Source organism: Bombina bombina, chromosome 8 (genome assembly GCF_027579735.1).
Source record: "Bombina bombina isolate aBomBom1 chromosome 8, aBomBom1.pri, whole genome shotgun sequence".
Classification (NCBI taxonomy): domain Eukaryota; kingdom Metazoa; phylum Chordata; class Amphibia; order Anura; family Bombinatoridae; genus Bombina; species Bombina bombina.
The window spans coordinates 182,009,346-182,153,524 of NC_069506.1; the positions used below are offsets into that span (position 1 = coordinate 182,009,346).

Here is a 144,179-nt window from a genome sequence, read left to right on the forward strand (position 1 = left end):
TTTTGATACCATTAAAACTTAAGTTCATGTCTGCAATGTCCATTGTTTTTATATTTAAAAAAAAAATCCACTTGTATACTCCAATTTTCATATACAGTAACTACATGTAATAGACACTACTATAAAGAATAAGATGCACAGATACTGATATAAAAAATCAGTGTAAAACTGTTTAAAAACTTACTTTAGAAGTTTAGCACTTTTGATTAGGTTGACTGGAACACCCAGTGAACACTCCCCCCCCCCCCCTCCCTCTTTATATGAAAAGACCCTTTACACAAACAAGAGCAAGCTGGAGTAGGTATACATCAGCAGACTCCTAAAACTTTGGATGTTGGTTAGGAAAAACTATACATTTTTACAAAAAGAAAACTGTATGGGCTATGTAAATAGATCATCTACAAAAAATTTTAAACAAAGAAAAATCTAATGTATAATGTCCCTTTAAATGAGGTGGAGCAGACTCTTCTGGATTAGACCCCTTTAGAGGGTAAATCTACAGATTTTATATTTCCAACCAATAAATGTATGCTTTGCAAATATACTGCTGTCTGCCATCCAGTTCAACTTTGCATTAAAGGGACAGTAAAGTGTAAATGTTTTTTTCCAATTTACTTTTATTACCAATTTTAGCTTTCAACTAAGAATACCAAGAGAACAAAGCAAATCTAGGAGGTTCATATGTTAAGTTCTTAGACCTTGAAGGCCGCCTCTAATCTGAAATAACAGATAACATTGAGCTCAGGCACGTGAAGCTCCTAGGAGTCAGCACTGATTGGCTAAAAATGCAAGTCTATCAAATGAAGTGAAATAAGGGGGCAGTTTGCAGAGGCATAGATACAAGGTAATCAGAGATAAAAAGTATATTATAACTGTTGGTTATGCAAAATTTAAGGGATTACCTACCTTCTTTAAACAACAAAAATTATGGTGTTTACTGTCCCTTTAACGGTTTAAATTCAGTATCCTCAAATGCCTGCTTCTATGTCCACAAATCTGAATTGCAGAGAGGTTCTAAATATTTTTTTTTTCTCCCATGGGTTTCAAGGATTACCTAAGGTCCAATATCTGAGGTTTTGGATGCGAGTCTCTCAGGTTGGGGTGCAGTCTGGGTTTGTCAGATCTCGGGGAGTTTAATCTCTTCATGAGGCACGGTAACCAATCGAAATCTTCCAAGCTCTTTAGGCTTGGCCTCTTCTCAGGACAGCTCAATTCATTTGGTTTTAATCCAACATCACTGCAGTAGCCTATGTCAATTGCCAAGTTGAGCTATCTTGCATTCTAGCTTGGGTAAAACCCTACCAGTGTACCATTTTGGCAATCTATATTCCTGGAGTCAACAACTGGGAAATGAATTACTTGAGTCATCAGACTCTTCAATCAGGACATTTCCAATCAGTTTGTTCTTCATTTGTGATTTAGATGAGACGTCATTAAGTCTCTCTGGTAGACCCAAACTGCCCAGATTTGGAGCGCGGTCCAAGGTGTCAAGCAGACTTGATAGAAGCTTTAGCAGTTCCTTGGCCATTACATCTAGTTTATCTCCTCCTATTGTGCTTCATCTGAAGGTGATTGCTCGGATCAAACCGGATGAGGTTGAACAGTTAATCTTTATTCAGAGGGGTTTTTCTGACTGTGGCTGATACCCTGATTCAGGCTTGTAAACCGGATTATGAAGACCATTTATTAAAAGGATTGGAATGTTTTATTTTCCTTGGTATGTGGAGCAAGATTATACAGTGCTCTCCACAAATATGGCACCCTTGGTAAATATGAGCAAAGGAGGCTGTGAAAAATTCTTTGTTTAACCTTTTGATCTTTTGTTACAAAAAATACTCTGATATCATGGATATATTAAACAATAGCAATTACAACACAGGGTATATAAAAACAAAAAACCTTTGTTAAATGTGTGGCACAATTATCACGCCTATCGAATTCATATGAGAAAAATATATTTGAAGTATATTCCCATTTTTTTTTTTTTTTTTTTTTTTTTTAGTACACCTAGGTGACTAGAAGCAGGAAATTGTTCAATCACGACTTGCTGTTTCACAGGGGTATAAAAATGAGGTAACACATAGGCCAAATTTCCTTAGCCATTCATCACAATGGGTAAGAACAAGGAATATAGCAGTGATATTGGTCATCTAATTGCTCCCTAGGGTTTATTAAACTCTGCTAGTTGGATATCGGTTAATGGAGATGTCCCCTTCCCATCACCACTTCAGATGCATCACTCCAGAAGCTCTGAGTTCTGACTAAAGAGTAGACGTGCACTTCATTCTGACCAAATTTTGTTTTTGGCCGATTCAGAAATTCGGATGCATTCAAATCTCTGAATCGGAAAATCCCGAAAATGAATAAATCGGTTTCTAAATTATCAGATCCATTATTCATATTTGGATTTTTTCATTGTTCTAATCTAAACCGCAGTTCCCCGACATTGCCGACACCAACTAAATAAAGCTATTAACCCTTAAACCACTGTTCCCAAACATCGCCGACACCAACTGAACCTATTAACCCCTAAACTGCCGGCCCCAACATCGCAACAACCTAAATTAAACTATATCGACCCCTAAACCTACCACCATCTAACTTTAACATTTATTAAAATAGACCTAAATTAAAGTTACAATTATTAAAGGGACACTGAACACAAATTATTTTTTTCGTGATTCAGAGAGCATGCAATTTTAAGCAACTTTCTAATTTACTCCTATTTTTTTCTTTGTTCTCTAGCTATCTATTTGAAAAAGAAGGCATCTAAACTATATTTGGTTCAGGACTCTGGACAGCACTTTTTATTGGTGGGTGAATTTATCCACCAATCGGCAAAAATGGGCCGGCATCTAAACTTACATTCTTGCATTTCAAATAAAGATACAAAGAGAATGAAGCAAATTTGATAATAGGAGTAAATTAGAAAGTTGCGTAAAATGTCATGCCCTTTCTGAATCACAAAAGAGAAGATTTAGATTCAGTGTCTCTAACTACCTATTTAAAAATAAATACAAACTTACCTGTGAAATAAAAATAAAACCTAAGCTTACACTAAAAGACCTTAAAAGGGTTTTTTGTATGGCATTGCCCTAAAGTTAACAGCTCTTTTGCAAACAAACTGTAATAACTTGTGTACAAAAAACAATATCAATCCGAAGATTGATGGTTTGTACACCTGAATAGCACTCTTCCCCTAATCAATAGTGGCAAAAATTGGGCAAGATGTGGGTGTCCTAGGAGGAAGGAGTGCACTGGAATTTTAAAATATAACCTTTATTTGGTAATTTAAAAGAAAGAGACAAATATAATCAACATACATATATTGTTAAAAACACAGGATTGGGTCTAATTGGTTTATATTCAATTTTCATAGAATGAGCCAAGTGGTTGTGGCATACATAGATATGACTTTGGTTGAAATCTCAGGTCAGGCAAAATTTCTAGAGTGGGTAGAAATCTGATGCTCTTGGAGCTTATATTATCTTTGTAAAGCTGGTGTTGCTGAAATATTGACTCTGTTGTGGGTGTATGTTGTCTAGGATTCAAAGTTTAATTCAGGTTATCTTTACTAACGTGGCGAAACATGTTAGGGAATTGTTTGTCGTGAATGCCTACAGCATTTTTTTAAACTAGCAGGAATGGTTGTCTATAATACTTAAAAATTCATAGTGGTTGTGCACTATATTAAGTTAACTAATCTCAGAAGAACATACATAGTATCGTTGTTGTAATGTTAACTGATACCTGCCGTCTGGTCCTAATATAAGATTAACTAATTGTGGGACTTTGGGAGTATATATATATATATATATATATATTACCCCTAATCCCCAGTTGATTATTGTTTTAATACCGTTAGACTGCAGGTCTCAGCCTCTCTATACGGATTAACCAATTAATATTCAGGATAAGTGGGAAGATAATTTCTACTCATATTCGCTACTTTATGGTAGCGCTTTAGTTAATTCACTCTGCTGTTGTAACCCTTACGCGTGTATGAATCACAAAAACTTTTTTAGCGTAATCCAAAACTGTTTGTTGTCAAATATAGATACATTACTATAAATTTTCACGTGAATATAAATTGTGAAATACTCAATTTAAACCAATATGCTGGCCTTATGAATTCATCACAGAACGCTAATGTGCAGCGGTATAACCAAAAAGTGAGACCGGCAGCATCTTGATATAACAGGTTACGAACAGGCTGTCACAAATGTTATGTATGTAAACTAATACAACCAAACTATAACATTAGAGCTCGAAAGACAGCATCTGTGTATAACTAGTTAAGAACAGGTTGTTACAAACTTTATCCAAGCTGAATGAAACAAAAAAACGTAACAAAAGGAAAATATCTCTCCTTAGTATCTTTACCAGCATAATAATTATATCTATCCCAAGAAAGGGATAACATATTTCAATAAACGGTAACCATTAAAGTCAGCTGAGTTCCAGTATTATATAACTGTGACTTAGTGAATTAAGCAGCACAGTATATTTTTCAACGTAAACGGCTACTTTAAATCTAACAGATTTAATCAAAGTAACAAAATATTTGAAAGTTATCGTAATATATACAGTTTATAAAAGACCATTAATCCAAAACTAAGTTGAGATTTTATTAAAGCGATTTGTTTCTATCAGGCGCCAAAGTCCAATTAATGTGCTGTCAATCTAGTTAGCAAATTTTGCATTAATACCAGATAACAACTATATTTGAGTAGATCAGAGACTGCACTCACATGTGCAGTCACACACAGACTGTTTGTTCAAGCTCGCTGAAATTCTGATAAATTCTATTTTTGCCTTTCACCTATCATATTTGCAACAACAGATGACCTGAATATCTGTATGAACACATATATCCCAAGTAATATATAATAAACTAACAAGGAACTGCTTTATATAACTATAGACCAGTCTTTTATTAACTAAGGGTGAGATAACTGTATGCTTATGCATATAAGATATTCAGGAAGATAACCTGAATTAAACTTTGAATCCTAGACAACATACACCCACAACAGAGTCAATATTTCAGCAACACCAGCTTTACAAAGATAATATAAGCTCCAAGAGCATCAGATTTCTACCCACTCTAGAAATTTTGCCTGACCTGAGATTTCAACCAAAGTCATATCTATGTATGCCACAACCACTTGGCTCATTCTATGAGAATTGAATATAAACCAATTAGACCCAATCCTGTGTTTTTAAAAATATATTTATGTTGATTATATTTGTCTCTTTTAAATTGCCAAATAAAGGTTATATTTTAAAATTCCAGTGCACTCCTTCCTCCTAGGACACCCACATCTTGCCCAATTTTTGCCACTATTGATTAGGGGAAGAGTGCTATTCAGGTGTACAAACCATCAATCTTTGGATTGATATTGTTTTTGTATATAACTAGTACACAGCACCTCAGCCATTTTGAAATAAAACTGGACTATAAACCAATTCAGATATATATTGTACCAATAGATCCAGAAACCACAGGCTACCCTAATCTGTAAATTCCAGCAGTGCCATTAGTATTTCTTCTTTTTCTTTGTAATAACTTGTGCTAGCCAGCAAGAGATTATGTAATAAATGCGACCTATAAGCAGGATAAATAATTGTGGTGTGTTACTAAGTGTGCTTGCTAGTAAGTAAACACTGACTTAATCACTTGTGGTAATGTAGCCTCAGAGATAAGACCCATTATTAAGCAGTATTAATGAGCTTTATGTTAGGCAGGTCTATAATGTGCTATAGGAAACTTAAGAGTTGCACTTAGTATAAATCTACAAAGCCAGTATAACTGGAGACAGGTGAAATATGGAACCCAGACTGCACAGATACAGAGGTGTTATCGTTTAAATTCGGTGTTTAGAGTATTGCAGAGATAACGTCAAATGAGTAAACAGTCTTAAGCGCTTTATATACAGAACCTGAGTTCAGTAGCAGAGCCAGAGAGAGGAATCCCTGATGCGGGTAGGCAGAATCCCCGCAAGTAATAGTGAGCGTGCAGCGTGGTTATGGCTCCGTGTAGCTGGGAGTCAGTAGGCTGTCTGTTTAGACAGGGAGAGTTGCGGTCAGAGCGGTAGCGTGATTCGGCGATGGGGTGACGTCAGCGCCTGTGGCAGCATGAAGCAGAAGCTGCTTGTAATGGCAAAGGTTTCTCTGAACCGGAGAACTTTCTTTTGGTAATCAAGGTAAGGGGTAGAGCTGCTTTACTTTGGCAATAAACTTCAATAAACCAGCAATGCATCTTGGTTAAAAGGAGAATAAATAGGGAAACCTGATCAGCTCAATTGAATTAAAAGGTGGTATGACAGGTTGGATACGCTGTGTAAGGTGGAATGGATTCAGACATGACATATCCCCCCTGCAAAGGAACCCCAAGGGTGTCAAGGCGCAGGCCTTTCCGGATGGCGCCTATGGAAAAGGGACACCAGACTGGGTGCAGAGAGATTGGAGGCCGGTTCCTAAGAATCCTCGGAGGAATCAAAAAATGCCCAATGGACTAGGTAATGAAGCTGACCATGGCAACGCCTAGAGTCCAAGATAGAGTGGACTTCATACTCAGGATCAGTTGCCGGGGAAGCTGGAGGAGAAAGAGGCAGGCATCGGGAGGTGTCACAAGGCTTGATGAGGGAGACATGGAACGTCGGATGGATGCGGTAGGAAGAGGGCAACTGCAGAGTTACCGTGAGAGGGTTGCGGATGGAGATGATGGGAAAAGGCCCCACAAAGAGGTTGTTGAATTTCCTACAAGGAGTAGGTATCCTGAGATTTCTAGTGACTTATCAAACCAGGTCACCAGCCTTGTATACCGGGGGAGCCCGATGTCTGAGGTCATAGAAGCGTTTCTGAGTGGCTTGAGCTTGCTGAATATTATCCTTGATTATGTTAAAAGTTTGTTTGATAGAATTGATCAGGTCATTAACCTGCGGACAAGGAGTGTCAGTTGGAGGTAACGGATGAAATCATGGGTGGAGTCCGGTGTCAACATAAAAGGGAGAATATCCCGTGGAGGAGTTGGTAGTGTTATTAAAGGTGAATTCAGCATGTGGGAGGAAAGATAGCCAAGAGTCCTGTTTGTTGGAGCAAAAGCATCTCAAATATTGCTCCAACCACTGATTAGTTCTCTCGCATAACCCATTAGTTTGCGGATGGTATGCTGTGGTAAGATGTTGTTGAATAGAAAGAGATTGGCAAAGATGTTTCCAAAACTTGGAGGTGAATTGTGACCCTCTATCACTGAGGACGGATGTTGGGAGTCCATGCAACCGAACAACCTCTTTGATGAACAGATCTGCAGTTTTTTGAGCTGTTGGAAGTGATTCTGTCGGAATAAAATGTGCCATTCGTGAGAATAAGTCTAAAACGACAAAGATAACGGTCATGCCATCAGATTTTGGAAGGTCCACTATGAAGTCCATGGACACACTAGCCCAAGGGTGTTCAGGAATAGGTAAATTCTGTAATAGCCCCAGAGGTAATTGATGTGAAGGTTTACAAGTTTGGCATGTGGGACAAGACTTGACATAGTTAACTGACAGTCTCATAGATGGCCACCAGAAATATCTGCAAAGAAGATCTAGGGTCTTGTGTATACCCAAATGACCAGCTAGAGAGGAGTCATGGGACAACGATAGGGCTTTGTTGCGGAGTGAGGGAGGTACATAAAATCTGGAGTGGTTGCAGAGAACTCCATTAACATCAGGTAAGAGAGGGTAGGAGGCTTTTGTTGTATCCAGCTGCTGTTGGGTCTTTAGTTCAGCGAAATCCTTCGAGAGGAGACCTATGATGTGGGACTTGGGGATGATAGTCGAGTAAGGTGGCACTGTCTGGAGTCTAAGATCCTTATGAGAGAGGGCGTCAGCCTTTCCGTTCTTTGTTCCAGGACGGTAAGTGATGGTGTAGGAGAATCGGGAAAAGTAAAGACTCCAGCGGAACTGACGGGCTGAGAGCGTGCGGTTGGTTTGGAGGTATTGCAAGTTCTTATGGTCCGTGTAAATCACTATGGGTTGTTCTGTGCCCTCCAATAAGTGTCTCCACTGGTTGAAAGATGACTTAATGGCCAAAAGCTCCTTTTCACCAACCGGATAGTTCAACTCCGCTGGTGTCAGTAGTCTGGAAAAGTAGCATACTGGATGGAGTGAGTCATTTGGAGAAGCCTTTTGTGAGAGAACGGAGCCGATGGCGTAGTCTGATGCATCCACCTCTAGAACAAACTGGTCTTTGCTATTCGGTAATTGTAGAACTAGGGATGTGATAAACCGTGATTTTAGGAGATCAAAGGCCTTCTGTGCCTGGGAAGTCCATAGAAAGGCTGATGTGGTTTTGGTTAAATTAGTGAGGGGTTTGGTGATGGCTGCAAAATCTTTAATGAACAGTCTATAAAAATTTGCAAAGCCTAAGAAACGTTGGACGTCTTTTATATTGGAAGGTCTTGGCCAGGAGGTGATGGCTGTGATTTTACCCTCCTCCATCATAATGTTACTTTTACTAAAACTGTAGCCCAAGAAGGAAACCTCACTGACATGGAAAAGGCATTTTTCCAGCTTAACATACAATTTGTGTGTCTGTAATCTGGATAGTACAAGCCTGACATGATTGATCTGTTCAGAGTAGGTAGAAGAGTAGATTAGAATGTCGTCAAGGTAGACCACCAGAAAAGTGTCAAGGATATCCCTAAAGATGTCATTTATGAAGTTTTGAAATGTTGCCGGAGCATTGCAGAGACCGAACGGCATAACGGTATACTCGAAAAGACCATACCTGGTCCTAAATGCCGTCAGCCACTCGTCTCCGGCCCTTATTTTAACAAGGTTGTAGGCGCCCCTAAGATCCAGTTTTGTGAATATAGTTGCCCCTCTTAACCTCTCAATCAATTCTGGGATGAGAGGTAGTGGGTATCGGTTCTTTACAGTATGCTTATTGAGTTCCCGATGATCAATTATGAGACGTAAGGACCCATCCTTGTTTTTAACAAAAAATATGCCGGCTCCGGCAGGGGAAGTGGATGGTCTGATAAACCCCTTCTTTAAATTCTCAGCAATGTAGATCTTTAGATGGAGTAATTCGGGTCTTGAGAGGGGGTAAATATGACTATAGGGTATGGTTACCCCGGGGAGAAGGTCTATGGGGCAATCGTAAGGCCTATGTGGAGGCAATGTCGCAGCTTCTTTTTTGTTAAAAACCTCAGAAGTCGAGATACTGAGAAGGAATGGTAGGAGTAGTTGTGGAAAGCAAGTGGGAATTAGGGAAACACGTGGAAGTACAGTAAGGTGATAGACTCCCAATGAACCGTAGGTTGGTGTTTTTTGAGCCATGAGATACCCAAAATGATAGGATAAATTGGAGAGGAGATGATCTCAGAATGACCAGAAGCAGAGGTAACAAGCAGAGGGATGGTTTGTTGAGAGGCAGGACCTGATGCTAGTGGTGTACCATCAATGACTTTAAGAGGCAAGGGTGTGCTTTTGAACAAAAATTGTATTTTATTAGCTTCAACTAAACTTAAATCAATAAAGTTGGCACATGCTCCGGTATCAATCATGGCATTACAGTTTATCCTGTGACGATCCCACTGCAAGAGTAAGGGTAGGGTAAGATAAGTGGTAGATATGTTTTTAGTATGCAAGCAATGTTTAGTTGTGAGTGCCTTACCTAACTTCTGCTTTGAGAGTAAAGGACATTCCTTAACTGTATGTTCAGTCCCCCCACAATACATACAGAGATTGAGTGTACGGCGTCTAGCCTTCTCTTGTGGTCAGAGAGGTCCTCTAAGGAAACTGATATCCATAGGTTGTTCTACTGAAGAACTGGAAGTAGGAGGTGTGGGTAATACCCTGCGTACAGGAGTTGTAGAAGGATTTCTTTCTTGTCTCCTCTCCCTAAGCCTACGGTCTATAGTGATAGTAAGAGCGTATAACTCTTCAAGGCGGTCTGGTATGCCTACCCTGGCTAGTTCATCCTTAATGTCCTCCACCAATCCTAGGTGATACTGGATTTTCATTCCAGAGGGAATCCCTAGCCCAGATCTTGAAGTGGGTGATATAGTCCTCTACGGATGTTTTTAGCTGCCTGAGGTTTCTGAGTTTACCTTCTGCAGTAACTTGCCGATAAGGGTCGTCATAGAGGGTAGACAGAGCTTTGAGGAATGCATCTAAAGAGTTTAGGATAGGATCCTGGGTCTCATAAAATGAATCTGCCCAGGCCCTAGGTTCTCCCCTCAGGTAGGACAGTATAGTAAGCACCTTGCTCCGGTCAGTCGCATAGGTCCTGGGACGCAAGTCAAACAATAGTAGACAGGCATTTCTAAACTGTCTGAAAGTGGAGCGATCTCCAGAAAACTTCTCTGGGTATGAGACCTGAGGTTCAGCCTGGTGGTCATTTCCAGTATTTCTGTTTGATAAAACTTCCCTTAAACAGGCTTTGAGGCTCTGGTTCTCTACCTGTAGCTCTCTAAAAGCCTGGGTCAGATTATCTAAACATTGATTAAGGCTGTGTAGTTGTGGGGTCACATCAGAAGGCTCCATTATAATATGGCTGGTTTATTATGTAATAACTTGTGCTAGCCAGCAAGAGATCATGTAATAAATACGACCTATAAGCAGGATAAATAATTGTAGTGTGTTACTAAGTGTGCTTGCTAGTAAGTAAACACTAACTTAATCACTTGTGGTAATGTAGCCTCAGAGATAAGACCCAGTAATATGAGCAGTATTAATGAGCTTTGTTAGGCAGGTCTATAATGTGCGATAGGAAACTTAAGAGTTGCACTTAGTATAAATCTGCAAAGTCAGTATAACTGGAGACAGGTGAAATATGGAACCCAGACTGCACAGATACAGAGGTGTTATCGTTTAAATTCGGTGTTTAGAGTATTGCAGAGATAACGTCAAATGAGTAAACAGTCTTAAGCGCTTTATATACAGAACCTGAGTTCAGTAGCAGAGCCAGAGAGAGGAATCCCTGATGCGGGTAGGCAGAATCCCTGCAAGTAATAGTGAGCGTGCAGCGTGGATATGGCTCCGTGTATCTTGGAGTCAGTAGGCTGTCTGTTTAGACAGGGAGAGTTGCGGTCAGAGCGGTAGCGTGATTCGGCGCTGCGGTGACTTCAGCGCCTGTGGCAGCTTGAAGCAGAAGCTGCTTGTAACGGCAAAGGTTTCTCTGAACCGGAGAACTTTCTTTTGGTAATCAAGGTAAGGGGTAGAGCTGCTTTACTTTGGCAATAAACTTCAATAAACAAGCAATGCATCTTGGTTAAAAGGAGAATAAATAGGGAAACATGATCAGCTCAATTGAATTAAAAGGTGGTATGACAGGTTAGATACGCTGTGTAAGGTGGAATGGATTCAGACATGAGACCAACACAACCCCCTAACATTAGCCCCCCTACAAACCCACAAAAAAAACTAATAAAAAAAAAAAGCCTAAGCTATCCATTGCCCTTAAAAGGGCATTCAGCTCTTTTTTTTTTTTTTTTTTTGGACCTAATCTAACAAAAAACCTAACACTAACCCCAAAATCGTTACTCACAGTTGCTTAAGTCCGTTGAAAATTCTTCATCCAGATGGCTCCATCTTCATCCATCGTGGGACCGGCATCTTCCTCATCCTTGCGGAGCGATCGATGCGCGGAGGTCCATCAGTCCAACATGGAGGTCCTCTTCATGTGATCGTCCACCACACACTGAGGATTCAATGCAAGGTACCCCTTTTATATTGGTTTACCTTTGCATTCCTATTAGCTGAAAATTTTAAATCAGCCAATAGGAATTACAGCTGCTTTTTATTTTTTTTTTAAACGGGGTATAAGAATAGGAATAATTTTTATTATTTTGAATAAATTTGTTTTATTTTTTGTAATGGAATTTTTTTTTATTTTTGATGGGCCGAAAGAGAGCTGAATGCCCTTTTTAAGGGCAATGCCCATACAACTGCCCTTCTTCTGGGCAATGGGTAGATTAGGTTTATTTTGTGCATTTTGGGGCGGGGTTTGTAATGTTAGGGGGTGTTTTTTTGTTTTTATTTTTTTGCAAAAGAGCTGTCAACTTTAGGGCAATACCCTACAAAAGGCCCTTTTTAAGGGCCCTTGGTAGTTCATTATAGATTAGAGGTGTTTTTTTTTGTTTTTTTTTGTTTTTTACTTTTGGTTGTATTTTTGTTTTTGTTTTGTTTTTTTAAATGAGGTATTAGAATAGGAATAATTTTTATTGTTGGAGCAAATGACCCTGATCAAAGTTTACATACCCTGGTGATTTTGGCCTGATAACATGCACACACGTTGACACAAAGGGGTTTGAATGGCTGTTAAAGGTAGCCATCCTCACCTGTGATCTGTTTGCTTGTAATTAGTGTGTGTGTGAATAAAAAAAAAAGGTCAATGAGTTTACTTCAAAGTTTCCATCAGGGAGGTAGTGACAAAAGCTAACTGTCACGGATACCGGGCTGCAAGGGCTAAACCCCTAAAACCTCACCCCTGTTTCTCAGTGGTTTTGGACTCGGAGCAGCAACAATCTCTGGAAGCTTTTTGTTTGCTTTTTTTTTTGTTTGTTTTTGTGTTTTAAACTTGTTAAGAGAATAACTGGTCTATGACTGGGAAAACCCTCCTAGGCTGGCAGGACTCCTGGAACTCCCAGTCGGCGGCCTCACAACGGATACCCGCCTAACCCCTCTCAGGCTGGCCGAGCTCCTGGAACTCCCGGTTGGCCACAGGACAGCAGGAGACCCACTAACTTTACCCCTTGTCGCTCCAGCAGCCCTTTGCCCTAGAGCTCTGCTCTTTTTGGGATTAATAGCTCCTAGGGAGGACAAGAGCTGAGGGAATTATCAGAGTGGAGCTTCTTTGGAAACCGGGGGATTTGGACACCCCTAACCCCATAACTTCAACTGACTGTAACTCCGGTACCCAGTAACGATTCATGCTGATTTTTGGAGTGTGGCATCTGGGGACAGAGAGCTTTAAAATGACACCCTGGAAGTTCTGCCGCTCCACCCCCTAAACCGCAACCCCTAGGTACTGGGATTCTGTGGGACTGTGGCTGCTATGGAGGTGCCGGTCGGTCTGGAGGGGCGGGAATGGCGGGTAAATTGTGGGATTGTCCAGGGTCTTATCAAGATGAGCTGTGTGTATAAAAGGAGTGTATGTTTTACAATAGAGTTCCTGTTTCACCTGAATGCTAGTATGTCTAGTTATTTGTGTGGGCTCCTGCTAAAATCAGTTTCCTGGGCTACATAGCAGCCTGTTCCAGGCAGAGGAAGGGCCCTCTGGCAGAACTACCTAGTCTGGGTAGCCGGAGTCTGCCACAGTTTTGGGAGCCTGAGTACTGGTGCTGTCGGGCATCAGGGGTGGCTACAGGCTGTGGTCACTTGCCAGCTACATAGCTGCAGTCGGCAGGGAGGAAGCAGGACCCATTTGGCAGAGCTACCCAGTCTGGGTAGCTGGGGTATCAGTCACACTAACAATACAGTATTGTTCCTATAGTTGGGTGACTGGCACTTGTGCCAAAACATTGGCCTGACCCATAACTTTTTAAGGGAACACACCCTTCATTCTTCTTTGGCTGTATCAATGGGGTATGGGTTGCTTTTACTGTTTTGCAGAGGCTGATAACAATAAGGGGTGGCTTTCTATGATTTGGATTCCTGCTCTGCTGTTTTCTCCTTTTTTTTTTTTTTTTTTTTTTTTTTTTTTTTTTCCCCTGCCTATCCTGACATGAATGCTTGTTACCCAAGCCATTAAAAATATACACACTAAATATTACAGCTACAATTATTTGAATATACAGGTAGGCAGGCGTAATGGGACCTGCTGGAGACAGTGGATGGGTACACTCTGACACACAGGTCAGACCCAGTTAGCTAATTGAGTGTGTAACTATAAATTAAACTAGTAGAAGAAATATTACAGCCACAATACAGGCTGACAGACACTGTAGGACATGCAGTGATATTGCTGGTTGCAGTATTCGCACTTGAACAATGGACAGTTGCACTCTGCATCAAATAACTTGCCACAATAGGACCAGATTGTACTGTTCTAGCTACTTGTGTTGATTGGATAATCACTCTACTAGGACATAGTCATATCTGTTTCTCAATTTGTAAACCAAAATTAAAGTAAAAGTAGTACCTGCTAGTTCTGATATGTCGGCAGTAGCAGCGCTAAAAAAACTAACTGGTTTCCCTCTTCTTCTTTCTCCTCTCCCTCTTGCCTATTTCTGGTAGTCCTCTAGTAAATTGCATGCAAGAAATGTGTTCAAAAATTGTACAAAGCTTGTTTTACAATGCCAAAAAAACAAAAAAAAACTAACTATAGTTTCTAATAATCTTAGCTTTAACTGGACCCTGATGATGGAAAAACTAGAAATGTTTTTTTGGTGTTGATAAAGATGTGTTTAGTGCTACATGTTTGAATAGATTACTTTCTTAATTGGGCTCAGACTTTTCTCTGCAAATGGTTACAACACCCAATTACTAATCTGTATTTTGTCCTCTTCCTTTGCGTCACAATGACGTGAATAAATCATCTCGCCGCAGATTTTTTTATTTTTTTTATTTGATTTTTAAAACTCCATATGTCCAGAAAAAGATACATAATTGGTTTCCCTAGATGAAGTACAGTTATCGGACAAACACATTGATTATTTCAAGTTGATCTTTTAACCCTTGTTGTCTGCCCTGTATAAATCACACTGCTAATTACTTATTGTATTAATACAAGCTGTCTGCCAGCTTTTTTACATTTTGTGACTGTTCTGTGGCAGCCTAAATTGTATTGTTTTTGTTTTACACTTGGAAGGCCAATAATAACTAACCTATTCTATTTTCAGAGTCCGTTATATGCTATATAATGCTCAACAGAAGCAAATTGCTTACACTAATTGGTCCGACACCTTTGAAACTCGTGGTGAGTAACAACCTTTATGGTAGCTATTTATTATAACATGCAATAAACATCCCAGTTTGCATTATTATAATTTCTGAAATGATATCCCAATAGAATTGTAGAGTTATATCCTGAAAGTGAATAAAAACATCATGTTGATGGCTGATTTTTAAATAAATAACTTTTTTATATATATATCACACACACCATTTAAATTGTGTGGTTTTCAAAAAGTGTGTAATGCTGTTTAATGTTGCCTGCTTTTTATATAAATTAAAGTGACATTAAACCGATTTTTTCTTTCATGATTCAGATAAAGAAAACTATTTAAACATTACAATTTTCTCATCTAATTTGCTTAATTCTTTAGATATCCTTTGTTTAAAAAAAAAAGCAATGCACATGGGTGAGACAATCACGAGGCATCTATGTGCAGCCATTTAGCAGCTACTGAGCCTATCTAGATATGCTTTTCAGCAAAGGATAGCAAAAGAATGAAGCAACTTAGATAATAGAAGGAAATTGGAAAGTTGTTTTAAAATTGCATGCTCTTTCTAAATCATGAGGAAAAGTTTCATGCCCTTTTTAAATTAACTGAACATGTATAGACTGAAGTGAATCTTGTATGATTCTATATTGTGAGTGACCCTACAACATTTGAAGTCAGCATTTCCAGTCATCCTTCGTTTGAGGTATCATCTTGGTTTTGGGCCTCTGTGTTGTGCCTCCCGTATGTCATTTCTGGGAAAACAAAATGCCAGAGTGGCAGATCAACTTTTTTTTTTTTTTAATAACTGGGGACCCAGTCGCAATTGCGACCTCTGCACCCCCTGTAGTTTCGTCCCTGCAAAATGCTCCAGTGTTGAGTGAGTTATTTTAATTGCAAGTGATTCCTATTTTCAATACTGCTACTGGATTATATTATAGTAATGTAGAAGCTGGTCTGCCATCTAATGAGCATGTCCAGCGCTGCAGAATCTGTTGGCGCTCTACAAATACCTGATAATAATAATATGGGGTATAAATGCATTTTCAACATTTTAGTACAGGTTTCAAATGAAAAAAATCCTTTTTTTTTTATATAATCTAATATGTGTAAAAGCATTGTTAAAGGGGCATTAAACACTAAATACTGTTTATAAGCATTGTATTGAGATAATTCTTCCTCTAGTCATGGTTGCCAGCATGTTGAAATCTAGTTTTCACTACATTCCATTGCTGATATGTTTGCACATGTGCAGTATAACCTAGGTTCCAAAATGGCAGCATTCATAATTGGATGTCTCTTTAGTGTTTTTAATGTTTCATTTTTAAGAAAATAAACTTTCCCCATGAAAGATCCTCCATATAACCATTACTTCATATATTCCAGAAATGCCTCAGAATCCACAAGACATGCCATCTTGGTTACAAGGACGCTCCGGAGGGATGGTTGTAATCACTGTTCTTCTCAGTATTGCCATGTTTATTCTGCTTGTTGGACTTGGAGTTACATTGAGTACTACGCAACATTAATTTATTATTTGCACTTTTATTGTCTCTCTTGTTTCACACCCTGTTCCAAATGTACATCAATATATCTTTTTTTTTTTTTTTTTTACAATGCATTGTGAAAAAAAACAACTTAATTTTGAAACCAAGAAATTTGAATAAACATGTTTTATTTCCACTTTTTGTAAATGTAGTAATTCTGTCAAAGCATTGTTTGTGAAATGTACAATGTGTATTAAAGATGTTGTTTTTTTGGCAGCCATGAGGGTTATCTTAGAGTTAAAAATGTATTGTATATTCAGATAGCCCATGGGACAAGTTGTTCTGGGAATGTAAAGAATCTCTTACAGGTGACTGCAGTTGGGTGTGTCTTTATAGCAGGCAGGACACAAGGTATTAACTGTGTGAAGCTTATATATTTAGTGCACAGTCTACACCACATTCAGTCCCAACAAATCCGGCTGTGAACAGCTGCCTTTAGTACAAGAATCACAGTAAGTACTATCTGCTTCCCCAGTCTATTGGTACTGTTTTAATAAGGTTGCTAGGGAAGTGTAAGCTAAACAAATACAGGATACTTGGAGGAAAAATCTGTTTAACACCTGTTGACTATAACATCCATAATATTTGGTGGTGTTTAGCTTTCAAATGGCTGTGTATAATTTGCTTGTTTTGTGATCTTAGCATTTAATGACATTAGGGCAATTGCTTTGTGTGTAATATATAAAATTGGCCTACATATATATATATATATATATATATATATATATATATATATATATATATATATATATATATATATATATATATATATATATATATATATATATATATATATATATATATATATATATATATATACGTATGTATAACAAATTTTGCTTTAATTACCACCAATGGAAGTTTTCAAAAGGGTAACTATGGTATCAATTGTCTATAAATCAACCCATAGCAATGGTGTAGAAATCCTCTGTCTGTGGGGGAGGGAATGTGAAAGGTAATACTTGAGTATGCTGTAATACTTTGCTTCAGAAGCATGGCAGGTGCAAGTTAAACCTGCCTTTCAATGCATTAGCAACTAATGAGCATACAGACCTGTTCATCTTTACTCTTAAAGGGACAGTAAACACCAGATTTTTTGTTTAAGAAGAGAATCCTTTTCATTACCCATTCCCCAGTTTTGCATAACCAACAGTTATAATCTTTTTTTTTTTTTTTTTTTTTACCTCTGTGATTATCTTTTATCTATGCCCCCTTATTTCAGTTCTTTTGACAGACTTGTATTTTTAGCCAATCAGTGCTGACTCCTAGGAGCTTAACGTGCCTGAGCTCAATGTTATCTATGTGAAACACATGAACTAACGCCTTCTAGTGGTGAAAAACTGTCGAAATGCTTTCAGATTATAGGTAGCCTTCAAGGTCTAAGAAATTAGCATATAAACCTCCCTAGGTTTAGCTTTCAACTAAGAATACCAAGAAAACAAAGCCAAATTGGTGGTAAAAGTTTTTTTTTTGAAAGTTGTTAAAAATGACATGTCCCTTTAACACAAATTAATTGGATTTCAGGAGCAAGCAAAAAATAGCTACTGAAAACACTTTAAAAAAAACATTTTAAACCCAAATTGTCACAACACTTACTAGAGGATTAGCAAAATGTGGAAACCCCTGCAAGCTTGGTTGTCAGGATGCCGTAGTTAGGAATTTAACAACTACTGCATTAGGGATCAAGAACAGTAACTAGAGAGTCAGTATAGTATCTAAGGACTCTCATAACTGCTCAGAATTAAACATTAGTGCAGAATCCCAAACGGCTCCTGAAAAGATTATTTTTCCATTGTCAAAAAGCTTGTATGTTAGTTTTATTTTAAAAATCTATGTAGTATATTTAGTTCTTGTTTAAAAATCTTTTTAGAGCCTTCTTATATGCATGCAATTTTATAAAATGTCTCATCGGTATGAGGTATTCAGAGCGAAGAAAAATGTAAACAACTACTATCAAATAGTTTGTTGTTGTATAGGATTTTCTTCTTTTAATAGAGTATATACATTTATAAATGTAGAAAGATTTGATGAGCGGTCAGTTCCCCTCCCCCTCAATATTTTTTTGGGTAATAAAGTCCCAACTTCTATTTAAGTTTGTACCTGGCAAAAGATAAATATTATTTAGAACAGATTTAACATTATGTACCTTCTAATTCTTGTTCACATTAAGTAATTCTTCTGACAGCCAACTTCCTTATTTGTACCAGGAGACTTAAATGATGTCTTTGTTTATGTACAAATCCATGTCAAACAAATTACTTCATTTTGTAAACGGTTAAAAGACCTGGGAGAGACTAAGACATGAATAACAAGCAAGCGTCAGGGGACAGGCAACAGCTGTACATTCTACTCTTCGTCAGCAATCTGTGAAACTGATCTATTTCAATTGTAACAAAGGTCTGATCACAGCATCATTGATCAACTCTGTTGTATTTTTGATAAGATCTTATGATAAACTAAAGAAATATTGAACGTTGCAGCCTATACATTTTAAAGGGGTATTTAATTGGAATTTAAAACCCTGCAATAAATTTCAGATTTTACTAAAAGCATTAGATATAAATCTCTACATATTTGGTTAATGTCCAGAGGTGTAACAAGATGTCAATGGGTACCAAGATAGTCTGTCCCATGGAATATGCTTTTTTTGCTACCATATTTGTACAGGAAGGCTGTGTAAGAGGTAAAGCAGTGGTTTATTAAATGCGAGGAAGGGGAGAATGTCCTTAATGGGGTACTAAACCCAATTCTTTTCTTTTATGATTCAGATGGAGCATGCAATTTTAAGCAACTTTCTAATTTACTCCTATTATCACATTTTCTTCGTTCTCTTGCTATCTTTATTTGAAAAAGATGGCATCTAAATTAAGAAGCCAGCCAATTTTTGGTTCAGAACATTGGAAAGCACTAGTTTAATGATGGGTGCATTTAGCCACCTATCAACCAGCACAATCCAGGATGTGAACCAAAATGGGCTGGCTTCTAAACTTGCATGCTTGTTTTTCAAATAAAGATAGCAAGAGAATTAAGAAAAATTGATAATAGTAAATTAGAAAGTTACTTAAAATTGTATGCTCTATCTGAATCGTGAAAGAAAGAAAAAAAAACGGGTTCAATGTCCTTTTAACCTCTTTGTGACTAGACCACTTTTCCATTTGTTGACTGTTTAGGACCAGAGCTATTTGTAAATTTCTTTTACAAAGATATGACGAGTCCACAGATTTCATCCTTGCTTGTGGGATTTATCCTCCTGTTGACAGGAAGTGGCAAAGAGAACCACAGCAGAGCTGTGTGTGTGTGTGTATGTATATGTGAGATATATATATATATATATATATATTCTATCCTCTCTTCCCTCCACCTCCAGTAATTCTCTTTGCCTGTGTTAGTACTAGGAATAGGTAAAGTGAGGTGTTAGTTTATTTTCTTCAATCAAGAGTTTATATTTTTTTTTTCTAAATAGTGCCGATGAGTGCTATTTTTATCAGGGAACATCGGTTGTCTCAACAAGGGGAACTGAGGAGTTTTTTTTTTTTTTTTCTTCTATATTCTCGCTCACTCCCCATGCTGGTGCTGCCCTGCTAATGGCCTTATAAGATTATCACATAAGGCCCTCTTAGTTCCCATGGATCTACAGGAGGTGAGGTAAAGATTCCTCTTGAGCAGGTGGGACAGACTCAGACTCGGTATGTACAGTCTCTTGATTTCTGGGAGAGAGAAGCTCAGAACAGGCTGACATTAGCTGCTGCATAACAAGTGGGGGTAAATTACTTAAACAGATTAAGTTTATTTCCCTTTATATACCCTTTATCACACTATTCCATACACAGTGAGTAGTTTCAGTAAGGGGGGGGGCGGTGATGTGACACGTTTTTTATGTGCAGAGGTACCGGTCAAGTGTTTGGCTGACGCTGGGGAAATATGTGATAATATGCAATACGCTTCACGATTAGGCATCCTTTATTTTTGAAGAAGGGTCATTATTTCAATGTAACTGGATGAGGGTCACATTTGCTAGTTTTGGGTCCGTCCGACATTGTATTTTATATGCGGCGCCCTTTGACTGTACCGCCCACGATGGGCGGGGCTTACGTTTTCTTGCATCTTGTTGCGCACTTGCTACTCCGTTCCTGCACGGAAATTCCTGCTCCTAGGTCTGCTGGGTCTCAGTGATGTGATATGTAAAAATTACCTAGACAAAAAAAATCGTAGCAATCACAGCCTAGGTCTGCTTGTCATATCACATCACTGAGACCCAGCAGACCTAGGAGCAGGAATTTCCGTGCAGGAACGGAGTAGCAAGTGCGCAACAAGATGTGAGAAAACGTGCAGGGGGTGTTATAATTGCAATTAACCGTATTTGTTCTTCCACATTATTAAGGGTTAATTTCCTTGGGATACATATTATTTTTGTGATTTAGCAGCCTATTGGTGAGTGTTTCTCTAACACCTCAATCGTTGCAAGCTGCAGAAAACATTTAGGTCATTTTTAAATTTAAAGCCACAGTACCGTTTTGTTATTAAAGTCACGGTAATTGTTTGTTATTCCATAACTTGACACGACCAATATTGCTATTTTTACTTTTTATCACGTCTGATCTTCCGGATCACATTTGTTCTTTGTATCTAGATGCCAATGTGGAACCCCATATTACATTTTGTCCCTCAAGTACTGAAAGGGCCTTACAATGTAAAGAGCATATTTTATGTGTGTCTAAGGATGTTTCTCAGTCTGAGGAGAGTCAGGATATGCCGCGAAATTCTCCCCAAGCGTCACAGCCTATCACGCCCACCCAAGTGACGCCGGGTTCTTCAACTGCGTCTAATTCATTTACTCTGCAGGATATGGCTAGAGTTATGTCAAATACCCTTACAGAGGTTTTATCCAAGTTGCCTGTGTTACAGGGCAAACGTAGCAGGACAGAGGTCCATGAGAATGCTGCAACTTCTGATGCTTTGGTAGCTTTTTCTGATGTACCCTCACAGGGATCTGATTTGTGGGTCAGGGAACTTCTGTCTGAGGGGGAACTTTCCGATTCGGGAAGTGTGTTGACTCAGAAGGATACGGACACAATGTCCTTTAGATTTAAGCTTGAACACCACTGCCTATTGCTTAGGGAGGTTTTAGCGACTCTGGATGACTGTAACTATTGTGATTCCGCCAGAGAAATTGTGTAAGAGGGACAAATACTTAGAGGTTCCTACTTACTCTGATGTTTTTCCGGTTCCTAAAAGAATTTTGGAAATTATTACACGGGAGTGGGAGAGACCGGGTATCCCATTCTCACCTTCCCCTAATTTTAAGAAAATGTATCTACTCTGGCTAAGCATACAACTATCACAATCGAAGACAGTTGTGCTTTTAAAGACCCTATGGATAAGAAATTGGAGGGTCTGCTAAAGAAAATGTTTATTCAACAGGGTTTGCTCTTTCAACCTATGGCCTGCATTGTACCAGTTACTACTGCGGCGGCTTCTTGGTTTGATGCCATAGAAGAGTCTCTCAAAATTGAGCCTCCCTTAGAGGAGATCTTAGATTAAATTAAAGCTCTTAGACTAGCTAATTCCTTTATTTCAGATAACGCCTTTCAGATTGCCAAATTGGCGGCTAAAAATGCAGGGTTTGCCATTTTAGCGCGTAGAGCGTTATGGTTAAAATATTGGTCTGCGGATGTGTCATCTCAGTCAAAGCTTTTGACTATTCCTTTCAAGGGAAAAACCCTATTCAGGCCTGACCTGAAAGAAATCATTTCTGACATTACGGGAGGTAAATTGAATAATTTTTGTTCCTTTTGAAATTTTAAGGGAGTCCCCTCTTCCTCTTCTTCCGCCAAGCAAGAAAGGAATTTTGGTCAGACCAAGGCCATCTGGAGACCCAACCAGACTTGGAAAAAGGTAAACAACCCAAGAAGCCCGCTGCTGTTACCAAGACAGCATGAAGGGGCGGCCCCCAATCCGGGACCGAATCTAGTAGAGGGAAAGCTGTCTCTCTTTGCCCAGGCTTGGGTAAGAGATGTGCATGATCCTTGGACACTGGAAATCGTGTCCCAAGGGTATCAGCTGGAAATCAAGAATTCTCTCACAAAGGGGAGGTTTCTTCTTTCACGATTGTCTGTAGACCAGATAAAAAGAGAGGCGTTCTTACATTGTGTAAAAGAACTCTCTACTATGGGAGTAATTCGTCCAGTTCCAAAACTGGGACAGGGGTTTTACTCAAATATTTTTGTGGTCCCCGAAAAAGAGGGCACGTTTCGACCCATTTTAGATCTAAAAAGTCTAAACAAATTTCTCAAAGTCCCATCCTTCAAGATGGAGACTATTCAAACCATTCTGCCATTGATCCAGGAAGGTCAATATATGACTACCATGGACTTGAAGGATGCATATCTTCATATTCCTATCCACAAGGATCATCACCAGTTCCTAAGGTTTGCCTTTCTAGACAAAAATTTTCAGTTCGTGGCTCTTCCCTTCGGGTTGGCCACAGCACGCAGGATCTTCACGAAGGTTCTGGGATCCCTTCTGGCGGTTCTCGGGCCGTGGGGTATTGCAGTGGCGCCTTATCTGGACGATATTCTGATTCAAGCGTCATCTTACCATCTGACAAAGTCTCACACAGACATAGTCCTGTCCTTTCTGAGGACGCACGGGTGGAAGGTGAATCTAGAAAAGAGTTCACTAATTCTACAGACAAGGGTTCCCTTCTTGGGAACTCTGATAGATTCCATATCCATGAAAATTTTTCTGACTAAGGTCAGAAAGTTAAAGATTCTGAATACATGCCAAACCCTTCAGTCCACTCCTCGGCCATCAGTGGCTCAGTGCATGGAGGTAATTGGATTGATAATAGACCTGCATCAGGAGACTCTCTTCCTTGGTGGTTGTCGTCGGATCATCTGTCCCAGGGGACGTGCTTCCGCTGACCCTCATGGGTGATAGTGACAACGGACGCCAGTCTACTAGGTTGGGGCACAGTCTGGAATTTCCTGAAGGCTCAGGGTGTGTGGAGTCTCTACTTCCAATCAATATTCTGGAGTTGAGAGCAATATTCAATGTGCTCCAGGCGTGGCCGCAGTTGGCTTCGGCCATATTCATTCGCTTTCAGTCGGACAATATTACGACTGTGCCTTACACCAATCATCAAGGGGGAACCAGGAGTGCCTTAGCGATGACAGAAGTATCGAGGATAATTCAGTGGGCGGAGGCTCACTCTTTTCTGTCAGCAATCTACATCCCAGGAGTAGACAACTGGGAAGCTGACTTTTTAAGCAGACAGAGATCTTTGCCGCTCTGATTCTCAGATGGGGCACACCAGAATTGGATCTGATGGCATCTCATCAGAATGCCAAGCTTTCAAGATACTGATCCAGGTCAAGGGATCTTCAAGCTGAACTGATAGATGCCTTGGATGTTCAACCTAGCATATGTGTTTCCATCGTTTGCTCTCCTTCCCCGGGTGATTGCCCGGATCAAACAGGAGAGGGCTTCAGTAATTCTAATCACGCCTGCGTTGCCTCGCAGGACTTGGTATGCCGATTTAGTGGACATGTCATCTCTACCACCGTGGAGGCTTCCATTGAGGCAGGACCTGCTTATTCAGGGACCTTTTCAACACCCAAATCTAGTTTCTCTGCAACTGACTGCATGGAGATTGAATGCTTGATTTTATCTAAGCAAGGGGTCTCTGATTCGGTCATTTGCTTCAGGCACGTAAGCCTGTTACTAGAAAGATCTATCATAAGATATGGTGTAGATATCTTTATTGGTGTGAATCCAAGGGCTACTCATGGAGTAGAATTAGGATTCCCAGAATTCTTTCTTTTCTCCAAGAGGGATTGGAGAAAGGGTTATCAGCAAGTTCCTTAAAGGGACAAATTTCTGCTTTGTCAATTTTGCTATTTCTTCTGCTCATAGAGTTTCTGAGCTTTCAGCCTTATCTTATCTTTCATTCTGATAAGGTGGTTCTACGTACCAAACCTGGATTCCTGCCTAAGGTTGTTTCAAATAAGAATATTAATCAGGAAATTGTGGTTCCTTCATTATGTCCTAATCCTTCTTCGAAGAAGGAGCGTTGTTTGCATAACTTGGATGTGGTCCGTGCCCTGAAGTTTTACTTGCAGTCGACCTAAGGACTTACGTCAATCTTCTTCTTTATTTATTGTTTTTTTTCTGGAAAGCATAGGGGCCAGAAAGCTATGGCTACCTCTTTCTTTTTGGCTGAAGAGTATCATCCGTCTGGCATATGAGACTGCTGGACAGCAGCCTCCTGAAAGAATTACGGCTCATTCTCCTAGGGCTGTGGCTTCCTTATAGGCATTTAAAAACAATGCTTCTGTTGAACAGATTTGCAAGGCTGCAACTTGGTAGTCTCTTCATACTTTTTCCAAATTTGATACTTTTGCTTCTTCTGAGGCTGGTTTTGGGGAGAAAGGTTCTTCAAGCATTGGTACCTTACGTTTATGTTCCTGTCTTGTCTCTCCCTTTCATCCGTGTCCTATAGCTTTGGTACTGTATCCCACAAGTAAGGATGAAATCTGTGGACTCGTCATATTTTTGTAAAAGAAAAATATATTTTACGATATGACGAGTCCATGGCCCACCCTGTCATTTTTTAAGACAGGTATATATTTTATTAAACTTCAGTCACCTCTGCACCTTTAGCTTTTCCTTTCTCTTCCTAACTTCGGTCGAATGACTGGAGGTGGAGGGAAGGGAGGAGCTATATATATACAGCTCTGCTGTGGTGCTCTTTGCCACTTCCTGTCAACAGGAGGATAAATCCCACAAGTAAGGATGAAATTCGTGGACTCGTCATATAGCGTAAAAGAAATAAATTTATCAGGTAAGCATAAATTTCCTTTTCTGCTGTGTTTGTGTTTAGCTGTAATTTTCCTCTTATTTACTGTACCCACACATTTTATATTTATAAACCATTTTTCTCGCCATCAAATGGACTTTCTGAAGTTAACATTATTGTCGTCATATCTTATAATTTACTAATATTTTTTTTTTTTTTAAATGATGGAAAAAACACACACTTTCTATCTTTAACAACCAAAATCTGTAACACATCTACAACTACCATAAAACACCAATTCTAAATTTTGCCCTGAGTTTAAAATACCCAATTTTTACTTGGTTTTTTTTTTTTTTTTTTTTCAAGTTATAGGACAATAAGTAAAAGTAGCACTTTGCTATTTCAAAACCATTTTTTTCTCAAAATTAGTGTTAGTTACATTGTAACACTGATATCCCTGAATAACTCTTCCCATTTTATATATTTTTAAAAAACAACATACGGTATTAAACTTGGGGTATTTTGACTCTTTTTATGCAGACATTTTATCACTAATCTATGCCAAATTTTTGACAAAATAGCAATTTAAGAATACATTTACTGAGAATGTTAAGGGTTACTGCCAAATAACACCCTATGTGTTCAGCAACATATCCTGAGTACAGTGATACCAACCATGAATAGGTTTGTCTGTTTTTTATTTAGGGGGGCTAAAAGGACTTATTTTTAGGGAGTGCATTCCAGTTTTCCAACTTGGAATTTTCACATCTGTCATTGTGCACCCATGTCCTATTTGGGACATTTCTGAATCCGGCCAATGTAATTTACCCCCATCAAACCATATATTTTTGAAAAGTAGACACCCTAGGGTATTTGAAATGCTGGTATTTTAACACTTTCCATGCACTAATTTAACCACCAGTCTTTGTCAAACTTTTGGGTAGTCATTTTTTTTTTGTGGTTATTTTTCCACACACATTGTAATTTAATAATAGATAAAGAGAACGGATTTGTCTGGGTAGTACAGCGCAGCGAAATAAAAAATTATTTACACAATAATAAATGATATGGTAAACACTATAGTTGGTAATTAAGTAAACCTTCAGAATTGAAAAAGTTCTAGTGTATTAATGGTTGTCTTATTTTGCAATTGCAATAGTCTTATTAGAGTTCTGTAGCTTGCCTATTCGGATATATAGATAGGTGAAAGGATGTCTCCTTACCAGATGTTACCCCAATCGTATGAGGTAAGGTTTGTTCATATAGGGAGTATCTTTGTCTTGTCTGTAGTGTCCACTAGTCCAAGTGTCACGGGTATATCGGTTCAAACAGGAGGGTCTGATTTCCTTCTCTGGATTCCGTCGCTTTGGTATATACGATCTTTGCCCAGTAGAACTTTTTTCCGATGGTTGGAGTCTTAGTGACTCATGGGAGTATGGTACTTCGATTAGGATCTCTCAGACTTCTGTAAGAGGTCAGACCCCCTCCTGCACACACATTAAAATTTCCTCTCGGGTACACAGACCAGTGTATTAATTGTAATTTAAGCATAGATTCTCAGCTCCTGTTATGTGTTACTCCAAAATAAGACCCCAATATGTAGTCACCTTCACCAACATCTTCTGAGTACAGTGATACCACCTATGCATAGGTTTGTTTGGGGGGGTACAATGCCAAACGTGTTTTTTTTTTTTTTATATATACATTTAACATTTTCTTTGCCTATTGTCTTTTTGCATACCCCAATTTATTTGTTTGCAATGAATGTGCATATATTTGAAAAGTTGTCACCACAAGGTGTTGTATATAGAGTGCTTTCATGCCTTTGATGCAACAGTTTTAGCCAAAAAAAAAAAAAATTGGACAAAGTCTATGGTGGTCATTTTTAAATTTTCATTTTTATACACATTGCCTTTTGACTATTATTTAGGAGAGCTTTTCCTAAGTTATTGCAAGAAAACACTCCAGGTTGTTTTCTGCAAGACTCAATCAGTACACCCATGCCCCCCACGGATAGGTTTGACAGGGGTTTTGTTATAATACAACACCAATTTTAGAACTTCTAAAAAATAGAGCAGTGAAATGTAAAAATCTGGCACAGTAAAAGTAAAATGCAAACAAACTCAGTAATTACCCCCCCACCACCACAAAATAAACCCAATGTCAAGTGTAATAAAAATTACCAGTGTATGATGCCGCTTAAAGCCTTCCCCAATGCATTGTCCAGGGCAATAAAGACAGTAAAAGGTGGTGTCCATTCTCTGCCCCCTCTTGGTACAGACTCTGCATTTCTTCTGAGGATTCTGCTTCTCTGCAGTAAAGGCAATTTTGAAAATAAAATGAGTAGCCCCAACTCTGCTCTCTCCCATCACCGCCAGGGGAGCAGGGTCATCTTGGTAAAAAATCCCCAAAATGATCTGGAGCTGAAATTGTAATCCAGTTTCCGCCCAAAACATTCAACTGAGACTGCCCTTATCAAGGTTACAAACGATCTTCTCTCTGCAAAAAATATTTTCATTACTCTATACTTATCTTACTCGAACCTCTCAGCTGCCTTCGACACAGTTGACCACCCCCTCCTCCTACAGATCCTTAGCTCTTTTGGCCTCTGTGACACTGCTCTTTCCTGGATTCACTCCCATCTTTCCCACAGGTCTTTTTCTGTGTCATTTGCCGGTGACTCCTCCTCTCCTATGCCTCTGTCTGTTGGAGTACCTCGAGGATCTGTTCTGGGTCCTCTACTCTACTCCATCTATACTTCTTCACTGGGTATACTTATCAAAAGTTATTGCTTCAAATATCACCTCTATGCTAATGACACCCAAATCTACCTCTCCACCCCTGCTCTCTCTCCCTCTGTCCTTTCTCATGTCAGCGACTGCTTATCTGGTATTTCTTCCTGGATGGCCTCTCACCACCTAAAGATTAACATGTCCAAGACTGAGCTCCTTCTTATCCCCCCCCCTCAAGTTCTACGCTGACTTCTGACTTCTCTATCCCTGTTGACGGCATCACCATTTCCCCATCGCCCCAAGTCCGCTGCCTTGGAGTCACACTTGACTCAAATCTATCCTTCGTCTCCCATATCCAATCGCTTTCTACATCCTGCAGCAACCATCTAAGCAATATTTCCAAAATTCGCCCTTTTCTGAGTGCTGACACCACAAAGCAAATAATCCACTCCCTTGTTATCTCCAAACTTGACTACTGCAATAACCTACTCGCTGGCCTTCCTCTTTCCCGCCTCTCCCCCTTCAATCCATCCTAAATGCCTCTGCCAGGCTGATCCACCTTTCCCGTCGATCTGCATCTGCTGCACCTCTCTTCATTGGCTCCCCATTCACAGCAGAATTAAATTCAAAATTCTCACCCTTACATACAAAGCTCTCACCAACGCCGCTCCACTCTACCTATCCTCTCTAATACACAAGTATACTCCAGCCCGTCCACTAAGATCCAACAATGACCTGCTCCTTGCATCCACAACTATCACCTCTTCTCATGCTAGATTGCAGGACTTCTGTCGTGCAGCTCCTACCCTCTGGAACACTCTTCCCTCATGCTGTCAGGCTTTGCCCTAATCTGTCTTCCTTTAAATGTTCCCTGAAGACTTTTCTGTTCAGGGAAGCCTACCACCCAACTCAATAATAAATTAACTTCACTTACCTAACATTTCCCTCATCTAACTCTGTATTAACATCTTTCCAAATCTTGCAGTCCTCACCTCCTGTTTCTCAACCTCCTACCCTTCTAGATTGTAAGTTCCCACGGGAATAGGGCCCTCAATCCTTCCTGTATGTGTTTGTAAATTTTGTCCTGTCTTTTACAAGTCTTGTATTGTTTTATCTAAATGAATTGTATCCATGGACAGCGCTGCAGAATATGTTGGCGCTTCATAAATAAAGTATAATAATAAAATAAAAAGTCAGTTTCATTCCGGGATTTGCTTTTTTAAACAACAAAAAAGTGTTGTGGGTTGATATCTATATTAAGTAAATTGCAACCTTTTTGTACCAGGCAGTTATCCTCTGCATATTAGATAGGGCTACAGCAGCTGATCTGCCAGAACAACCCCACCCATATGCCGGTTATAAGCCTTGATGCACACTGGCTTCCTTATGCTCTCAGCTCTACCACATACTGAGACCTCCACAGTCCTCTTATTGTGGATGGTGGTAAGAAGGTACACATCCTTCTTGTCACTGTATTTAACTGCCAACAGCTCCTCTTGTCGCAGAGCTGAGGTCTTCCCCCTTTTGTAGCCAGTTGTGTGCAAGTTGTCCTGGGAAACCTGTGCGGTTCTTTTTAATTGTACTGCAAGCTACTGTATCAAAGCAATACAGTAGCTTGAACAAAAGGACACTTGTATAAAAATTATCTAAATACAAGTGGTACCCTTTGTTCATTAGGGGTAATATCAGGTCCCAGACAATCTTGCCAGTAGTTCCACATGTTCTGGGCAACCTGGAGGGTCAAGGTGGCTATCCTTTTCCTCATACACCTGGAAGGCCTGAATATACCCAGCCTCGCTCTCACAGAGCTTATACAACTTTACTTCATATCTGGAACGCTTGGAAGGAATATACTGATTGAATCCCAGCCTTCCCTTATACTTCATCAGGGATTCATCCACACATATATTCCTTCCAGATGTATAAGCCTCTGCAAACCTGGAATCAAAGTGGGTAATCAAACTGGGGATGCTCCCTAGGGGGGGCACAGGCTGTTATTGCTGAAGATAGAAAATGAGGGTAGAGCAAATGGGGCTCGCTGAGGAATCTGTCGGCACTCTGCAAATAACCAATAATAATAATAATGGGACTACTGCTCCAGTAGGAGTGGATGGAGGGTTTCTTTATTATGCCCATCAGCATAGTCAATGCCCAGAATATTTTAAATTCTGGTGCATCGATGGGGGGCCCATTGCTGCTTTGCCAAATAGGAGTCAGGCTTTGCAGCATGACACAGATGGGCATATCAATTAATTTGGGTGACAATATTCCCCAATACATCATGGCCCAGAAACACCTCCATAAACTGTTGGGGGCTAAGTCCTACCACATCCACATTGATGCAAGGATTTGATGTGAAGGGTTGGATATCTGGTATCTGGTGATGAGGCATTACCCAGATTTCAACAGCAATGGCAGCTGGAGCAACACGTCTCCTTCTGGCAGGGGGGTAGCAGCTACAGATACATCACTATCAGTTGAGACTGTATCTACTGATGTATCTGAGCATATGTCAGGGTCAAAATTGCGGTTTGAGCCTGACATAGGCGTCTGACTCTGATGCAAGGTAGGCATATGCCTCCTCAGCACTATATGTTCTCTGTGACATGATTTATTTTTATCTGTCACAGAGAAAAAAAATCAACACAAAATGTAAATTTAAATGAACTAAATGGCTCTGAAAAGAGCCTTTGGATCTCACAAAAAAATTACTAAAAAAAATTAACCCCTAAAAAAATGCACAGAGCAAAAAAATGCTTTTATGCAAGAGCCAGTGATTGAAAGTGATCACTGGCAAACTAGGAGTTAAAGGCTCTGAAAAGAACCTTATGGGTCTCACAATTTTTAAACTAATATAAGTGAATCTCTCTGTCTCTCTCGATCTCTCTTGATCTCTCTCGATCTCTCTCTCTCTCTCCATGGATCTCTCGATCTCTCTCTCTCTCTCTCTCCATGGATTTCTCGATCTCTCTCTCCATGGATCTCTCGATCTCTCTCTCCATGGATCTCTCGATCTCTCTCTCCATGGATCTCTCGCTCTCTCTCTCCATGGATCTCTCTCTCAACATGGATCTCACTCTCTCTCTCAACATGGATCTCTCTCTCTCTCTCTCTCAACATTTATCTCTCTCTCTCTCTCTCTCTCTCTCAACATGGATCTCTCTCTCTCAACATGGATCTCACTCTCCATGGATCTTTCTCTCTCGCTCTCTCTCTCTCTCTCTCTCAACATGGATCTCTCTCTCTCTCTCTCTCTCAACATGGATCTCTCTCAACATGGATCTCTCTCTCTCTCAACATGGATCTCTCTCTCCCAAAAATATGCAAGTGAGGAAAGGGAGAGAGATCCACACTGATCAGTGTCAATATTTACCAACATTGGCATGATCCGACAAATGGGATTTTTTATTATTATAAATTAAATTATAGAGCAAGCTCAGATTGGATGACCCCATCCTGCCCCTATGGTGAGGCAGGCTAGGAACACCCCCAGAAGCCCCATGATGCACTGGGCATCGACATCTTTGAAGCCACATGGGGAAAGGGGGGCTATATGGAGGCTATATTGGGCTATTGTAATAAAATATATATTATTATTTTTATTTTTTTTATGTTTTGTTACTTTACTAAGTGCCTCGACCCACCGAAGCACTTGGCACACTTCCAGAGCATCAGAAGCCTGCCGATGCTCTGCCTGACTGTTGGGCTCCACGTAGAGCAAACCGCAAGTGATCGCTCCGTGGGAATCATCAAAATAGAGCCCATCAGTCAGGAATAGTATTGCAGGATGCCTCAGATTACCTTCTCCCTGAATAGATTACCCTCTCCCTGCATATATATTTTCCATAGTGTAGCGGTCCCACCCACTCCCGCCCCTGTGTGTGCCCCCGGCCCCCTGCACCCGATCCTGCCCCCCTCTGGCAAATATCCACCAGCGATGAGCCGCCCACTCGTCTCCCTGCAATGGCTCCCACCCACCAACGATCTGCACCATCACTGGCCAATGCAGAGAGGGCCACATAGTAACGGTAGTGTGTTTTACTAAAAAATATAGGTAAGCTCAGGAGCAGCAATGCACTCCTGGGAGTTACTGCCTGACTGGGCTACCTATATATGCATCTTGTGATTGGCTCATCTGCTGTGTTCATCAATCACCCGGGTTTGGTCCTCTGCATCGGTAGGTAAAAAAAGGTATTGCAGTGATGCCTAAATATTGAGGCATCACTGATATACCTTGAAAGCAGCTGGTAGTGATCACGATCGCTTCCACCACTTGAAACCCCAGAGGACTTGTCTGGCACGTCCTTTGTCCTTTTTTTGTAGGACGTGCCTGACACGTCCTCGGTCACAAAGGGGTTAAATGTCTGAGAAATGTCCCCAGAACATTACTTCATTTAATAAACCACATATTTGAGTTGTGTTGTCCTTTTGTTAAAATGTATCTATATATTGTAATTTTTTTTGTTTATTTTTATCAATGACAAGCCTGTGCCAAATTAGAAAAAAAAAGTTTTCCCCCTACACTATCCACCTCTAAACTATCACATAGCCAACTGCTATAAACTCCCCTACCTATACTATTAACTCCAATACCTTGATCACAAGCAACCCTTAACCTAAAAACCCCTAAGTAACAAAATAAATAAACACTATTATTACAGGGGGGAAACACACTACCGTTACAGATTATATATATATATATATATATATATATATATATATATATGTTTATTATTATTTTTATTAAATTTTTTTTACTAAAAAATATAGGTAAGCTCAGGAGCAGTAATGCACTCCTGGGAGTTACTGTCTGATTGGGCTACCTATATATGCATCTTGTGATTGGCTCATCTGCTGTGTTTATCAATCACCCGGTAGTGCATTACTGCTGCTTTAACTAAGGAAGCAAATTCAATAATAGAGTTTTTAAACAACTTTCCAATTTACTTCTATCTGAAAGAAGAAACACAAATTTTAGGTGTCATGAAAAAATGTGAAAATGTCTTCTTTCCTATGATTTAAGGGACATTAAATTCTAACATTGTCTATTTTTTAATGCATTCCTGGTGGTGCATTTTATCTGCTGGAGTGTATTTAAATTATTTATAAATATTTAATTTAAAGGGCCATGATACCCAAATGTTGAAACACGTGAAAGTGATGCAGCATATCTGTAAAAAGCTGACAGGAAAATATCACCTGAACATCTCTAAGTAAAAAAGAAAGATATTTTACCTCAAAAGTTCCTCATTAGCCACATCCTATTGTAAAGGACTTCTAAGCAGCAAATCAGTATGTCTGTCCCGGGACAGCTAAGGGGCTGAGCTTACGTGCACACTCATCTTATTTCCCTATTCAGTTTAAGGACGTTTACTATGAAATCTCATGAGAGTTAAAGGGCCATTATACACTCATGTTTTCTTTGCATAAATGTTTTGTAGATGATCTATTTATAAAGCCCATAAAGTTTTTTTTTTTTTTAAATGTATAGTTTTGCTTATTTTTAAATAACATTGCTCTGATTTTCAGACTCCTAACCAAGCCCCAAAGTTTTATTTGAATACCATCAGTTACCTTCTCCAGCTTGCTCCTGTTTGTGTAAAGGGTCTTTTCATACGCAAAAGAAGGGGGAGGGGGAGTGTCTTATTTTCCACTTGCAGTGGGCTTTCCAACTGCCTTTTCAACAGAGCTAAACTGAAAGCTTCTAAGTACATTTTTAAACCATTTTATACTGGATTTTTATATCAGTATCTGTGCATCTTATTCTTTATAGTAGTGTCTATTACATGCAGTTATATGAAAATGAGTGTATACTGTCCCTTTAAGTGAAATCTCATGAGATCACAGTATAAGAGTTCATGACCTCAGCACTGCTGATGCTGATTGGCTGCTGTTCATTTTTTATTTTTTTTTTACCTGCAGCTGAGCAACAGCTGAAGTATGTTTTTTTACACAGAACTTACTCTGCTGAGCTGAGGAAATTGTGAGGTAAAATATCTTCCTTATTTACATAGAGATGCTCAGGTGATATTTTCCTGTCAGCTTTTTACAGTTATACTGCATCAGTTTCAAGTGATTTAGCATATGAGTATTATGTCTCTTTAACTTTGTTTTGTCACAAGAGACAAATGTGTGCAGGCACCAATCAGCATATAGCACCCATTAGTGTAGGATAGGTACATGTTCTTGTTTAACAGATACCAAGAGTACAAAGTATAGAAGTGAATTTAAAGGGACAGTCTACTCCAGAATGTTTATTGTTTAAAAAGATAGATAATCCCTTTATTACCCATTCCCCAGTTTTGCTTAACCAATACGGTTATATTAATACACTTTTTACCTCTATGATTACCTTGTATCTATGCCTTTGCTTACTGCCTCATTATTTAAAGTGAATGTCAATTTGGATGAATTGGTGCCTGGTTTTTAATAATCCTATTAAAAACAAGGGCACTTAAATTCATCAAAATTGACATTTCACTATTTTTCTTCAAATACTTACCTCTTAATCTTCACAGGCACTCCAGCGATTCCCCCGGCCGTCGGAAGCCTCTTCATAGGTCAGAAATGACGAATCCGGCTTCCTTCAATCACGGCTTCCCCCCCGGGAAATCATGGCCTGAGGCAACGCAGTGATTGGAGGAAGCCGGACTCGTCATTTTGGACCCGCGAAGAGGGCTTGCGACGGGTGGAGGAAGCGCTGCAGCGGCTGTCAGGATTGAAAGGTATTTGAAGAAAACTAGTGAAATGTTAATTTTGATGAATTAAAGTGCCCTTGTTTTTAATTGGTTTATTAAAAAAGGGGACCGATTCATCCAAATTGACCTTCACTTTAAGTTCTTTTGACAGACTTGCATTTTAGCCAATTAGTGCTGACTCCTAGGTAACTCCAAGTGCGTGAGCACAATGTTATCTATATGGCACACAGGAACTAAAGCCCTGTAGCTGTGATAAACTGTCAAAATTCCCTGACAAAACAAGGGGCCTTCAAGGGCTTATAAATTAGCATACAAGCTTACCTAGGATAAGCTTTCAACGAAGAATACCAAGAGAACAAAGCAAATTTGCTGATAAAAGTAAATTGGAAGCTTGTTTAAAATTGCATGCAGTAACTGATTCATGATTTTTTATTTTTATTTTTAAAACAAGCTTTATTGTTCATAAATTTTAACCATGCATAAGGATAAGACAATCAATGTTAATGGTACATTGGAAAGGCATATTCTATTAAACAGAATGATTACTAATCAGTTGACTATATGGTAGTCTAGAATCTTATAAGATGTAGCTGTAGAGTCCCAATGTAGTAGTGAAAGTAGAATCCGGTGTTTCCAGACACAAGAGTCTCTTCCAAGAACTTGATTTTTTTTTAGCTTTTTTTCCTTTCAACAGGATCATAAAACAACATTTAGCAAATTAAAAGACTGACAGGGAGTGCTAGATTAATTTCCATGAATTGATAAATAATTTGAAAAGTAAAAGAAGGGAGAGCAGTGAGAAAAGACCTTATAGGGGGAGAAAAAAAAAAAAAAAAAGGAGAATAACCCATTTTCCTATCCTGTAAGTGTATCTATTACGGCCATGTCAGCTATATAGAGGTACCCTTCCATTTGGCCAGCATCATTTCATAAGTGACTAGTTGGTTTGTCTTAAGGTAGTGCAGCCTCTCTAATGTTAATAGGTCATCTCATCAACTGATGCTCACCAGTAATCTAGGGTTGGTATATCTGATGTCTTCCATTTTTTTGGAATCCGCTTTTTCCCTCTGGTAACCATTAAAGGAGTGACTGAGTATGTATTTCTTTAGCTTTCGGAAGGTGTAGGAAAAGCATTATTTCAGGTCTACATGGAATGTCCATGTGTAATCTTTCCAACACTTGTGATATCACCTTAGATCAGAATCCCAATACCCTCGGGCAGGACCACCAAACATGCAGTAATGAACCAGTCTTGCCTCACCCTCTCCAGCACAAAGGACTGGCTGAGGGATAAAGTTTATGGAGTCTGGTCGGGGTGAGATACTATCTACTCAATTTTATGTGAATTTCCTGCACATTAGCTGAGATAGAGGAGCATTTTGTTAATGTAAACGATTTAAGTCAAGCTTCCTGGTTGATGTCAGTGTTGAGATCTCTATTCCAAGCTCTAGTGTACTTAGGAAGATGGCTATCAGGCCCAACAAGCAATAGCTTATAAATCAGTGAGCTTAACCGCCTTTGTGGTTTATTTGCAATGCATAAGTACTCGAATGGAGTGGGGTCGCTTCCTAGCCTGTCTCTATGTCTATAGTGTGACAAAAAATGAACTAATTGGTTATAACTCAACCAAGATTAAAAAATTTTGCAATTTAGTTCAACTATCTGCTGTTGCGTATATAGTCTCTTGTTCTCTATTATATTGTATAAACAACCCATTTTGAGATTATAAGGATTGCCGGGACGCGTTCCCATCTTGTGATATGCTAGCTCTGGGTTCTCTATAATCGATAGTAGAGGAGAGAACCTGGATGAAATATGTGTGTTTGTGGCTATTACTTTATCCCACTCGTGTAAGATTTCTAATGTAATTTGATATTTGCTTAACATTTTGGGGTGAAGCACCAAGCCAGTGTACCAACGTTGTTAAGTTTGAAAATGTGTCCATCTAGTCTAACTCAGGCCTTATGTGTTTTATTTTGGGACCATTCCACTATGCATTGTAACAATATTGCCTGCCTATAAGCTGACAAATCAGGGAAACCCAGACCGCCCCTATACATCGGAAGGTACATCGTTCTCCTAGGGACTCTTGGCTTTGTACCTGACCAGACAAACTGCTCTAATATTTTTTTGTAGTTGGGGTAAATATTCTCTTGGGAGAGAAATGAGAATAGTCTGCATAAAATATAATATACGTGGAAGGATATTTATCTTTATCACTCATATCTTACCTAGCCATGAGAGAGGTTTATTTTTTCAAGACAATAGATCTCTTGTAATCTCCTCTCTTATTCTCAAATAATTATCCTTATATAAATCTTGCTGTCTAGGTGAAAGAAATATACCTAAATATCGCAATTGCTTGGTGTTCACTGATATCTTAAATTCAGATTTTAGACAATGTATTTGTTCAGGGGGGCACTAATGTTTAGGAGTTCTGACTTTTTTAAGTTAAGATGGAAATTGGAGAGGACTCCGTATGCTTCTATTTCTTTAAAAAGTTCCAGGACCGATGTGTTCACATTTGTAAGGGTGTAGAGAATGCCGTCCGCATATAGGGCCTGCTTGTGTTCCGAGTCTCCCACCACTACCCCTGTTATATTGGTATCATTTCTAACTTTGCACCAGGACTTCTATTGAGAGGGCAAATAGAAGGGGGGACAAGGGGCACCCCTGCCTATTTCCTATTCGTTATTTTGAAAGCCTCCGACAATGTTCCATTTACTCAGACCCGGGCACTAGAGGAGGTGTATAGAGCAAATATGTTTAAGAAGGAATCGCCAAAATTCATCGTCTGCATCACCCGATGCAGAAAATGCCAGTCGATTAGGTCGAAGGCCTTCTCCGCATTGGTCGAGAAGAGGGCCATCGACAAACCTCCAACTCTAGCATAATTGAGTAATTGCAAGACTTTTGAGGTATTGTCACGTGCCTCTCTGCCTGGCAAAAAGCCCACCTGATCGGTTGATATTAGGTCTGGGAGGTACTTATTTAACCGTTTTGCTAGTTTCTGGGCCAGGATTTTTATGTCAGTAATTAATAAAGATATGGGTCTGAAATTTCCTGGGATTGTGAGCGTCTTTCCCGGTTTAGGGAGAATTGTAATATGTGCTTCAAGCATCGTATCTGCCAATACTGAGTTTTCGCCTATATTATTGAATAGTTGCAGCATGTGTGGGACCAGGGTTTTAATGAACATCTTATAGTATTTTGACGTAAGCCTGTCTGGGCCAGGACTTTTTCCGCTAGGTAGGTCCCTAACTGCATGTGTTAACTCTTCCTGTGTGATAGGCGCATCAAGTGTATCTGCGTCAGCTTTGTCTATTTGGGGTAACCCCACCCTGGATAAATAATCTATTGCTTGCCCCCTAGAAATTATTTGTACAGATTGCCCATCTGTGTCAGTTGGTCTTGTGATATTATACAATTTATCATAATAAGAATGGAAGGCCATAGTTATGTGTTTGTTGCTTTAAGGTTTTGTACCATCTGCAGAGTTAATGCAATGGATATGTGAGTTGAGCTGTATTCTGCGGATTGATCTTGCCAGCAATTTGCCAGGTTTATTACCTCCTTCATAGTATTGCTGCTTGATTATTAACATCTTGCGCTGGTAGGCTGCAGCTAGATGTTGTTTAAGCTTAGTTCTAGCTTTATTGAGTACATTTTTAGTGTTCTCATTGTTAGGGTCCTGTTTATGTTTCTTCTCTAGACTAGATACTTTGTGCAGTAACTGCGTATGTATTTCTCTGTATTGCTTAAGCAATCTAGTTTTATGTTTGAGAAATTCGCCCCTTATTACGCACTTGTGCGCCTCCCACACATTTGACCTCGAAGTGTGTTCAGAGTCATTGAGAGTAAAGTATTCTGTAAGGGATTTCTGAATGTTTCTAAAATTGATTCGTCCAATCTCCAAATATATGTGGTTGGAGGCATATCGGGTCATTGGATTGTGCATGTGACTGGGGCATGGTCAGACCACATTATTGAACCTATTTTGCATGTATTAACCATGTCCAACCCCACCATGTCAGTTAAAATACAATCAATGCGCGAATATTTGTTATGTGGAGGGGAATAATATGTAAAATCTTTGGTATTTGGGTGCAGTGTTCTCCATGTATCATGAAGTAGCAATTCAGAATGAGTGGCTTTTACATTTTTGGTTGTTCTAATAGGCACACTAGAGGTACCTGTCGATGTGTCAATTTGAGGTTCTAATAGGAGTTTAAAATCTCTGGCCATATATACTGGCCCTTTTGCATAATCCAGTATGATTTTGGATAATCTCTTTACAAATTGATGTTGTGCCGCATTGGGTGTGTACACCGTCGCAAGAGTAATGGGATGATTGTAAAGTGTGCCCACTAATACCAGATATCTCCCCTCTGAGTCTTTCTCGATGTGTGAAATTTTAAGCGGTACAGTGTGATGGATCAAAATTTCCTGCAAACAAAACCGTTTAAAGTATTGTCCCAAGCGGGAAAACACGTATAACAGTAAAACCGGTACCTATTGGGGTAGTAACCCATAGGCTAACATAACTATATGAAAACTTAACCTTCTCCTAGACAACTAAACTAGCCATCCAGGATATTGAGCTGAATATGGCAAACATTGGGAAAAAGGGGGGAGGGGGAATAAAGAAAGATAAAAGGTGAGGGGTGGGAGGGAGAGGTAAGGAGGTATTGTGGGTGTGGGAACAAGAAACGGTGGGAACAATGTTATCTGCTGTAGCCTACACTGGACCTGACTTCAATTATGTTTAGGCAATGAAGCCTAAGTATTCTTTCAGGAATACATAATGCAAGTCACAGTTTGCCATCTTACAACTATTACAAGTTAGTACCCTACCATCAATACATTTTGTTTTTGGTAGGAACAAATGCAAAAAACAGGCAACAGATTAATATAACAAATACAGATACAGTGAGTAGTATTTTTTTTAAATATTTTTTTTGGGGCCTAATATCTACCCCATACTCATCTAAACCCACCCACTTTAAGTGAAGAGGCCAAAGAGTACAAAGGATACCATGTCATGCTGTAACAAAGGGAGTGTACATTTATCTGTCTCTGTGACAAACTTGCGAACCTATCCAGATTCAACTCCTCCTGAGTCCTGTGTAGTTGGTTCAGGCAAAGCAGAGGACTCCATATTCATGTTGTTTGTAGAGGGCCCCCCCGTCCTTCCCAGCGACAGTTCTGAGTAGAACATCTGTGGATCAGACCCAGGTTGGAATATTACAGCCTTGTTTTATTTGTTGCTATTATTGACACTGGGAAACCCGAGCAATACTGTATTTTGTTTGCTCTCAGTGTTGTAGTGATATGTCCGAGTTCTCGCCTTTTTTGAAGCGTGACTGGTGAAAGGTCCGCGAACATCTGGATCTCCTCATCAGCATGATATACCAGATGTTTGGTTCTCACACATCTAAGTAGTTTGTCTTTATCTTTAAAGTTCAGAAACTTTACTATAATATCTCTGGGTGGTCCCTTGGGAGGTGGTTTGGGCCTCAAAGTCCTATGTGCCCTCTCCATTATAATCTCGGGTGATGCAGGATTCCCTTTGATAGTTCAGAAGAGATTTTGCAGGTAACCTTCAATTGCTGGTGGGTGTTAGTTCTGTTGTGCAGTAGTGGTGGCCAAGGCTTGTGCCGCCTCGACTTGTTGCACTCTTGTCTCCAAGGTGTTAATGTCTTTTCTGAGGTCATTAAACAAGCTGTGCATTTCCTGCATAACGCCCTTAAAGGGCCACTAAACCCAAAATCTTTCCTTCATGATTCAGATAGAGAATAGAAATTTAAACAACATTACAATTTACTTCCATTATTTATTTTGCTTCATTTTTTTAAATATCCTTAGTTGAAGAAAAAGCGATGCACATGTTGAGCCAATCACACAATGCTTCTATGTTCAGCAACCAATCAGCAGCTAGTGAGCATATCTAGATATGCTTTTCATCAAAGAATATGAAGAGAATAAAACAAATTAGATAATATAAGTAAATTAGAAAGATGTTTAAAATTGCATTCTCTTTCTAAATCATAAAAGAAAAAAATGTGGGTGGCATGTTCCTTTAATGTCTTCCTTTGATGATAGGTATTGCAGATCTTCTTTAGTTAGGGGTTGAGCCTGTGGCTCTGTCTGATGCGCTTGTGCTGTATGTGTCTGTTGGCGGGTATATCGTCTGGTGTTGGGCTTTTGGATTGGTTTATCTGTTTAAGGTATTTACTCAGCGGCCTAGCTGGGGTACTATTTTCTGCCTTTGCAGATTTTTTATTAGGCATTACCCAAAGCTCCTTTCTAATGCGGTCTGCCAAATGTGCTTCTTAATTTACAAGTTGTGGTGCCCTACTTTATACTTAATTTAGTATGGGTGCTTTCTCGACTTAAACTTTCTAATATGATGAGCTCCAATCAGTAGTAAACGAATCCCACAGTACCTGCAGAGGATATATTTAGGGTTCCTTTCAAGATCGATACTTGCTCAGCCTGTATATAAATGTACACAAAGAAAAACAGGGGGGGATTTGAATATGCCTGCCCACACAGTTCCTAATCTAAGGTTATTGTCATGAAATCCATCCACTCCATTTCCATCATGAAATCCATCCACTCTGGCGCACCCTCGGACCCATGCCCCCATCACATATTCAACAAAGCAAGCAAAACCATCGCCCCTGAACTCCGCTGCACCATCAACTGCTCCATCAAAACCAGCACCTTCCCGGATATCTGGAAGCATGCAGAACTGAAACTCTTCTGAAGAAACCCTCAGCAGACCCCATGGACCCGAATAATTACCGCCCCATCTCTCTACTCCCCTTCCCAGCCAAAGTCATAAAGAAGTCCATCAACTTGAAGCTTATTGACCACATTGAGGCCAACAACACCCTGGACCACTCCCAATCCGGTTTCAGAAGCAACCACAGCACCGAGACCACCCTCCTCGCACCACAGACGACATCCACACCATGCTCGACTGAGTAGAAACTGCAGCCCGCCTCCTCTTAGACCTCTCAGCAGCTTTTGACACTGTTGACCACAACAACCTCCTCACCCGCCTACATGACGCTGGCATCCGCGGCAAAGCCCTGGAATGGATCACCTCCTTCTTCACGGGCAGGACCCAGAAAGTCAGACTCCTGCCTTTCTCCTCCAAACCCACACCAGTCGACTGCGGTGTACCGCAAGGCTCTTCACTGAGCCTCATCTTCTACAACATCTACATGGCCCCTCTCGCTGCCATCGTCCAACGACACAACCTCAACATCGTCTCCAATGCCGACTACACCCAGTTCATCATCTCACTCACCTGAGATCCCACCACCATCAAAAAGAACGTCCACAAAGGCCTGACAGCAGTCACCATCTGGATGAAGGACAACTGGCTCAAACTGAACACAGACAAAACCGAAATCATCCTCCTCAGACCCAATAAATCTGCATTGGATGACTCCTGGTGGCCCACAGCCCTTGGTCACCCTCCAACCACAACCGACCATGCAAAAAATCTAGGCTTCATCCTGGACTCCTCACTCTCCATGATCGACAAATCAATGCCATCACCTCAACATGCTTCCACATTCTCCACCTGCTATGAAAAATCTTAAAGTGGATCACTACCGAAACCAAGAAAACAGTCACCCATGCCCTTATCAGCAGCCGGTTAGATTAAAAGCACTCTACGCCGACTCCACCATCAATCTCCAAAAGAGACGTATCCAGAAAGCCTCAGCCAGACTCATCCTTGACATCCCTCTCCAATGCCACATCACCAAACACCTAAGGAACCTTCACTGGCTCACCATCAACAAGAGAATCACTTTCAAGCTCCTTACCCACATGTTCAAGGCCCTACAACTCTGAACGGCCAACCAAGCACTTGCAGTCATCCCCCGCATCAGCAAATCCACAGCGGGCGGAAGATCCTTCTCCCACATGGCAGCAAAGACATGGAATACCCTCCCGCTGCACGTCAGACAATCCACCTCCCTTACAAAGTTCAGAAAGGACCTCAAAACCTGGCTCTTTGACTGAATACCCATCCTCCCCCCCTCCCCCTTCTCCTATCCCCTTTCCCTTAGCGCCTTGAGACCCTCACGGGGGATTAGTTTGCTCTCTATAAGTACCCAATAGATAATGTGAAGTTATTTCACCTTAGGGTTTTGGAGCTCCTTCAGAACAAAGCCATCCGCCTGCGTGTCCAATCTCCGCCCCAAGCCATGAAAGTTTATTTTTAACTAGACTGTCCCTTTTTAAAAGTCCCTTTAAAATGACATGCTCTATCAGATTTATGCAAGTTTATTATTGACTTTCATCTCTCTGTCTTTTCTATTATTATCAGTTATTTGAAGAGCACCAACAGATTCTGTAGCACTCTTTAATTCTAAGGAATGGAATAGACATGGTTGATATACTGTATACAGGTTTTAGAAGCTTTTTTTTTTGTTTCCTTTGGCCCAGAGGATCTGGAGTTCTCTGTTATTTGAGTGTTTGTTTGGATCAGATTTAACATAACTAAGGGTTTTCTAAACAAATTAAGAAGATTTACAGTAAGGCTGCTTTATCAGTATCATCTCATTGTATTTGTAGCCTTTAACATTTTGGGTCTCCTGAACCATGTAGCAGTCAGTCACAACCAGGGTCTGAGGAACATTTAAATGGACACCAAAGTCAAAATTAAACTTTCATGATTATTATAGAGCATGACAATTTAAAGATTTTTTATTTAATTTAAAGTGGTGTGTTATAGTTTTGTGCTAACCTAGACACACAAATATGCTGGTTCAGCAGTGTCATGCATATGAATGAGCAATATTTATGCAAGTGAAATCTATATTTTGGGTCAAAAGGACAATCTACTCAAGCAAGTATCTAAGCTAAGAGTTTAGTGCCTTATAACCAGCTGCAAAACCACTCTTTTAAATGGCCTGGGTTCTCTCTCACAGGGAGATGGATTTTCACTGTTGAATTTTGTTTTCATAGCTTTTCTATAGAAAATACAGACATGTTCATATTTTCAGTGTAAGTGGTTTTAACAAGCAAAAGCAGCTATATCAAATGAACACGTTAAGAGCTATATCTAAAAATGGATTATCGGGAACGCATTATAGTAGAGACAGTGCAATGTCCTTTTAAATGACCCCTTGGTGAAAATTGTCTTCTTTCCAATTAGGGCTGGCGGCTGATACTTAGGATTAACCTTTGTTCATGTACCCAAGGGAGTTGCTTCACATCCCATTTACCTCATTTTTTAAAATAAAAATTATGTGTGTGTGTATATATGTATATGTGTGTATATGTATGTATTTATGTATATACTGTATATATATATATATATATATATATATATATATATATATATATATATATATATATATGTGTGTGTATATATATATATATATATATATATATATATATATATATGTATAGTCCCACCAGTTCCCTAATCGCTCCCTTGCCAGGGGTAGAAATTGCGTACATATGTAGGTAGCAATCTATATGTACATAATAGAAGTAAATTGTATAGTAGTTTCATGATTTAGAAAGAGCATGCAATTTGGCACAATTTGCTTCTATTATCTAATTTGCTTCATTCTGTTGATATCCTTTGTTGAATAGCATATATAAATAGGTTCAGTAGCTGATAATTGGTGGCTGCACAGATGCCTTGTTTGGCTCAACCATGTGCATTGCTATTTCTTCAAAGGATATCTGAAGAATGAAGCAAATTTAAATATTAGAAGTAAAGTTTTAAGTTATTTAAAATTGCATGCTCTTTCTAAATTATGAAAGACCATATTTGGATTTCATGTCTCTTTAAATAGGCTATTGCATTATATATGTTTAAGCTCCATTCCTTTGCCAATGAAGATTTTATTTTTATTTCTTTATAAGCTCACTGAGCTGGAGTGGACAGGTATAGATTTATTAGAGATTAACTGTGAGAAAAGCACAATTCTTGGTTTCAACTATCTCCGTCTTAGCCAAACTTCAAAATGTAAATCCTGCCTTACACCATTTAAATACACTACATGGAAGCTTAAATGATTTAGATAGGGCATGTGATTTTAAACAACTTTCCAGTTTACTTTTATCATCAATTTTTGCTTTTCTTCTCTTGGTATTCTTAGTTGCAAGCTAAACCTAGATAGGATCTATTCTGAATGCATTTTTTACATTTTTCACATCTAGAGGGCGTTAGTTCATGTGTGCCATATAGATAACATTGTCCTGAGTCTGTGGAGATAACTAGGAGTCACCACTGATTGGCTAAAATGCAAGCCTGTCAAAAGAACTGAAATAAGGGGGCAGTCTGCAGAGGTTTAGATACAAGGTAATCACATAGTTAAGCATGCCAGGACTTGGTAAGTGCTTGAATGTGTGGTGTAAAGGAGAGTTAAGAATCCATTGTGATGCCAAGACTGTGGATCTGGGTTGAAGTTTTGATTGCAAAATCCACCACAAAGAGATATCTGGTGTAGGCATGTCAATGAGAGGGGGAATAAGAAGGTGGTGGTAGTGTGAAGACAGGCAGAAGGAAATAGAAGAGAGCTTCTTGATGACATGGTTGAGTAAAGTGATAGAGATAAAGAGATAAGAGAGAAATTTGGGTCTCACAAGCATAGAAATGTTACTGAAACCCAAAGGTAGATATAGGTTTTATAAGATAGGATGAATAGATTGACAAAAGAAAGGACCGAAGACTGAAATGTGTGAGTTTTATTTCTTTCATGTAATTAGCAAGAGTCCATGAGCTAGTGACGTATGGGATATACATTCCTACCAGGAGGGGCAAAGTTTCCCAAACCTTAAAATGCCTATAAATACACCCCTCACCACACCCACAATTCAGTTTTACAAACTTTGCCTCCGATGGAGGTGGTGAAGTAAGTTTGTGCTAGATTCTACGTTGATATGCGCTCCGCAGCAAGTTGGAGCCCGGTTTTCCTCTCAGCGTGCAGTGAATGTCAGAGGGATGTGAGGAGAGTATTGCCTATTTGAATGCAGTGATCTCCTTCTACGGGGTCTATTTCATAGGTTCTCTGTTATCGGTCGTAGAGATTCATCTCTTACCTCCCTTTTCAGATCGACGATATACTCTTATATATACCATTACCTCTGCTGATTCTCGTTTCAGTACTGGTTTGGCTTTCTACAAACATGTAGATGAGTGTCCTGGGGTAAGTAAATCTTATTTTCTGTGACACTCTAAGCTATGGTTGGGCACTTTGTTTATAAAGTTCTAAATATATGTATTCAAACATTTATTTGCCTTGACTCAGAATGTTCAACTTTCCTTATTTTTCAGACAGTCAGTTTCATATTTGGGATAATGCATTTGAATTAATCATTTTTTCTTACCTTCAAAAATTTGACTCTTTTTTTCCTGTGGGCTGTTAGGCTCGCGGGGGCTGAAAATGCTTCATTTTATTGCGTCATTCTTGGCGCGGACTTTTTTGGCGCAAAAATTATTTTCCGTTTCCGGCGTCATACGTGTCGCCGGAAGTTGCGTCATTTTTTGACGTTATTTTGCGCCAAAAATGTCGGCGTTCCGGATGTGGCGTCATTTTTGGCGCCAAAAGCATTTAGGCGCCAAATAATGTGGGCGTCTTATTTGGCGCTAAAAAATAAGGGCGTCGCTTTTGTCTCCACATTATTTAAGTCTTATTTTTTCATTGCTTCTGGTTGCTAGAAGCTTGTTCTTTGGCATTTTTTTCCCATTCCTGAAACTGTCATTTAAGGAATTTGATCAATTTTGCTTTATATGTTGTTTTTTTTCTTACATATTGCAAGATGTCTCACGTTGCATCTGAGTCAGAAGATACTACAGGAAAATCGCTGTCTAGTGCTGGAGCTACCAAGCTAAGTGTATCTGCTATAATTTTTGGTATCTGTTTCTCCAGCTGTTGTTTGTATTGCATGTCATGACAAACTTATTAATGCAGATAAAATTTCCTTTAGTACTGTTACATTACCTGTTGCTGTTCCGTCAACATCTAATTTTCAGAGTGTTCCTGATAAACATAAGAGATTTTATTTTTTAAATCCATTAGGAAGGCTATGTCTGTTATTTCTCCTTCTAGTTTACATAAAAGTCTTTTAAAACTTCTCTTTTTTTCAGATGAATTTTTAAATGAACATCATCATTCTGATACTGTTTAATGGTTCTTCTGGTTCAGAGGTTTCTGTCTCAGAGGTTGATGCTGATAAATCTTTGTATTTGTTCAAGATGGAATTTATTCGTTCTTTATTTAAAGAAGTATTAATTGCATTAGAAATAGAGGATTCTGGTCCTCTTGATACTAAATCTAAACGTTTAAATAAGGTTTTTAAATCTCCTGTAGTTATTCCAGAAGTGTTTAATCTCCCTGATGCTATTTCTGAAGTAATTTTCAGGGAATGGAATAATTTGGGTAATTCTTTTACTCCTTCTAAACGTTTAAGCAATTATATCCTGTGCCATCTGACAGATTAGAGTTTTTTTGGGACAAAATCCCTAAGGTTATGGGGCTGTCTCTACTCCTGCTAAATGTGCTACTATTCCTACGGCAGATAGTAATTCATTTAAGGATCCTTTAGATAGGGAAATTGAATCCTTTCTAAGAAAAACTTACTTATGTTCAGGTAATCTTCTTAGACCTGCTATATTTTTAGCGGATGTTGCTGCAGCTTCAACTTTTTGGTTAGAAGCTTTAGCGCAACAAGTAACAGATCATAATTTTATTTTTTTTAGCATTATTATTATTCTATAACATGCTAATAATTTTATTGGTGATACCATCTTTTGATATCATTAGAGTTGATGTCAGGTATATGTCTCTAGCTATTTTAGCTAGAAAAGCTTTATGGATTAAACTTGGAATGCTGATATGTCTTCTAAGTCAACTTTGCTTTCCTTTTCTTTCCAGGGTAATAAATTATTATTTCAACTGTTTCTGGAAGGAAGGGAACTTTTTTACCAAAGGATAAAAAATCTAAGGTAAATTTAGGTCTAATAATCATTTTCGTTCCTTTCCTCACAATAAGGAACAAAAGCCTGATCCTTCATCCTCAGGAGCGGTATCAGTTCCGAAACTATTTCCAGTTTGGAATATATCCAAGCCTTATAGAAAACCTATAGCCAGCTCCTAAGTACCCATGAAGGTGCGGACCTTATTCCAGCTCAGCTGGTATGGGGCAGATTACGTTTTCTTCAAAGAAATTTTGATCAATTCCGTTCTCAATTTCTGGTTTCAGAACATTGTTTCAGAAAGGTACAGAATTGGCTTCAGTTAAGGCCTCCTGCTAAGAGATTTTTTTCTTTCCCGTGTCCCAGTTAACACAGCAAAGGCTCAGCATTTCTGAAATGTGTTTCAGATCTAGAGTTGGCTGGAGTAATTATGCCAGTTCCAGTTCTGGAACAGGGGCTGGGGTTTTATTTTATCTCTTCATTGTACCAAAGAAGGTCAATTCCTTCAGACCAGTTCCGGATCTATCAATATTGAATCGTTATGTAAGGATACCAACATTCAGTTTCTGTAGGACTGTCCTGCCTTTTGTTTAGCAAGGGCATTATATGTCTACAATAGATTTACAGGATGTGTATCTGCATATTCCGATTCATCCAGATCACTTTTAGTGTCTGAGATTCTCTTTTTAGACAAGTATTACCAGTTTTGTGGCTCTACCGTTTGGCCTAGCCTCAGTTCCAAGAATTTCTTTCAAAGGTTCTCGGTGCCCTTCTTTCTGTAATCAGAGAACAGGGTTTTGGTATTTCCTTATTGGACGATATCTGGGTACTTGCTCAGTCTTCTCATTTTCGAAGAATCTCATACGAATCGACTTGTGTTGTTTCTTCAAGTTCATGGTTGGAGGATCAATTTACCAATCAGTTCATTGATTCCTCAGACAAGGGTAACCTTTTTAGGTTTCTAGAATAGATTCAGTGTCTATGACTCTGTTCTTGTCAGACAAGAGAAGTTTAACATAGATTTCAGCTTGTCAAAACCTTCAGTCACAATCATTCCCTTTGGTAGCCTTATGCATGGAAATTTTAGGTCTTAGGACTGCCGCATCAGATGCGATCTCCTTTGCTCGTTTTCACATGCGACCTCTTCAGCTCTGTATGCTGAACCAATGGTGCAGGGATTACTCAAAGATATCTCAATTAATATCTTTAAACCGATTATACGACACTCTCTGACATGGTGGACAGATCACCATCGTTTAGTTCAGGGGGCTTCTTTGTTCTTCCGACCTGGACTATAATCTCAACAGATGCAAGTCTTACAGGTTGGGGAGCTGTGTGGGGGTATCTGATGGCACAAGGGGTTTGGGAATCTCAGGAGGTGAGATTTCCGATCAATATTTTGGAACTCCGTGCAATTTCAGAGCTCTTCAGTCTTGGCCTCTTCTGAAGAGAGAGTTGTTCATTTGTTTTCAGATAGACAATGTCACAACTGTGGCATACATCAATCATCAAGGAGGGACTCACAGTCCTCTGGCTATGAAAGAAGTATCTCGAATTTTGGTTTGGGCGGAATCCAGCTCCTGTCTAATCTCTGCGGTTCATATCCCAGGTATGGACAATTGGAAAGCGGATTATCTCAGTCGCCAAACGTTGCACCTGGGCGAATGGTCTTCACCCAGAGGTATTTCCTCAGATTGTTCAAATGTGGGAACTCCCAGAAATAGATCTGATGGCTTCTCATCTAAACAAGAAACTTCCCTGGTATCTGTCCGGATCCAGGGATCCTCGGGCGGAGGCAGTGGATGCATTATCTCTTCCTTACAAGTGTCATCCTGCCTATATCTTTCCGCCTCTAGTTCTTCTTCCAAGGGTATTCTCCAATATTCTAAAGGAATGCTCGTTTGTCCTGCTGGTAGCTCCAGCATGGCCTCACAGGTTTTGGTATGCGGATCTTGTCCGGATGGCCTCTTGCCAGCTGTGGACTCTTCCGTTAAGACCAGTCTTTCTGTCTCAAGGTTCTTTTTTCCATCAGGATCTCAAAACCTTAATTTTAAGGTGTGGAGTTTGAACGCTTGATTCTTGGTCAAAGAGGTTTCTCTGACTCTGTGATTGATACTATGTGACAGGCTCGTAAATCTGTATCTAGAGAGATATATTATAGAGTCTGGAAGACTTATATTTCTTCAGGATGGTTTAGATAAAGGTTTGTCCGCAAGTTTCTTGAAAGACAAATCTCTGCTCTTTCTGTTCTTTTTCACAGAAGGATTGCTAATCTTCCTGATATTCATTGTTTTGTACAAGCTTTGGTTCGTATAAAACCTGTCATTAAGTCAATTTCTCCTCCTTGGAGTTTGAATTTGGTTCTGGGGGCTCTTCAAGCTCCTCCTTTTGAACCCATGCATTCTTTGGTCATTATATTACTTTTTTGGAAAGTTTTGTTTCTTTTGGCCATCTCTTCTGCCAGAAGAGTCTCTGAATTATCTACTCTTTTTTGTGAGTCTCCTTTTCTGATTTTGCATCAGGATAAGGCAGTGCTGCGAACTTCTTTTGAATTTTTTACCTAAGGTTGTGAATTCTAACAACATTAGTAGAGAAATTGTGGTTCCTTCATTATGTCCTAATCCTATGAATTCTAAGGAGAAATCATTGCATTCTTTGGATGCTGTTAGAGCTTTGTAATATTATGTTGAAGCTATTAAGTCTTTCCGAAAGACTTCTAGTCTATTTGTCATCTTTTCCGGTTCTAGAAAAGACCAGAAAGCTTCTGCCATTTCTTTGGCATCTTGGTTGAAATCTTTATTTCATCATGCTTATGTTGAGTCGGGTAACACTCCGCCTCAAAGGATTACAGCTCATTCTACTAGGTTAGTTTCTACTTCCTGGGCGTTTAAGAATGAAGCTTCGGTTGATCAGATTTGCAAAACAGCAACTTGGTCCTCTTTGCATACTTTTACTAAATTCTACCATTTTGATGTGTTTTCTTCTTCTGAAGCAGTTTTTGGTAGAAACGTACTTCAGGCAGTGGTTTCAGTTTGAATCTTCTGCTTATGTTTTTTCATTAAAAATTTTATTCTGGGTGTGGATTATTTTCAGCAGGAATTGGCTGTCTTTATTTTATCCCTCCCTCTCTAGTGAGTCTTGTGTGGAAAGATCCACATCTTGGGTAATCATTATCCCATACGTCACTAGCTCATGGACTCTTGCTAATTACATGAAAGAAAACATAATTTATGTAAGAACTTACCTGATAAATTCATTTCTTTCATATTAGCAAGAGTCCATGAGGCCCGCCCTTTTTTGTGGTGGTTTTGATTTTTTTGTATAAAGCACAATTATTCCAATTCCTTATTTTATATGCTTTCGCACTTTTTTCTTATCACCCCACTTCTTGGCTATTCGTTAAACTGAATTGTGGGTGTGGTGAGGGGTGTATTTATAGGCATTTTAAGGTTTGGGAAACTTTGCCCCTCCTGGTAGGAATGTATATCCCATACGTCACTAGCTCATGGACTCTTGCTAATATGAAAGAAATGAATTTATCAGGTAAGTTCTTACATAAATTATGTTTTTTTTTTTTTAAAAAATAGTTTTATTTTACAGATAAGAAAGTTATACATCGTAAATGCACTTTTGTTAGGGTTACAATTCAATATGGCTTTACAGCTGTGTGGGTTGTACACATACAATGCTGTAAACAAATATGCATGTAGTGATAAAGGTAATAAACAATAAATCATATAGTAACATATTAAACGAATAAACAACATAAACAACACATTGTGCTTCCTGTTGTCCCTCATGTTTTCCCCCTCCAGTATCTCAAGGTCAGTTTCCACCTCTTCTGTCAGTATTTAGTGTCATATGTTTTGGTGTTTTATATCCTATTGGTATCAAACTTATTCCTCAAGTATTCTTCCCATAAAATCTTAATCTGTATGTACTTGTCTAACCTTCGTTGTTTAAGGTAGTGGTATTCCTCTAGCTGTATAGTGCGATTGCACTCCTGAACCCATAGCGCAGTGGTCGGGATTATAGAACTTTTCCAGTTCTTGGCTATTAGTTTCTTGATGCTGTTACTTGCTATGTTAAATAATTTAGTTTGTTCTGAGGTGAATTTTTTGGGGACTATGTGAAACAGTCACAAGAGTGGGTCTACTGGTAAGGCTTTATCTAGTAACTTTGATGTTTCCTTTGCGATTTCATCCCACATTGGGGTTATTTTAGGGCAAAGCCACCAGATATGTGCCATATGGCCGATTTGATCATGGCACCTCCAGCAGAGGTTGGAGGCTTCTCTGAATATTTTCTGGCATCTTGATGGAGTAAGATACCATCTATGGAGAATTTTCAGGTTTAACTCAATGAGGTTACTAGATGTGGCAGATCTCTTAATGGCTATAAATATCTTAGAGGCGTCAATGTGTGATATCTGAATTCCCAATTCCTCCCCCCATCTATTGATAAAGTGAGGGGTGTGACCTGGTGAATTTTGTTTCAGTAGTGCATAAATCATTGATAAGGTGTGTTTTGTAGGAGATTCTTTATGGCATAAGGACTCGAATGTCGTTAGTGGCCTCAACATATTCCTTTTATGCGGATGTCCTGACAGGTAATTGTAACACTGCATATAAAAATACCAATCTCTGAAACAATTAAAGCCTTGTTCGGTTAGGGCCGTTCTAGGGAACAACTGAGTTTCAGTACCCAGGTGGCACATCATCAATTCCCTGTCCGGTTGTGTGTCATTTTTTATCTTTGCTATTAGGCCAGGGGCGAATTCTTTATTAGAGATGAAAGAGGTAAGGGGAGAGTAAGTGGACGAGATGTTGGGGTGCTCTACTAGTATCTTTTCCCATATCAGCATGGTCTCCTGTACTGTGTGTGCGACGTATATCTGGGGTGATCTATTAATTGATGGTGTCCAGCATCTTGTGCCTAAGTGCAATGTACCAGCTATGTCATGTTCGAGGCGAACCCAGATTTTAAAGTTAAAGTTAGTATACCAGTCCACTATTCTCTGTAAGTGTGTGGCCTTCCAGTATGCGACGAGGTCAGGTACCCCCATTCCCCCGTTATCTAGTGTCTGATACATGTCTTTCCTATTGATCCGTGCGTGTCGTTTGTTCCATATAAATTCAAATATTTTAGTTTGCAGGGACGTAAGAAAAGTGCGTGGAAGGGCTATGGGTAGTGTCTGTATGATATATAATATTTTTGGCAGGATACTCATCTTAATGGCACTGATCCTGCCTATCCAGGATAGAGGTTTTCTACGCCAGGAAGACAGGGTGGATACTATTGATGATTGAAGTGGTAGGAAATTTGTCTCGAATATTTGGGTAATCTTTGGGGTTAAAAATATCCCTAGATATTTCAATTTGCTTTTTTGCCACTTAAATGTACATATACGTGAGATAGGTATTAAATCCCCTTCTGGTATGTTTATGTTTAGGATTTCTGATTTATTCTGGTTGATAAGAAAGTTTGAAATCTTTCCAAATGCATCTAGCTGTTTCAATAATCCTGGTATAGATTGTCTGGGGTTCGTCAAGAAAAAGAGCACGTCATCTGCATATAGAAGCATCTTATGTTGATGTCCCCTAACCTCAACTCCCTCAATGTCTACCGTGTGTCTAACCTTAAGTGCAAGCATTTCTATTACGCAGGCAAACAGGAGCGGGGACAGCGGACATCCCTGCCTGGTTCCGTTAGATATCACAAATGGGGCTGATAAAGATCCGTTTACCCGGATTCTAGCTGTCGGACAATGGTACATTGCAAATACCCTATCTACAAATGTCTCGCCAAGGCCCATTCTCATAAGGACCACCCGGAGGAACTGCCAGTTGACCCGTTCGAACGCCTTTTCAGCATCCGTGGATATTACCACAGTCGGAACACTGCGGTTATTAACATAATCTATCAAATTAAGGGCTCGTACAGTGTTGTCTTTGGCTTCCCTTGTGGGAACGAAGCCCACTTGGTCAGCGTGGATTAAATTTGGGAGTAAGGCGTTCAACCGGGTCGCCAGCAGCTTGGCATATATTTTCACGTCAGTGTTCAATAGTGATATCGGTCTATAGTTCTCGACTCTCGAGTGGTCCTTACCTTCCTTTGGGATTAGTGTTATGTGTGCAGCAAGGGAATTGCTAAGGAATGGTTCTTTACCGGAAATGGAGTTAAAGAGGGTCAGCATGTGTGGGGCTAGAATCTTACTGTATTTTTTATAGTAGTAGTTAGTGAAGCCGTCTGGGCCAAGGGCTTTTCCGGTCGGTAGGTCTTTTATGGCCAATAGGAGTTCTCTCATATTGAAGGGGGAATTAAGGGATTCTTTTTGTTCCTGGGTGATCTGTGGTATGTCAAAGTCCTTGAGGAAAGATTCTATGAGGTTAATATTAGTTGCGTCAGTAGGGGGAACAGTTGGTAAGTTGTAGAGGGACTCATAGTATGTGCGAAATGTCTCTGATATGCTAGAAGTAGAGTATACCATGCCTTTCCCTGGTCCACTGATAGACATAATATATGAGCGGTGAGTCCGTCGTTTCAATTTGCGTGCTAACAATCTACTACATCTGTTATCACTGTCATAATAAGTTTGTTGTAGTTTGAGTGCAAGTAGTTTGCAATCTCTGTCTAAAAGGGTGCCAACTATTTCCCTCTGCGTCTGTAAATCCTTTTTCAATGTTGTGTCTGTCGGTGTTTTTTTAAGTTTCTCCTCAGTCATAGTAATGTTATTCAGTGCGGTCTGTAGTGCGGTGCACTGTTGTTTATGGTTATGGGACTGTATGCTGATAAGATCCCCTCTAAGTGTGCTTTTATGTGCCTCCCATATAAGTCTAAAATCATCTATGGATGCTACATTTAGTTGAAAGTATTCCTGCAGACGATTCTCTATTTTTTCTTGGTATAGTGGGTGGTCTAATAAATTATTGTCTAATTTCCAAAGAAATGTGGAGTGTGGAGCTGAAGGCCATTCAATAGAACAGGTCACCATAGAGTGATCCGTCCAGCCTGTGGGGGTTATCGCTGACCTTATTGCCATGGACAAGCAGGACACGTCTAAAAGGATGTAGTCTATGCGGGAAAATCGGGAGCGTGGGAAGGAGAAGAAGGTATATTGGAGGTCTACCGGGTGATGTATCCTCCAGGTGTCGTGTACTGCTAGGTCTCTAATATGTTGTTTGATTCTATAAAGAACCCGGTTTGGTGTTGAGGAGAGCCCAGTTGATGTGTCTAATGCTGTGTTGAGGGAGACATTAAGATCCCCTCCTAGTATCAGTAGACCCCTTTTAATCTCAAGTATGGCATCCGAAAGGCGTTTGAAAAAGATGTCCTGCTGGGTGTTAGGGGCATATACACAGGCCATTGTGACTATTGTGTTATAGAGTTTGCCAGTCAAGATTAAATATCTGCCCTCTCGATCTCGTGTTAAGCTAAATAGAGTAAAGGGTATACCCCGTTTAATTAAGATTCCCACCCCATTAGTTTTACTATGGTTTGATGCGAAGTATGCCTCTCCAAACTTGTAACTAAATGTTTTGGGTTCTTTCTTGTGAAGGAAGTGGGTTTCCTGCAGCATTATGATATCCCCCTTGTTATCTTTAAAATCCTTAATAGCTATACTTCTTTTGTTTGGGGAATTAAGGCCCTTAGCATTAACTGTTATGATGTGCAACTGCGCGTTATTGGGAGCCATTATATGTCAGTATGATCACGATCTGTAGCTTGGTAGTGGGGCTAGTGTCCAACTGTTGAGAATGGGGAGTAGTTGTCAGAGTGAGGAGCAATACCATACAAGTCAGCATGCAGGTATTAGAAGGAGTATGTGTGATTATGTAAGCACAATGTGTAAAACAAAAACAAACATCAAGGGTAACATCAACAAAAACAAAAGTTAACGAGTAAACATTAGAACATGTAAACACATCGCCGGAGTGACTGAGGAATAGTCCCTCCGGCAAAACAGTTATCCTAATAGGATGTGGGGTCAGCCGGGTACTTAGGCCCAGGCAGATGTGGAATTATTTAACATCCATTGAAAGGATGATATAAATGGGTAATAGTAACATGGTTCATATATTTTTGCACAATGGAAATGGCCTGGTTATGGCAGGTTAAAACTATACATATATAACGTAACTACTTCATATAGTCACTAGAATTGTCCTTGTGGGCGGTTCAAGCAAATGAATGCCTATAGTTAAAATAAACAACAACAGATAATAAAGGCATGACAAGTAATTTTTACACCAATCTCACCCAACCATGGACCTTGGGAGACAATTAAGTCCTTCAATAATACATCATGAGTTCAGTCTGTCTTTCCTCTTCTTATAAGCAACTTTGTGCCATTGTGTCCCTGCCAAGAGATGTGGTGGTGAAGCTGTTTTGTCAGGAGGCTTCTCAGATAGTTGAGGCGGCTGGATTGACAGGCCCAAGCCCTTAGAGAAGGACTCCAGGTCTTGAGGCCCTCTGTAGGTGTGAATCTGGCCTTCCTTAGATACCATCAAACTAAAGGGAAACCCCCAGCGATACTTGATATCATTCTCTTGTAGTGCAGTGGTGATAAATCGGACATCTCTTCTACGTTGTAGAGTGCTTGGGCATAGGTCTGGGTAAATTTGTAGGGTATGATCCAGATACATTATTTTCCTCAGTTGTCTCGATTTGGACCAGATTTCCTCCCTGTCAGTGAATCTCAGGAATTTAAGGATAACATCCCTAGGGGGTGCACCAGTTGGTGGAGGTGGGCGCAGAGCCCGATGTACTCTTTCCAGTTCCATATCAGGTATATCTGGGTCCCCCATCAGATGGTGAAAGAGGTTCTGCATATATTCTCTGAGTTCAGAGCTTTTTATTGACTCTGGTATACCCCTTACTCTTAAGTTAGACCGCCGACTGCGGTTTTCGAGATCCTCAATTCTTTCTTGCATTGTCTCTATTTGTGAGGATTGAACGTTGGCATGTGTATCTAGGCTCCCTACCATTTCAGAGATGGTAGTTTGCATGTCTTCTACTTCCTCTACTCTGCACCCTAAGGCGTTTATGTCAGTTCTCATGGAGGTAAGCTCTTTGGTTATTAATGCCAATAAATTATGTTTTTTTAATAGAAATTCTCTTCACCACCATGGAAATGAACATTTATTTTTACTGTGTTGTTGTATTCTATTAAACATTTTTGAATTACTATAAATTAATACATCCTTAAATGTTTTGTTTTTGACAGATGAAAAAGAAAAACAAGATGGGAGAAAATTCTGTATACTTTTTGTTTATATGGCTGCTTTCCGTTCATGCAGAAGTAACCTTTGGTAACACCATCATACAACCTACAAGATTATTAAATAATTATGTTAACAGTAATGCTGATGAAAATAATTCTCTTCTGGAAATTAGTCACATCACTTCTGATTCTAGACTGGCAGCCAACAGTAATGACTTCTTACCTGAAACCTTTCAAGACAAAAAGAACTCTACATACTTATCAAGCCAACTGGACTCTCAAGGGTCTGCCATTTTAGGTTCTATAACACCAAACGAAAATCTGTCACTGCCCAGTTTAACCAATGATAAAGATAATGTCAGCAGTGGTTTACTTATAAATCAAACTAAGGGTTTAAACCTTTCTACCGAAAATCCTGAAAATTTGCATTTGACACCTCTTAACCTTTGGACAGCTCATGAAAACATAACCAATGGCAACAAAAGTAATCTCACTGAAAACCGCTCTGATTATGAAAATGTTCATGATACCTATATTGGGGGAGTGAACGTGCAAAACTGTAAGTTTGTAAATTTTTGACTTATTGTATTCAATCAGGTTTTGGCATAGGTTTAAAAATGCACAATTGTTTCAAGTTATGTGAGAAAAACAAACAATATTGGGATTCCTATTATTATCAGTTGTTTGTAGAGCGCCAACAGATTCTGCAGCGCTATAAACAAATGCGGAGTACAACAAAACAATTATATGGATCAAATGGGTAGAGGGCCCTGCCAAGAGTTGCACGGTTGTAGTCAGCTCTTAAGAAGGTGATCTACAAACAGCTGGGCTCTTCGGCTTACATGCTAAGGGGGTTCAGGGGATAGCGAAGGAGGAGAGGAACTGGTATAAAGAAAGGTTAGCGTAGGTTGTATGCATCCCTGAACAGTCTTTAGGGAGCGCTTGAAGCTTTCAAAACTAGGGGAGAGTCTTGTGGAGCGAGGCAGAGAGTTCCACAAGATGGGAGCCAGTCTGGAGAAGTCCTGTAAACGGGAATGTGATGAGGTAATGAGAGGTGGAGAGGTGGAGAGTAGGAGGTCATGAGTAGAGCGAAGGGGATGGGAGGGAGAGTATCTGGAGACAAGGTCTGAGATATAGGGGGGAGCAGTGCAATTGAGGCCTTTGTATGTCAGAGTGGGAATTTTGTGTTTGCTCCTAGAGGCAAGAGGAAGCCACGTGTAAGGAAGATGAGCTTGGCAGAGGCATTCATTATGGATTGTAAAGGAGCTAGGCGGCAGCTAGGGAGACCAGAAAGGACAGAGTTGCAGTAATCGAGGTGGGAAAGGATGAGAGAGTGGATTAAAATCTTAGTTGTGTCTTGTGTAAGGAAGTGTCTAATTTTAGAGATGTTTTTAAGGTGGAAGCGACAGGCTTTAGCCAAGGACTGAATTTGAGGAGTGAAAGAAAGATCTGAGTCAAATGTGACCCCAAGACATCGGGCATGCGGGGTAGGGGTAATGATGGACTTGTCAACAGTTATAGAGAGATTGGGGGTGGAGATTTTGGAAGAAGGGGGGAAAATAAGGAGCTCAGTTTTGGAGTGATTTAGCTTGAGGTAGTGAGAGGACAACCAGGAAGAGATGTGAGAAAGACAGTTAGTGACATGGGTTAGCAAGGAAGGAGATAGGTCTGGTGCAGAGAAATAGATTTGGGTGTCGTCGGCATACAAATGATATTGGAAACCGTGGGACTTTATTAGGGAACCTAGTGATGACGTGTAGATTGAGAAGAGAAGGGGACAGAGGACAGAGCCTTGCAGTACTCCGACAGAAAGTGGTGACGGGGCAGAGGAGGTCCCAGAGAAGGCTACACTAAAGGTACGGTTTGACAGGTAGGAAGAGAGCCACAAGAGGGCTGTGTCACAGATGCTGAAGGATTGGAGGGTTTGAAGCAAAAGAGGGTGGTCAATAGTGTCAAAGGTTGCGGACAGATCAAGGAGGATAAGCAGAGAAAAGTGGCCTTTTGCTGTAGTAGGTCGTTGGTAACCTTAACAATTGCTGTCTCTGTGGAGTGATGGGGATGAAATCCAGATTGCAGTGGGTCAAGGAGGGAGATTGATGTAAAGAAATGGGATAGGCGTGCATATACTAGTTTTTCAAGAAGCTTTGAGGCAAGAGGGAGGAGGGAAATAGGGCGGTAGTTGGATGGGGAGGTAGGATCAAGGGAATGTTTTTTGAGCATAGGTGTGACTACTGCATGTTTCAGAGATGAGGGAAATATACCCGTGCTGAGGGAGAGGTTGAAACTGTGTGTGAGTATAGGGGTAATGGTAGCAGAGAGGGAGGGGAGTAGCTTCTTAATAGGGTCTAAGGGACAGGTAGTGAGGTGAGAGCGCAGTATAAGTGCCGAAACTTCCTATATGCCAAGCACATTTTCTTAGTGGTTTTAGACATGAAAATGCACTCACAAGTCACTTGTTAATTCTAGGTTTAAACAGCTCTCACTAAATTCATTTCAATTCCAGTGAGGTAACACATAATATTGCATAACATATAAACATGATACTTTTTAGAGGAATACTAATTTCTTACTTGAGACATTTAGCATGGTTGCTTGGGGAGAAATTTACCTAAACAAATATAAATTTGTTTAAGGAAAACAGAACTATTAGGCATAGTGGGCGAGATTATGCAGCGCAGGCTTCAGTGTAACTTCTGAAACCCGCGTTGCCCGTTATTTCCCCTCGCAGATCGGGGAATTACATAAACCCTGCTGGCAGTTCATAAAGTGCCGTAAGTAGGATAAACTAGAGATTTCCAGAAATGTGCGTAAATACAAATTTCTGGAGTCGCCAGTGACTTATGGCACATTAGAAACTGCCAGTGCCTAAGAAAATAAAAAAAACCTATATCCGCATTCCCCCCATATCGCAGCTAATAATAAAAGTATTAACCCCTAAACTGACAACCCCCCACAACGCAATATGTTTAATTAAACTATTAACCCCTAATCAGCCATTCACCCACATCGCAAACTACCTAATAAATGTATAAACCCCTAACCCGCCATTAACCCACATCGCAATTAACCTAATAAATCTATTAACCCCTAAACCGCCAAACCCCCCAACGCATTTCACCTATTTAAATTAATAAACCCCCTAACATAACACCCCCTAAATTAACCACGATTACCTAAATTAAAAAATACTAAATTACAATTAAGATAAAAAACCTACTTTAAAAATAAAAAACTAAGTTTAAATTAATCTAAAATTACAAAAAATAAAAAAATCTAACATTAGACAAAATAATAAAACAAATTATCGGAAAAAAAAAAAAAAAACCTAATCCCTATGAAAATAAAAAGATCTCCCAAACCAAAAATAACCCTAATCTAAACTACCAATAGCCCTTAAAAGGGCCTTTTGTAGGACATTGCCCTAAGTTAAACAGCTCTTTTGCATTAAAAAAATACTAATTCCCCTACTCTAACAGTAAAACCCCCACCCACCAAACCCCCAAAATAAAAAAATCCTTAAATACCCATTGCCCCTAAAGGGGCATTTGTATGGGCATTGCCCTTAATTAAGGGCATTCAGCTCTTTTACAAGTGCCCATTAAATTTGTAATCTAAAAAATAACCCCACCAAAAAATAAAACAAATCCTAACTCTAAGCCCCAAATAGGTACTCACCATTCCCGGGGCGCGATCCGATATACGGTGCAAGTTTCGGCGCAAGCGTGGAAACCTGCACCGCCCGTAATTTCACCTCGCACAGCGAGCTATCACATATACGGCGCCGGCAGTTCCTAAAGTGCTGTAAGTCGGACAAACTAGCGATGTCCAGAAATAAGTGTAAGTACAAATTTCTGGAGTCGCCAGTGACTTACAGCACTTTAGAAACTGCCGCCGCCTAAAAAAACTGACTAAAATGTTAAATCTCCCGTTACTGTTTAACACGCCTCCCAAACATAGCCCGACACGTATACCCCTCTATCCGCAATCCCCCCTCTCACTCCTAACAATAAATGTATTAACCCCTAAACCGCCGCTCCCGGACCTCACAGCCACCTATATTAACTGTATTACTCCCTAATCTGAGCCCCCTACACTGCCGTCACCTATATTATATGTATTAACTCCTAATCTGAGCCCCCTACCCCGCCGCCACCTATGTTATATGTATTTACCCCTAATCTGATCCCCCTACACCGCCGCCACCAATATTAACTGTATTACCCCTAATCTGAGCCCCCTACACCACCGCCACCTATATTATGTATATTAACCCCTAATCTGAGCCCCCTACACCGAAGCCACCTATATTATATATATATTAACCCCTAATCTGAGCCCCCTATACCGCCACCACCTATATTAACTATATTACCCCCTAAACCTAAGTCTAACCCTAACACCCCCTAACTTAATTATTATTTAAATAAATCTAAATAATATTAATATTATTAACTAAATTATTCCTATTTAAAACTAAATACTTACCTGTAAAATAAACCCTAAGATAGCTACAATATAATTAATAATTACATTGTAGCTATTTTAGGGTTTATATTTATTTTACAGGTAACTTTGTATTTATTGTAACTAGGTACAATAGCTATTACATAGTTAATATCTATTTAATAGCTACCTAGTTAAAATAATTACAAAATTACTTGTAAAATAAATCCTAACCTAAGTTACAAATACACCTACACTATCAATAAATTAATTAAATAAACTACAATTATCTAAACTAAAATATAATTAAATACACTAAACTATATTACAAAAACAAACAAACACTAAATTACAAAAATAAAAAAAGATTACAAGAATTTTAAGCTAAGTACACCTAATCTAAGCCCCCTATTAAAATATAAAAGCCCCCCAAAATAATAAAATGTCCCTACCCTAAACTAAATTACAAAAGTAATCAGCTCTATTATCAGCCCTTAAAAGGGCCTTTTGTGGGCAATGCCCCAAAGTAATCAGCTCTTTTACCTGTAAAAAAAAGAACACCCCCCCATTACAACACACCACCCACACACCCCTACTCTAAAACCCACCCAATCCCCCCTTAAAAAAACCTAAGTCTAACACCCAAGTGCTCCTTACCTGTCCTGAAGACTGGCGGAGAAGGTATTGTTCCATACGGTGAAGTCTTCTTCCAGGCGGCGACCTCTTCTTCTTCCAGGAACCAGCCGGCGCGGAGCGGAGGAGTTGAAGACCGATGACCGCGGAGCTGAAGATCATCCGGCGATGACCGCAGAAACTGAAGACCGGTGACCATGGAGCGTGTAGGATCCTCTTTGTACGATTACTGATATACACTAACGAATGCAAGTTACGCGTTTAAATATGGCGTCACTTGCATTCCTACTGGATGATTTGAATCTTCAAATTCAAATCAGCCAATAGGATGAGAGCTACTGAAATCCTAGTGTCTGTTCAAATCAGCCAAAAAAGAAAGAAATCTAAACAAACCACAACAAAATGGAGCTAGATTACAAGTGGAGCACTAAATGATTGCGCTCCCACAAAATGGCAAATTTGCTAGTTTGCGGGAGTGCAGTAATTAACCAGCCATTATAAGTAGCTGGTTATTGCTACCGCAACCTCTGGTTAATTTTCTAAAAGTGCCCAAAATGCCCTCAAAATAGAGGGCATTCTAGTTTTTTTATTTTAAAAATATCTATCTTTTTGTTTTAATAAAATAACTGCACTAGGCAGTTTTAGGGCTTTAAAGTTGGTGGGAGTAGGGTGTTAGAAAAAAACTGGCACTGAAAAGTGCCTTTAAATTGCAGTCTATGGGAACTGTGTGTCCCCGAGACTGCAATGTAAAGCTATATGTATATGCTTATATACCTATGTATATATGTGTTAAAATGTATATATACACATATTAACACATAAATATATATGTATATGCTAATGTATATTATAAAATGCTGCCTATTGCTGCCCTACATACCTCCTTCGCTGCACAAGGTTCTGATGCCGTCTGTGATGGCATAAGAACGAGGCTCCCATAGGAGCCTATGGAAGCACGCTCTTGTGAGGGCAATGCTTCCTAGCAATGCAAACGCGAGCTTGCGTTCGCATTGCGCTTAACTTGTAATACCAGTGCACATCATCGTGTGCTGGTATTACAAAGTATAGTGCTAATATCGCTTGTATGTTTTAATCTGGCCCATGATGTAGAAGACCACAAGTAACTCGGCAGCCACAGAAAAATCTGTTCCCTAAAAACGAATTTCCTCATACTGTAGTTGGAGATGATTTGGGTTTTTCCCTTGTATACGTTTTCTGCTAACTCATATTTGAGCTACAAACACAGATAAATTAAAGCAGAATTTCCTGCTCTAATTCTTCATTGTTCAAGTCCGTCAAAATTCCTTTTGCTAAGGGTTGTTTAAAGAGTTGTTACATGAAAGGGTTACAAAAGTGCAAATAGAAAATGCTCTAAAATGTCCAAGCATTTTATTATTGTACTTTTGCTTGTATTTAACTATGTGCTTAACCCCTACAGTAGGATTAAACATAAGTAAACTAAGCTTCTCTGCAGCAATGCACTACTGTGGGCTAGCTGAAAATGTCTGGTTAGCCAATGACAAGAAACAAAGGTGTGTAGCTACCATTCACCAGCTAGCTTCCAGTAGTTTACAATATGTACTGTACATATTTTTCAACAAAGATACCAAGAGAACAAAGTAAATTTGAAGATACCTAAAGACGTATGCCTGCTTGATTTGGCTAAATGAGAGCATAAAAACAGGACCAGGTTATTCAAAATAAAATTTTAAAATAACAAATTTTAATATATATCATTTTTAAGCTATTTATTAAACCGGCTCCAAACCTTTTTAATTGAAATACATACATTCAGCTAGATTACAAGTTTTTGTCGGTAATGGTGTGTGGTGCTAACGAGCCTTTTTTTCTCACCGCTCACTTAAGACAACACTGGTATTATGAGTTTTCTGCAAGCCGGCGTTAGCCTCAGAAAAGTGAGCGTTGAGCAAAATTTAGCTCCACATCTCACCTCAATACCAGCGTTGCTTAATTCAGCGGTAAACTGGCTGAACGTGCTCGTACACGATTTCCCCATAGGAAACAATGGGGCTGAGCTGGCTGAAAAAAAAAAACACCTGCAAAAAAGCAGCATTCAGCTCCTAACGCAGCCCCATTGTTTCCTATGGGGAAATAAAAGTTATATTTACACCTAACACCCTAACATGAACCCCGAGTCTAAACACCCATAATCTTACACTTATTAAGCCCTAATCTGCCGCCCCCGACATCGCCGACACCTACATTATCTTATTAACCCCTAATCTGCCGCTCCGGACACCGCCGCCACCTACATTACACTTATGAACCCCTAATCTGCTGCCCCCAACATCGCCGACACCTACATTATTTTATTAACCCCTAATCTGCCCCCCCAATGTCGCCGCAACTATATTACATTTATTAACCCCTAATCTGTCGCCACCACTATAATAAACATATTAACCCCTAAACCTAAGTCTAATCCAAACCCTAACCCCCCCCCTAACTTAAATATAATTTAAATACATCTAAATAAATGTATTAGTATTAAATAAATTATTCCTATTTAAAACTAAATACTTACCTGTAAAATAAACCCTAAGCTAGCTACAATATAACTAATAGTTACATTGTAGCCATCTTAGGGTTTATTCTTATTTTACAGGCAACTTTGTATTTAATTTAAAGGGACAGTATACACTCATTTTCATATAACTGCATGTAATAGACACTACTATAAAGAATAATATGCACAGATACTGAAATAAAAATCCAGTATAAAACTGTTTAAAAACTTACTTAGAAGCCGTCACTTTGGCTCTGTTGAAAAGGTAGCTGGAAAGCCAACTGCAAGTGGCAAATAAGACACTCCCCCCTCCCCCTTCTTTTGCATATGAAAAGACCCTTTACACAAACAGGAGCAAGCTGGAGTAGGTAGTCGAGCGTATTCACATAAAACTTTGGGGCTTGGTTAGGAGTCTGAAAATCAGAGCAATGTTATTTAAAAATAAGCAAAACTATACATTAATTTAAAAAAAAAAACTTTATGGGCTATATAAATAGATTATCTACAAAACATTTATGCAAAGAAAAAATGAGTGTATAATGTCGTTATTAAATAGATATTAACTATTTAATAACTACCTAGTTACAATTACACCTAACACTACACTATAATTAAATTAATTCCCTAAACTACCTACAATTAAATACAATTAAATTAAATAAACTAAATTACGAAAAACAACAAACACTAAATTACAGAAAATAAAAAAGAATTACAAGAATTTTAAACTAATTACACCTAATCTAATCCCCCTAATAAAATAAAAAAGCCCCCCAAAATAATAAAATTCCCTACCCTATACTAAATTACAAATAGCCCTTAAAAGGGCCTTTTGCGGGGCATTGCCCCAAAGTAATCAGCTCTTTCACCTATTAAGGGCTATTTGCAATTTAGTATAGGGTAAGGAATTTTATTATTTTGGGGGGCTTTTTTATTTTATTAGGGGGATTAGATTAGTTGTACTTAGTTTAAAATTCTTGTAATTATTTTTTTATTTTCTGTAATTTAGTGTTTGTTGTTTTTCGTAATTTAGTTTATTTAATTTAATTGTATTTAATTATAGGTAGTTTAGGGAATTAATTTAATTATAGTGTAATGATAGGTGTAATTGTAACTTAGGTTAGGATTTATTTTACAGGTAAATGTGTCTTTATTTTAACTAGGTAGTTATTAAATAGTTAATAACTATTTAATAACTATTGTACCTAGTTAAATTAAATACAAAGTTGCCTGTAAAATAAAAATAAACACTAAGATGGCTACAATGTAATTATTAGTTATATTGTAGCTATCTTATGGTTTATTTTATAGGTAAGTATTTAGTTTTAAATAGGATTGATTTATTTAATTGTAGTTAGTTTATTTTGTTTTATTTCAATTATATTTAACTTAGGGGGTGTTAGGGTTAGATTTAGGTTTAGGGGTTAATAAATTTAGTATAGTGGCGGCGACGTTGGGGGTGGCAGATTAGGGGTTAATAAATGTAGGTAGGTGGCGGCGATGTTAGGGGCGGCATATTAGGGGTTAATAAAATTTAACTAGGGTTTGCGAGGCGGGAGTGCGGCGGTTTAGGGGTTAATACATTTATTAAAGTGGCGGCGATGTCCGGTCGGCAGATTAGGGGTTAAATAATTTTATTATAGTGTTTGCAATGTGGGGGGGGGGGGCTCGGTTTAGGGGTTAAAGGTAGTTTATGGGTGTTAGTGTACTTTTTAGCACTTTAGTTAAGAGCTTTATGTTCCGGCGTAAGCCCATAAAACTCTTAACTACTGATACCCTTTATTGACAACCTACGGTTTGTTTTTGTTTGTCTTTTCTTTCTTATTGTTATGTTCATTTTGTTTATAATACTTATATCATTTATGGATACATATGCTGTTATCATATACTGAGACAATCATGATGTATACCGGATACATCTACTGCATGATGTGTATAACTAACTTATATTTGATTCTCATAAGTTTTCCCCCCTTTTTTCTTGTATTATCTCTATACAATCCCTACCTTTATGTTTACATTACAATATGGAAGACCCATGAGCGGTCTGCATTGTTAGTCAAAGGGATAAAAAAAACGAGGACTGCTATTAAGGATCTACAAGCATGTTTTTTTTTTTAAAAAAATATCAACTTAACAATGTATTGAGCATTCCTATAAAAGCATGTCAACTGTATCGTATAATTCCTCAATAAAATGTTTAAAAAAACCCCACAAAAAAACCCTCTTAACTACTGACTTTTAAATGCGGTAAGAGTCTTGGAGGTAGAGGGTGTACCACTCACTTTTTCCAGCGATCGTAATACCGGCATTAGGCAAATCCCATTAAAAAGATAGGATACGCAATTAACGTAAGGGGATTTGCGGTATGCTAAAATCGCAGAAAAAAAGTGAGCGGTACACCTGTACCTGCCAGACTCGTAATACCAGTGGGCGTTAAAAAGCAGCGTTAGGGCCCCTTAACGCTGCTTTTTAACCCTAACGCAAGACTTGTAATCTAGGCGATTGTATTTTGTGGGCTCCACTTTAAATTTCTTCAGAATACATCTAATTTATTATTCATAACGTACCTTATTAAACATTTTAGCCTAATGTAAAAATATGGTGTGGTTAGGAATATAACATTCTATGGTTAACAATGCTGATATAAAAATTGATCTCTGAGACTATTATGCTTGTTATACCATTATAATACTCCCTTATTAATAATAATAATAATAACTATGATTTACGTTTTAACATTTAGCTTAACACAATGTTACCAGTAGGTTACCAATTTAGAACATGACTCTGCAAGGAAACCTCTGCAAATTATACCATTATGTTTACAAAACATGCAATTATATTCCCAAGGAAGCAGCTTGCTTAAAGGTACAATCTAGTTAAAATTAAACTTTCATCATTCAGATAGGGCATGTAATTTTAAACAACTTTCCAATTTACTTTTATCATCAAATTTGCTTTGTTCTATTGGTATTCTTAGTTGAAACCTAAATCTAGGTAGGCTCATATGCTAATTTCTAAGCCCTTGTAGGCTGCCTCTTATCTGAATGCATTTGACAGTTTTCCACAGCTAGAGGGTGTTCGTTCATGTGTGCCATTTAGATAAAATTGTGCTCACGTACGTGGCGTCACTTATAAGAGGGCACTAACTGGCTAAAATGCAAGTCTGTCAAAAGAACTGAGATAAGGGGGCAGTCTGCAGAGGCTTAAATACAAGGTAATCACAGAGGTAAAAAGTGTATTAATATAACAGTGTTGGTTTTGCAAAACTGGGGAATGGGTAATAAAGGGATTATCTATCTTTTTAAACAATACAAATTATGTAGTAGACTGTCCCTTTAATAATAAAAACATAAAGGGCAATTACCTAAAAGATATTTAACTGTCCAAATCTAATTTACATATATAATAAACAACAACTTAACAGACTTATAGAGTGCCAAATATAAAAATAAAAATAAAGTATTTACCAATAGGCACCCTACTACTGGAGGAAACCAGTAGGAAGCAAAAACCAGGCTGAAACATAACAGCAGAGGATCTTGAATAGCCGTATATTGATTAACCAAGAGGAGGAGTCAAAGGACAAGTCCCTGTGACATCTGTGGATAAAATATATGTCACTACCTATAATCCAAATACATCCCTCCAACAATCACTGTATCTTTCCTCTTCCTTGTGGCAGGAAAGAGTAATTTCCAGAAGTAATCGATTGTGGACTCTCACCACCTATATGAAAGAAATGATATAATTTCAATATCAAGTTAAACACACACATAAAATAGAGGTATCAGTGTTTTCAATTAGATTTTTATGGAATTTCACAGACCCTTACTGAAACAATTTAACAGCTAATTAACTAAATATTAATAATGACTGCTTAAAATGCTTGAATGTAAGTTTTATTTTATTTAAATAATATCCATTTGAAACATGTGCATAATTATTTCATATCATTCACAGTAATTTGCTTCTTAATATATTTACTATGCCATAAGAACTCCCACCCAAACCTTATAGACCCATCAACTATTAGGTACTGTAATCCTCACCCTGAACATACACCTTAACCCAAGGAACCATTTTAAGGAAACCCACTAACAATAACCACCCACGCATATAAACATTCCTCAAGAGACCCTCACCAATTCAACCCCTGTGTATAATCATTTACCTACACTAATTCTTGATCTTCACTCCAAACAAAAGCTATTATATTTTTGGCAACATCTTACAATGTGGGGAAATATTTGATAGTTCTTTAAGTAAGGGGGTAAGAGGGGATCTCATTTCAGAATTCAGCCCTCACAAATTTTGATTGGTTAAACAGAACAAACTGAACATCAGCTTATTGGGTTAGAATAAATAGTCTTCTTCAATCAAAGCTAATTTTAAAACAATTATACTGCAACTTCATCTTTATATGCAAATTAAATTCTCTGAGGTAGATTCCTACTTCTAAAGATAGATTCTATACAACATTACTGCAATATTTAGCCCCTTTGAAGTAATGGAGAATATTGTAGAAAATTGTGGATAAACATTTCAGCTGCAATAAACTATATCACATAAAGCCTATATTCTCTTTGTAAGCTGTTGAATGAAAAGTTATATTTGTTTTGTATTCAGTTTGACTAAACAATTTATTTAATTCATTAGATTCTGAAAACAAAAAGACATCTGGTGCAAACAAGCTGCTTGCTTTGTTTCTTGGAATGGCTGGGGTGCTGATCTCTCTGCTCATTCTAGTCTACTGTATTTATAGTCGGCAGCACAAGGAGGAAATGTTTTCTCACCAAAGGCTTCATGGAGAGGGATTTGAAGACCCAGGTATTGTACAAACTTAATGTTGTGTTGTTTGAGAATATTTTTTGCTAACATGTTAAATGTTACAATGAAAACCATAAAGTTTTCTAATTGCCACACAAAACATTATGAGCTAGATTACAAGTGGGCTGCAAAAATATTTGTGCCATTGTGCACTAATATAGCTCAAGTTTTAATAGCGCTTTTATTGTTTTGCTCATACTACAAGTTGAAAGTCATATTAGCGCTTGAGCAAAAGTCTAGGGGGAACTTACATCTGAATGCTGGATAGCATGGGTATGCTAAATCAGGGGGAGCATGCTGAAAAACTAATTAGGCTGTGCCAAAGGTTAAAGGGACAGTCAAGTCAAAATTAAACTTTTATGATTCAGATAGGGCATGCAATTTTAAACAGATAGATGCAAGGTAATCACATAGGTAAAACGTTTATCAATATAACAGCGTTTGTTATGCAAAACTGGGGAATGGGTACTAAAGGGATTATCTATCATTTTAAATAATAAACATTTTCAAGTAGATTGTCCCTTTTAAAGAGGGGAGTTCTTAACTAACTTTTAAACTATGATTTTCTATTGAAACAGTACACACATGCATACATATTTTAATTGGTTGCTGGTGTGATTTCTATATTATCAGCACCTGTTAATTGATACGGGTGAGTTTAATTACAAATTATAGGAGCATCACAAACTTGGAATGCAATTATTTCTTACAATTTTGAGAAGGTGCCAATAATTTTGTCCAGTCCATTTTTGTAGTTTTGTGTTGAATGTGTCAGATTTGGCTTTTTTTTCTCATAAAGAAAAAGCAAAGCAATGGCCTTACATCTACTGAGCTTATGTACCCCTATTAACAGTACAAAAGATATAGGATAATGTCCATGCTATTAAGCCTCAAGAGGATACGAAAATGCAACAGATTATACCTGCAGGGATACCTATACTTTAACCCAGCGAAATTGTGGGAGTGACCAATGAAGGAATGATGACCAGTTCAAAAAATTATGGGGGCAACGGATCCGCCGTGGACGACACGGGTGCACGCAACAGAAGGGGCAGACCATCATGACCTTAAGAAGGTAGAAACTAATAGGGACATTAATATCAATCTAAGCAAACATGTATTAACCTCTGCTGAAATATCAGTGTTACAGAAAGGCTTTCCATTTGTGCCAACCACTACCACTGAATATTTTGATCTTGAATTGGACATTTTTAAGTTTCAGAGATCATTGAAATTGAAAGAACATTTCCAGGGACAACAAGGTACTACAGAATCTTTTAAGAGACCAAGTTCCTTTACACCTAAAAGTCTGAATGCAAGTATTAGCACATACACTCACCTGATTAAGCAACAAGCAAAGGCCTTAGTTTTGGAAAATCAGGGAGTAGTACGCAAGAACTTGTCAGGTGATGAATTGAGAGCACTGGACAATCTCAAGAAAAATGCTAAGTTGGTTTTCAAGGAGGCAGATAAGGTTGGTGCCCTTGTAGTAATGGATTATTCCAATTACAAAGCCGAAATCCTGAATCAGCTCAGTGACAAAGACACCTATTGCCTTCTGTCTGGGGTTCCTACAGCAAGCTTCAAGAGGGAAATTGACAATTATGTCTCAAATATGGAACAACAAAACTGGATCAACAAGACACTCGGGGCATATTTTCGGGTGGATTTTCCAATAACACCGATTGTTTACACCCTTCCGAAGATCCACAAAGATCCATGTCACCCACCGGGCAGACCGATCGTTTCTGCAAGGGGCTCGATGCTACAGCCAATTGCAACGTACCTTGACTCAATCTTACAACCACTTGTGAGGAATATCCCATCTTTATGGTGGATTCTATCCAGATTATCGAACTATTGAACAATGACAACTGTTCAGTGACAGCCTCCGACATACTAGTTACACCAGATGTCAATAGCTTGTACACGGTGATACCACATTGTGATGGGGTGGAATGTGTACATCAACATCTGAATAGATACCCATATGTGGCCCCCCCCGACCGAGGTTCTCACACATTTTTTGTCTAAAGTTTAATTACTTTGAACAACAATTTTTTTCTGCAGATAGCTAGAGCGGAGAGCTGCCACCCACCACCGGGTTGCTTTAGGAGCAGCGGTTACACCACATGTAATGGTTTGGTACAGGGCACTCAATTTGTCCATCCATGGCATAATAAAAAGTATGCCATCAAACACAGAGTAACATGTACTACCAAATATGTAGTATACATGTTACACTGCAACTGTGGCAAATATTACTTTGGCAAAACCAAAGATAATTTGCATACCAGGATGGATAATCCTAGGGCTGCCATATGGAATGCCATAGGCACAGGTGTAAGTGATCAACCTGTGGCTAAACATTTTTTGGTAGCCAAACATACTGTGGCAGACTTATGTATATTATTATCGATCATGTCCCGCCCCTCAACCGTGGGGGGGGGGGGGGTATGCGAAAATCCTATTGCAACTTGAGACCAGGTGGATGCATACCTTGGACACCCTGGTCCTGAAGGGGTTAAATACCCATTTTGATCTCCTTTGTTTTTTATAAAAGCCTTCGTATGATGAGCAAGATCATGAATAATGAGCTATACGTAATCTTTATCCTTATTGGCCACTGTCTTGCTAGTTTTGCTAGTATGTCTAATTTGTAACTGTTGGTAATAGGTCTAAGTTGATACTAGATATGCATATGTTTCCCTTGTTTACAGGACTTAAAGTATAGGTATCCCTGCAGGTATAATCTGTTGCATTTTCGTATCCTCTTTTGAGGCTCAATAGCATGGACATTATCCTATACCTTGTTAATAGGGGTACATAAGCTCAGCTGATGTAAGGCCATTGCTTTGCTTTTTCTTTATGTCTATGTTGCATCATACACTAGTGTGTCTACAATGTTTTGCTGTTGACTCATTTATTTACTCTAATAGTTTAGTATGCATACCATGTTCACTATTTTTTTTTACCTATGTATTTATCTAAAGGATCTATAATACAGTATATGTATTTGTATATATGTAAATATTTCTAGAACTGTTGTCTTGGCAGCCTGGATCTTTGCCGTAATGTGATCAATCCGTTAACATTGATATTTTCATTGTGAACAGCGTTCCTGACTTAGTAGCGATTTGCTACTGTTTGAAATTAATTATGGATTGGGCATGATGGGCTTCTTGGCTGTCAATTTATAGCCACACGCTATGTGTTGTTTCATTCACGGTCCTGGTTGCTTAGTTACGTGATCAACACTAACAGAGTTTGTCTGTTAAAGTATAATTTATTTGATGTTAATGAAAGTTGTTTCAATTAGAAGTTCAGGCATGTTTGATTCACAGGCATATGTAATGACTGGATATCTAACTATGTTTAACTGATAACATATTGGGCCAGTATGTTTGGTCTTTGAGGTTTGTTTTAGACCCGTGATTTTTTTGTGGTACTTGGCAGTAACCAGTATTCTATGTCAGTTCTAGTAAACTGGCTATTATGCCTAAAATCCTAATTATTCTGGTCTAAATTGAATAGTACCTGTGTGTATAGTTATATGATACTTTGTAACAAAGTTCATTCAGCTGCCATCTCTATTGACAATTACATTAGATACTTTTTCATGCTATAAACATGTTTTAGCAGTATCAGATTAAATGCTTCAATGTATAACTGATGCAGGGTTCAGTCTTTAATTTTTCACCATTGGGATTGTTTTAGGGTGGTTTTCTTGTCCACAACACCATGAGTTACAGTGTTTAATCAATGTGTTTGTTTTAATGTAATTTTTTATATATGCATCAATTGATTTATGTATATTATGTTTTTAGATTGTCTTGAAAAAGGCAAAATGTGTAGCCGAAACTTAGACTGACATGTATATGATAAAATAACTGCCCTTACTTCTGGAGATTTATGCATATTTATGGAGGAGTCACCCAGGCAATGGATGAGCTAAGGCTTAGTGAGTGAGTGCATAAAGAATGGATTATATATGTTATGAAGTTGCAGAAGGAAGAGAGCATCAGGAATGTAATCCTGATTTAAAAAGAAAAATAAGCTCAAAATCAGTTTTCCAATTTAACAATGTTTATCGTGAGACAGTGATCTCTCACACATAGAGAGTACATTAGTGCTAGAAATAATTATATTAGTATACAGCAATAGCTGGAAGTATAAAATATGTCAAAACAGAAGAAACCTGTGTCGATAAAATATATACAAGAAACCTGAACGGTCAGGGGTACATGCAAGTATCACTGGTTATGGCAGTCAATAAGTTGTTTTCACAATATTTTAATTTTACAAAAAGTACTGTTCTGTATCAAAGCCTTCTACACCCTCCAACAAGGGTCAAAGGGGTATATCCTGGGCAGGTTAGTAATGGGATCTAAGAGGCTAGAACAGAGTACTAGTGTAAAACAGCAGACTGAATTAAAGTATGCATTGAGACTATATCACTTGTACAAACAAGAGCCAGAAATATATCAAGGAGGACCGCTCCAGACTCACTAAACCCAGCTGCACACAGCACCCCTGTCAGGGGGTAAATATGCTGGGCAGGTATGCCGTTGGGATCTAAGTGGACTGATTAGTGTACTCTCTCAATATGTACATATCAGGACACACATATAAAAATATATAGCAAGATAAAGCAATGCTTGATGGAGTGGAGACATGCAGCAGCAACATTGAATGTCTATGTATAGAGAACAAAGATTAGTTGCACTTTTTCATGCAAGGCACAAGCGGCATATAAGCGGTGTTGGTTAGTAGCCAGGATTAAACAAGCAGTTCAGCATGTATTCCTTGCAAGCGTTCTCATAGACAATAGCAGTGATATCGCACATCAAAGTAGATTGTGGTTTTTAGACAGGCTACACAAATCTGTACTTTAGAAAACGGTCAACTGGTAAATCCCCAATAGCAGTAACCCACGACAGGGAACCACATTAACAAGAGCACAATCCAGTATGATAGCTAGTGGTGCCTTATTTCACAGCTTGGAAAGCAAAGTTCATACGACCTGTACAGACTCGGTTCGTTATGCGTGTCCTTTTCTTTTTGTGTTCATTATAGCAACAGGAGTAAAGTCTCAATCAGGTTCTGTTTGCCGGGAACATACTTCCATACAGCGGTAAGTGCATGTGTCACATGACCGGTCGGCTCAGCCAATGCCGACGTGCGTTTCACCCACTCGTCTTTCCTTCAGACCGGGCTTCGTCAGGGCGGAATTCAGCTATCATCCTTACATCCTCATTTATAGGGAACAGTGTTGCGCCTCTGCTGGTCAGTGAAAATAGTAGCATGCTGTAGATACACACTTCAGCAGGAGTTTCCTTGTTGCTTACAGGAATATTTAATACTTAATGGTAAGTGTGTCAAATAAGACACTGCTGTTACTAGGTACAAAAATACACAAAGAAGTAAAGAATTATAAAAAATGAATAGTGAAATAAACTATCTAATATAAAAGTATATATATTTTCACATGGTTTCTAATGAAGCTAGATTATCTTAAATAATTTAATTCTACAGATAGTAGCTTACAGAATTGATTATTTATACCAAAGACATATTATAGGAAGCAGGCCATGTCCAACTTGTCATTGAGACCATTTGGAAACTGTGTTTCAAGAATTGAAATCCACCTGCACTCTTTTCTGAGGAGGGCTTTGTCATTGTCCACACCCCTGCCATTCATGATGCCTCTGTCAATGCCCACAAATTTCAAGGAGTCAGGATTACACTCATGCATTGATTCAAAGTGTTTTGCTACATTGCTCTTAGGATTTTTGTTTTTTACATCGTCCCGATGCTCAGTTATACAGTCTTTTATCGCTCTCCTGGTTTTACCCACGTAAAAACGTGGGCAACTACAGGAGAGCAGATAAATAACACCCTCTGTGTTACAATTTACAAAGAATTTAAGTTTGTAGATTTTACCCGTATTAGTACTGAACTCTTTGGTTTTTAGCATGTATTTACATGCTACACATTTTCCACAGGTATAATTACCTGAAGATCTATGTTTGGTCAACCAGTCAATCTGTTTTGGTTTGGACACATACTGTCTTCTCACAAGTTTGTCCTTTACGTTTGGTGCCCTCCTTGCAGTGATGCTAGGAAACTCTATATAAAAGACAAAACAAAGGGGCGCCTCATGTGTAGTATCATCAAATAAGCATAAAGCCACAGAAAAAAGCCAAATGGGTACTCACAAGGCTCTGGAGCACACCTATGTGCTTGTAGGGACAGGCTGCAGATTTTATCAGGTGTGACAGCTCACCCACAGAGGATATCAGTCATTAACTGTAGTAGGAAAATAAAACACAGGAAAAGCACAAAATTGTGCAGATCACAAAGGATATGGTGTTTGACTTAGCACAAAGAAAGATTGGGTACTCACATATTAGATGAGCACACTTATGTGCTAGTAGGAGCAAGCTGGCATATTATGGTAAGGTGTGTCAGCTCACCACCAAGGGACTTTTCCTTAGGATGCAATATCCAAAAGTGGCAGACTTCAGTGTGTTAGGTTCCACTCCAAGCAGGTGCAGGCAGGTAAAATCACTCACAAGAGTATTTTTTAAAAATTAAAAAGTTCTATTTTTTAAAAACAAATTAAAATACATATACAAAGGAGTGAACTAGGGGCATACAGTCAAGCCCCCTGTAAATGCAACGCGTTTCTCGGCTCATACGCCATTTCCTCAGGCATATTTGTTACCCTGCTACTGTCCTGCTTTATATACCTACTATCTAGTGCTAACTAACATTTTTCCTCTTTATCCTAAGGGCGTGTACCCTTAATTGGTAACCTTCAACACCTGACTGTTTCAGTGTTTATTTGCAAAGGTATCAGTCTAGTGTGTTAAAATAAAACAAAGGTATAAAGTGAAAATCTATACAGCAATTCATATACAGCAATTCATATCCACCTAATAATTCTAAACAATAATCTCTAAACATGTGGAAACAATGTAATCATGAATATAAAACATTCTTTCACATTCATATTATACAATGTATGATATATTCACAGCATTTTTCCTACCATATACAGTTCATCATCAACAACATATTCCAAATTATTTTATATTTCAACATTTGTAATTCATAATGTATATCCCCAAAATTGTATATGATGTTAGTTTATTTGCTTGTATGTTAGTTTATTTCAACTGTCATTTGTTTGCACATTATGCATTGTTTAACAGACCTGGGACACACCCCTTGAAAAGTCTGTTGAATGTTGTTTGTCTCAAGGGGAGAGGTATAAAGGAAACATTTTATAGTGTTATGTTTTGTTTTCCTCTAAAGGGATACAATAGTGCACAAGGAAAATGCTCTAAAGTGTTAGTGTGCTTTTGCTTATATATATATCTATATGTGTAACCCCTGCAGAGGAGTTCAACAAATCCAGTGCAGTAATGAAAAAAAATATATATATATATAAAGAGAAAAAACAAATTCCAAGAGGATTACGAGTACATAAGAACTGCCCCTTTAAAAATAATAATGAACTTTTGGAAAAATGGTTCTCTGTTTTAGACAACTGTTCTTTTCAACTAATAGATCTATTAATCCATCATAGACAACAATTAGTTGATGCAACTGCCAAAGAAATTGAAAAGATTCATAAAGAACTTTATAATTTAAAGGGCCACACAGAATATTCTAGACTTAATAGTCAGACAATTAAAGCATCTGATGATTTTCAGAGAGAGCTCATTGAAAGGAAAAATTCTAAATTAGCAAGGGATGATGAAGATTACACTAAAGGGATTGTATATACCTTTAATAATAATAAGAAGAAATCTGAATCAGATGACATTGAGAATAAAGACCCCACTTAGATAACAGTACAAAGAAATAAAAATAAAATAAGAATAGATCTCAAAATAGTGGGAATGCTAATCACTATTACCAAGTTGGGAATCAACAAAACAAACAGCATTTCATTTATCAAAGATCACATTTTAATTATGAAAATAATGCTGTTTTCCATACTGGGAATAGTGATTGGAGAACACAAGGGTACCAACCATACAATAGCAATGGAATGCATAATAGACAGAATCATAATTGGAGACCTGTACACCAAGAAAAGGTTAACAGACAGCAAACTAATTACAACCAATCATATGAATATAACTCTCCTCCGCATCAGAGACGAAATGAGAGAATACACCAGGGATCAAATGATAGAAACAATTGGAGACATCAGGGTGACTATTATAGCCACCATGAAACCCCTGTGCCAAATAGATTTCATCCACCACCTAATGATGGTAGTAACTCATCAGATAGAACATGTGAACCACAAACTATGCGTGAAGAGAGACCCTCTACCTCAGCTGGGAATAATGTTTTAGGGGACAGACCCCTGGCCCCTTTATGGGACAAAACAAAATTAGCCCAAAACCACAAAAAAAGATCTTTCCCAAACGAGGGAGAAGAGGGAGAGGGCACACCCTCAAAAAACCAAAACTACAGAAACTAAAAGAAGGCATTTTTAACTTATCTTCACATGACCTATCTGACAATGAACTAAGAATTTTGGGTAGGGGACTATCTTATTGTCCCCCTTCCCAACCTAACATGTTTAATATTTTTGTTGATATTAATTCATTTACACGTAAATTATCACTACAAAGATATTTCGCGGCTAAGGAGCTTAGAAAACATAGACTGGAAGGGACACCCATAACAACTAATGAAATGAATCCTAGAAATTTAGAATTAGTAGTTTACACAGAAACAAATGATCTGGCTGATAATCTACTTGAACAGATAACACACACCACACTAGCACCATTATCCACCTTCAACCCCCCCCCCCCCCCCCGAGAAGAGGGTTCATATATTGACCTCTTCCAACAATTAGTATTAGATGATCTAACTAAAGCATTCCAAAGTAAAACCTATAGAAAAGGAGCACGTAACATTAAACAGATTTGGCCCAATGAAGTACACGCCCTTAACAGCTTAATGAATGACAAAAACTTGGTGATACGCCAAGCTGACAAAGGCGGAGGAATAGTCCTTCAGGACTATGAGGATTATGTAATGGAGGCTAAACATATTGTATGTAACACTGAATATTACATTAAATTTAGAAGTATCCCAACACCGCTATATGGAAGAATTCTTAGGGATTTGATTTTAGAAGGGTTTGATAAAGGTATTCTTAATAAAAAAGAAAAATTATATTTACTACCTGACCAACCCAGTATCCCCTTCTATTATCACCTCCCTAAGATATACAAAAATCGCACCAGACCACCTGGAAGACCTATCATTGCAGGGATAAATAGCCTAAAGGATAAACTATCAGAATATATCGATCTCCAATTACAAAAGTATGTTATATCAAACTACCTTCATACATTAGAGACACCACTGACCTGTTGAATAAATTAGCAATGATAAAGAAAAAAGGTCTAGATGCTGTGGGAAGTTATCTTGAAGATGATATATACTTACCATTGAGGCAACAAGAGTTTATTCTAACGTGTATTGAATATATACTATCACATAACTATTTCCAGTTTTTAGATGACTATTACTTACAGATCAAAGGAACGGCCATGGGTACCAGATTCGCCCACAGCTTCACCAACTTATTTATGGGCAGATTTGAAGAAAGATACATTTATGCTTCTAGCTGGGTGGCGAATCTGGTATTCTATGGCCGTTACATAGATGATCTAATCTTCATATGGAATGGTACCTCAGAGAATGCAATATTATGTTTGGATAGTCTGAATTCAAACAATATGGGTATATCATTTACTCATAACATGCAAAAAAAAGCAATTGAATTTTTAGATGTAAATCTAAGGTGGACTTGTATGGGGGGTGTTGAGTCTTCCACCTATTTCAAGGAGGTAGATAGCAATAATTTCCTCCATTTCTCGAGTAAACATTTGAATAGCTGGAAGACCAACATCCCCTATAGTCAGTTCAGATGTATTAGAAGAAACTGCAGCACTATGGCCTTATATGGTAACCAATCTGAAATTCTAATTGAGAGATTTAAAGAAAAGGGCTATCCGAAAGACTTAGTTATTGATAGCTATATGAAGGCTAGGAATGAAGATAGGAATGTTATCCTTATGCCGGCGTCAGAAGAGCATGATATTTCTAAAGATGAGAAACAACCTAAGGGCCCTATATTCATTACACAATACAATTCAGAACACAAACAAATTAGACAAATTTTAAACAGATATTGGCCTATCATTCTTAAAGACCCTATTCTCAAAAACAGCATAGAAAATAAAAATCCTAAAGTAGTATTTCGCAGAGCACCCACGCTTAAACAGAAACTTGCGCCAAGTAAAGTGGTCATTTCAAAGAAAAAGAATATACATAATCCAATTTATCAGGCCAATAAAGAGAGAACAGGAACCTATAGATGCAATAAAGCCAGGTGCCACATGTGTAAGCATATCACACATGGGAGCAAAGCTATAAAATGCCACACCACAGGAGAAATAATTGACATAAAAAACAGAATTGACTGTGGCACCTGTTATGTAATCTATGTGCTGACGTGCAAATGCGGATTGCAATATTTGGGCCGCACGTGCAGGAATATTCAAACTAGGTGGAGCGAGCATTGGAGAAATATAAAAGCTCGCAGCATGAAACATAATATATCAAGACACAGCACAGTCCAACACAATGGTGACCACCAAACATATCAAATTACCCCTCTGGAATACAATGCTCCCAGAGCGGGTGTTAATAGATACACTCGGTTACGCCAGAGAGAGACATTTTGGATTTACAGATTCTAAACATTGTATCCCTCTGGTTTAAATGAAGTAATCGATCTAGCTGCTTTCTGATATGGTAATTAATTGAGATAGGTTTTTGTTATATATTACTACTTAGAATAGTTTGCAATGACTCTTTTGTCACTCACATGTTTAGAATATATCTATTAATAAATAGGCACTAAAATATTCCTAGTTGTATCACATAGGTTAATTTTATTAGTTGCTATAAGCATTACACATAATATAGAATTTTTTGTTATACATCAAAATACTGCTTACATAGTATACACAGTACAGGAATGATTATCATTCACCACTATAGGACAGTTCACTTATCTGTCTTACGCCTAGATTTAGAGTTTTGTCGGTAACGACCCGCGTAGCTAACGCATGCTTTTTTTTCCCCGCACCTTTTAAATACTGCTGGTATTTAGAGTTCACATAATGGCAGGGTTTTCAGTGCGTTAGGCTCCAAAAAGGGAGCGTAGAGCATAATTTAACGCCACTGCAACTCTAGATACCAGCGGTGCTTACGGACACGGCCAGCTTCAAAAACGTGCTCGTGCACGATTCCCCCATAGGAAACAATGGGGCTGTTTGAGCTGAAAAAAAACCTAACACCTGCAAAAAAGCCGCGTTCAGCTCTTAACGCAGCCCCATTATTTCCTATGGGGAAACACTTCCTACATCTGCACCTAACACTCTAACATGTACCCCGAGTCTAAACACCCCTAACCTTACACTTATTAACCCCTAATCTGCCGCCCCCGCTATCGCTGACCCCTGCATATTATTTTTAACCCCTAATCTGACGCTCCGTACACCCCCGCCACCTATATTATCCCTATGTACCCCTAATCTGCTGCCCTAACATCGCCGACCCCTATATTATATTTATTAACCCCTAATCTGCCGCCCCCAACGTCGCCTCCACCTAACTACACTTATTAACCCCTAATCTGCTGAACAGACCTGAGCGCTACTATAATAAATGTATTAACCCCTAATCCGCCTCACTCCCGCCTCAACAACCCTATAATAAATAGTATTAACCCCTAATCTGCCCTCCTTAACATTGCCGACACCTAACTTCAAGTATTAACCCCTAATCTGGCGACAGGAGCTCACCGCTACTCTAATAAATTTATTAACCTCTAAAGCTAAGTCTAACTTTAACCCTAACACCCCCTAAATTAAATATAATTTAAATCTAACGAAATAAATTAACTCTTATTAAATAAATTATTCCTATTTAAAGCTAAATACTTACCTGTAAAATAAACCCTAATATAGCTACAATATAAATTATAATTATATTATAGCTATTTTAGGATTTATATTTATTTTACAGGCAACTTTGTATTTATTTTAACCAGGTACAATAGCTATTAAATAGTTAAGAACTATTTAATAGCTAAAATAGTTAAAATAATTACAAAATTACCTGTAAAATAAATCCTAACCTAAGTTACAATTAAACCTAACACTACACTATCAATAAATAAATTAAATAAAATACCTCCAATTACCTACAATTAAACCTAACACTACACTATCAATACATTAATTAAATACAATGCCTACAAATAACTACAATTAAATAAACTAACTAAAGTACAAAAAATAAAAAAGAACTAAGTTACAAAAAATAATAAAATATTTACAAACATTAGAAAAATATTACAACAATTTTAAACTAATTACACCTACTCTAAGCCCCCTAATAAAATAACAAAGACCCCCAAAATAATAAAATGCCCTACCCTATTCTAAATTAAAAAAGTTCAAAGCTCTTTTACCTTACCAGCCCTGAAAAGGGCCCTTTGCGGGGCATGCCCCAAAGAATTCAGCTCTTTTGCCAATCAGAATCAAGTTCAATCCGATTGGCTGATCCGATCAGCCAATCAGATTGAGCTCGCATTCTATTGGCTGTTCCGATCAGCAAATAGAATGCGAGCTCAATCTGATCAGGTGGAGGCGACGTTGAGGGGGGAAGATTAGGGGTTAATAAATATAATATAGGGGTCGGCGGTGTTAGGGGCAGCAGATTAGGGGTACATAAGGATAACGTAGGTGGCAGTGCTTTGCGGTCGGCAGATTAGGGGTTAATTATTGTAGGTAGTTGGCGGCGATGTTGTGGGGGGCAGGTTAGGGGTTAATAAATATAATATAGGGGTCGGCGGTGTTAGGGGCAGCAGATTAGGGGTACATAAGTATAACGTAGGTGGCGGTCGGCAGATTAGGGGTTAAAAAAATGTAATCGCGTGGCGGCAATGTGGGGGGACCTCGGTTTAGGGGTACATAGGTAGTTTATGGGTGTTAGTGTACTTTAGAGCACAGTAGTTAGGAGCTTTATAAACCGGCGTTAGCCCAGAAAGCTCTTAACTACTGACTTTTTTCTGCGGCTGGAGTTTTGTTGTTAGATTTCTAATGCTCACTTCAGCCACGACTCTAAATACCGGCGTTAGGAAGATCCCATTGAAAAGATAGGATACGCAATTGACGTAAGGGGATCTGCGGTATGGAAAAGTCGCGGCTGGAAAGTGAGCGTTAGACCCTTTAATGACTGACTCTAAATACCGGCGGTAGGTCAAAACCAGCGTTAGGAGCCTCTAACGCTGGTTTTGACGGCTACCGCCCAACTCTAAATCTAGGCCTTAATTTTTTATATAGCACATTTAGATGCTTCTACACTAGATTTAATCACTATTATGTTATGTCAAGTACATCTTATTTTGGAGTTGTTTATTATAGTGATTTAGATGTTTACAGGACGTATCATTTATTTATTATATTTATTTTTTACACTTATATCAGTGGTTATTATAGAAGGTCCCAATACCTATTGTTTCATTAAATATAGGGGTACATTGTGATGCATAATATTTTTACACATTGATCTTTTGGTCATATCAATGTTATTTATACCATAACAATTTTTAGTATAAGATTTATTGTCCATTATAGGAAACCTTAATGCATATTAGGATATTTCATTGAGGCATAGATAAATATAGTTATGACAAATAATAATTCCTGATAATTATAAACTCTTGGATTTAAATAACCTTTATATCTAAGCTCCTTAAGTATTATTCTACAAATTGGTTATTAGGTCAGAACATAAGTTTGATATAAAAGTGTTGGTTGTGCAGGACTGGGGCATGGGTAATGTAGTGATTAATTATCTGTCTTTTAAAACAATAAACAAATTCAGGTAGACTGTCCCTTTAAATCTGAGCCTAATTGGTCAGAGCAAAGGAAACCAGGAATATTGATTCCACCAGGATTTTCAATGTGTGTATCTCTGAACTGCTCTCTATTTAAAGACCTTTAGAATTTAATAGCATTTTGCAATATACCTCCCTTAGCAAAAAAGCTTCTAGTAAAATATATGACTGATTTCCAGTAGCACATTTTCAGTGAGAAGCTCAATCTGAATCATGAAATAAATATTTGGGGCTTCATGTCCCTTTAATATGGATTATGAGGCAAGTAAAACTAAAGGGACATGAAAGCCAAAATAAAATGTTAGGGTCAGACAGAGCATGCAGTTTTGAACTAATGATTACATTTTTTTTTGTCTAGTTTACTTTGTTCACTTGACATCTTTGGTTGAAGGGCATACCTAGGTAGGTTCAGCAGCGGCTGTGCACTACTGTGAGCTAGCTGCTGATTGGTGGTTGCACATAGATGCCTCTTGCCATTGGCTCACTTTATGCTAGCTCCCAGTCATGCATTACTGCGCTGGAGATTGCTATTTGTTGAACTCCTCTGCAAGGGTTACACATATAGATATATAAGCAACAGCGCACTAACACTTTAGAGCATTTTTAGAGCATTTTCCTTGTGCACTATTGTGTTTCCTTTAGAGGAAAACACAAGATAACACTATAAAATGTTTCCTTTATACCTTTCCCCTTGAGACAAACAACATTCAACAGACTTTTCAAAGGGTGTGTCCCAGGTCTGTTGAACCTAACACACTGAAGTCTGCCACTTTTGGATATTGCATCCTAAGGAAAAGTCCCTTGGTGGTGAGCTGACACACCTTACCATAATATGCCAGCTTGCTCCTACTAGCACATAAGTGTGCTCATCTAATATGTGAGTACCCAATCTTTCTTTGTGCTAAGTCAAACACCATATCCTTTGTGATCTGCACAATTTTGTGCTTTTCCTGTGTTTTATTTTCCTACTACAGTTAATGACTGATATCCTCTGTGGGTGAGCTGTCACACCTGATAAAATCTGCAGCCTGTCCCTACAAGCACATAGGTGTGCTCCAGAGCCTTGTCACTACCCATTTGGCTTTTTTCTGTGGCTTTATGCTTATTTGATTATACTACACATGAGGCGCCCCTTTGTTTTGTCTTTTATATAGCATCTCTGGACCATTGTTGGTTAGGAGGAGGCTGCCATCTTTGGGAAGAAAGATACACTTCTTAATCTGAAATTGAACTTTCCTTCAACATGCCAAATTGCTGAAAATTCTAATTGTATTTACATGCTTATATATCATTGAGGTTATCACTAGCTATTTATTAGCGCTCACCCTTTTGTTGTGTAGAATGCTAGGGAACTCACCTACTTCCTGAGATACTCCTGCATCACTAGCAAGGACTTGCCAATTTTTAGCAAGGATCTTTCTCAAGGTATGCCAATGGCAGTTGTAATCAGCAATTAGCCTGATTTTAGGGTATTTTTCCTTTTCTTTGGGTGCTAGGAGTTTGTCTCTGTCAGCATGCATAGCTTGCTTGGACGCTACTCTCACAGTTTTTTTAGAGTATCCCCTATCCAGGAATCTCTTCTCCATGTCTGAAGCATGTTTCATATATCTTTCTATATTGCAGGGTTAAAGAGATATTTATTTTATTAGAATTCAACTTCCCAACAAATTCTCTGAGGATATCTTCAGGGCCCCTACCATATGAGGAATATATCTTCCACATACCTCAACCATATGTGGATGTACTCCTCAAAGAGAGGGCCCTGAAACACGTCCTCCATCTCCCAGATGCCAAGGTGCAGGCAGGCATAGGTAGGGGCGCACGTAGCGCCCATTGCCGTGCCTTGTAACTGCTTGTAGACTTTGTTATCGAACATAAAGATGTTGTTTGTGAGAACAAATGTAAGTCCACTACAAAGTCTGTATGTTTTTGGACACGCACTCCTCTTGTCATGAGAAAATGTTTACACGCCTCGATGCCTACCTCATGCAGGATCGAGGAGTAGAGGCCTTCCACATCCAAACATACCAGAAAAGCCCCCTAAGGAACTGACAAACCATCAGTTTTCCTAAGGAAGTCAGCTGTGTCTAGAACGAACGAGGGCATAGTGACAAGAAACGGTCTTAGAAAGTGATCTATATAGTTGCCAAGATTTTCAGTTAAGCTGCCAATACCAGCAATTATTGGCCGGCCCGGTGGATTGACAGGGTTCTTATGTATCTTTGGGATACAATAGAACACTGGCATCACCGGATATTCTGGATAGAGGTACTTGAGTTCAGATGCCGTAATTACACTATTATCCTTCGCTGTTTTTAGAAGGTTGAACAAAGTTATCTGTAGAGAGGAGGTAGGATTGAAGGAGAGACTTTGATACTGTCTTTTATCTAGAAGTTGTCTTTTTACTTCTAGAACATAAAGACTTTCATCCCACAAGACTAGGTTACCACCTTTGTCCGCCGCCTTGATTACCACACCTTTGGCGTTCATCAACTCGTTTAAGGCCTTCCTTTCTGCTCTGCTTAGATTGTCATCCACTATACCGAAGAGGGAGAGGTTAGCTATGTCCCTTTCTACATGCTTTACGAAAATATTCACAGCAGGCACCATGGACAACTGTGGCATATATTTCGATTTTGGTTTAAGATTGGAAGATACTGTTCCCCCTGGGCCTAGATCTTCTAACTGTGAGGGAGTATATTGACTGCCCTCCGAGTCAGCCAGGAGACTTTGTAGGTCTATGCATGATAACCTGTCTTCTTGTGTCAATGAAACATCATCAACTAGGTGTCTACTTTTGCCCTTCATTATTTGAGACAGAACTATCCGTCTCGCACACAGATGGAGGTCCTTCAGGAAATTAAATTTATCTAAATTATTTGTGGGGCAAAATGAAAGCCCCTTCTTGAGGACCTCTATGTGAGCAGTACTTAGCTTGAAAGAAGACAGGTTTATTACTTGCAGGTCATCACCCCCTAGTTTTGAAATCCCCTTTGATCCCGAAAACGTTGTGGTCTGCTCTGGCGGTAATTCCCCTGGCTCTGTTTCGTAGCCCTGTTGATGGCGCTGCCTGGAGGGGTAACGTCTCTCTCCAGAGTTTGAATTTGTTCCCCCTCCTCCTCTTCCTACCACCTCTCCTCCTTCCCCTAAAAAAGACTGCTTCTTATCAGAGTTTGTCTTATGCTGTTCTACCTCGGCATCAGAGCCATCTGTGCCGGAATCGTATGTCCCTCTCACAGATTGATAATTGTAGACTTTATGATTTTTGTAGTCATCATTATCTCTGGAGAACTTCCTTCCTTTTCTTACTGGCCATCTTACTGGTCGCACTGAGCTTCAGCACTTTCAGCTCTCTCCAAAACTCACTAATTTAGTGACGATGAACTGGATATATACTATTCAAACTAGCGGAGAAGCTTGTCTGTTGATGACCTGATTCGAAATATAGGATTTTGAATCTTGACGTGGCTTAATTGCCCTCAGTACCGGACTATTCATTCTGAGGCCTTCCCCTATAACTGAAGCCTCAACACCGCCCCTCAACTAGCTGTGCCTTAAGCGCGCAATTCTTCCCCTGAAGCCAACACTGTCCCTATTACTAAGAGGATTGCATACTTACAGCAAGTTAAGGTTAAGGTTAAAGTAAACCTATGCTGTTCCCTACATGCTGAATGAAAATGGAGGATACCTTCTTAATTACGCAATTGAGAGCGATACTACAGGAACATGCCCAGAGACTGGAGGAAAGAATGGTGGCAATATTTTACCCTGCTCTGCACAAACCTGATAGGGTAAGGCCAGCCGGGTTACAAGAGACCAAACCATCGGACGACGCAGATGCTACTAGAAGTGATTTCCCCACAGCGGAGAAAAAAGCTCCCTCTCTGGAAATTGATGGCAGGGAGATTCAATACTTGGAGATAATGGATATTCCTAAACAGCTTAGCCGCAACAGCCTGACTAGCAAAACAAGTGAAGAAACTGAGCCTAATACTGCTGCAATCCAGCTCCAGACCAACGAACCAACAGACGGAGAGAACAGGAGCTGCGCAAGCATTGGAGAAAATCTTCCGGTGATTAAAGAGACCCGCGGCTGCTGACATGGAACGATCTTTTCTTGCAGCAAGCTCAGAGCACGTACAGCCAGTAATCCCTGAGACTGCAGCTGCTCTCTCTGCTACACCAAATATAGATAAATGGCTGCATTTACTCACCACCCATGGCTCAGTAGCCGTATTGAATAGGAGAGACGCTGCAAACTTCCGGGCCTCTCGACAACCCCCATCTATCTGTGAGTGCATGGAGATGAGGAATAAACGCCAGGACTTTCTTCATTGGCCCAACTGCCCTACCTCAAGCTCGAGTCTGCTAAACCAAAGCCTTTAGGTGTTACATTCCTTTTCAGCTGCAGATACCAGGTTCATTCATGTGGCAATGTAAAAGACTGGCATTGGCTAAACTGGGTGATTGTGCTACAGCCTAAATACGGGGTATATGGTTACTCACTTCTCTGTATAACTGGATTTGATTATTTCTGTTTCAATACTCTGTTCAAGCCCCAACACACATATGTCCTTGTTTCAATGAGTCTATCTAAGTTAGTTTACACATAGCTGCATAAATTACCAGGCAGATGTACTAACTTCATGGAGATTGTACATTTATACTCCTGTCTGTCTTATCATTGTCCACTGTTTGTTAGGGGAAAAAGTAAATCTAATAATGTCCAGATATTGCTAAGCACTGCCTACATGGCCCTGTACGTCATCAACTAATCTGCACTGTGGTCTATGAGTAGCCTTCCCTATTCCCTAATATTCAGGTACATAGTATCAGCATTTGCCTATACATGCAAATAAATGATCTCACTTATGTCAAGATAGATCCAAATATGTCCCTTATTGGTCTCTATTTACTGGCCCTGTCTTAATGTAATTTATTTAACAAAGCTGTGCTCCCTAATATACTGCACACAAGTTGTTAATTTATCTGATATTGTCTTATCACAGTAATAGCTATAATAAATAATTCAACTCTAAGTTTCAATGCACTGTACTGATGAAGTATACTACTTGTAATACTGTCACAAGATATGTTATTCTTACTGCTATAATCATTATCTAGTTCACTTTACAGTTAAGTTTAGTTTAATTTTGGTTAGTTCATTCACTTTACAGAAAGGCCCAAAAGTGGCCTATCATTTTTTTACCTTCTGAAGATTATTTTTATATGATGGCTAGGGTCCAAGAGTGGCCCAATATGTTGCAAAAAGAATGTATCTCTAAATCAGTTTTTTTTTTCTATATCATTTCATGGCAAGATTTGGATTGTTATAAATCAAATCTATAGGTTGTGATAATGTCTGTATTACAATGTCCTTTTTTTTTTCTTTTTCTTTTTCTTATTCTGTATATTTAAAAAAACCTCAATAAAAATTATTAATAAAAAAATAGCCCTAAACGGGATACTTGCAGACTGTTTGCCACTACCTAAGATAGTGGTGACCAGCAGGGGGTGAAGGGGGGAAGAGAGGTGTTTGGGACGGATCAGGTAGGGATCAGGGGGTCGGAGGTGTCAGGTGGAGGGTAATCCCTACTCTACAGCAAATACTAACCTTACAAACTAACTGATTAACACCTTCACTGCTGTGAATTTCAAAAGTGTGGCATGCAGCAGCAATTAGTGGCCTTTTAAATGCAAAATAGCAATGGCAAAGCCATGCAAGTCTGCTATTTCTGAACAAACAGGATCCCAGAGAAGCTTTTACAACCATTTGTCTTATGACTGCAGTAGTTGTGTGTAAATAATTTCAGTGAGAAACTCAAGGTTTGAGAAAAAGCTAACAATGATCATATTTGGCAAACAAATAGTGGCATGAAATATACTAATAATGTAGATCAATACCTTGGGTTGTCTACTTTAAAAATATAAGGCCCAGATTACGAGTTTTGCATTAGAGGCTACGTGGTGCTAACGAGCAGTTTTGCCTCACCGCTCACTTACCTGCAGCGCTGGTATTACGAGTTTTCAGAAACCCGTCGTTAAAAGGCAAGAAGTGAGCTTTGAGCAAAATTTTGCTCATTACTGCACTCCAATACCAGCGCTGCTTAAGTTAGCGGTGAGCTGGTCGTACGTGCTCGTGCACAATTTCCCCATAGGAATCAATGGGGAGAGCCAGCTGAGAAAAAAAAAGCAGCTTAAAACTCTTTAACGCAGCCCCATTGATTCCTATGGGGAAATAAAAGTTATGTCTACACCTAACACCCTAACATGAACCCCGAGTCTAAATACCCCTAATCTTACACTTATTAACCCTAATCTGCCACCCTCGACTTCGCTGACACCTACATTATAATTATTAACCCCTAATCTGCCACTCCGGACACCGCCGCCACCTACATTATATGTATTAACCCCTAATCTGCTGCCCCCAACATCGCCGACACCTACATACTATTTATTAACCCCTAATCTTCCGCCCCCAATGTCGCCACAACCTACCTACATTTATTAACCCGTAATATGCCGCCCCCAACGTCGCCGCCACTATATTAAAGTTATTAACCCCTAAACCTAAGTCTAACCCTAACACCCCCTAGCTTAAATATAATTACGATAAATATTACTATCATTAACTAAATTATTCCTATTTAAAAATAAATACTTACCTATAAAATAAGCCCTAAGATAGCTACAATATAACTAATTGTTACATTGTAGCTAGTTTAGGGTTTATTTTTATTTAACAGGCAAGTTTGTATTTATTTAAACTAGGTAGAATAGTTATTAAATAGTTATTAACTATTTAATAACTACCTAGCTAAAATAAAGACAAATTTACCTGTAAAATAAAACCTAACCTAAATTACCCTAACACCTAACACTACACAAGTCTAACCCTAACACCCCCTAACTTAAATATAATTACAATAAATCTAAATAAATATTACTATCATTAACTAAATGATTCCTATTTAAAACTAAATACTTACCTATAAAATAAACCCTAAGATAGCTACAATATAACTAATTGTTACATTGTAGCTAGCTTAGGGTTTATTTTTATTTTACAGGCAAGTTTGTATTTATTTTAACTAGGTAGAATAGTTATTAAATAGTTACACTAGTAACAATAGTTACACTAACTATTGTTACACTAACTGATTGGAACAGCCAATAGAATCCAAGCTCAATCCTATTGGCTGATTGGATCAGCCAATAGGATTGAACTTCAATCCTATTGGCTGATTGCATCAGCCAATATGATTTTTTCTACCTTAATTCCGATTGTTTGATAAAATTCTATCAGCCAATCGGAATCTAAGGGAAGCCATCTTGGATGACGTCACTTAAAGGTACCTTCATTCAGCTTTAGTCGTCGGATGAAGAGGATGCTCCGTGTCGAATGTCTTGCAAATGGACCTGCTCCGCACCGGATGGATGAAGATAGAAGATGTCTTCTGGATGAAGACTTCTGCCCATCTGGAGGACCACTTCGCCCGGCTTGGATGAAGACTTCTCCCGGCTTCGTTGAGGACTTCAGCCCGGCTTAGATAAAGACCTCTCCTGGTAAGTCGATCTTCAGGGGGTTAGTGTTAGGTTTTTTTAAGGGTGTATTGGGTGGGTTTTATTTGTAGGTTAGGGACTTTGGGCTGCAATAGAGCTAACTGCCCTTTTAAGTGCAATGCCCATCCAAATGCCCTTTTCAGGGCAATGGGGAGCTTAGTTTCATTTAGATAGTATTTTATTTGGGGGGATGGTTGTGTGGGTGGTGGGTTTTACTGTTGGGGGGGTTGTTTGTATTTTTTTTTACAGGTAAAAGAGCTGATTACTTTGGGGCAATGCCCCGCAAAAGGCCCTTTTAAGGGCTATTGGTAGTTTAGTTTAGGCTAGGGTTTTTTTTATTTTGGGGGGCTTTTTTTGTTTTAATAGGGCTATTAGATTAGGTGTAATTAGTTTAAATATCTGTAATTTGTTTATTATTCTCTGTAATTTAGTGGGCGGTTTTGTACTTTAGCTAATTTAATTTAGGTAATTGTATTTAATTTAGTTAATTTATTTAATTATAGTGTAGTGTTAGGTGTTAGTGTAACTTAGGTTAGGTTTTATTTTACAGGTAAATTTGTCTTTATTTTAGCTAGGTAGTTATTAAATAGTTAATAACTATTTAATAACTATTCTACCTAGTTTAAATAAATACAAACTTCCCTGTTAAATAAAAATAAACCCTAAACTAGCTACAATGTAACAATTAGTTATATTGTAGCTATCTTAGGGTTTATTTTATAGGTAAGTATTTATTTTTAAATAGGAATAATTTAGTTAATGATAGTAATATTTATTGTAATTATATTTAAGCTAGGGGGTGTTAGGGTTTGACTTAGGTTTAGGGCTTAATAACTTTAATATAGTGGCAGCGACGTTGGGGGCGGCAGATTAGGGGTTAATAAATATAGGTAGGTTGCGGTGACATTGGGGGTGGCAGATTAGGGGTTAATAAATAGTATGTAGGTGTCTGCGATGTTGGGGGCAGCAGATTAGAGGTTAATACATATAATGTAGGTGTCGGCGGTGTCCGGAGTGGCAGATTAGGGGTTAATAATTATAATGTAGGTATCGGCGATGTTGGGGGCAGCAGATTAGGGGTTAATAAATATAATGTAGGTGTCGGAGATGTTGGGGGCAGCAGATTAGGAGTTCATAAATATAATGTAGGTGGGTTTGCAATGCGGGAGGGCCTCGGTTTAGGGGTTAATAGGTAGTTTATGGGTGTTAGTGTACTTTTTAGCACTTTAGTTATGAGTTTTATGTTACAACGTTGTACCAAAAAAACTCATAACTACTGACTTTTAAATGTGTTTGGACTCTTGACAGGGTAGGGTGTACCGCTCACTTTTTGGCCTCCCAGGATAGACTCGTAATATCAGCGCTATGGAAGTCCCATAGAAAAAAGACTTTACAAAGGTTACGTAAGTCGTTTTGTGGTAAGGTCAAAGAAGTGTGCGGTGACCCTAAACCTTCAAGACTCGTAATAGCAGCGGTAGGGAAAGGGAAAAAGCAGCGTTAGGACCTCTTAATGCTGCTTTTTTACCTTAACGCACAACTCGTAATCTAGCCGTATATATTTTGGAGGTCAATTTTGAGAATTTGGGCAGTTCTACTATACCAAAAAGAATTACTGCATTGCATCATTTTAGATTAAGACTTTAAAATAATCAAAAATATAAATGATGAAAAATATAAACAAGTTTAGTCTTAGCTGAATCAGAGGGCACCAATGAACAAATTTTGAGTTGTTTTTTTTTTACTACAGCTAGAAAGCTACAGGGTTTTGTAGTGTGTAATAATTAATCTTTTTCCGTGTTTTTTTTTTTTGTTTGTTTTTTACTTTTTTGGTAATTTTGAAATAATATCTTAATTATGTGAATAAATGGCTAGTTGAAATTGTCATCCACTTAAAACTCTTTTCATGCACATTTAAAACTAATGATTGTACCCAGAATTTAAACAGAAACTAATCTCTCCTATTTTTAATCCAACAGTGCTACACCTGGATACTCCTGTGGATCACTTTGACTTCTTCTCCTTTAGAGACACTGATATCACTCCTGTTCAGACACCAGAGCTAAAATACCTACACAACACTGAATACAAAGCTAATAAAGACTCTAAATTTAAAGCTCCAAATGGCACATCTTCCAATGAGAACCTGAGACAGATTATCCTTTTGGGATCCCTTAACAATACAATAGAGGGCAAAAACTTTACATAGAGAGCATATTTTGAAAGAGAACTCTTTTTTTATTAATTAATCAACTGTTATTCTGAGATGAGGCAAGATGACAACCTACTGAGTTTTGTTGAAGCCTAGTTGTGTCTATGTGTATAGAAGTCTATTTGTAGATGAGACTATGGGGCATATGTATGAAGCTCCGAATGGAGCTTGATGCCCCTGCAGGCTCGCCAGAAACAGCAGTTATGAAGCAGCGGTCACAAAGACCGCTGCTCCATAACCTGTCCGCCTGCTCTGAGTAGGCGGACAGACATTGCTGGAAATCAACCCGATCGAGTACGATCAGGTTGATTGACACCCCCCTGCTGGCAGCCCATTGGCCGCGAGTCTGCACGGGGCGGCATTGCACCAGCAGCTCTTGTGAGCTGTTGGTGCAATGCTGAATACGGCAAGCGTATTGCTCGCCGTATTCAGCGAGGTCTGTCAGACCTGATCCGCACTGTCGGATCAGGTCCGACAGACCTTGATAACTAGAGGCCTATGTGATTAAATGTTTGCAGATAGATGCATTTGTAACCAAAAAAAGGTATATAGTAATTAAATATGCTGTAAAAGCCCTCTGTGGTAGTATTAAGTTCATTAATAGAGTAATAAGCATGGCTTTTCTGTATATAGACATATTTGACTAATCAATCAAACATATTACAACAAGATAAACTTATACAAAATGTAAACCCAGCGCTGCACTAAATGTGTAATTTTTTTATTTGACATTTTCAGCGAGCAGTTATTAAAATGGCCAGCTTGAAAATACAAACTACATTTAATCCATATTGTGGCTTTTCTGATCAAATAGAATTTTATGGTATAAAAAGTTACAGATGCAAACACTCCCTTTAAGGGAGATTGTACTAAAAAAAATATTTTACGTCTGAAAGACCGGGGTTTAAACATGGTAATATATTTTTACAGAAAAAAGGGAAGTAAAGGCTCTTAAAATGCCTCTTGAAACTAATACAGTAGTAACAGTTGTGTTCTGGCTGCTAATGCTCATTGGCTGATCATGGACATTAGCAGGAGGTGCCTATCAGGAAGTAGCAGCCAATAACCAGTAGTAGTAAGTACATAACAGATTCTTAACTATTAGTTTCATAAATACATAATTGATCCTTCTCTATTAGTCAAATGTTAACAGATTTCATATCAGACCTTTTAAAGCAAAGGCAATTTCACCATATTTACGGTAAATTCTGGTTTTCATATGGATGATAGAATATGTTTGATTAAGGCATTTCTTTATCTAAGACACATATTGGCATACACAGATAAACATCCCACTTGAAAATGAGTCAGCCAACAAGCAGGTATTAATGTTGATTTTAATGTTGGTGAGTGTACTCAATCTAAAAACAAAGAAATGTGGTAAACCAGGCCCTAGTCTTATATATATCTAAACATGGACTTTACAATTTGCTGTTTTTGAAATAATTTATATGCATTCTGCCATAAAATAACCGAGCAAACAATCAGGTCATCATATATCTATCTAGAGTCTATAATATAGTCTACAGAATTCACCATTTATGGGTCACATCCTGGATGACTCATTAAATGCAAAAGTTTATTGATGTTTGGCAGAAAAACAACATATTTTTATCACTTCTTACCTTTAGTTAAATAACTGGAGGATTATGCCATTTTATAGGTGTTGTTCTTTTATCACCTATGTAGTATTTTCTCACAATATTTCACTCTGTCCATTATGTTTCTGTTTTTAACTTGGTAGCATTCATTTATAACAATTCTGTGTTAAAGATTTACTAGAGCAAAAACGAAACCCTGTTGTGTAGGGTATAGGAGCAGCGTAGAGCCAGAGCGTAGCAGATACAAGGGAACAGTTTGACGTAAGCCATCTAGGCCTGTGTTTAGGGCAGCAAGATTTAGAAGGCAGAATAATTTGATGAGTAGGTCTAAGGTATATGTCATGTTCTGTCTCAGGATATTTTGTGAGAGCCTCATTGTCTGGAACAGTTGCTTTAAATGAAGATTAGTAGAAGCCATGTAGATAGAAAAGAAACAGATATTTATTTGAATAAAAAAACTCTTAAGATGAACAAATACATGCAGGTAAATTAAGTACAAACTTTTCAGGTATGTATTGTCCACAAAAGCCAGGAGTCAAGGAGCGGCAGGGAACAAACGTGTTAACAGAGATGCAGATTCAAAAGCAAAGTCTTTCTGAAGTCCAGGAAACTGGATAAGGCAGGAAACCAGGGTCCAGTCAAGGCAGGTAATGTTCTGGCTTGTGAAAAAACAGAATCAATGTGAAGACCCTGTGCAGCCTAACAGCCAGCATTAAATAGGGAGGCTTTGCACAGGGTTGGCTCTGAGTAAATTCAAAATTGAGAGCACCTGTGTTTTGCACAGGTATAATTACAAGTAAGACAAATACTCTTTAGGCTGTTCTTTTAAGCTTCATGATATTACAATATAGTTCCCTGACTGCTAGAACTGACTGTGGCTCAACACATAAGCAAACAGAATAGTAAAGCACAGAGTCATGGGTTAAAATCCCCCCCACATCCCTGTTGGGCAGAAAGCCTCCTAGACCTTTTATTTTTCGTCTGGAGGCTTGGTTCGTGACAGTATGACACTTTCCCACTCCAGTGCTCTCCAAATGTTTATATATTTTTTTTAAACAAATAAAAGATCCTTGGTTGCCTAGTCGGGTTGCATGACCCCTCCATGTATACCTCATCACTAGTGAAAGTCCCTATTATTCATGAGCTAGATAATTACCTGAATGGTCCCATCCAAGTGTGTCCTTGGAATGAGAGAAACTACACGAAGACTACTATTAGGAATGACATTGGTTTTATTCCAGTCACAACTTAGAAAAAGCTAAACAGACAGAACAGACTGTTTTACCCCTCTACAAATAGGCATGATCTTGACCAAACCTTTTGGATTCTGCCCACTTATTATGTTCCTCTTTTCTGTCTCTTCAGATATTGGGACAGAGGACGATTGGAGCGCTATTTTGCACTTTCGCTAGAGCGCTAATTACACTAGAAGTAAACTTTTGTGCGCACGTTTGGTTGCGCTGGTATTAGCAGTTGAAAGTAAAAAGTTTTCTCTCTCTTGCTAACCGTACACACACAAAAAGCCGAACTTAGAATATTGCACGTGCGATAACTTATTCCCCCATAGAAGTCACAAACCCAATCGTATATTCTCAAGTGCACTAACCCAGACATGAAAATATGAATATTTCACATCAATAGTTCTTCACATAGCAGAATATGTTCTATTTATTCATAAATACATATTTCTTTATTTATCTCATGGTATTTTGCTACAATATACAGGTGTATATATATATATATATATATATATATATATATATATAATTATATATGTGTATATATGTTTGTAAATACATATATACACATATCAATACATAAATTCATCTTTACACATATATAGACATTTATATATACATACATATACATCTTTAGACGTGTGTGTGTGTGTATATATATATATATATATATATATATATATATATATATATATATATATATACAGGCAGTCCTCAGTTTACGTCGGGGTTAGGTTCCAGAAGGAATGGTTGTAAATCAAATCCGTTGTAATTTGAAATCCAGTTTATAATGTAAGTCTATGGGAAATGAGGCAGTTAGGTTCCAGGCCCCTCTCAAAATTGTCATAATTAACACCTAATACATTATTTTTAAAGCTTTGAAATGATGACTTTAAATGCTTAGCAACATTATAAGCCTAATAAAATAATCACACAACACAGAATATATAATTAAACTAAGTTAAATGAACAAAAACTTTTGCTAAACAGCATTATAAACCTAATAAAATAATCACACAACACAGACTTCACTTGCATTTTTCTGCAAACAGTTCTTTCTAAGCATTCCAATCTGGACTGATTTATAGACAGGAAGATCTTGTTCCTTTGAAATCTGCTCCATAGCTCAGGTCTGGTTAAACTGATTAATTTCAGCTTGCTTGGCTTTGCTGCAACACAAGCGTACAGCTCCACCTACTGGCTATTTTAATAAATGCACTGCTTCTCAATGCTTTTCAATAGCAGTCACATGACTGGAAAAAAAGGTTGTTATTATGAAACGGTATAAATTGAACCGTTGTAAACCGAGGGCCACCTGTATATATATCTCAATGTTAAAGACCTTTGCTTGCCTTTTTTTTCTAACACCTGAGACCTCATATCTTTGAGCCCTTATAACTTTTGTGAGCAATATTTTTTAGAAATAATTTATATTAGATGGTTTTATTAAGTGTAACTGTACTTTGTAATGTATTTGTTATGTGTCTTGTGACACTTTTTTGTTTCATAAAACAGTTAACCACAGTTCTAAGGACGTGCTAACCTGACGAGCATTAACTTGAATTGCTCTCAAGCTATCGTGTTTACTTTTTAACTTGTAATATCAGACCAATTTAACCTGCACACAAACACAAAAACCTGATATCGCTTGCGCACAAACGTATACGCTCCACTTGTAACCCGGCCCATTATCTAGTACAGCAACATTATCACCCAATCTTCTTTACTGATTGCTCTCCACAACTGTCCAAATGTGTGTCAATATACCACTGATATCTAACCTCACATCAGTGGTTAAATTAGGGGGTTGTTGACAAATGTTAATATTTTTGCACAAAGCACACATACATAAAAGCTTTTTTCTCCATATCTGCATATATAGAGACCTCTTGTCCTTTTGTGACTTTTGTTAAAGATCTAAGAGTATGTCCAAAGAAAAATAGCATCCAGGCAAGTTTTCTTATTCTTTAATAACCGCTACATAATGCATACCTGTAAATATCATGCTTTCTTACGGGTTGTGCAGTATATATAGGCACATTTATTTAATAATATATCAAATACACAATGAAAGAGCCCAATATTTAAAAAATACATATACAGTTGTCAAATACATTGCATGCCTACAATTGTTTTGGGCATGCCACCTTAATCACCCTTATGCTAACCGTATGCTATCATCAGACAGCTGGCCAGTTGCATGTCATCCTTTTTATACCATCTATATTCCAATGTCATACCCCAAACAAGATCCTCCTGACACCTCTTTAGGAAAAAAATCTGTCTATATACTGTAAGTTATCAGAACCATTCGACTCTGTACCATTTTCTGTCATTAATTGGCCCAAATCAGATTTCAGACTACATACCTGTCTCCATCACTCTTTATCCGAGCTCAGACCTCAGTTATTAGTGCAAATAACAAAACAAAGATGCTGCCATAAAAAGCATGGTATCTAAAATAAGTGTATAACTAATAAATATATGTGTAAGAATCAATATCTAATAATCACTAAATATCCAATATAAATATATTTATATAGATTTATTAATACATAACCACTGGTGGTATCAAAATATATTTTAAAATCACAAATTCCATACAAAAAGTCAAGTCAAGTAAAAATAAAATCCAAATAAGAACAAACGTCACTTCTTAAAAAGCTCACTTCATAAAAAGAGGCTTAGATCTAGTGAAAGAATGCAAGTAAGCAAGATTTTCTTTCCCATCGATAGCGGGTAATCTCCGCATCCCATTGGTCCACATATACCACGTGACCACTGAATGCGGAAGTTTGATCACGCTACACTGAGGGCGCATTCGGGCAGCGCTCCAAGCGAACTGGGACTCGCTTGGAGCGTTTTTCTCACACTTGCAAGTGAGATGGCTGGCGTTTTTTGAGCGCTCTGATGACGTAAGTCCCAGCGCTTCCAGTGTGCTGGAAAAGCTGGGACTTTTCAGAGCAAGCTCAGATGCTTGGCAACATGGCAGCCTCCACACACATGTTGCTGTGGAGGCTGCAATGTTTTTTATAAGCAGCAGAGGAGGCGGATACATCTGACAGCAGCATTTAGTACAGTTTGCCATGTACTAGATGCTGCTGTCAGACATCCGATGTTATGCCGAGAATGATTTCCTCAGTCTCTTGGCAAACATCGCAACTCTGACCCACCTCTATTCAGTGCAGGATAAGCTACAGGGGCTGAGCTGAGAGCAGCTGAATGGAGGTGGGTCAGAGTTCCGATGTTTACGAAGAGAGTGGGGAAATCATTATCGGCATAACACTGGTGTTATGTAACAGCTACAAGGGAGCTTAGTAAAAACGTTCGCATGCGCAGTACATTATTGTGCAGCAGATCCCTTTGCGCATGCGAACGTTTTTTCTAAGCTCCCTTGCTTGTGACGTCACCTAGCGCCACGTCATCACTGGGAGTGAAGCACCCCCACTAGCTTCTGAGCGCTGCCCGAACGCAGCCTGAGAGAGAGTTGAAACACCACAGAACGCCCAAACCAGGACATCAGGACACCTAAGAGGTAGATCCGTTACCCACACAAGATCACAATGTAACCATCGTGGAAGTCGAAAGAGAGAGGGGTTTGTTGTAAAAATCAATCTCTAAAAACGTGTACACTGGGAATTGTTTTTGAGCCAATGGAGGATTTGAAGTTATAATCAATTGCATACCTGCATTCTTTCATTTGATCTAAGCCTATTTTTATGAAGTGAGCTTTTTAAGAAGTGACATTTATTCTTATTTGGATTTTATTTTGACTTGGCTGTGATTGATTGGCTTTTTGTATGTTTTTGTATTTGTGATTTTAAAATATATATTTTGAAACAACCGGTGGTTATGTACTAATAATTTATGAATATATTTATATTGCACTAGTCTATAAGCCTGCCCAAAGGGCAGTCTAATTTTTGTTTAAACTACAGATGTAGAAACAACCTATTTTGTAACTCTTCTTTTATATAAAAAGTGGGAAAGCCTACCCAGAGGGCAGTCTTTTGTGGTGATGGAACCACCCTGCCATTTTCGGAAGGATGGTCTATTGTGGTGACGGAACCACCCTGCCATTTTTGGAATCCACCTGGATACAGCTTACGCTGCATCCAGGTGGATTCTTTCACCACCCTGCCATCCAGGTGGATTCCAAAAATATCAGGGTGGTGAAAGAATCCACCTGGATGCAGCTTACACTGCATCCAGGTGTATTCTTTCACCACGCTGCCCTTTTTAGAATCCACCTGGATTCAGCTTACTTTGCATCCAGGTGGATTCTTTTACCACCCTGCCATCCAGGTGGATTCCAAAAATGGCAGGGTGGTGAAAGGAGCTCCATCCAGGTGGATTCTTTCACCACACTGCCATTTGTGGAATCCACCTGGATGCAGCTAACACTGCATCCAGGTGGATTCTTTCACCACCCTGCCATCCAGATGGATTTTTAAACCACCCCTTTTGCTCTCTCTTCCCCCTTTCTTTTGCTCTCTCTCCCCCTCTTTTGCTCTCTCTCCCCCCTCTCTTTTGCTCTCTCCCCCCCTCTTTTGCTCTCTCCCCCTTCTCTTTTGCTCTCTCTCCCCCTCTCTCTTTTGCTCTCTCTCCTGCTCTCTTTTGCTCTCTCTCCCCCCTCTCTTTTGCTTTCTCTCCCCCCTTTCTTTTGCTCTCTCTCCCCCTCTCTTTTGCTCTCCCCCTGTCTTTTGCTCCCCTTCTCCCCCTTCTCTTTTGCTCTCTCTCTCCCCTCTCTTTTGCTCTCTTTCTCCCCTCTCTTTTGCTCTCTCCTCTCTTTTGCTCTCTCTCTCCCCTCTCTTTTGCTCTCTCTCTCCCCTCTCATTTGCTCTCTCTCTGCTCTCTTTTGCTCTCTCTCCCCCCTCATTTGCTCTCTCTCCTCCTCTTTTTTTGCTCTCTCCCCCCCTCTCAGTTGCTCTCTCTCCAGCTCTCATTTGCTTTCTCTCCCCTCTCTTTTGCTTTTGCCCTTCTTCTCTTTTGCTCTCACTCCCCACTTTTGCTCTTTCCCCCCTCTTTTTTCCTTTTTCCCCCCTTCTCTTTTGCTCTGTCTCACCCTTCTCTATCTCCCCCCTCTTTTACTCTCTCTCACCCCTCTTGTGCGCTCTCACGCAGACAGCCACGGCCGTTCCCGTCTGACCCCGCACCGACTCTGCACCGTCACGCGCCAGTTCCTCCCCCGTCATGCCCCGGCTCCGCCCCATCATGCTCGGCCGGCCCCGCCCCCTTCATGCCCAGTTTGCCCACACCTTCACCAGCAGAAGATCGTTACAGACGGTGACACACACAGTGTCACAGTCTGTAACAATCAGGCATCTGGCCTCATATGGAGGCAGATCACCGATCACAATCCAGCTCCATATGCGGCAGATGCCTGAAGCTTCAGAAGCTTCAGCTCTCAGCTGTTATGTTACAGCTGAGAGTTGGAGCTCCTGAAGCTGTCTGTCGCTGCAAGGCGGCTGCACGTGCATCCAACATTCCTTTGAGGATGCGTGCGCAACTGCCGACGGCGACGGACATTACAAACAAAATTATAGTATAGATATTTAGTGATTATTAGATATTGATACTTACACATGTATTTATTAGCTATACACTTATTTTAGATACCTTGTTTTTTCACGCAGCATCTTTGTTTAGTTATTTGCATTTATCTTGAATAGCAACTACCCCTTGGCCTACCACGGGATACGGCTGGGGAAAATGCTGAACTTACACCTTGATCATTCCAAGACTACAACCTGCCTCCTACACCAGATAACGTCACACATAGGAACCAGCCACTTGGAAGAAAGTAGAGATTTCTCTACTCTATATAACAAGTCATTGAATAAAAATATTCCAAGGGCTCTTAAGATAAAAAAAAAACATCTTTATTTAACAACTTAAAAAAAAAAAAAGTACCTCCTGTAACAAATTACATGTAACTTTTTTAAAATTGAAAACAAATAAGATAATCAAGAATATGATAGGAGGTGATATTTTGCTTACTTCCTTTACTACAAAATCATCCAGCAGTACATCCACAATGAAAAAGAAACAAAGTAACATATTGTCCACCACTAAGGGCTTAACAGAACCCATATAAACCGTTACACACATTTCTACTTCCTCTTTCTTTACGCTAACTGTAGCAGAAAAACAGTCTTATTCTGAAGGAACAGATTTCCCAAAAAGGCATAGGCTTTAAAACTAGCCAATTGGAACTTGAATGTAGAAAAAGTCCGGTTGATCCGGAAAGAGCAGGAACTGAACTTGATGGAGACTGGGTTTCTCAGGCTGTAATCAATGGAATCAGTAACTGAATTCACACTGGAAAAGATAGAAAAGCAGCATAATATCTTGCATAGATACATATGAAATATTCTATAGTCCTCAATATTATAAGAGCCTGTTTGTAACAAAATTGTGGCTATTGAGTCAACAAGGCTATAATAATCTTAATTTTTTTGCAAGACAGGAGGCTCCTATCTTGCTTTTTGAAAGCTTGCATCTAACAAGGAAAGTGCAGCATGGGAAATAGGTCTAAAGCAGAATCTACGAAAATGAAGAAGGGTGAAAAAGAGCTGTTCTTGAAGAATATTCCTAAGGGCAAGCTGCCACAGAAAGATTGGGTTCTTCATCATAATAAGTAAAGAATATGGCAGAAGAAAAGGTTTTGTTTTGTCTGTTGATAGAAATATGGACCCCAGAATTAAGCAGTCAATATGCAGACACCTAACATCAGACACAGTGAAAAGAAAGGAGGCATAGAAGGGAAGCCAACTTAGCCGCTAAATTTAAAAATATAGATAATCCCTTTTACCCATTCCCCAGTTTTGCATATCCAAAACACTTATACTAATACACTTTTCACCTCTGTAATTACCTTGTATCTAAGCCTCTGCAGACTACCCCCTTATTTCAGTTCTTTTGACAGACTTGCATTTTAGCCAATCAGTTCTCACTCCTAGGTCACGTGCATGAGCTCAATGTTATCTATATGAAACACATGAATTAATGCCTTCTAGTGGTCAAAATGCAGTCAGATTAGGGGCAGTCTTCAAGATCTAAGAAATTAGCATATGAACCTCCTAGTTTTAGCTTTCAACCATGAATACCAAGAAAACAAAGCAAAATTGGTGAAAAAGGTAAATTGGGACGTTGTTTAAAATGACATGCCCTATTTAAATCGTGAAAGTTATTTTTGGACTTGACTGTCCCTTTAAGGACATAGCTTGTTACATGGCAAATTTCTGAAGAGCACAAGAACTAGGTCAATATCTGAAAGGTATTAGTACTTAGCTGAAGGGGAAACCTTGAGACGAATGCTATGCATCCAATGACATACCAGGGAGTCTTTGCCTATAAATAAATATACTGTAGAGTAGTGAGGTGCTAATATAGCAAAGAGTGCAACATTTAAACAAGAAATAATAGTAAATGTAGCCTTCTGTGATGGCTAAAAAAAATAAAAAATAATAAAGTGATAATGCAAAAATACTGTAGTGATACAAATATATGTTTCCAATTAAACTAAAGTAGTTATAAATGTATTATGCCAAAACTTCCTTAATCTTCAGAAAAAATCTTTAGTGATTATTAGATATTTTCCGTATTAAAAAACACATTCAGAAATATATACTAAAACATTTCAAATGAATTGATACTAATTACAATTGCAGCTTGTGCCAATACATAAAAAAACAGACCTAAAACACTGCCCTCCACAATAGCATAAAGAGCTTATTAGACTCATGGCATAAACAAGGACATTTCTCATGGTTAGGTCGGATAAACACGGTGAAAATGATGATAATACCCAAATACCTGTATTTATTCCAAACCCTTCCTATGACTGTACCTAAATCTTACCTTCAAGCTCAACAAAAGATGATAAATTCCTTTATCTGGTCATATAAACGCCCAAGAATAGCCCAGCACACATTATATCTTAGTAAAGAGGACGGAGGCCTAAATGCCCCCAATTTAACGAACTACTACAAAGCGACACACCTAACTAGGATAGTGGCATGGAACCATTCGCACCCTCAAATATATGGATACAAATAGAGAGCTATTTAATACAAACTAATCACATGAGAGATATGCCCTGGATTCCTAAAGACTCTAGGCCCCACATGATACAACACAATGAATATATTAAAACTACCCTAGCAATATGGGACGAGTTGATCACACATTCAAAAGGTATATCAACACCAATATCCCCCCTAACCCCTATCCTGCAATATCATATATTTTTAAAACATAGCTTACACACTCATGTCAATGACAACAGACTCTTGTTAAACCTACCAATATATTTAATAACTACTCCTGAAGGTGTAAGGGACAGACTTTCACTTAATGAAGAACTGGGACCTCCATTCCACAACTGGTACGCATATCTACAAATTAAGCATGCGATTGACCATAGCCCCCACAGAGTAGAAATCCTAAGACCAAAGACTAAATTTGAGCAGTTGTGCACCAACCCGAAAAATGTGAGAGCTCACCTCTCGCAGTCATATAAACTCCTTAGAGGTTCCTTTCCTGAAAAACGCCCGACATACCTAGTGAGATGGTCTGACGAACTACACACTGAGATAGAACCTGAATCCTGGAAACGGGGGTTTCGGAATACCCACTCCTCTTCCACCTCACTAATCATGTCTGAACTAAACTATAAAATATTAGCAAGGTGGTACTTAACCCCTCAGCGACTACGAGTCATTTACCCCACAGCTTCATCCAGTTGTTGGAGGAGATGTGGAGATGTGGGTACTTTAACACACATTTGGTGGACGTGCCCAACCTTGGGAGACTACTGGCTCCAGATAGAAAGACACATTAACAAAACCCTAGGTACAGACATTGTGCTATCGCCACAGATAGTTCTTCTCAATCACATTCCAAAACGTACATGTCTCTATCGCAAGAAACTTTTACTCTTAATGATAACCTGTGCAAAACGATTAATACCTAGACTATGGAAAACACAAGACAAACCCACTATTGCACAATGGATATCTGAGGTTACGCATGTCCTTACTCTAGAGAAAATGCATTATTGTTATCAGGGTAAACCAGACACAATATTAAACATTCAATTCATCTGGGAACAAAACTCTTAAAATCTCCAATAAACCTCCTTTGAATGAATAGTCATAACAGATTACCCAGCAATGATACTTACCCCTCCCCACCTTCCCTAATCTTACTATCCTTTTCTTAACTTTGCCTCTCTTGGCGACTGCTTTCCTACTTGGATAACAGAATCTACAAACACCAATGTTACTAATAGCTTTGAAAAAACCTAAGAAAACTTGGTCTTTGACAGAACAAGACAACAACCATCACACAATATATTATGTTGATATTTTGATGTCATGATATTGTACTGTATAACATTTGTCACTGTACCAATTTTCAATAAAATTATTTGAACAAAAAAAAAAAACAGACCTAAAAAGCTTCAAATTAATAAATACAACATATGACCTGAATCAGATAATCACATAAGTTTTTATGTATTGGCACAAACTGCAATTTTAATTAGTATGAATCCATTTGAAATCTTTTAGTATATTAATTCTGAACATGTTTTTCATAAGGTAGACTTATTTTTTCTGAAGATTAAGGAATTTTTAGCATAATAAATTTATAAGTTTAAATATTTACACAGTGTTAGTTTATTTACTGATTTAGATTGTACTACTTTAGTTTAATTGGAAACATATATTTGTATCACTACAGTAATTTTGCTTTATCACGTTATTACTATTTTAGCCATCACAGAAGGCTACATTTCCTACTATTTCTTGTTTGGATTTTGCACTCTTTGCTATATTAGCGCCTCACCACTCTATACTTATCTGTTAAATTTTCCTAACTATCGAGGAAGAAGTTTTTCTGTGAGCAGCTTAGGAATTAAGTTCTTGCGCTACACCTTCCCTAATTTAAGCTTCTATAGTGCTTTGCCTATAGGCAAACCATTAATAGGGAGATGCCCCGCTGAAATAGCAGAACAAAACAAATAGTTTTGCCTTGTTTATGGGGGAGGCAAACAAAACTGCCACCACTATTGGAGAGGCAGCATAGGGATCGGAGTAATCATCCACACACCAGCGAAGCCAGCTAGACCAGGCTGAAAGGCAGGATATTCTAGTTGCTGGTACCCAAGAGTCCTGGTGGAGGCCACATGGTGTTGTTGAAAGGCATGATACATCCCAGGAACCCCTGGAATCATCCAAGCCAGTAGTTTCAGGTTGTTGGCTATTTATAACGGATGGCGATGTACATTGGGATCAAGAAGGAGAGATGGAAATGTTGGAAGTAGTGGGGGAGGTTGGAATGACAGCTCTAATAGGGCTGGAAGCCATGGCTGGGAATGTCAAAACAGGTTAACAATTACAATTTGGTCTCAAAGCCAGTGGAATCACCTTGGCAATCATGGAAAAGGGGGGGGGAGGCCAGGTCTGGAGAAAGGCATCTGTTCCATAGACTCCTGGATCTGGGAGTCAACTGATATATTGAGGAATTTTGGTATTGATCCAATATCCAAAGAGGTCCCGGTAAATAGAAGAAATATCTGTCTATGTAATCTCTAATCACTTGCATACCTCCAATATCTACAACGTTGGACTGTCCTGGTAGTTATCCGGCCACCACAGAAATCTTACGATCAAAGCAGAACTGGTAAAATTGCTTCGTCAAATTAGATACGGTCAGTTATCTGGTTCCTCCAAGTTTGTTTATATATTGAACTACAAATTTGTTGTCCATATAGAGAAGGAGACAACAATTGACAAAATAATCTGCAATCAGTGGATGACAAACAAATTTGCAATGAATTCCAAAACATTATTTGAAGTGTGGATTCCTATGATGTCTTTCTGCACCTGGATGAAAATCACAAAAGATCCTCCCAACCGACTGGCATCTGAATCAATGATTTAATCTGGAAGGGAGCCACCAGGACATTCTTTGTCTCATCTCTGGAGATAGGCAATCATTTGAGAATAGGAGGGGTTTTCGATAAAGGGAGGAGTGTTTGAGCCTTTGCATTGCCCAGTAGTAGAGCGGGCCTAGAAATATTGCCTAAATGGATGAGGAGAGTAAACTTATAATTATGACAAACTGACGCAGAGGGATCTGAATCTTTTATAAAGTAGAACATTAATTTTTTTCTTATAGATGCAAGTTTGGAAGGAGGAAGGGACAGAGTAACTGAGATATAGTCTACTGTAAACTCTAGGAAGTCTATCTTGTGAGTATTTATAATGAAACTTAGTTCTTCATTCGGGCGGCCTCTTCCATCTTCATCCAGCTGGCGAAGTCTTCATCCATGCGGCCTCTTCTATCTTCATCCATCCGGCGCGGAGCGGGTCCATCCTGAAGACATCCGAAAAGGAGCTCCTCTTCAATACGGTCTCCACTGTAAACTGGATCTTGAATGCAAGTGACATCATCCAAGATGGTATCCCTTGCATTCCTAGTGACTGAAAGGTTCCAATCAGCCAATAGGATTACAGTCGCTAAAATCATATTGGCTGTTCCAATCAGCCAATAGAATTTGAGCAGATGTCATCCTATTGGCTGTTCCAATCAGCCAATAGGATGAGCTCTCAATCCTATTGGCTGATTGGAACAGCCAATAGGATGAGAGCTGCTCAAATCCTATTGGCTTAATGCATTATTTAGGTTGCGGCAGGGTCTGGGAGCGGTGGGATAGGGGTTAATACATTTATTTAGTTGCGGCGGGGTCCGTGAGCGGTGAGATAGGGGTTAATACATTTATTTAGTTGCGATGGGGTCCGGGAGCAGCGGGATAGGGGTTAATACATTTATTTAGGTTGCGGTGGGGTCCGGGAGCGGACCCCACCGCAACCTACAGGGTATAAATAAAGTTGGTAAAATCCCAATAGCAGCGAGATCGATGACTGTTGGTTAACAACAGTCCACTGCTCATCGCCCCGAACTTGGTGCACAGCTTTTTGCCGTCTTTTTTAATAAATATGGAGATCGTATTCAGGTCCGATGTTAGGTGAGCGTATTAGTGCTGGCGAATGCAACAAAGTTGACGGCTTGATAGATAGGCCCCAGAGTCTTTGAGAGGCGTGCATGGGAACAGTCCAGTATGCGTCCTTGAGGTTGAGGTGAACAAACCAGTCCCCTGTCGGAAGGGTATTCCTTAATAAGTGTATTCCTTCCATTTGAAATGGCGATAGACAAGGAAATAGTTGAGGTCCCTGAGGTTTATAACTGGGCGAGACCCCCGTTTTTCTTTCTGACAAAGAACATAAAGCACAAAAAGTTAATAAGAATACGTTTTCAAAATACAATGAAATCAGAAGTGTACATAACGTGTTGCACTGCCAGAGAGCAGTAAAGAAAGAGAAGGTAGAAATGTGTGTAACATGGTAAATGGGTTCTGTTTAGCTCTTATTGGTGGGCAATATGTTACTTTGTTTCTTTTTAATTGTGGATGTACTGCAGGAGAATTTTTCAGTAAAGGAAGTAAGCAAAATAGAAGCCTTCTGATTTGAAATAAAATTGTTCTGCAGCTATGAAGCCAGATTTAATTATTATTTTGTATCTATTGTTATTGATTTAATAATAAGACATAATATCAACTGCTGCAATATATTATAAAACTTTAAAAAATATTTTATTCACCAGTTAATCAACTAATCAACACATTGCAATTGAGCTGCTTTAGTTTAACTGCCTAATTAAAATTTAATAAAAAAATTTAACGACCTGCAAATATGTATATGTGTATAAATGTATATGTATATACAGTATCTCACAAAAGTGAGTACACCCCTCACATTTTTGTAAATATTTTATTATATCTTTTCATGTGACAACACTGAAGAAATTAAACATTGCTACAATGTAAAGTAGTGAGTGCACAACCTGTATAACAGTGTAAATTTGCTGTTCCCTCAAAATAACTCAACACACAGCTATTAATGTCTAAACTGTTGGCAACAAAAGTGAGCACACCCCTAAGTGGAACTGTCCAAATTGGGCCCAATTAGCCATTTTCCCTCCCCGGTGTCATGTGACTCGTTAGTGTTACAAGGTCTCAGGTGTGAATGGGGAGCAGGTGTGTTAAATTTGGTGTTATCGCTCTCACACTCTCTCATACTGTTCACTGGAAGTTCAACATGGCACCTCATGGCAAAGAACTCTCTGAGGATCTGAAAAAAAGAATTGTTGCTCTACATAAAGATGGCCTAGGCTATAAGAAGATTGCAAAGACCCTGAAACTGAGCTATAGCACAGTGGGCAAGACGATACAGTGGTTTCACAGGACAGGTTCCACTCAGAACAGGTCTCGCCATGGTCGACCAAAGTAGTTGAGTGCACATGCTCAGCGTCATATCCAGAGGTTGTGTTTGGGAAATAGATGTATGAGTGCTGTCAGCATTGCTGCAGAGGTTGAAGGGGTGGGTCTGCCTTTCAGTGCTCAGACCATACGCCGCACACTGCATCAAATTGGTCTGCATGGCTGTCTTCCCAGAAGGAAGCCTCTTCTAAAGATGATGCACAAGAAAGCCTGCAAACAGTTTGCTGAAGACAAGCAGACTAAGGACATGGATTACTAGAACCATGTCCTGTGGTCCGATGAGACCAAGATAAACTTATTTAGTTTAGATGGTGTCAAGCGTGCGTGGCAGCAACCAGGTGAGGAGTACAAAGACAAGTGTGTCTTGCCTACAGTCAAGCATGGTGTTGGGAGTGTCATGGTCTGGGCCTGCATAAGTGCTGCCGGCACTGGGGGGCTACAGTTCATTGAGGGAACCATGAATGCCAACATGTACTGTGACATACTGAAGCAGAGTATGATCGCCTCCCTTCGGAGACTGGGCCACAGAGCAGAATTCCAACATGATTACGACCCCAAGACGACCACTGCCTTGCTAAAGAAGCTGAGGGTAAAGGTGATGGACTGGTGAAGCATGTCTCCAGACCTAAACCCTATTGAGCATCTGTGGGGCATCCTCAAACAGAAGGTGGGGGAGCGCAAGGTCTCTAACATCCACCAGTTCCATGATATCATCATGGAGGAGTAGAAGAGGATTCCAGTGGCCACCTGTGAAGCTCTGGTGAACTCCATGCCCAAGAGGGTTAAGGTAGTGCTGGAAAATAATGGTGGCCACACAAATATGGACACTTTGGGCCCAATTTGGATATTTTTACTTAGGGGTGTATTCACTTGCCAACGGTTTAGATATTAATGGTGTTGTGTTGAGTTATTTTGAGGGGACAGCAGATTTACACTGTTATGCAGGCTCTACACTCACTATTTTACATTGTAGCAAAGTGTCAGTTCTTCAGTGTTGTCACATGAAAAGATATAATAAAATATTTACAAAAATGTGAGGGGTGTACTCACTTTTGTGAGATACTGTGTATATATATATATATATATATATATATACCGGTGTATGTATATATGTGTATGTATATATGTATATATATATATATATATATATATATATATATACCGGTGTATGTATATATGTGTATGTATATATGTATATATATATATATATATATATATATATATATATATATATAAAAGATGTGCACTCTCACTTCATCAAAACAACTGCATCTGGTCATTTCTCTTTACTGTGAGAATTATTTTTTTTTAATTTTTGAACGACCTGCTGAACATTTTTTACCCCAAAAAAATCTCATTGCAGAACGTGAAAAAAAGTTCTGCCTCAGGGTATATATGTGTGTATATATATATGTGTGTGTTTGTTTCTCGGGCGTGTCATATCCAGTGCTTAACCAACCTCTGACCTCACCTCATCTCACGTCACTGATGCATTGGGGCCGATTGACACTTTGATAAACCGGCTCCCATATGTGAAATGAATGGTTAGACTGTCTTTTGTTATCTTTTTAATTAATTGTGAAAGGTGGTTTGACTGGGTTTTCAAAGGATATGAGGCCATTTCCTTGTATGAGAAAACCTGTTTTTTTTTTTTGCATTGTTTTGTATTTTTATTTCTTTCTATCACTGTAAGTCATCAATTACTTTGCATTGAGATTCATAACCAACCATAACCATTTCAATTCCAATAGTATCCAAGTCAATTTTCTCACAATTGTTATCTATCACAGCAACCTTATCCTCATAAAACCTCTTTTTTGTTGTCTTTTTCTCACCTCATTTATTGACTTTTTGAACAGTATTTTAATGTTTAAGTTTTCACAATAGCTCTATTCAAATTGTTGAGTGAAGAAAGTGTGACTCCAATATTAACAGACCTGTAGTGAGAAAGAAGTTATTTTGTTTCTATGATCTAGCTGTGTGCATTAATATAAAAAGCTATAATAGCAAGGACCAGATCATTTAATTGCATACAATTTTCATTTAGCAATAAGCTGAGTAATATTTTACAGCATGTTACAAGTATGTTTCTCAATAAAACACTGAGTGCATTGCATTATTGTAGTGTCCATGGTCACTTGCCCATTTTGTCCTTATACATTTGACACCTAATGAGTTGTTTCTTACAAAATTCCTCTGCTACAAATGAGAGGTAAGATATGTTAACCCCCCCGGGCAAAGGTATGATGTGGTGGGCAGGAGCAGGGGTGGGAAATGGCTTAAAAAATCATGAGACTGAGACTCTTAGCAAATTAACATTCACTGAGACTGGAAGCCTGGGCCGCGATCCGATATACGGCGCAGGTTTCTGCGCAAGCGTGGAAACCTGCACCGCCCGTAGTTTCAGCTCGCAACTCGAGCTATCACATATACGGCGCCGTCAGATGCTAAAGTGCCGTAAGTCTGACAAACCAGCGATGTCCAGAAATCTGCGTAAGTACAAATTTCTGGAGTCGCCAGTGACTTACGGCACTTTAGAAACTGCCACAGCATCAAAAACCGGACTAAGTTATTAAATCTCCCGTTACTGTCTAACACGCCTCCCAAACATAGCCCGACACGTATACCCCTCTATCCTCAATCCCCCCTCTCACTCCTAACAATAAATATATTAACCTCTAAACCGCCGCTCCCGGATCCTGCCTCCAGCTACATTATCTATATTACCCCCTAATCTGAGCCCCCTACACCGCCGCTAGCTACATTAAATGTTTTACCCCCTAATGTGAGCCCCCTACCCCGCCGCCACCTACATTAACTATGTTACCCCCTAATATGATCCCCCTACACCGCCGCCACCTATTTAAACTATATTACCCCCTAATATGATCCCCCTACACCACCGCCACCTATTTAAACTATATTAACCCCTAATGTGAGCCCCCTACACCACCGCCACCTATACTAAAATGATTAACCCCTAATCTAATCCCCCTATACCGCTGCCACCTATATTAAATTAATTAACCCCTAATCTAATCCCCCTATACCGCCGCCACCTATATTAAATTAATTAACCCCTAAAATACTAAAATTTCCCTACCACTAAACCTAAGTCTAACCCTACAAATAGCATTGAAAAGGGCTTTTTGTGTGGCATCGCCCCAAAGTAACCAGCTCTATTGCCAGCCTTAAAAGGGCTTTTTGCGGGGCATTGTCACAAAGTAATCAGCTCTTTTGCCTGTAATCTAAATCCCCCTATACCGCCGCCACCTATAATAAATGTTTTACCCCCAAATCTAATCCCCCTACACCGCCGCCACCTATATTAAATATATTAACCCTAATTATATTAGGGTTAATATAGTTAATATAGTTATTATATTATATATATTAACAATATTAACCCTATCTAACTCTAATACCCCTAACTTAATTATTATTAAAATAAATCTAAATAATATTAATAATATTAACTAAATTATTCCAATTTAAAACTAAATACTTACATATAAAATAAACCCTAAGACCTAGATTTGGAGTTTGGCGTTAGCCGTGAAAACCAGTGTTAGAGGCTCCTAACGCTGGTTTTAGGCTACCGCCGGTATTTGGAGTCACTCAAAATAGGGTCTAACGCTCACTTTTCATCCGCAACTTTTCCATACCGCAGATCCCCTTACGTCAATTGCGTATCCTATCTTTTCAATGGGATCTTTCTAACTCCGGTATTTAGAGTCGTTTCTGAAGTGAGCGTTAGACATCTAACGACAAAACTCCAGCCGCAGGAAAAAAGTCAGTAGTTAAGAGCTTTCTGGGCTAACGCCGGTTTATAAAGCTCTTAACTACTGTACTCTAAAGTACACTAACACCCATAAACTACCTATGTACCCCTAAACCGAGGTCCCCCCACATCGCCGACACTCAAATAATTTTTTTTAACCCCTAATCTGCCGACCGCCACCTACGTTATCCTTATGTACCCCTAATCTGCTGCCCCTAACACCGCCGACCCCTGTATTATATTTATTAACCCCTAACCTGCCCCCCACAACGTCGCCTCTACCTACCTACACTTATTAACCCCTAATCTGCCAACCGCAAAGCGCCGCCACCTACGTTATCCTTATGTACCCCTAATCTGCTGCCCCTAACACCGCCGACCCCTATATTATATTTATTAACCCCTAATCTGCCCCCCTCAACGTCGCCTCCACCTGCCTACACTTATTAACCCCTAATCTGCCGACCGGACCTGAGCGCTACTATAATAAAGTTATTAACCCCTAATCCGCCTCACTAACCCTATAATAAATAGTATTAACCCCTAATCTGCCCTCCCTAACATCGCCGACACCTAACTTCAATTATTAACCCCTAATCTGCCGACCGGAGCTCACCGCCATTCTAATAAATGTATTAACCCCTAAAGCTAAGTCTAACCCTAACACTAACAACCCCCTAAATTAAATATAATTTAAATCTAACGAAATTAATTAACTCTTATTAAATAAATTATTCCTATTTAAAGCTGAATACTTACCTGTAAAATAAATCCTAATATAGCTACAATATAAATTATAATTATATTATAGCTATTTTAGGATTTATATTTATTTTACAGGTAACTTTGTATTTATTTTAACCAGGTACAATAGCTATTAAATAGTTAAGAACTATTTAATAGCTAAAATAGTTAAAATAATTACAAATTTACCTGTAAAAGAAATCCTAACCTAAGTTACAATTAAACCTAACACTAGACTATCAATAAATTAAGTAAATAAACTACCTACAATTATCTACAATTAACCTAACACTACACTATCAATAAATTAATTAAATACAATTGCTACAAATAAACACAATTAAATAAACTAGCTAAAGTACAAAAAATAAAAAAGAACTAAGTTACAAAAAATAAAAAAATATTTACAAACATAAGAAAAATATTACAACAATTTTAAACTAATTACACCTACTCTAAGCCCCCTAATAAAATAACAAAGCCCCCCAAAATAAAAAAAATGCCCTACCCTATTCTAAAATTAAAATAGAAAAGCTCTTTTACCTTACCAGCCCTTAAAAGGGCCATTTGCGGGGCATGCCCCAAAGAATTCAGCTCTTTTGCCTGGAGAAAAAAAAAAATACAATACCCCCCCAACATTAAAACCCACCACCCACATACCCCTAATCTAACCCAAACCCCCCTTAAATAAACCTAACACTAAGCCCCTAAAGATCATCCTACCTTGTCTTCACCTCACCGGGTATCACACCGATCCGTCCAGAAGAGCTCCTCCGATGTCCTGATCCAAGCCCAAGCGGGGGGCTGAAGAGGTCCATGATCCGGCTGAAGTCTTCATCCAAGCGGGGCAGAATAGGTCTTCCATCCGATTGAAGTCTTCATCCAAGCGGCATCCATCCGGAGCGAAGCGGCAGCATCCTGAAGACCTCCACCGCGGAACATCCATCCTGGCCGACGACTGAACGACGAATGACGGTTCCTTTAAATGACGTCATCCAAGATGGCATCCCTCGAATTCCGATTGGCTGATAGGATTCTATCAGCCAATCGGAATTAAGGTAGGAATATTCTGATTGGCTGATGGAATCAGCCAATCAGAATCAAGTTCAATCCGATCAGATTGAGCTCGCATTCTATTGGCTGTTCCGATCAGGAGGTATAACTGGAGTAGGTACAGACTCCTCCTTGGACAGAGGTGAAAATTGTCGAGAGAGGGCATCAGCCCTAACATTCTTATTACCAGGCAGGTAGGAGACCACATAATTAAATCGAGACAAAAATAGCGCCCATCTGGCCTGTCGGGGCGACAAACGTTATGCTTCAGATAGATAAGTTAAATTCTTGTGGTCAGTAAGAATGAGCACTGGCACGCTAGTACCCTTGAGAAGATGCCTCCATTCCTTGAGTGCCAAAATTATGGCCAGTAATTCCCTGTCGCCAATTTCATAATTGCACTCCGCTGGAGACAATTTCTTAGAGAAGAAACCACACGGATGCAAGGAACCGTCAGGCGTAGGACGTTGAGACAAGAGGGCACCTACTCCAGTCTCAGATGCATCGACCTCAAGAACAAAAGGCAGGACAGGGTTAGGATGATCCAGAACTGGAGCGGCAGCAAATGCAGTCTTAAGACTATCAAAGGCCTCAATGGCAGTAGGTGACCAATGGAGTGGATCATTCTCTTTATGGGTCATGTCTGTGATAGGTTTGACCAAGGAAGAAAAGTTTTTAATACATTTTCTATAGTAATTGGCAAACCCCAAAAAACGTTGAATAGACCGAAGACCAACTGGGCGAGGCCACTGCAGAACTGCAGATAACTTGTCAGGATCCATGGAGAACCCTGCAACGGAGATAACTTAAGCTAGGAAGGTTACTTGAGTCTGATGGAACTCACATTTCTCAAGTTTACAAAACAGGCCGTTCTCATGTAGTCTCTGAAGAACCCGTGTAACATCAGAACGATGAGCCTCAAGTGTGGGTGAGTGTATGAGGATGTCGTCTAAGTACACCACAACACACTGTTGCAACATATCTCGTAGGACATCATTAATAAATTCCTGGAAAACAGCAGGAGCATTACATAGGCCAAAGAGCATTACAAGATACTCATAATGCCCGCTCCTGGTGTTAAATGCTGTTTTCCATTCGTGGCCCTCCTTGATCCTAACGAGATTGTACGCTCCTCTCAAATCAAGCTTAGTAAAGACCGTAGCTCCCTTGAGGCGGTCAAAGAGTTCCGTAATGAGCGGAATAGGGTAAGCATTCTTAATGGTAAGACGATTAAGACCCCTATAATCGATGCATGGTCTTAACTCGCCACCCTTTTTCTTAACAAAGAAGAAGCCAGCCCCTGCAGGAGAGCAGGATTTGTGGATGATCCCCTGCAACAGAGCATCGGAAACATACTCCTCCATAGCACAATTCTCTGCAACAGACAGAGGGTAAACCCGGCCCCAAGGAAGAATGGCTCCGGGTTTCAGGTCTATGGCACAATCGTAAGACCGGTGAGGAGGCAACGTACCGGCACGCACCTTGTCAAAAACGTCTAGGAACTCTCGGTACTCCTCTGGCAATTGAGATACTGAAGAACTGCACAAGACTTTAACTGATTTCTGAAGAAAAGTGGAAATACATTGCGAAGACCATGACAAAATTTTGGACCTGCGCCAGTCAAGACTGGGATTGTGCTTTTGGAGCTAGGGATAACCCAGAACAACCGGAAAATGCGGAGAGTTTATCACCTGGAACTGGAGGTTTTAAAAATGGAGAGCCCCAACAGCCATGGACAACGGAGCGGTTTTGTGAGTAACAAGTGCGGGCTGAAGGGGCCTGCCATCAATGGCCTCAATAGCAAGTGGAACGGACCGAGGCAAAACAGGAATGGAGTGCTTCGATACAAAAGCACTGTCAATGAAATAGCCCGCAGCACCGGAGTCAACAAGAGCCTGGGTGACTATGGAGGAGTCCACCCAGGAAAGGACAACCGTGACCAAAGGTTTCTCCTTTAGTGGTTCCGGGGACAAGGATAAACCACCTAAGGTCTGCCCCCGACAGGACCTTAGGTGTGAGCGTTTCCCGGCCATGTAGGACAAGACTTCAAAAGGTGGCCCTGTAACCCACAATAGAGGCAGAGCCCCTCCCTCCTCCTAAAGGCCCTCTTGCCGCGGAGAGATGTGTGAATCCCAACTGCATCTGATGTCAATTAGGATCAAAAAAGACACCAATGCCTCAAGATCCTCTGGTAAATCTCTGGCAGCAACTTCGTCTTTAATCGCATCAGAGAGCCCATGAAAGAAGGCGGCAACAAGGGCTTCATTGTTCCAGCCTACCTCTGCAGCAAGCGTACGGAACTCAATGGCATACTGAGCAACTGATCTTGTACCTTGCTGAATAGACATGAGTAGTTTAGCAGCAGAGGAGGAGCGAGCTGGAACATCAAATACCCTTCAAAAGGAGACCACAAATTCAGGGTAATTTGAAATCATAGGTTTATTAGTCTCCCACAAGGGATTAGCCCATTCAAGAGCTGTGTCAGAGAGTAACGAGATGAGAAATCCCACCTTAGCTCTGTCAGAGAGAAACGCCTGAGGTAACATCTCAAAGTAAATGTCAGCAGGGTTTGCAGGTCTAGTGCAAATTGATCCAAGCGGTGATCCTGTTCATCCATCCTGGAAATTATGGCAGGTAAAAGTGGATTATTAGCACCATCAGGATTCATGGTCCTTGCGTAATGTCAGGGTGCCAGGAATCAGACTGAGACGAGAAGTGCAAAAATAATCACACCTTTATTAATAGCAAAAAATAATAAAAAGTCCACAAGTCAAATAACAAGCCAGGAATCAAAATCAGAGCTGGTAGTCAGACAAGCCGAGTCAGGAGCCAAAGCGAGTAGTCAGACGAGCCGGAATCAGGAACAAGGAGAACAGCAGAGTCAGGAACAAGACATGGATCAGGAACCAGGAAGGACGTCAGACAGCCAGGTAATACACAGGAGCTCTCACAAACAGGTCTCAGACAACGCAAGGACAAAGCATACTGAACAAAGGCCCTTTAAATAATAAGTGATGACATCACAATTCTGAGACTGAGACCTGTCTCACATGGATTATGTAAACCAGTCTGGCCATAAAAGGAAGTGCAGGAAGTGAGCAGCATCCCCCACAATGCACCAAGTCAGGAAGAGAGGTGAGTAAAATGGCTGCCGGCAGCACATGGCAAACAAGTCAGGAAAAAACCCTGACACCCGCCGTATCTGCATGCATGCTTGTATTTACATGCGTTTCCCCTATCACATCTTTTGTCATTGAACGCCCAGCACTCCCTTACCTCTGACCTAACTGATTTCGCCTTCCATATTGGTTTACCACCTTGCACATCCGATACCTTCATTAACCTTGTCCACATATCCCGTATTTTTACTCCAAAATCCTTTCTTCCCTTCCCTCCTAATTGTAAATTCCCCTTCCTGAATTCCCTATCATAATCATTCCAGGCAAAACCGCCGTATGTGAGGAATAGAAGAAAATAGAGGGGCGCCTCATGTGTAGGATCAACAGATATAAAAATCAGTAATAACAGTAGTAGAGCCAAATGGGTACTCACACACTTCACAAGCACACCAATGTGCTGGTAGTAGCAGGCTGCAGATTCAAATAGGTGTGGCAGCTCACCTCTCAGGTAGTACTGTGATGCTGGAGATGGAAAAGGAGACACAGAAAAAAAGCACTACATGTGCAGACTGTTAAAAATATAGCAAACGATATTTTCAGTGGTACAGATGGTTACTCACATACTCCATTAGCACACTTATGTGCTGGTAGAAACAAGCTGCAAATTTTAGGCAGGTGTAGCAGCTCACCCCAAATCAGATTTCTTAATGCTGTAATCAAATGGCTCCAATAGGTAAAACAAAGTCCCAAAAAGGTAGAGAGACTCTTATGTATCAGCAGGGCAGTAGGTAGGTAAAGATATCCACTCAAAGGCGTATTTCCAGTAAAATACAAATATTTATTAAAAACAAAAGTTAAAAAACACAACAGAACAATTGCTGTGTTAGGTGGATAAAAAAGGGGGTTAACAGTGACCCCAATAATGCAACGCGTTTCTCGGTTTTGCACCGTTTCATCAGGCATAAAATTGTTCTTATTCCTACCTCTCCTGCCTCTGCTTTATATAGCCAGCTAACAAACATTATCCTCCTTTCAGAGGGGTGTGTTTAACAATTAATCACTGACACCTGTCTAAGGTGGCTAGTCTCCTAATTACAAAATGTTAAGGAAATCCAATGTACTTATATATGCAAGAAAACTGTCTATTTGTTGTTTATAATATACGTGTATATGTACAAAAGACTAGCTTTCTATCGGATATACGTAAGTGTAAGGGGGATTTTCTTTCAATCCATCTATTCTATAGATCTCCCAACAGTGATAGTCTATTCCTATACTATATATGTTATATGGCTCATCCATCAATAATATTTCCCTATATTAATTCCCTATATTAATTGGCCGGGGTGCATATGAATTTTAACCTCTGTGGGTTTTTTTTCCCTATATCTAGAAATATTCATAGCCGGAAACTTTTTACAAAATAATCTGTCCTCTTAATAATATGCCCTAATGTTGTACTTTATAGGTATTAATGGGGGTTTCTATACTACGGTAATTTTACCAATGCTGCACTCCACAAGCAGCATATATGAAATTTACAGCGAAACATTAACCCAATATTGACTTGGCTCAACTAAATGGTATGCACTGTATTATAAATAGTGCCCTAGTGTTCCAATTTCTTTAGATAAATTTGTAATTTTTATAGTTATATAGGCCTAGATTTAGAGTTGGGCGGTAGCCGTCAAAACCAGCGTTAGAGGCTCCTAACGCTGGTTTTTACCGCCCTCTGGTATTTGGAGTCAGTCATTAAAGGGTCTAACGCTCACTTTTCAGCCGCGACTTTTCCATACCGCAGATCCCCTTACGTCAATTGCGTATCCTAACTTTTCAATGGGATCTTTCTAACTCTGGTATTTAGAGTCATGGCTGAAGTGAGCGTTAGAAATCTAACGATAAAACTCCAGCCGCAGAAAAAAGTCAGTAGTTAAGAGCTTTCTGGGCTAACGCCGGTTTATAAAGCTCTTAACTACTGTGCTCTAAAGTACACTAACACCCATAAACTACCTATGTACCCCTAAACCGAGGCCCTCCCACATCGCCGCCACTCTTTAAAAATGTTTTAACCTCTAATCTTCCGCTCCGTACACTGCCGCCAACTAAGTTATCCCTATGTACCCCTATATTATATTTATTAACCCCTAATCTGCCCCCCACAACGTTGCTGCCAGCTACCTAGACTTATTGACCCCTAATCTGCCGTCCGCACGCCGCCGCCAGCTACATTATAGCTATGTACCCCTAATCTGCTGCCCCTAACACCGCCGACCCCTATATTATATTTATTAACCCCTAATCTGCCCCCCACAACGTCGCCTCCACCTGCCTACACTTATTAACCCCTAATCTGCCGAGCGGACCGCACCGCTATTATAATAAAGTTATTAACCCCTAATCCGCCTCACTCCCGCCTCAATAACCCTATAATAAATAGTATTAACCCCTAATCTGCCCTCCCTAACATCGCCGACACCTAACTTCAAGTATTAACCCCTAATCTGCCGATCGGAGCTCACCGCTACTCTAATAAATTTTTTAACCCCTAAAGCTAATTTTAACCCTAACCCTAACACCCCCCTAAGTTAAATATAATTTTATTCTAACGAAATAAATTAACTCTTATTAAATAAATGATTCCTATTTAAAGCTAAATACTTACCTGTAAAATAAATCCTAATATAGCTACAATATAAATTATAATTATATTATAGCTATTTTAGGATTTATATTTATTTTACAGGTAACTTTGTATTTATTTTAACCAGGTACAATAGCTATTAAATAGTTAAGAACTATTTAATAGCTAAAATAGTTAAAATAATTACAAATTTACCTGTAAAAGAAATCCTAACCTAAGTTACAATTAAACCTAACACTAGACTATCAATAAATTAAGTAAATAAACTACCTACAATTATCTACAATTAACCTAACACTACACTATCAATAAATTAATTAAATACAATTGCTACAAATAAACACAATTAAATAAACTAGCTAAAGTACAAAAAATAAAAAAGAACTAAGTTACAAAAAATAAAAAAATATTTACAAACATAAGAAAAATATTACAACAATTTTAAACTAATTACACCTACTCTAAGCCCCCTAATAAAATAACAAAGCCCCCCAAAATAAAAAAAATGCCCTACCCTATTCTAAAATTAAAATAGAAAAGCTCTTTTACCTTACCAGCCCTTAAAAGGGCCATTTGCGGGGCATGCCCCAAAGAATTCAGCTCTTTTGCCTGGAGAAAAAAAAAATACAATACCCCCCCAACATTAAAACCCACCACCCACATACCCCTAATCTAACCCAAACCCCCCTTAAATAAACCTAACACTAAGCCCCTAAAGATCATCCTACCTTGTCTTCACCTCACCGGGTATCACACCGATCCGTCCAGAAGAGCTCCTCCGATGTCCTGATCCAAGCCCAAGCGGGGGGCTGAAGAGGTCCATGATCCGGCTGAAGTCTTCATCCAAGCGGGGCAGAATAGGTCTTCCATCCGATTGAAGTCTTCATCCAAGCGGCATCCATCCGGAGCGAAGCGGCAGCATCCTGAAGACCTCCACCGCGGAACATCCATCCTGGCCGACGACTGAACGATGAATGACGGTTCCTTTAAATGACGTCATCCAAGATGGCATCCCTCGAATTCCGATTGGCTGATAGGATTCTATCAGCCAATCGGAATTAAGGTAGGAATATTCTGATTGGCTGATGGAATCAGCCAATCAGAATCAAGTTCAATCCGATCAGATTGAGCTCGCATTCTATTGGCTGTTCCGATCAGGAGGTATAACTGGAGTAGGTACAGACTCCTCCTTGGACAGAGGTGAAAATTGTCGAGAGAGGGCATCAGCCCTAACATTCTTATTACCAGGCAGGTAGGAGACCACATAATTAAATCGAGACAAAAATAGCGCCCATCTGGCCTGTCGGGGCGACAAACGTTATGCTTCAGATAGATAAGTTAAATTCTTGTGGTCAGTAAGAATGAGCACTGGCACGCTAGTACCCTTGAGAAGATGCCTCCATTCCTTGAGTGCCAAAATTATGGCCAGTAATTCCCTGTCGCCAATTTCATAATTGCACTCCGCTGGAGACAATTTCTTAGAGAAGAAACCACACGGATGCAAGGAACCGTCAGGCGTAGGACGTTGAGACAAGAGGGCACCTACTCCAGTCTCAGATGCATCGACCTCAAGAACAAAAGGCAGGACAGGGTTAGGATGATCCAGAACTGGAGCGGCAGCAAATGCAGTCTTAAGACTATCAAAGGCCTCAATGGCAGTAGGTGACCAATGGAGTGGATCATTCTCTTTATGGGTCATGTCTGTGATAGGTTTGACCAAGGAAGAAAAGTTTTTAATACATTTTCTATAGTAATTGGCAAACCCCAAAAAACGTTGAATAGACCGAAGACCAACTGGGCGAGGCCACTGCAGAACTGCAGATAACTTGTCAGGATCCATGGAGAACCCTGCAACGGAGATAACTTAAGCTAGGAAGGTTACTTGAGTCTGATGGAACTCACATTTCTCAAGTTTACAAAACAGGCCGTTCTCATGTAGTCTCTGAAGAACCCGTGTAACATCAGAACGATGAGCCTCAAGTGTGGGTGAGTGTATGAGGATGTCGTCTAAGTACACCACAACACACTGTTGCAACATATCTCGTAGGACATCATTAATAAATTCCTGGAAAACAGCAGGAGCATTACATAGGCCAAAGAGCATTACAAGATACTCATAATGCCCGCTCCTGGTGTTAAATGCTGTTTTCCATTCGTGGCCCTCCTTGATCCTAACGAGATTGTACGCTCCTCTCAAATCAAGCTTAGTAAAGACCGTAGCTCCCTTGAGGCGGTCAAAGAGTTCCGTAATGAGCGGAATAGGGTAAGCATTCTTAATGGTAAGACGATTAAGACCCCTATAATCGATGCATGGTCTTAACTCGCCACCCTTTTTCTTAACAAAGAAGAAGCCAGCCCCTGCAGGAGAGCAGGATTTGTGGATGATCCCCTGCAACAGAGCATCGGAAACATACTCCTCCATAGCACAATTCTCTGCAACAGACAGAGGGTAAACCCGGCCCCAAGGAAGAATGGCTCCGGGTTTCAGGTCTATGGCACAATCGTAAGACCGGTGAGGAGGCAACGTACCGGCACGCACCTTGTCAAAAACGTCTAGGAACTCTCGGTACTCCTCTGGCAATTGAGATACTGAAGAACTGCACAAGACTTTAACTGATTTCTGAAGAAAAGTGGAAATACATTGCGAAGACCATGACAAAATTTTGGACCTGCGCCAGTCAAGACTGGGATTGTGCTTTTGGAGCTAGGGATAACCCAGAACAACCGGAAAATGCGGAGAGTTTATCACCTGGAACTGGAGGTTTTAAAAATGGAGAGCCCCAACAGCCATGGACAACGGAGCGGTTTTGTGAGTAACAAGTGCGGGCTGAAGGGGCCTGCCATCAATGGCCTCAATAGCAAGTGGAACGGACCGAGGCAAAACAGGAATGGAGTGCTTCGATACAAAAGCACTGTCAATGAAATAGCCCGCAGCACCGGAGTCAACAAGAGCCTGGGTGACTATGGAGGAGTCCACCCAGGAAAGGACAACCGTGACCAAAGGTTTCTCCTTTAGTGGTTCCGGGGACAAGGATAAACCACCTAAGGTCTGCCCCCGACAGGACCTTAGGTGTGAGCGTTTCCCGGCCATGTAGGACAAGACTTCAAAAGGTGGCCCTGTAACCCACAATAGAGGCAGAGCCCCTCCCTCCTCCTAAAGGCCCTCTTGCCGCGGAGAGATGTGTGAATCCCAACTGCATCTGATGTCAATTAGGATCAAAAAAGACACCAATGCCTCGAGATCCTCTGGTAAATCTCTGGCAGCAACTTCGTCTTTAATCGCATCAGAGAGCCCATGAAAGAAGGCGGCAACAAGGGCTTCATTGTTCCAGCCTACCTCTGCTGCAAGCGTACGGAACTCAATGGCATACTGAGCAACTGATCTTGTACCTTGCTGAATAGACATGAGTAGTTTAGCAGCAGAGGAGGAGCGAGCTGGAACATCAAATACCCTTCAAAAGGAGACCACAAATTCAGGGTAATTTGAAATCATAGGTTTATTAGTCTCCCACAAGGGATTAGCCCATTCAAGAGCTGTGTCAGAGAGTAACGAGATGAGAAATCCCACCTTAGCTCTGTCAGAGAGAAACGCCTGAGGTAACATCTCAAAGTAAATGTCAGCAGGGTTTGCAGGTCTAGTGCAAATTGATCCAAGCGGTGATCCTGTTCATCCATCCTGGAAATTATGGCAGGTAAAAGTGGATTATTAGCACCATCAGGATTCATGGTCCTTGCGTAATGTCAGGGTGCCAGGAATCAGACTGAGACGAGAAGTGCAAAAATAATCACACCTTTATTAATAGCAAAAAATAATAAAAAGTCCACAAGTCAAATAACAAGCCAGGAATCAAAATCAGAGCTGGTAGTCAGACAAGCCGAGTCAGGAGCCAAAGCGAGTAGTCAGACGAGCCGGAATCAGGAACAAGGAGAACAGCAGAGTCAGGAACAAGACATGGATCAGGAACCAGGAAGGACGTCAGACAGCCAGGTAATACACAGGAGCTCTCACAAACAGGTCTCAGACAACGCAAGGACAAAGCATACTGAACAAAGGCCCTTTAAATAATAAGTGATGACATCACAATTCTGAGACTGAGACCTGTCTCACATGGATTATGTAAACCAGTCTGGCCATAAAAGGAAGTGCAGGAAGTGAGCAGCATCCCCCACAATGCACCAAGTCAGGAAGAGAGGTGAGTAAAATGGCTGCCGGCAGCACATGGCAAACAAGTCAGGAAAAAACCCTGACACCCGCCGTATCTGCATGCATGCTTGTATTTACATGCGTTTCCCCTATCACATCTTTTGTCATTGAACGCCCAGCACTCCCTTACCTCTGACCTAACTGATTTCGCCTTCCATATTGGTTTACCACCTTGCACATCCGATACCTTCATTAACCTTGTCCACATATCCCGTATTTTTACTCCAAAATCCTTTCTTCCCTTCCCTCCTAATTGTAAATTCCCCTTCCTGAATTCCCTATCATAATCATTCCAGGCAAAACCGCCGTATGTGAGGAATAGAAGAAAATAGAGGGGCGCCTCATGTGTAGGATCAACAGATATAAAAATCAGTAATAACAGTAGTAGAGCCAAATGGGTACTCACACACTTCACAAGCACACCAATGTGCTGGTAGTAGCAGGCTGCAGATTCAAATAGGTGTGGCAGCTCACCTCTCAGGTAGTACTGTGATGCTGGAGATGGAAAAGGAGACACAGAAAAAAAGCACTACATGTGCAGACTGTTAAAAATATAGCAAACGATATTTTCAGTGGTACAGATGGTTACTCACATACTCCATGAGCACACTTATGTGCTGGTAGAAACAAGCTGCAAATTTTAGGCAGGTGTAGCAGCTCACCCCAAATCAGATTTCTTAATGCTGTAATCAAATGGCTCCAATAGGTAAAACAAAGTCCCAAAAAGGTAGAGAGACTCTTATGTATCAGCAGGGCAGTAGGTAGGTAAAGATATCCACTCAAAGGCGTATTTCCAGTAAAATACAAATATTTATTAAAAACAAAAGTTAAAAAACACAACAGAACAATTGCTGTGTTAGGTGGATAAAAAAGGGGTTAACAGTGACCCCAATAATGCAACGCGTTTCTCGGTTTTGCACCGTTTCATCAGGCATAAAATTGTTCTTATTCCTACCTCTCCTGCCTCTGCTTTATATAGCCAGCTAACAAACATTATCCTCCTTTCAGAGGGGTGTGTTTAACAATTAATCACTGACACCTGTCTAAGGTGGCTAGTCTCCTAATTACAAAATGTTAAGGAAATCCAATGTACTTATATATGCAAGAAAACTGTCTATTTGTTGTTTATAATATACGTGTATATGTACAAAAGACTAGCTTTCTATCGGATATACGTAAGTGTAAGGGGGATTTTCTTTCAATCCATCTATTCTATAGATCTCCCAACAGTGATAGTCTATTCCTATACTATATATGTTATATGGCTCATCCATCAATAATATTTCCCTATATTAATTCCCTATATTAATTGGCCGGGGTGCATATGAATTTTAACCTCTGTGGGTTTTTTTTCCCTATATCTAGAAATATTCATAGCCGGAAACTTTTTACAAAATAATCTGTCCTCTTAATAATATGCCCTAATGTTGTACTTTATAGGTATTAATGGGGGTTTCTATACTACGGTAATTTTACCAATGCTGCACTCCACAAGCAGCATATATGAAATTTACAGCGAAACATTAACCCAATATTGACTTGGCTCAACTAAATGGTATGCACTGTATTATAAATAGTGCCCTAGTGTTCCAATTTCTTTAGATAAATTTGTAATTTTTATAGTTATATAGGCCTAGATTTAGAGTTGGGCGGTAGCCGTCAAAACCAGCGTTAGAGGCTCCTAACGCTGGTTTTTACCGCCCTCTGGTATTTGGAGTCAGTCATTAAAGGGTCTAACGCTCACTTTTCAGCCGCGACTTTTCCATACCGCAGATCCCCTTACGTCAATTGCGTATCCTAACTTTTCAATGGGATCTTTCTAACTCTGGTATTTAGAGTCATGGCTGAAGTGAGCATTAGAAATCTAACGATAAAACTCCAGCCGCAGAAAAAAGTCAGTAGTTAAGAGCTTTCTGGGCTAACGCCGGTTTATAAAGCTCTTAACTACTGTGCTCTAAAGTACACTAACACCCATAAACTACCTATGTACCCCTAAACCGAGGCCCTCCCACATCGCCGCCACTCTTTAAAAATGTTTTAACCTCTAATCTTCCGCTCCGTACACTGCCGCCAACTAAGTTATCCCTATGTACCCCTATATTATATTTATTAACCCCTAATCTGCCCCCCACAACGTTGCTGCCAGCTACCTAGACTTATTGACCCCTAATCTGCCGTCCGCACGCCGCCGCCAGCTACATTATAGCTATGTACCCCTAATCTGCTGCCCCTAACACCGCCGACCCCTATATTATATTTATTAACCCCTAATCTGCCCCCCACAACGTCGCCTCCACCTGCCTACACTTATTAACCCCTAATCTGCCGAGCGGACCGCACCGCTATTATAATAAAGTTATTAACCCCTAATCCGCCTCACTCCCGCCTCAATAACCCTATAATAAATAGTATTAACCCCTAATCTGCCCTCCCTAACATCGCCGACACCTAACTTCAAGTATTAACCCCTAATCTGCCGATCGGAGCTCACCGCTACTCTAATAAATTTTTTAACCCCTAAAGCTAATTTTAACCCTAACCCTAACACCCCCCTAAGTTAAATATAATTTTATTCTAACGAAATAAATTAACTCTTATTAAATAAATGATTCCTATTTAAAGCTAAATACTTACCTGTAAAATAAATCCTAATATAGCTACAATATAAATTATAATTATATTATAGCTATTTTAGGATTTATATTTATTTTACAGCTAACTTTGTATTTATTTTAACCAGGTACAATAGCTATTAAATAGTTAAGAACTATTTAATAGCTAAAATAGTTAAAATAATTACAAATTTACCTGTAAAATAAATCCTAACCTAAGTTACAAGTAAACCTAACACTAGACTATCAATAAATTAATTAAATACAATACCTACAATTATCTACAATTAAACCTAACACTACACTATCAATAAATTAATTAAATATAATACCTACAATTACCTACAATTAAACCTAACACTACACTATCAATAAATTAATTAAATACAATACCTACAATTACCTACAATTAAACCTAATACTACACTATCAATAAATTAATTAAATACAATATCTACAAATAAATACAATGAAATAAACTAACTAAAGTACAAAAAATAAAAAAGAACTAAGTTACAAAAAATAAAACAATATTTACAAACATTAGAAAAATATTACAACAATTTTAAACTAATTACACCTACTCTAAGCCCCCTAATAAAATAACAAAGCCCTCCAAAATAAAAAAATGCCCTACCCTATTCTAAATTTAAAAAGTTCAAAGCTCTTTTTACCTTACCAGCCCTGAACAGGGCACTTTGCGGGGCATGCCCCAAAGAATTCAGCTCTTTTGCCTGTAAAAAAACACATACAATACCCCCCCCCAACATTACAACCCACCACCCACATACCCCTAATCTAACCCAAACCCCCCTTAAATAAACCTAACACTAAGCCCCTGAAGATCTTCCTACCTTATCTTCACCATACCAGGTTCACTGATCGGTCCTCGGAAGTGTTGATCCAAGCGCAAGCGGGGGGCTGAAGAGTGACGTCTGGATCCAAGCGGCGGCTGAAGAAATCCATCATCGGGCTGAAGTCGGAAGTCCATCATCGGGATGAAGTCTTCTATCAAGCCGCATCTTCAATCTTCTTTCTTCTGGAGCGGAGCGGAGCCATCTTCTTCCAAGCCGACGCGGAACATCCTCTTCAACCGACGCCTACTCGCCGAATGACGGTTCCTTTAAATGACGTCATCCAAGATGGCGTCCCTCGAATTCCGATTGGCTGATAGGATTCTATCAGCCAATCGGAATTAAGGTAGGAATATTCTGATTGGCTGATGGAATCAGCCAATCAGAATCAAGTTCAATCCGATTGGCTGATCCAATCAGCCAATCAGATTGAGCTTGCATTCTATTGGCTGTTCCGATCAGTAGGTGTAATTAGTTTAAAATTGTTGTAATATTTTTCTAATGTTTGTAAATATTTTTTTATTTTTTGTAACTTAGTTCTTTTTTATTTTTTGTACTTTAGTTAGTTTATTTCATTGTATTTATTTGTAGATATTGTATTTAATTAATTTATTGATAGTATTAGGTTTAATTGTAGGTAATTGTAGGTATTGTATTTAATTAATTTATTGATAGTGTAGTGTTAGGTTTAATTGTAGATAATTGTAGGTATTGTATTTAATTAATTTATTGATAGTGTAGTGATAGGTTTAATTGTAACTTAGGTTAGGATTTATTTTACAGGTAAATTTGTAATTATTTTAACTATTTTAGCTATTAAATAGTTCTTAACTATTTAATAGCTATTGTACCTGGTTAAAATAAATACAAAGTTACCTGTAAAATAAATATAAATCCTAAAATAGCTATAATATAATTATAATTTATATTGTAGCTATATTAGGATTTATTTTACAGGTAAGTATTTAGCTTTAAATAGGAATAATTTATTTAATAAGAGTTAATTTATTTTGTTAGATTTAAATTATATTTAAATTAGGGGGGTGTTAGTGTTAGGGTTAGACTTAGCTTTAGGGGTTAATACATTTATTAGAATAGCGAATAGCTCCAGTCGGCAGATTAGGGGTTAATGTTTGAAGTTAGGTGTCGGCGATGTTAGGGAGGGCAGATTAGGGGTTAATACTATTTATTATAGGGTTATTGAGGCGGGAGTGAGGCGGATTAGGGGTTAATAACTTTATTATAATAGCTCGGCAGATTAGGGGTTAATAAGTGTAGGCAGGTGGAGGCGACGTTGTGGGGGGCAGATTAGGGGTTAATAAATATAATATAGGGGTCGGCGGTGTTAGGGGCAGCAGATTAGGGGTACATAGGGATAATGTAAGTAGCGGCGGTTTACAGAGCGGCAGATTAGGGGTTAAAAAAATATGCAGGGGTCAGCGATAGTGGGGGTGGCAGATTAGGGGTTAATAAGTGTAAGGCTAGGGGTGTTTAGACTCGGGGTACATGTTAGAGTGTTAGGTGCAGACATAGGAAGTGTTTCCCCATAGCAAACAATGGGGCTGCGTTAGGAGCTGAACACGGCTTTTTTGCAGGTGTTAGGTTTTTTTTCAGCTCAAACAGCCCCATTGTTTTCTATGGGGGAATCGTGCACGAGCACGTTTTTGAAGCTGGCCGCGTCCGTAAGCACCGCTGGTATCGAGAGTTGAAGTTGCGGTAAATATGCTATATGCTCCTTTTTTGGAGCCTAACACAGCCATTCTGTGAACTCTCAATACCAGCGGTATTTAAAAGGTGCGGCCAGAAAAAAGCCAGCGTAGCTAACGCACCCTTTTGGCCACAGAACTCTAAATCTAGGCGATAGTATATTCGATCCCAAAATGTGATAAAAATCACACATAATAAATATCAAAATAAACCACGATTGTGGAGCAAAACACAGTCTAAAAACAGCCGTATGTCATATAGCACTCTGCTATTAAATGGATGTACCAGAGTACCCCTTTACCTTTATCAGGGTTAGCCATTATAAAGCATTCTGCATATATTATTATTCCCTTTACCCATTCTGGAAATGTTTGCCTTGCCTTCCTCCCCTTACCTTTACCCCCCCTGGACTTAAATGCCAGTGCATCCCTAGACATCTCAAAGACTTCCACATACCTGCCCTTCTGCGCTTTCCTGACCACTCTCGCTTTCAAATGTGTGGGAAGAGGTAAGAGCTTGGTCCCTGCCTGTTCATCATCCAAATTCACCTCATTATCACTGCTGTCCCCATCCTGTGACACCTCCTTCCCAACTCTTCTTTTCCCTTCTTTTGCATATATCCTTCTAACAATTTTTTATATTTTTCTATGCCCGTTACCATTGCGCTTATCGTCCTCAGAATCCAATTCCGTAGAACTCTCTGATGAATCTGATTCACTACTCCCACTTGTCTTACCTTGTTTCTGCTGCTGCTTGGGAAACCCCTTCTGTCCTTCCTTGTCCGCTGCTGCCATTCACTGCGATGCCACGCTGTCTCCGTCTTCTTCCTTGTCCTTTGCTCCTTTAGGTGCTGTATGTCCCCTGTCTCCCCTCTGTAACATATCCACATTTACATTAGCATAACCCCCCCCCCCCTTTGGCTGTTATGCCTCCCAGGCCACTGGCCTGGCCCTCTGCTGCTGAGAACCATCTTATTCATACTCCTAAACCCCTTTTCCCCCATATCCGTCTCTACCATTATGTAGGTATTGCCCTCAATGTCTCTAATTATCCTGGGGCGCTCTGACCTACCCCCTTCCTGCCTCACTCATTTTCTGAGTCTTGCATTGTCTAAATCCCTATCATATACCTCCAAATACCCTGGAGGCCCCCTGTACTCCTCCCCTCTCCCCTTTGATGCCTCCCTCCCTGTCCCTACCTGGGAAAAACGGCCTGGACCGCCGGGTCCCGGGACTGAAACTTCCCCTTGTGACCATGCCCTGCCTGCATGTATCGTTCCCCCCCCCCTGGTCTGCTAATGAACCCCGCGGTATTGCCCCAGCCGCCCGCTCCCACTGTTGCTAGCAAACATGAGGGCCTTATTTCTCCCTGACGCCTCCGCCCTTTTCTGCGGGGTGACGTCATCTGTAAACTGATGTCCTTTCCGGCATGTGCATGCGCAATGGGGATCTTAGGCCCGGGGAAGGAGGGGGAGTAATGCTGCGGCTGCACCCATAAACGTGGAGGGCGCCATCCTCGTCTGAAGATATGGATCTCCTATATATGGCTTGGATTTGCCTGCTGCTGCCCACCTGACCCCTGCTCCTCGGACTAGTGCCTGCCGCCGGATTTCCATGCCGCACCGCTTGGGCCCCTAATCTCTGTTGCGCGTCACACACTATACACCTGGGAGATGCCCCCTTTTTGGCTTCCGCCTGTCTGCAACTGCCCCCCTGCCCCAGGGGAATTTCAGGGCTAGCTGATCAATCAGAGTCACTGAAAAGTAAAGGCTCTCCCATACATCAGACATGGCCCCTTCGCCTACCCTTACCCCCCTATTTATACTCACAGCTCCGTCTGCCACGCTTGCTCTCCCTGTGGGGAATTACCGCATCCACACGGTCCGGAACCGCCTCTTGCTGTTCCTGATTCTACTTTTGCCTTCTCTCCAACAGCTTCTGCCTCTTCTGCGCCCGCATCGCTCTGGTCCTCCAGAGGGTCTCATTGTCGTTGAGGAAATGCCTGGGAATCTTCCTGCTTCTATTCGACACCTTCAATCAAATTCTTCTGCAATACAGCTACAAGCAGCAACTGGAAACAAAAAAGGTTAGTAATGATCCACTTCCTGTTTTCCTGACTTTACAGTATATACCCCTTCCCCGCCCCCTACCTGCTATCCCTGTAAACCCTCCTCTAACTCTTTTCTATTTCTCTCCCTATTCCCCCTCTAACTCCTACCCCCTTTCTCCTCCTCACTATTCCAGTTAGGAGCCCATCCCTTATGCCGCTCCTGTCATAGGCATTCCCTCTGCTCATTTTTTCCTCACACATTGCTCCTCATCTGCTGCACCTCTCTTGCATTTCTTCTATTGGCTTCCATTAACCTCAAGAATAAAATCCAAACATACAAGGTCCTAAATAATTCTTCACTCCAAAAGGAAAGCGCAGTCTATGAAAAAAAAGGACTCCAAATAGTGCAATATTGTATATAATATGCAATATTGTATATAATATGCAATATTTATTAACACAACAATATGCCAAATACTCACAATATCTGGTGAATAAAGCTTCACATAAAGGTATCTTTTAAAACTTTCATATAACAACGAGTCCACATGCAGCTAGCACACGCTTACAGGAAACAGACCAGCGATGTACCCGGTCGGTGTGTGACATCAGCACACGGCAACAGCTGATTCTGTTCCAGCTAAACTTGAACACAAGGACTCACAGGATCACTGCCTCAACGCGTTGCTCGCCCCCTGCTGGGCGCTTTCTCAAGAGGATGAATGACCTCACCTTAAACACTTAATCTATTTATACTTAATCTAATGGCACCATCTAGCTACCATAAATATTATTACAACTGAAAACATCAACTCATCTGATACTTTTTTTTAAATAAAACCAAAAACAAGAAATTTATCTCAGCCCTTCAGAACAATTAATGATATGCTTACAACTCCCCCTTCCATGTATAATGGGTCTCTTTATAATCTATATCATCACAATAATTATTAATTTAATTTATATCTAAAACCTATTATTTTGAGCTAAAATTCCCTAGTAATAATATTAAACCCCTCAATAAAAGTCAATTTGTAAGGATTAAAAGAAATTGTTCGAGATTGAATTATTATAACATTGAAGCAGAGGTTTTGAAGGACAAGTTGATATGTAAATCTCACAATAGGGAACACCTCACATATTATGAATGAAGTTAACCAGTTAGATATGGATGTTTTACTTTTGAGTGTTTTGAGTAAAACAATTCATCACCTGTAAAAGTACTTATGTAGTCTATTTGTTAGAGTGTAGTTGTGGATTGAAGTATGTAGGTCGCACAAAGAGATGCCTATCTAAAAGATACAGTGAACATGTTTATAATATAAAAAAAAACATTTTAAAACACAGTGTACCCATTCATTACTCTCAGAGACATGCATGTGATCCTAAATGCCTGACTGTGAAGGGTATTGAAATGGTAAAATCTAATCCCAGAGGTGGTGATAGACTTTTTAGACCTTAGGCGTAGAGAGACCTTTTGGATATATAAGTTAGGGACCCTCGCACCTAAGGGCCTAAATGTTGATTTAGATATGGCAGCATTTGTAATTTGATAAAAAAAAATTAAAAAAATGTTTTCATCTTCATACTGTAATTTATTATCAAGGTTAGGATTATATAGGTTGTATTAATTAATAAACTATGCTAGTAATTTATGGGTGTGTATGTTTTTATATATATGTATATATGTGCAGATCTAAATATATATATATATATATATATATATATATATATATAATTTTTAATAATGACCAAACGTTTTAGGTGTAGATATATACCAAATATTTTATAAGTAGGGTTTTAATATTTCTATTTTAATATTTCAAATTTATTTATTAATATTAATTGATGTATAGAATATAGTTTTTTACATTTATAAGATTGACTGATGTATAGATATATTAAATTTTATTGAGGGGTTTAATATTATTGCTAGGGAATTTTAGCTCAAAATAATAGGTTTTTAGATATAAATTAAATTCATAATTATTGTGATGATATAGATTATAAAGAGACCCATTATACATGGAAGGGGGAGTTGTAAGCATATCATTAATTGTTCTGAAGGGTTGAGATAAATTTATTGTTTTTGGTTTTATTTGAAAAAAAGTATCAGATGAGTTGTTGTTTTCAGTTGTAATAATATTTATGGTAGCTAGATGGTGCCATTAGATTAAGTATAAATAGATTAAGTGTTTAAGGTGATGTCATTCATCCTCTTGAGAAAGCGCCCAGCAGGGGGCGAGAAACGCGTTGAGGCAGTGATCCTGTGAGTCCGTGTGTTCAAGAGTAGCTGGAACAGAATCAGCTGTTGTTGGGTGCTGACGTCACACGCCGACCGGGTACATCGCTGGTCTGTTTCCTGTAAGCGTGTGCTAGCTGCATGTGGATTGTTATATGAAAGTTTTAAAAGATACCTTTATGTGAAGCTTTATTCGCCAGATATTGTGATAATTTGGCATATTGTTGTGTTAATAAATATTGCATATTATATACAATATTGCACTATTTGCAGTCCCTTTTTTCACAGACTGCGCTTTCCTTTTGGAGTGAAGTGTTTGACTGTTCATATATATATATATATATATATATATATATATATATATATATATTTTCCCCATCAAGACTGTTCACAGTTTTTTTCATCAAGACTATTTGTGCTCTAATTGGATTGTCATATATGTGGAAATAGTTGTATTCTTAATTGTCTACTTGTGGATATAACAAACAATCGCCTAGATTACGAGTCTTGCATTAGGGTGAAAAAGCAGCGCTGAGAGGTCCCAACGCTGCTTTTTAACTCCCGCTGGTATTACGAGTCTGGCAGGTAGAATTCTATCAGCCAATCGGAATTAAGGTAGAAAAAATCCTATTGCCTGATTCAATCAATTGGCTGTTTCAATCAGCCAATAGAATGCAAGCTCAATCCTATTGGCTGATTGGATCAGCCAATAATATTTTTTCTACCTTAATTCCGATTGGCTGATAGAATTCTATCAGCCAATCGGAATTGAAGGGACGCCATCTTGGATGATGTCACTTAAAGGTACCGTCATTTAATGTTAGTCGTTGGAAAGAAGAGGATGCTCCGCGTCGGATGTCTTGAAGATGGACCCGCTCCGCTCTGGATGGATGAAGATAGAAGATGCCGTCTGAATGAAGACTTCTGGTCGTCTGGATAGGATGAAGACTTCTGGTCGTCTGGAGGACCACTTCTGCCCAGTTGGGTAAAGACGTTTCAAGGTAGGGTGATCTTCAAGGGGTTAGTGTTAGGTTTTATTAAGGGGGGATTGAGTGGGTTTTAGAGTAGGGTTGGTTGTGTGGATAGTGGGTTTTAATGTTGGGGGGTATTGTATTTTTTTTTACAGGTAAAAGAGCTGATTACTTTGGGGCAATGCCCCGCAAAAAGCCCTTTTAAGGGCTATTTGTAATTTAGTATAGGGTAGGGATTTTTATTATTTTGGGTTTTTTTTTTATTTTATTAGGGGGATTAGATTAGGTGTAATTAGTTTTAAAAAATTGTAATTATTTTATTATTTTCTGTAATTTAGTGGGTTTTTTTTTCGTACTTTAGATAATTTTTTTTAATTGTATTTAATTTAGGTAATTAATTTAATTATAGTGTAGTGTTAGGTGTAATTGTAACTTAGGTTAGGATTTATTTTACAGGTAAATTTGTCTTTATTTTAGCTAGGTAATTATTAAATAGTTAATAACTATTTAGTAACTATTCTACCTAGTTAAAATAAATACAAAGTTGCCTGTAAAATAAAAATAAATCCTAAAATAGCTACAATGTAACTATTAGTTATATTGTAGCTATCTTAAGGTTTATTTTATAGGTAAGTATTTAGTTTTAAATAGGAATCATTTAGTTAATCATAGTTATTTTATTTAGATTTATTTAAATTATATTTAAGTTATGGGAGTGTTAGGGTTAGGGTTAGACTTAGGTTTAGGGGTTAATAACTTTATTATAGTGGTGGCGACGTTGGGGGCGGCAGATTAGGGGTTAATAAATGTAGTTAGGTTGCGGCAACATTGGGGACAGCAGATTAGGGGTTAATAAATATAATGTAGGTGTCGGCGATGTTGGGGTCATAAGATTAAGGGTTCATAAGTATAATGTAGGTGGCAGCGGTGTCCGGAGAGGCAGATTAGGGGTTAATTATATAAAGTAGGTTGCGGCGATGTCGGGGGCAGCAGATTAGGGGTTGATAAGTGTAAGATTAGGGGTGTTTAGACTCGGGGTTCATGTTAGGGTGTTAGGTGTAGACATAAAAAGTATTTCCCCATAGGAATCAATGGGGCTGCGTTAAGAGCTTTACGCTGCTTTTTTGCAGGTGTTAGACTTTTTTCAGCCGGCTCTCCCCCATTGATTCCTATGGGAAAATTGTGCACAAGCACGTTTTACCTGCTTACCGCTAATGTAAGCAACGCTGGTATTGAGGTGAGATGTGAAGCTAAATTTTGCTCTCCGCTCACATTTTTGCGACTAACGCCGGGTTTCTAAAAACCTGTAATACCAGCATTGTCTTAAGTGAGCGGTGAGAAAAAAAGGCTCGTTAGCACCGCACAGCCTTACCGACAAAAACTCGTAATCTAGCCGTATAGTAGGATATGACTAATTATTGTGATACATGTCCCAATATTATTATATATTTTAATTAACATCTGATATAATATATATATATATATATATATATATATATATATATATATATATATATATACAGGGAGTGCAGAATTATTAGGCAAATGAGTATTTTGACCACATCATCCTCTTTATGCATGTTGTCTTACTCCAAGCTGTATAGGCTCGAAAGCCTACTACCAATTAAGCATATTAGGTGATGTGCATCTCTGTAATGAGAAGGGTTTGGTCTAATGACATCAACACCCTATATCAGGTGTGCATAATTATTAGGCAACTTCCTTTCCTTTGGCAAAATGGGTCAAAAGAAGGACTTGACAGGCTCAGAAAAGTCAAAAATAGTGAGATATCTTGCAGAGGGATGCAGCACTCTTAAAATTGCAAAGCTTCTGAAGCGTGATCATCGAACAATCAAGCGTTTCATTCAAAATAGTCAACAGGGTCGCAAGAAGCGTGTGTAAAAACCAAGGCGCAAAATAACTGCCCATGAACTGAGAAAAGTCAAGCGTGCAGCTGCCAAGATGCCACTTGCCACCAGTTTGGCCATATTTCAGAGCTGCAACATCACTGGAGTGCCCAAAAGCACAAGGTGTGCAATACTCAGAGACATGGCCAAGGTAAGAAAGGTTGAAAGACGACCACCACTGAACAAGACACACAAGCTGAAACGTCAAAACTGGGCCAAGATATATCTCAAGACTGATTTTTCTAAGGTTTTAAGGACTGATGAAATGAGAGTGAGTCTTGATGGGCCAGATGGATGGGCCTGTGGCTGGATTGGTAAAGGGCAGAGAGCTCCAGTCCGACTCAGACGCCAGAAAGGTGGAGGTGGAGTACTGGTTTGGGCTGGTATCATCAAAGATGAGCTTGTGGGGCCTTTTCGGGTTGAGGATGGAGTCAAGCTCAACTCCCAGTCCTACTGCCAGTTTCTGGAAGACACCTTCTTCAAGTAGTGGTACAGGAAGAAGTCTGCATCCTTCAAGAAAAACATGATTTTCATGCAGGACAATGCTCCATCACACGCGTCCAAGTACTCCACAGCGTGGCTGGCAAGAAAGGGTATAAAAGAAGAAAATCTAATGACATGGCCTCCTTGTTCACCTGATCTGAACCCCATTGAGAACCTGTGGTCCATCATCAAATGTGAGATTTACAAGGAGGGAAAACAGTACACCTCTCTGAACAGTGTCTGGGAGGCTGTGGTTGCTTCTGCACGCAATGTTGATGGTGAACAGATCAAAACACTGACAGAATCCATAGATTGCAGGCTTTTGAGTGTCCTTGCAAAGAAAGGTGGCTATATTGGTCACTGATTTGTTTTTGTTTTGTTTTTGAATGCCAGAAATGTATATTTGTGAATGTTGAGATGTTATATTGGTTTCACTGGTAAAAATAAATAATTGAAATGGGTATATATTTGTTTTTTGTTAAGTTGCCTAATAATTATGCACAGTAATAGTCACCTGCACACACAGATATCCCCCTAAAATAGCTATAACTAAAACAAACTAAAAACTACTTCCAAAACTATTCAGCTTTGATATTAATGAGTTTTTTGGGTTCATTGAGAACATGGTTGTTGTTCAATAATAAAATTAATCCTCAAAAATACAACTTGCCTAATAATTCTGCACTCCCTGTATATATATATACATACATACATATATATACACATACTTAAATTAATCTTTTTATATCTAGGATTAACCAGATCACTGAGTGAGTGTTGCGCTGATTTTTTGGTTGGTGTTTGTATAGTAAGGTCCTAAATAACCTTATACCTTTCTATAGTTCAGCCTTAGTCTGTTAATATTTTCCTACATGCCCTCTGTGCTCCATCCAAGATCTACTTCTTTCCTCCTCTCAATTTCTCACCTACAGAGCATTTTTTTAGCACTGCACCCATCATGGTTGTCTGGAGGGAGGACAATTGCCCCTGCCTGGAATTATGCCAGGCACACAACAGCTTTATTACTTTGTACCAGCACTCAGGGTAGAGGCATAAATAAAAATAAGAGAAATAATGTATGATGAACTGAAGAGGGAATCCTGGCAAGCAACATGGTTTAACCTCTGCTTTCCTAATCAAAGGGTCAGTCACAATCCCTTAGAAAAACATATTGCAGAATATGCAGAAACCGTATTGAAATTATTTGCACCCTGGTTGCAATAAGTAACTGCAATACACTGCAGCAATTTTTAGCAGCCAAGGTTGTATCCTCCACATCCCTCCTCACTGTAAGCATGGTACCATCTCCTTTCTCAGAATGTTATGTACCCCCAACAAAAATTCAGCTTATTATATTAATATGCTGGGTTACCAGAAAACAGATGCTTGTATCCCACAGATTAGCTTGTATGTATCTCATAATGCTTGTATCTCACAGATTAGCTTGTATGTATCTCATAATGCTTGTATCTCACAGATTAACCAAAGGTTAGCTTCAGGCTTCACATGTTACAGAAATAAGTTTTACTCCGGAATCTCTCCCTTACATCCCAAAGCCATAATACCCTGGATATCTACACAATATAATGAAAAATGTAACAGTGCTAGCATTGTTAACTTGAGAGCACAGTTCAGATTTCTTGATAGAAGAAGAGGGATATACCAATTTGAATAAATATATCAATAAATGGCCTGATTTAATTGGTTACGTTGCTCCTAATATACACTATAGCAGTGTAGTTCTTATAACTTCTCAGTCAGCCAGAGTTAGACTGTCATCAACAGGATATTACTTTCTCCAGGGTTAGAAGGATTTGCACTAAGATGGGGATAGCAAGATAAACAATGTACATTGTGAATATGAGCTCTACCTTATTACTTACAAGAAGTATACAATTTTGAAGGTTATAAAATGAGGTACAAATGGAAAAAGCAGAAATAAAATGTTCCAGCTCTTAATAACAACTGTGGGGGAAAAAAGGAAAATAAGTAGAGTTCTTCCCATAGACTTCAAAGAGGACTAAAGTTAATGCTCTTCCATTTAAGATGATAATCACATATCTTAGAATCCTGAAATAGGAGAATCAAAAGAGGGTACTCTATAGTTTCTCACTTTTTCTTATAATGGTGTAATCGATTCTTTGTTCTTCGATGTAAGGATTATTTATGTTCATATAAAAGGGGGCCTTCCACCATAGCTGATGTCTGTGGCACTACCACTGGATGTGAGTTAAGCCCAGAGTCACTTTCCCGCAGCCCAAGCCTCAGACAGGGATTATCAGCGTTTGGCTAGTTTAGCCCTCTCTGCCCTTTGTGCCTTTTGTGAATTCAAGGATATGATTCTGCCCCCTTTAGAAGCCTGTAAGTATGGCTACTTTTGCTGATAATAGATTAAAGGAAACAGGCTCAAGAACTTCAAATGGGTTGTGGCACAAGCAGCTAGGCCGAATCAATGCATCTTGACAGATTTCCGAGCACCCAGGACTTGTAATCACAGCCACTACCCCAACGGGATCCAATCTGCCCACCTACAGGTACCAGGTGTGATGCTCTGGTGCTTACCCCAACCACAAGCAATGTATCTGTGCGCCAACGTGTGACTCCAACCACTCCGGACTTCCTTTCTCAGAATTAGTGAAATGCTTAAAAGTTCCATGATAATATACCGATTTTATTTTATCCTCTGCCTCACTCATCAAGACTTGCTTCAAGCTATCATAGCGCCAAGCATTCCTTAGAAACAATACTATTCAGGGATGCTCACAACTTATAATTCATTTTCTCTGTTTCCTGACCTTAAAACTATAACCTTTCTCATCATCTCCCTTTGTACTACCATTAGCTTGTAAGCTTAAGAGCCCAACTGTCCTGTGTGCTACCTTTTTATAAGGTGACTATCACTAGGTGGCAGCTCAGGGGCCGGGCCCTCTACCCTTTCATCATTTTTGTAGTTGCCTTTTTGTAAATAGTTTGTATAGTTCACATAATTCTAGCACTGCTAAATACTCTATATGGCTAAAAGTATCTGGACACCTGACCACCACACCTATATAAGCTTGGGCATCTTATTCCAAAACCATAGTTATTAATATGGAGTTGCTCACCTCTTTGTGGTTTAAACAGCTGGTGCTCTTCTGGGAAGGCTTTCCAAAAGATTTTTCAGTTTTTCTGTGGAAATCTGTGCCATTTCAGCCAAAAGAACATTTGTGAGGCCAGGCACTGATGTTGGACTTATTTTGGCGTATTGCTTTGGCAAACTAAGTGGAAGAAATCTTCTAACAAATTATCTCCTCACTCTATTTAAAAGATTCTACTTCTTGTTACGATTGGGTTTTTAGCATTTATTGGCTCATTTTTATTAAATGGTGTGATCAGAGGCTTTTCAGTATCAAAGAACATTCCCAACAATTGTAGGTTGCATCCCCATTGTATGAATCCCATGGAGTGCAATGCTGGTTGACTCCGCAAGTATCAACAGGTAAGAAGCTCCTTTAGGCACTTTTTTAGGCTGATGTGAGTTAAGTTCTAAAACAGCCCCTGGGAGTGGTACAGTTTTATTTTCATTCTTTTTTTGCACTGTGAATTTGGATGAATCATTCATCATTTTTCCATGTGACACTTAGATGGTCATATTAGCCTTCTTTTTATAGGGTATGATCTTATTTGTTGCTTGAGAGGAACATTAAAGGAACAGTAAAGTCAAAATTAAAATTAAATTGATTGGATAGGATATGAAATTTTAAACAACTTTCCAATTTAATTCTGTTAATAATTTGTATTAGTTCTCTTGGTATCCTTTGTTAAAGAGTAACCTAGGTAAGCTCAGGCAGCAGTGTTTGCAACATTGTTTAGCAAATGTTGTACATAGTTACAAACACTGCTGCTATGGACTGCTATAGACACATGCACACTCCTAAGCTCATACCAGTCTATCTAAGTTTAGTTTTCAATAAAGACCAAGAGAACTAAGCAAATCTAATAATAAAAGTACATTTGTTTAAAAATGCATGCTCTATCTGAATCATGAAAGTTTAAATTGACTTTTACTGTTATTCTCAGAGCCCTGTTGCTTTGATTACTCTAAAACTGGTGTCTAATGGTTAATAATTTTTCACAACTACTACCATGGTATTTCTAGTGATGCCTCATTTGAAAGAGGTGAATCTCTTTTGCTTACATGGTATCATTGTTCTTATTAACCACATGGTAATCTGGGGGTCATTTGATCTCTGTAAGGAACCAAGGCCTAGATTTGGAGTTTGGCGGTAGCCGTGAAAACCAGCGTTAGAGGCTCCTAACGCTGGTTTTAGGCTACCTCCGGTATTTGGAGTCAGTCAAAAAAGGGTCTAACGCTCACTTTTCAGCCGCAACTTTTCCATACCGCAGATCCCCTTACGTCAATTGCGTATCCTATCTTTTCAATGGGATTTTTCTTACTCCGGTATTTAGAGTCGTGTCTGAAGTGAGCGTTAGAATTACACTATCAATACATTAATTAAATACAATACCTACAAATAACTACAATGAAATAAACTAACTAAAGTACAAAAAATAAAAAATAACCTAGTTACAAAAAATAAAAAAATATTTACAAACATAAGAAAAATATTACAACAATTTTAAACTAATTACACCTACTCTAAGCCCCCTAATAAAATAACAAAGACCCCCAAAATAAAAAATGCCCGACCCTATTCTAAATTACTAAAGTTCAAAGCTCTTTTACCTTACCAGCCCTGAACAGGGCCCTTTGCGGGGCATGCCCCAAGAAGTTCAGCTCTTTTGCCTGTAAAAAAAAACATACAATACCCCCCCCCAACATTACAACCCACCACCCACATACCCCTAATCTAACCCAAACCCCCCTTAAATAAACCTAACACTAAGCCCCTGAAGATCATCCTACCTTGTCTTCACCTCACCGGGTATCACCGATCGGTCCTGGCTCCAAAATCTTCATCCAACCCAAGCGGGGGCTGGCGATCCATCATCCGGTGGCTGAAGAGGTCCAGAAGAGGCTCCAAAGTCTTCATCCTATCCGGGAAGAAGAGTAGATCCGGACCGGCAACCATCATCTTCCAAGCGGCATCTTCTATCTTCATCCGATGAGGACCGGCTCCATCCTGAAGAACTCCACCGCGGACCCATCTTCATCCGGCGACGTCCAACTGAAGAATGACGGTTCCTTTAAGGGACGTCATCCAAGATGGCGTCCCTCGAATTCCGATTGGCTGATAGGATTCTATCAGCCAATCGGAATTAAGGTAGGAATATTCTGATTGGCTGATGGAATCAGCCAATCAGAATCAAGTTCAATCCGATTGGCTGATCCAATCAGCCAATCAGATTGAGCTTGCATTCTATTGGCTGTTCCGATCAGCCAATAGAATGCGAGCTCAATCTGATTGGCTGATTGGATCAGCCAATCAGATTGAACTTGATTTTGATTGGCTGATTCCATCAGCCAATCAGAATATTCCTACCTTAATTCCGATTGGCTGATAGAATCCTATCAGCCAATCGGAATTCGAGGGACGCCATCTTGGATGACGTCCCTTAAAGGAACCGTCATTCTTCAGTTTGATGTCGCCAGATGAAGATGGGTCCGCGGTGGAAGTCTTCAGGATGGAGCCGGTCCTCATCGGATGAAGATAGAAGATGCCGCTTGGAAGATGATGGTTACCGGTCCGGATCTACTCGTCTTCTCGGATAGGATGAAGACTTTGGAGCCTCTTCTGGACCTCTTCAGCCACCGGATGATGGATCGCCAGCCCCCGCTTGGGTTGGATGAAGATTTTGGAGCCAGGTCCGATCGTTGAACCTGGTATGGTGAAGACAAGGTAGGATGATCTTCAGGGGCTTAGTGTTAGGTTTATTTAAGGGGGGTTTGGGTTAGATTAGGGGTATGTGGGTGGTGGGTTGTAATGTTGGGGGGGGGTATTGTATGTTTTTTTTTACAGGCAAAAGAGCTGAACTTCTTGGGGCATGCCCCGCAAAGGGCCCTGTTCAGGGCTGGTAAGGTAAAAGAGCTTTGAACTTTAGTAATTTAGAATAGGGTAGGGCATTTTTTATTTTGGGGGTCTTTGTTATTTTATTAGGGGGCTTAGAGTAGGTGTAATTAGTTTAAAATTGTTGTAATATTTTTCTTATGTTTTTTAAATATTTTTTTATTTTTTGTAACTTAGTTCTTTTTTATTTTTTGTACTGTAGTTAGTTTATTTCATTGTAGTTATTTGTAGGTATTGTATTTAATTAATGTATTGATAGTGTAGTGTTAGGTTTAATTGTAGGTAATTGTAGGTATTTTATTTAATTAATTTAATGATAGTATAGTGTTAGGTTTAATTGTAACTTAGGTTAGGATTTATTTTACAGGTAATTTTGTAATTATTTTAACTATTTTAGCTATTAAATAGTTCTTAACTATTTAATAGCTATTGTACCTGGTTAAAATAATTACAAAGTTGCCTGTAAAATAAATATTAATCCTAAAATAGCTATAATATAATTATAATTTATATTGTAGCTATATTAGGGTTTATTTTACAGGTAAGTATTTAG

General features: G+C 39.2%; 1 protein-coding gene across 1 annotated transcript; it reads left to right on the forward strand.

The window, feature by feature from the left end:
- The first annotated feature begins 16,815 nt into the window (after positions 1-16,815).
- GFY (golgi associated olfactory signaling regulator) lies at positions 16,816-93,853 on the forward strand. The gene is made up of 4 exons (XM_053690764.1): positions 16,816-16,880; positions 56,840-57,395; positions 69,102-69,272; positions 92,832-93,853. Exons 2-4 carry the CDS (start codon positions 56,840-56,842, stop codon positions 93,059-93,061), a joined length of 957 nt encoding a protein of 318 aa, XP_053546739.1. The 5' UTR covers positions 16,816-16,880; the 3' UTR covers positions 93,062-93,853.
- Positions 93,854-144,179: the final 50,326 nt, after the last annotated feature.

Coding starts and splice junctions, on each gene's coding strand:
- GFY (XM_053690764.1), top strand. CDS start 56,840: ATGAAAAAGAAAAACAAGATGGGAGAAAATTCTGTATACTTTTTGTTT. Junction 57,396..69,101: donor GGGAGTGAACGTGCAAAACT/GTAAGTTTGTAA, acceptor TTAATTCATTAG/ATTCTGAAAACAAAAAGACA. Junction 69,273..92,831: donor AGAGGGATTTGAAGACCCAG/GTATTGTACAAA, acceptor TTAATCCAACAG/TGCTACACCTGGATACTCCT.